We start from the raw sequence: 143,815 nt of genomic DNA on the forward strand, positions 1-143,815 counted from the left end.
GGACCAATTTTTGTGATAACTCGAAATAATGATAGTTTCTTGTAATGTTGCAGGAATGGATTGGGAACCTGACGAATGATAAAGTCTTTTTGGTAACCTGTTTGGCAACAGGGAGGAATAAAAAATGTTTTTCGTTTTTTTTTTTTTCGAGGGGGGGGGGGGGGGCTAATTCTGACTTCTTTTACCAGACGGGTCTCAACTTTCATCCCATGTGCTGCTATGCATAAGTAGACTGCGGTGTTTTACTTGCTTACAAGAATTTACTTATCCAAGGTATTAAGTTCCCCAGTGTTTATCGTATGCATGCCTTTTCACACTTCCACAGAGTTATTAAAGTGAATTACACCATAAAATCATTGTAAAGATTTGCAGTTGATTAAGATGTGGGTTCACGTGGTATGGACTGAAACAAACATTTTCATATTTTTTCTTCTTCCCCCTTGACCGGGATTAACTGCACACACTAGCAAGATGTTTCCTGGCTCCAGCATATAACATGCTTTGCATCGTTCCAACTTCCGAAGCATGACCAGCCGGATTGTTTTGATCTGTGGGCACCGCCCTCGTGAACCGGTGAGAAAGTCATTGCATTAGTTTAGACAAGTTGGTCCTAATCTTGGTTACCTTGGAACTCAAGAAGAGATGCTCATAGTTTTAATTCGTGGAGAAAGAACATGGGAAGGGGATCAGACCGCGGGCACCATGATTGAATTGCATTACAGGAGATCGAATCATGGAAATGTGCTTACAATTAAATAGTGTACACTGTTCATTGTTTGTCTTGACTCTTGAAAAAAGACAAACCCAGTGCACCCTGGGTGCTCCCTACTTCCCCGGGCCCTTCACTTTTCCCTTTCCTCATCCTCAGCTTCTCTCATTAATATTGCGCACTTGCCACGCCATCATTTCCCCCCACCCGGAGACGCTGAGAATCAGAATAACATTCACATGAGTATTACCTTTGTGCGAGGGTAGCCCTCATCCGACCGCCTCCTAGATTCGTTTCTAATGCGTCTATTATCTTAACCCATGAGTGATTCCCAACTATAATCGAGACCCCTTGAGCGATACTAAATAGAAGAAAAATTGTAGAACAGTTACATATCTATGTATATGCGTTACTGCTGCATACATTGTTCGAACGGGGGAGAAGACACTAACAATAATTTGATGATCCAATATCCTATTACATTTAATGTTGTTGGTATTCATACTATTTATGTGGATCCCAAAAATTATGTGTCTCTGAATTATTAGAAGGACTCGAATAATAAAATTGTAGAAGAAGTTCCCCAATGATGCACTTAGGAACCCTTCTTGTATATTAAAGGTCATATTTTAATCGAGATACTAGCCTATAGAGGTTAACTTCAAACTGGACTAGGTTAATAAAGGGTTTTTACACCCTCTAATAAAAATTTTGACACAAGCATTTTAAAAGAATAATAATAGAACCATACATAGGCAAACAAATCCACTTTCTCTCTCCTTTCAACCTCACTCTTTCTCCACCGAGCTAATTGATGGCATATGTACCCAAATTTGTGTGCTTGTATTTATGAATTTGCAAATATTTATGCACAGACAATAAACACCCAAAAAGATTGAAGCACCAAAAATCCATACTCACAATAACAAACCCTCTTCTAGTATACCACCTTTCCGTAAACCCTTCAAATTTGGGTAAGAAGGGAAGGATGAGAAAATTATATTCCTGATTAATGTCGTGTTTTGTACGCCTTTGTTCCAGATTCCGACAACTTAAGTCTTTAGAGTTGGGCCTTGATCGATATTTGTGCGTACATCTATTGCAATGAACAGTATTTAAATGCATAAAATAAAGAGAGATGATCACAGTTTTATATGGTTCGACACTAGATCTACGTTCATGGGGGTTTGGGGAGGGAAAATTTTACTATAATAGGCTTGTTTACAATCTCTTATAGTCTCTTATTTCTTACTATGCAATAAAAGTTATAGATTTATTCGCTGGATAAGAAGTTCTCTGTTTTGCTCTCAAGTTGAAGAAAAAGTCCAAAAGTTAGAAAAATCCCCCACTCAAAACTATAGGTGACCTGCTCCTTTTATTCGACTATCTTTATATGTGAATCTCGGTAGTGGTGAGGGATGTCTGCTTTGTGTATCTGATCGTCTCTCCATTTGTTTTAAATCACTTCCCTACTTTTCTCTCCTGACACCTTACATCTTACTTTCCCTTATTTTATATCAAATCACTCATTTTCCTCTTCCGTCGTTACTTTTTTGTGATTTCTTGTTTGGATTTGAAGATTTTAGGCCAATAATGACAGAGTGAGGAGAGAGATAGTGCACTGCCAAGCAGAGAGAGAGAGAGAGAGAGAGGGGAGAAAGAGAGCGTACGACGGGAAAAGAGAGGGAAGAAAGAAAAGAAAAAATAGATTTTACTTACATATTGTACGGTTTTATATATTATTTTTCTCTTAGCATGGTTATATATCAAAATTCTATTAGAGAGCGTAAAAGTCTCCAGTTCACCCATCCGGTCCCTAGCCTCTCCCATAATTCCACCCAAGGAAGCCCGTTAAAGTTGGGATTGGTTTCGAGTTTTATTTTCATCGTATCCACGCACGTCGCGATGGAATTTTCCTCCTCCCTATCATGTTCTTCAATTATTACATCTCTGCACTGCCCAGAAAAATTAAATAATAATACAAAAAACATTATTTTCACAAAACGTGCTCATTATTAATAAAATAAAATCTGCACCGCTAAGAGCTAGCCAATCCTTTTTTGTTTTCTTCTTAAGGTGACGTTTGGATTCGCAGGACATTTCAGTTCATCTCAACTCATTTCAACTCATCTCAACTCATCTCACTACTATTCATTACTATTCAGTAATTTTAACTCACAAATCTCACTACTATTCACAACTCATCTCATTACTATTCACAATCCATATCAACTCATCTCAACTTATCTCAAGTCATCTCAAGTTATCTTCGAATCCATCTCCAAACGTCTTCAAATAATACAGTAACAGCTCAATCTTTTAATTAGATGCAGGCAGGCAGGCAGCACATGCAGTGTTTTCTTTTAAAATCATTCTGCCTCGAGTCTTCACAATTATTTGTGTTTCTTAATTCTTATGGGCTTATTATCTTCCTTTCCTCGTGATCATTGGCATTTTCTTATTGTCCTATTACTATCACGTGTGTATTTTTATAGAATATAAAGCATTTCCCTTAATTTATGCTTTTGAATGACTTGTACAGATGGTTTAATAATAAAAAAAAAGACTTGAATTAAAAAACAAAACAAAGCAACAACGAAAAACTTGAAAAAAAGAAGAAGATTGGTCGTCTTCTAGGGATTGCGTTATCATGAAGGCACAAATCTTCTGAAAAAGCATCGAACTCAGTCACGTAAATTAAGCGTCTTTGTGCTTGAATAGTAAGTACCGACCTTTGTCGCTAGAGAAGAAGAAGAAGAAGTCGTTTCATTCAGACAATTTTGACGGCCAGCATCGATCCAAACTTAGACCCCACGACATTAGTTTCATATTATATATATAGTCACAAAGAAAGACCCCGCCCGCCCACTGTATGATCTATCGCCTTAATATTTCCTCAGTCCTGATCTTGGCGTATACTCTTCTATTATTTCGACAAAGAAAGGAATTAGAACATCAATCGAAGCTGCCATTGCTTATATTTCAAGGGATCAGTGGTAGAGGAATGTTCAAAATTCTATGTTACATCCTTTGACGACTACTCATGTTGCAGAAGTAGAACATACAGATTTGATGGGTGAGATGAGAATTTTATATTTTATTTTAAAGTTTAAAATATTATGTTTTAATATTATTATTATTTTAAAATTTTAAAAAAAATTATTAAAATTTTAAAAAATTAAATTATTTATTATATTTTATATAAAAATTTAAAAAATATATAATAATAAAATAAAAATTTTATATTTAATCTTGTGACCAAAGCTGCCTAACATATTTATCATGTCTCTTTCCTATTTTCACTACGCTTCCGAGAAAACTCGTATATGCATTGACGGTGTCAATATATACCATTTGTCAAATACTCCAATAGTATACACATATATATAACTTAGGACTTTTATTCTTCTTGCCACATTAATGTTTAATTAATACTTTAAAGAAGTTCTTGGAATTAATAAAAATTAATAATTATGTCACGTACGTATACGTGTCTTGTAACGTATGGCTATGATCTAACTCCTAATTTGGCTGAACTAATGGACGAAGACTAGGTGTGAACTACCACGGTCCCACCCAACAGTTTTTTTTTTTTTTATATATATAAAAAGAAAAAAGAAAGCATTCACACTCGTATGCATGAACAACAAAAGTGCTACGAAAAAAAAGAACTGGGACAGTACGACTTTTTGCTTTAACTAGGAGAGTGGGCATATTGATAGGTTATTTAACTCCGTAGCTACGATCTTACCCAGCTTATTCGCATCGATCGATATCTCTCTGATCATCTTTCATCTCCTACCTGACTGCACAATGGTTCTCTCCAAAGCTGCATCAGAGTCGGACGTCTCCGTCCACTCCACCTTTGCCTCTCGATATGTTCGAACCTCGCTTCCTAGGTTGGTTTTTATCATCGATCAATATTTCTTTTTTCTGTTTCTGTTCGTTCTTGATTTCGTTTTTAATAGATTCAGTGATTCGTAGTGATCACTCGTAGATTGCATCGCGTTCGGATCATCTCTCCTAGGCCTAAATCATGATTTTTTGTTTTTTGGATTTTGAAGATTCAAAATGTCGGAGAACTCGATCCCAAAGGAAGCGGCGTACCAGATCATCAACGACGAGCTCATGCTGGATGGGAATCCGAGGCTGAACCTCGCGTCGTTCGTGACCACGTGGATGGAGCCGGAGTGCGATAAGCTCATCATGGCTTCCGTCAACAAGAACTACGTCGACATGGATGAGTACCCCGTCACCACCGAGCTTCAGGCATGTCCTCTCTCTCTCAAAATCTTACAGCGTTTTTAATGTTTGCACTTTATCGATATCTCTTCAATCCTTAAAAAATCATCTTTCTTTAATTTCTTTGTCTGATCTACTATGCCAAGAGATCATCGAGATTCGACTCATAAATACATGGTCCTTAACGTGAACTGAAGTGCAAATCTGGGTTTTTATATCTGTATCTATAGATCTGATTTATCATTAATTTTCAAGGTAGTATAATTTATATTTAGTGGATAATTTAATTACCTCGTAATTTCCATTGTTGACCGGTTCTTCTTTTTCATTCTCCTTGAGTAATTCTTTACTTGAATTTATCCGGTTCTCTCTGATAATCTGAGGACCGATGCTGTTTGGATTTCCATTTTTGACGGACGTCGTTGTATGCTACTACTATCGATGTGGTTGTTTTTTAGTAGTGCTACATAATAACTATTAATAACTATTGTAGTTGTGCACACATTGCACACGCTACCCCGTTGCTTCTCAAAATGCACCAGACAGCTTCTCATCTCTCTCTCCATCATCACTCTCATCAACATCTCTATTTTATCAGCTCTTTATCTCTCTCTCATCAAATCTTTCTCATCCCTCATCTCCGATCTCTCTCATCAGTTCTCTCTCATCGTCTCTCTAATTTCAAATTTAAGAAATACGTAATTTAGATGATATTACGTAATATGTACAAAAATACTTCTAACAGTGACTACTCTCAATAATATTTCTTAGTGTATACGTTTAAGGATTTCTTTTCCTAATTTATTTCTTGGGTGTATATACCATAAATAATTATTTGTGCACAGCTCCCTACATGGCAGAAAGATCTTCTTAACACAAACACTCTGCACACAACAGAATAGTAATACTCTAATTGTTTGCTTTAAGATTTAGTTAATTAGATTTTGAAAAAAAAAAAATTTATAAATTGACATAACTTTATCTAATATATTAGATCTATTTTATAATAAAAATAATTTTATAATTTAATAAATCATGTTAATTTATAAAATTATTTTTATATAATACTTTATTTCAAAGTATTTTCTTTAAAAGTAATATAGGTGCATTGGGATTTTTTTTTTTTGTTTGACTTTAATTACGCGTGTTGGCTGGTAGGCAACTGAAAGAGGTTTATGGTTTTTCTTCTCCAACTTGTTATGGCGATGATGCCTGCAATTGGAATTCCTGTAGTCCTATACTGTTGGCAAATCCAACAAATAAAAACGTAACACGAATGCCTGATGTGACGTTTGCACATTGACACCAGCGACATCTACATCTACTAGATCAGGGAAATTTGACACAAATTAGCTAGACTAGTGGACACACATTGGAAAAAACGATAACAAAAACAGTAGCATTAATCTTGTACGTAACGTAGACATGATTAACATAAACCATAGCTTACGGTCATGTTCTGATAGGATTATCCTATCCTACTCCCCATTTTCTACATTGACTTTATTCCAACCAACATATCGATCGACCGATGCAGCCATTCTTAATTGGCTGTAAAATATTTAAGATACGTAATCTGTTGCACTGAGCCAGTACGTAGTGGCATGCTTGCTTTATATTAAGTAGATCATGCTTAGGGCTTCTAAAATCTCTATAATCTTAAAGCCTAGATAGGAATAGAATTGTAATGTAGAGTGTTGATAGGGTCTTTATTAATTATTCAATATTATTAAAAACTCAATTGTATCTCTAATCTTCATGAAACCAAACTAATCATTGATGAGATCTATTATTTTTTTAATTTTTTATAAAAAAATTAAACTCATCTTAATTTGTTTAATATATTTTTAAATACATCTCTCAATCTATTTACATTTAAATACATATCAATAAAATTCACAAAATATTATTATTCACGTATCAATTCCAATCATTTAAAATCAACTCGACGTTTAAACACAACTTTAAAGTTAAACAGACTTATAGTTAAATTACCTAGCTACCCCTGATGAGTTGTTGTCATCTACAAAAACCACATTTGTTTGTGATCCAATTGATCATTAATTTAGTTGGGAGGATTCTAAAAATTAGTAATTAAGGTTGTGTTTGAAAAGTAAATGATGATGGATATTTTGTGAATAATAATAAAATATTTTTAAATAAAAACGATAGATCGATTGAAAAGAATTGTGTACCTTTCAAAAAACAGGGAACCCTTTTTGGGTAACTCATGGTAGATTAGACATCAATTACGGCGGAAATTAGATTAGTTGTACTTGCACCCACTCGGCCACTCCTTAGAATGAAACATGGGCCCGACCTAAAATATAGAGCCACGCGTAATGTCAATTGCGCGATTACCGCCGAACCATCCCGGCACGTGCCCCCTGGGCCCTAACCATCCTCGGCGTTTTAATTGAAGACATTGCACTTCTACCTAAACCAATAGTGGGGCCACATGACAGCTTCAAACATCTACTCTCTCACGTTGTCTTTTCGTTTTGTTATCGGTGTTGCTTCATATTAAACGTCACGACTAACACCCGCACAAATACGACATGTCCCGTCGAAGAGTTAAATTTATCACAATTTATTTTATATATTTAAATATATATCTCAATTTATTTATATTTAAATATATTTTAATAAGATTTATAAAATATTATTATCTACAAATCAATTTAAATCATTTAACATCAACTTAACATCTAAACATAAATTTAAATTTAGACAGACATTTTTACGAAAGTTTAATCCACTACAGTTAATTACTTAGCCACCCCTGATGAGTTGTCATCTGCAGAAACCACATTTGTTTGTGATCCAATTGACCATTAATTTAGTTGGGAGGATTCCAAAAACTGGTAACAGATTGATTTGATTTCTTGACTGCATTTAGTTCAGTTGAGTTAGTTCAATTTAAATTTATATCTCTTTTAATATCTAAACATTCAACTCTCAAATTATTAAATTCATCTCAACTCAAAATTTCTTTATAAGTGAGACTCATAATATTTTTCAAATTTTTATAAATATATCTAAATTCATATTAACATCTAAACATATCTAAACTTATATTAAATGATCTCTATAGAACTCACTCTACTATCTCAACTCACTAATATTCATAAAAAGTTTAACTCGACTCAATATTCAAAGTCAACCTAAATGTCAAATGGCTTTCGATTTTATTTTAAAATAATATTAGATAAATTCAAATATCACACAATTATTTTAAAAAAAAGTGAGAGTTATTATTAATTTTTTTTTTTTTACATATATCCTATATTTATTAATTTTTACTCTAGAGAATTACAAATATTTATACACATGATTACAAATATCATTTAATTTTTGGATAAAGTCAATAGACCGATTGAAAGGAATTGTGTACCTTTCAAAAAGACAGCTAACCTTTAAACTAAATAACTTATAGTCTTATGGTAGATTAGACATCAATTACGGCGGAAATTAGATTAGTTGCAGCCACTCCATAGAATGGAACATGGGCCCGACTTAAAATATAGAGCGACGCGTAATGTCAATTGCGCGATCACCGCCGAATCATCCCGGCCGGTGCCCCGCTAACCATCCTGGGCCTTTTAATTGAAGACATTGCACTTCTACCTAAGCCAATAGTGGGGCCATAGGACAGCTTCAAACATCAACTCTTTAACGTTGTCTTTTCGTTGTGTTATCGGTGATGCTTCATATTTTATGTCACGACTCACACCCGCACAAAGACGACATGTCCCATAAAAAATTGAACTTTTTTTGTTGTGTTACGTTTGTGTGTTTTTTCCTTGTCTCTGCCTGTTAGCCATATATTAATATATTTATAGTCTTAAATGCGTAAGTATAGTATATTTTTTTTTAAAAATAAAAAATATAGAATTATATAAAAAAATAACTTTTTAATATTAGATTTTACTATTTTTAAAATGCTTGTACCATTTATATTAACTATGTGAATGGCCAAGATTTTTTAGATTAATTGATAACACTTTAGTTTCGTAATGGGAAACAACTGGCTTGTATATTCAGCTGGCTCCAAGCATTACTCAAAAAAAAAAAAAAAAGGGGTAGCTACAAGCAGGCCAACTTGTGTGAGAATATATATGGATCATGATCATATAAATAAGCTGATCATGATCATGTAAATAAATAACACAAGCGGCACCATTAGAATATTTAGTGACATGACAAAAGCTTAATCATGTAGTTAATTAATTCATAATGTGTCGTATATTATATACAGTTTTTAGGAAAGTAAATGATCGATATTGCTTAAAGCAACAGGCCAACTTGTGTGAGAATATATATTATATGGACCTGATCATGATCATCATATATGTCGTTGTGATCAATTCAATAATATACATTATATATGTATGCATGCAGAATCGGTGTGTTAACATGATAGCGCATCTCTTTAATGCACCACTCGGAGAATCTGAGGCCGCAGTTGGAGTGGGGACAGTGGGGTCGTCGGAGGCCATAATGTTGGCCGGTTTAGCATTCAAGAGAAAGTGGCAGAACCGGAGGAAAGCAGAGGGGAAACCCTGGGACAAACCCAACATTGTTACTGGAGCCAATGTTCAGGTACTATGATTAATTCTTTTTTAAGAAAATTATACGGTATGAGTAGTACTACGTACTGATCATGAGTTTCAACATTAATTCTATTATTTATCTCTCTATCTTGACTATATATTTTGCATGTTGGGTCTCCTATATATTTGTAAGAGAATCTCACGGCCTGCAGTGAGGAGAGTGTTTTATATTAAACTTTTTGAGATAATAGTTCACGATTAAACGTCAAACTTAAAATTATCATTATCATGTACGAAATGAATGGGATGCATTTCTCCTTGCATTAATTTCTTCCTGGGTTTTAACTTCTATCAAGTCATTTCGATTTAGAAATCAAAGTGCTATATATATATATATACATATATATTAACACATATACGCTCTTTCATTTTCACTCATCCCTTCCACCAAAGTATGGTCTTTTGTTTTGGGCTATTCATCCAACTATGTAAAAGATAGATATAAATGATTAAATTTATATCCTATAAAGATTTTCAATAATAGTATTTATGCTTTAATTTTGTGTAGACTCAAGACATATGTAATGTTCATTTGGTTGTTTGAATGAAAGCATTTAATGCAAGCCCAAATGAAATCACAATCCCTAGTGAACTTCAAAAATCAATCTCTCTCTCTCAAATTCTATATGGTCATTTAGGAGAAATAAGAGCACAATTGCAGAACACAATCATGGAGCGCCTAATCATCATATTATCATGAGCACGTATGATTTCTGTTCCATCTTCTCATCTTTATCATGATATTTGCTACTTTCTTCATGTATGAAGGTATGCTGGGAAAAATTCGCAAGATACTTTGAGGTGGAATTGAAGGAGGTAAAGCTGAGGGAGGACTACTTTGTGATGGACCCTGCGAAGGCTGTTGAGATGGTAGATGAGAACACTATTTGTGTCGCTGCCATTCTCGGTTCCACTCTCAACGGAGAGTTCGAAGATGTCAAGCTCTTAAATGATCTACTGGTTGAGAAGAACAAGGAAACTGGGTAAGTTTGACCTCCGTCCCTCCCTAGCCTCTCTCTTTCGAGTAGTACGTTTCAGTGCATGCATGCGTTTGCAATTACGTAACATGCCTACCAAATCTTCAATTTCATCAATGGATGTGTTTACATTTTTGTTTGGCAGGTGGGATACTCCGATCCATGTCGATGCAGCGAGCGGTGGATTCATTGCCCCATTTCTAAACCCAGAACTAGAGTGGGATTTCCGCTTGCCGTTGGTGAAGAGCATCAATGTTAGTGGCCACAAGTATGGACTCGTGTATGCCGGGATTGGGTGGGTTATCTGGAGGAGCAAAGAGGATTTGCCTGAAGAACTCATCTTCCATATCAACTATCTTGGAGCTGACCAACCCACCTTCACCCTCAACTTCTCCAAAGGTAATTAATTACACTTCTCAGGACTTTGTTTTTGAGTAATACTCCTCACCATCTTAATTCTCATTATCCTTTCATCATTCTAAGATGTGGCATTAGATGAATAAAGATTATTTATTATATTTCACTTCTAAATCTATCATCTAACGTCGAAATGACAAGAGAATTATAAAAAAACAGATGATGAATAGATTTTTTTTTTATCAATGTGGCATATGTTCTCAGGCTCTAATTTATAAGGTCTGTTTTCTTTGATGCAGGTTCTAGTCAAGTCATTGCTCAATACTATCAACTAATTCGCTTGGGTTTTGAGGTTAGTCGATAGATATATGTGCATGTAATAAATTATCAAGCTAGCTTTAAGAAATCAAATTGTTAGCACTAATTCTCGTAATAATGACTTTTGTTAACCAGGGATACAGGAATATTATGGAAAACTGTAGAGAAAACATGCTGGTACTCAAAGACGGGTTGGAGAAGACAGGGCGCTTTAACATTGTTTCAAAAGACGATGGCGTGCCATTAGTGGCCTTTTCCTTAAAAGACAACAGACGTCATGATGAGTTTGAGGTGTCTGACATGTTGCGACGCTTTGGCTGGATTGTGCCTGCTTACACCATGCCGCCCGACGCCCAACACGTGACGGTACTCCGAGTTGTCATCAGGGAAGACTTTTCGCGCACTCTTGCAGAGCGCCTGGTTTGCGACATCAAGAAAGTTCTGCATGAACTCGATACTCTTCCGGCAAAGATCACTGCCAAGTTAGCAATTAATGGTGAAGAGGCCGACAAGAATGTCACACTGGTTACAAAGAAGAGTGATCTCGAGACGCAGAGGGAGATCACTACGGTTTGGAGGAAGTTTGTCATGGAGAAGAAGAAGATGAATGGCGTTTGCTAGAGCTTATTGGAGAAGACGTGTCGCAACCTACCTTATTGAGTTATCGAACTGCATGCCTCTTTCTTTTTAATTAACCCAAATTATGCCTAATTAATATTTTGTTTGGGTATAACTTTTTAATTTAAGCTTAGTAATGCTTAATTACTGGGCTTTCAGCATTAATATTATTTCCTGTGTGGGTTAAATGAGTGATCAGTCGCATCGTTTAAATTAATGCATCTTAATTTCACTTATTGAGTAATTTGAACAAGAGTTTTGCTATGTACAAGCAAGTTTGCATATCAATGTGCGTGTTAATATTATTGCCTTCATATTCTAAATTCAAATCAGTATTGTTTTCAATAAAATTTATTTTCAGACAATTATATTGAATGAGTGCGCGTATTAATATGCAGAATCGCTTACAATTAGATTTTTCCTTTAAACAATATATTGCAACGAGTATCATGTGCTTGTTTAACAAACCTTAAAAAATGTCAATAATTCAAGATAAGGGCTATAAGGCTAACTCATTTTGTAATGACTTGTCCAAATAATTCTAGGGACAGAGTATTGATAATTTTTATTGGGCTTATATTATATTATTTAATGGGTCATATTAGATAAGTCACGAGTGATTAATTATTGAGATTGATTAGGAATTTTAATTAGGCTCAATAATTAGGTTAAATCTCATTTATTATTTATTGAACGAGTTAGACTACTTTTAAAATTTAAAGATCAGCTATTAAAAGTTTATTTCAATTTAAAATATCACTGATTGAAGTCTCCTACGCAGTTTCAGTCATTGCCAATCATATATTAAATGAATTTTTAGATTATGTTTTTAAATTCAAACTCTCTTATTGAATGATCGCGAGCAAGTTCAACTCAAACTCGTCAGCACCATCTCCAAAATTTCTATATAAATATCTTACATTTTGTGTGTTATTTAGAAAAACCATAAACCTCTGTAAGTGCAACGATCGAACCCAAGATACCCAGTCCAGCACCGTGCGTGTCCCAAGTTCACCATACCAATAGCGGTCGACTGCCTCATTCCTCTCACATGTAGCGTCCCTCGTGTTTTCTCTCTCCTCCTCTCTCACATTTGTTTTCTCTCAACCTCTCGGTTAATCTATTTCTCTCTCTCGGTAGCGCTAAGCCCATGAAAGGAAATCAGTCGTATCTTGAAAATATCGGATTAGCATTACGAGATAAGTAGCTTGATCATAAAATTAGGATTAACACATGTTAGCTAGTTATATATATTAAAGTCAGTTCTTTAGAAGCCAATATTTATGTACCACGCATATTATAATCATATCTACAAGCATGTCATTCATCATAATTTATAATCATGTTTCATTCCACATATTATAGTTATGTATGTATGTATTATACATCTCATGTTGCATAAGACACGTAAATTTTTATAAGGTTAAGTATAAGATAAAGATCAGATTAATCAAATAGTTATTCAGATGCATGATACCAATGCAAACAAGGTGGATCTACAAACCATAGACTCAAGCATGATCTACCATAGTATTTTATCAGATCAGATTAGTAGCTCTCCTTGTGGCCACAGGATGTGGGACCAGTGCACAATCTTGCACACAGGATTAAGTGTGTTGGCTAGTCAGACAGTCACATAATTCATATCAACTATATAATTCAGCTAATTCAGTTCAGTCATGTAAGACAAGTCGTGCATGTCATGGGCATATAGATGCACAGTCATGATTTTAAGTTCTTAGCATGAAATATTTTAAGAAAAAACTTATGTTAAGTATGTTTAGTTATAATAGATTTTTTACTGAGTGATCTAATTATTTTAATTTGTTTTTAAAACTACTCCAGGTCAAAATATTTATGAAAGTAAGCTGCATGATGAAACTTAGTTCAAGAAGGTAGACATAGGCCTAGATCATGTATAAAGATTTTTAAATTATGATTTTTATAACCCACACTTCAAGAAATTCTAATAAATGCTTACGTAAATTATTTCTCTTTTATGATTTCAATATTTTTATTAAAGAAAAACTTTATTTATTATATGGAATTTTTGTATCTTATGTTTATTTTAAGAAGAGATTTTTTAAGTGAAGGTCAATAGTAATACTGTTGCTCCCAATTTTTTTTTTAAAAATGATTTTATTACCAACCGTGGGAAGCAAGAGTGTTACACATACCCTTATTTTCTTTCTATTCTCTCGAGTTTGGGAAGGTGGGTTTATGTTCACTAATGAGTGCAAGCGTGGTCTGAAAATGACCTCGGAAACTAGGCCAATTGCGAGTGGTTTGGTAGAAAGGGTCGTCATCATGTGTATTGACCATTGATTACTGATTCTGAATTTGGAATCTAAAAAGTCTCTCGAAAAGTATATATATATTTTTATGTATTTTCTTAATTATTATAAATATTTTAAAAAAATTAACAATATCTTTAAAAAATATTTTTTTAATCATTCAATATTAAAAAAAAAAAAAAATCCATTCGGGACACTTTTTGAATTCTAAATTTAAGAACCAAAGCATTTCTCATTGACCATTTGACCTTAACAATCGAATAGAAGCAGTACTACTAGTACTAACGAGATTTCTCTCCTTTCCGTCTCATGAAAACACCTCAATGAAATAGATAAACCAAATCCTACAGATCTATACTGGTATTTCAATGAATTAATCATATAACAAGTTGTTGCGTGTTATATCTTTAAAAGCGCAAAGACTAAAATTCTAACTCCTATTGGATATCTTTAATTCCCGTCCTTTGTATATATGGATATTAGATTGATATCAAATTGATGAGCAATGCTACACAACCTTCACATATTATATTTTTTTAAATTTTAATATTTTTAAATTTTTTTTTGAGTTTATTCTTTTTAAAATAATTTAATTTTTCTATTTAATTATTATTCATATATTAAATATTTAATAAAAGAAAAAAATAATAAAAATTAAAAAATATATGATGTGTGGCGGTTGTGTGAATAGTAAGAACACTACAAGAAAACTGGGCTATTGCGGCGATTTTTTGTCCGCTGGAAATAACATTGCCGCAATAGCCCAGTTTTCGTGGCGATTTTTGCTTCGACGCAATATACCAGGGGCGCGGTTTTTAATTTATTTTTTGCAGCGAATTTTAAGTTTTTTGCGGCGTAATTTATTCGCCGCAAAGAAGTTTACGCTTTACACGGCGATTTTGAAGATAGTTGTGACGCTTTTATCCGCCGTAAAATGATAAAATCTTATGGCGTCGAAGAATTTCGCCGCAATATTGATTTTAAGTCGTGGGCGCCAACACCCCAGGTAAAGTTTAGATTTCCCCCCAAATCGCGATTTCTCTATTCCTCGTCCCCAACTTTCACCCATCTCCATTTCTCTCTAGCTACAGACTCACCGCCCACACAAAGTTTCCTCTAATGAACTTCCACCGAATGAAACCGCTAACTCACGAACCAGTGAGTCTCGCGTAAGCGATGTACGCGGTTCCGCCCCATCGAAAACCCTGTAATCGGCTTCTTCATCAGTTTATGTGAAATCATCGTCGTCGTCCAGTTTTCTTTTACTCTAAGGCTTTCATCGTCGACCCTTTTCCGAGGCAAAGTGGGTTGGAGTCCATTTTCCGTCCCATTCATCTCTTGATCCACTCAGCTGGAGTCGATTTCCCAAGGTAATACTCTGTTCTAGGTCTTCATGGTTCTTAACGAATGCGTGCGGGTAAATTAGAAATGGATTTGTTTTGCTATAAAAAATATGTTTAGGATTGTGGCGATCAAGCGGCGATGTGTAGATCGCCGCATCTGAGCTACAGCAGCGATTATGAAGCATATTTCTGGCGAATTCGAGCGCTGCAAATGCCCAGTTTTCTTGTAGTGGAAGTTGTGTAGATTTTTTCCAAACTGATCAAATCAAAACCCAAAGACTAAAATTAATTAAAGATCGAGTTATGATCTTTTAGGTCCAAAGCTATGTAAATGCAATACGGAGGAGTATTAATAGAATCGATCGAATTAATAAAAGTAGAGGATATAGAAAGAAGTTGGTTAATTTGTAACATACATCGATCCATGCAACTCTAGAAACAAATTGATACGTACGTTAATGACAATAGATAATACAAACGTCTCTCATCAAGCCAACAGTACTTAATTCACTCTTAACATTACACAAGTTTTTTTTTTTTTTTTTCATAAAATAAAAATATACACCAGAGAATGTGCATATCATGTAGAGATCCAACAACCTTATCAATTAAGGCTTGGCAAATTGGGTCCCCTTAACTACCGTGACAGGACATGAAGCATTTGTCACAACATACTTGCTAACACTGCCAAGCAAAACCCTGCAAAATCACACTCGTCATTCATGTAGCCTTAATCAAACACGTGATTTGAGTCTATAGCCAATGAAGATGAATACTATTCTTTATTTTATTTCATGTCATGAATTGAGGCTATATATATATATATATATATATATATATATATGACCGATCGACCAACATATATTATATGTACAACACAATATTCCCAAGCGATGGATGAGGATTACCTTTTGATAGGACCGAGACCTCTGCTTCCAACAACAAGAGAGTCGAGCTTAAGATCTTCCGCAGCATCGCAAAGCTTCTCCCTTGGATCCCCCCAGTAGACCTTGGCCACCACCTTAGCCTGCTCCAACCCACAAACAGTATTAGTACTCAGACACTAACACATCGCCATTCATTTCAATTCATTTCGCCACTGATCACGGCAAATGATCATTCATCTGTACGTAATTATATGGAGTAAAAAGTTAAAAATCCAATACATACCCCTTTAGTCTTTGACGCTGTATCAAGAATCTCAAGAACCTCCGGATCATATGTAAGTCCATATTGCTTTGAAAAGTTAATCTCTCTGAATTCCTCAAGAGGAACTAAAGCTGCGAAAACAAACGAAGACAAGGAAATGAATATGGGGGGTAAAAGAGATCATCGAAATGGCGAATTAAGTCTTAAAGGCAAAAAGAGGTAGAAACGACGACAGACGAGATCCAGTGTCCAAGAAAAGTTTTTTCCTGGTATGATCTGATTTGGGTGGCTGAACATGGATCAGGATGATGAGATCTCCTTCCTGGATAATATTATCAGCAGCCCATCGAAGGGCTGCTTTGCTTGTTAGTGAGTAGTCCATGCCTATACCAACTACACGCGTTTTCCCCATCTGATCTATTATTCTCTTCTGCTAGTATTTGGATGCCACAGACGTAGGAGAATTTATGTTGGCTGGCTTGGTTTGGATTCTATATAAAGGAGGGAGAAGATTCTTGAATGCACTGGCCGTTTAGTGGGAAGCGTCTTCCATTTGTATTTGTATATATAAATACAGAACAGAAGACTCTGTTTTACGAATATACAGAAATTGAAGACGAAGCTAGCTATCACTTTATTCTTTGATGATAAGATTTTCTTAAAAGAAAAATACAAGATCGGGACATGCAGTGAGTGGAATAGAACAGGTGTGGGCTCTTGATCTGTCAATTATATATGATATTCAACCAAGAACCTTGTCCGTCCTTTTGAACAGCATCTATACTCCTCTGGAGAGTTCTAACTCTCTCTCTCTCTCTCTCCCTCTCTCTCTCTAATAATAGGAATGGAAACAAAAAAGACAGTTTGTGAGGGTTGAAAGGAAATTAAAGAAAGAAAAGAAAGGGCAGCTTGCCTAACTTGAAAGTACTATATCATGTCAAGCTTGCAATTCATGACGGCCTAGCTGTACGTGTGATCTCATATATAGCAGAATTCACGGCCTTTTGTCTTGATTCAATTTATCAAAACAAGGGGCAATGATTCTGGTCTTCTTCTAATACAAAATTCAGGGTGGAAATCATCGTTATAATTGTCAATAGGTTTGAATAGACTTTCCCATTTTATACTAATTATAAATCTGAGGTTTCAGCATAATGCATGATGAACTTTGCTTAATTTGGACTAAAGACTGGAATTTTCTAAAAAGATATCACGAGTACATCGTGGTAATTACGATTCTATAATCCTTCTCGAATTCTTTTCTTTATACATGATGCCATGCATGATGCTTCTATCTGTTTTTGTTTTTTTTTTTAAAAAATTGTAGTGAAAAAGATAGTTTCTGTACTGTATCATCGTATATACTTTTCGTATTCAGGTTTTGACTCTACAAATTAAGGTTACAATGCCAGCAGTACGCTGTCGGCTGTTTCATATACATGCATGCATGCACGATGTTTCGCTGTAACAAAGTTGAGATATTGATGCCTAGCTAGCTAGTACCACATATTAAAAAAAAAAAAATTAGAAAATAATAATAATAATTAGAAGAAAGAAAAGGACATCAAAATTGTGAGCTCTTCTTTGAATTTGGCCCAGCTGGAATTGGGCCAATTAGAACCCAAATAGTAATCACGCTTGGATCTCCACTCCAGGCATTATCTCCGCTGGATTGATTGATTCCTTATTTATATATGAATTAAACCCATCAAGCAAATCAGCAGAGAAGTAGTGTACGTTAACTCTTAAAAAGAATTTTAAGAATATGAGAAATACTTAGGACCGGTCCGGCTGCTATTAGCCAACTAACAGCCTCCCAATAACATAGTGACACCTAAGACTTCTACCACACTTATCTTGAACAGCACCACATCAGAAAAAGTGTAAGCTCTTCTTCGCGATTGAATCCCCTTACCCCTTGCACGGTCGCACCCCCTCGAAGCTGATTTCAGCCCATCGAAGCTGATTGCAAGTGGAAAACTGGGAGTCTCGATTGAAACCAGAGGTAGAAGAGGCCAAAGGCGACGGAGACGGCGATGACGATGACGAGGAGGATGAGGAGGACGAGAACAAAGATGCAGAGGAAGCAGCAACATGCACGACAACAGCCATTTCGAAACTTGGATTTCGCTGTTCTGGTTTTCAAAACGATATTGTTAAAAAGAAAACAAGCAAACCATTGATTCGAACTCAAACCCAGAACTTCACCTTTGCATTGAAAAAAAAAATCGAATTAAAGTTGATAGAATCTGTGGCTGGGAAGCCATGAAAATGGACTAAAAAAGTTAATGTTAATTTACTCTGTTTAATCCGTTTCTAGAGATATTAAGCCAACTTTTTCACCGGCTCAAGCTTCTCAATGTGGTTCATGGTGAACACAAAAATCCTCTCGCTCCCTCAGCAAGACCATAACCCATCCGTAAAATTTAACAACCCCAAGAGCGTAATCGTATTATTCCCACCATCGTCACCCGAGCCCCACCCCCCACCTCGCATTTCACTCGAGTCAAACTTAGAGAGCAATCTATGTCCTCAATGACAATTATGGACTTGGAGCTCATCTTCATCAACAGCTTCGTGAGTCAGAGAGTGAAGCCTCGTTTCTTTTCTGGTAAAGGACGCTGATCAGTTTTTAATTTCAACTTCCAAGCATAGAAGCTGTCAAAGTAATACAAGGGTAAATCCCAAGATCGAATTCACAGGGACAATGAGAATTTAACAAATATTTTATTTTCGCAAGACAACATATTACCGTTTGTAGTGACACGAAAGTTTAAAATGATAAGAAAATAGTAAACTAAATGAGCTAGCAATGAACAAAAATAATATGAAATGAGAAATAAATTTCAAAACTTAACCGCTAACAATATTAACACCTAAATGAGGCTATTTACTAAGGGAGTGTGGAATGAATTATGAGTGAAATTGTCGAGACGTTCAAGCATAAGTAAAGCTGAAAATAAAAGTGAATCTATTTTTCTAAAATTGCTAAGAATCAAGAGATTTAAAGAAAACGTGCGGAAGTTGACTTAAACTTGTAAGAAACAATTAAACAAACACTTGGGATGCAATTTTTGCCCACTAATTTGGTGATGGATTTACTTCTCTTTTCATTTTCTCTCAACCATTCTCTTATTCCTAGAAATCATGGTCAGATAATATAGCAATGAACCACAATTTTTATTTTAATAAAACTACTTGACAAATTATATGACAATCATAGAAAAGTGAAAGAAAAACATTAAAGTCATGTTACTTGTTCAAGTATCAATTGTGCCTTTACGTCTACAATTGATCTAAACCAAGAACAAAGAACTTTAATCTTTTCTAGATACACATTGAGATATAATCCATCAAGTTAATTATCAAAAGCACTAAATATTGAAGTAAATCTAACACCAAATAGTCATAGGTTACTCATTGAATCCCAAACTAAAAATCTAACCTATCATCTCTAGATTAACAAAATGCTCAAGAAGATTAAAATCTAACATCACTAAATACTGTTTCAAAAGAAAGTTGCTGAATAAAAATATACAGTATCCCTCAAAGATGCTGAAACCCGAAACTAAAGAAGAACAAAAACTGACGGAAATAAAAATAATGAAGCAATGAAAAGAACTGGAAAATAAAATGAAAAAGAAGAACCAGCCGCCGAACGAAAATAATTCCGGAAAAAAAACGAAGAGACCCCAGTGCGCGGCAAAATATTTCTTTTTATACTCTGCGTTTTAGCCTCTCAGTACATCGTTTTCATTCTTAGCCCTCTGCGTTTTGAGCGTGCGTTTTGCCTCAGCCCGCTCGCGTTTCATCTCAGCCCAGCACCATGCCGTTTCGCATCCATTTTCGTTTGTTTTGACGTGCGGTCCAGGTTCGCTTGAGTGGTCTCCTCTGCGTGCGTTTTGCTCTAGCCCGCTCGCGTTCCACTTCTCCATTTCTGCTGCGTGTTTCCTCTCTGCAGTGCGCACGTCTCAGCCCAGCACAGATCCGCGTTTCATCCTCAGCCCCTTGCGTTTTGACTCCAATCCTCAACTGCAATTCGTGTCTCAAGTTGCTCCTCTTATGCGTGAGTGTCCTGCACCATTCCAGACTCTGCAGCGCACTTTGAGCCGCTCGATCCAGCCCAGGTTCATCCTGCGTGCTGCGTCTCCTGGAAGCCACCATCCGCATGTCTGCCCCTCAAGTCACTAGTGTTTTGCGTGAGTTTTCAGAACATTCTTTGTAGTTGCCGTGTCAGTTGGGTAATTCCAAGAATACCCATATATTTTTAACATCTTTCCCACAATGCCCTGCAACATTAACAAAATATCAGAATAAAATTTGGAATATTATACAGAATTTAACATTGAGTCAAGCATTAAACTTTACTATATAATTAAGTGCTTAATTCATTTTTTGATTAAACAAATAATTCATTTTAGAAACTTAATCATGTAATTTTTAACACTTTATCACACCCCCTAATTAGCTTTTTGCTAGTCTCTAGCAAATAATGCGATAAAAATATTGTAAGATCCAAGAGGGAGTTGCTAAACTCAAAAATCTCTACAAAAGATCAATTATATTAAAATCTTGGGCATAAGAATGTAGTCAAGTCAGGTTTTAGCTCAACACCACAAGCTTATAAAATTCTTAAGAGCTCAAACAAGGAAAATGTACTTAAGCTGAAGATCTTTGAGTGCACCAAGTGTGTGAACAGATTTCCATTTGTTAGTTTCAAGATTTCTTACAATAGTTTCACCCTAACAACTTTTTCAAGAAAAACCAAAAGGTCTTCACTCCAATTCAAAACCATTACATTAGCGGCTTTCACGCTATCACACTTTGAAAGACCCTTTTTTTTTTTTTTATAGATCCCGGTGATAGGCAGCCTTTTCCAATGTACTTGCACCATTTTTTATTTTGTGCATGATCTCTAGCCTGCCCCTTTTCTCATATACTTTTACAACCTTTCTCTCTCTCTCTCTTCTTGTTTTTTTTTTTTTTATCACACTTTTCCTAAGCTATTAAGATATGGTTCATTGTAGTTTTTGCTAGTTGCTTAGAAGAAACCACTGATTGTCATCAAACAAATCACAAAAAGTATCTGCTTGTGTCAATTAAGGTCATCAATCAATAGCTTTGAAGTAACTTTCCCAAGTTTGAGTTGCTAAGACATATCATAAGGTCAAGTGTCAAACTTAAAACTAACCAATGGGAATTAGTGTAGCCCAAAACTGCAACTATCTGGTCTTAAGTAGAGAAGTGTGAAAATAATAGCTTGGTAGCAACAAAAAATTCAGACCCCACAATAATTAATCCTGAGAGACTAATGGTAGAAGGCTCTCCTTACCCCTCAACTAAAAACAGGCAGTGTCCTCAATGCAAATCATGAATAAAACAAGGCATGAAAGAAAATAGGGCCGAAGGAAAATACCTGAGATGGCTGAAATGATTGTGAACGTAAAAATGAAACCATAAAAGAATAAACAGTGCTGAACCTGAAAAGATATACTAAAGAAAAAGAAAAAAAGAAAGAAAGAACAAAACATAGAACTGAAACAAATAAAAGCAGAAAAATAAAAGGAAAAGAAAGAGAAAAAAAAAATTAAAACAAAACAAAAATGAGCTAAGAACCATGAGAATAAATGTGATCTTCCAAAGGAATGGAAGTATCCTCATGTGAAAGTTTTGCCAAAAAATGTTTAAGTCGTTGGCCATTAACTTTGAAAGTGTTTCCATTTTGAGGATTAGTAATCTCAACAGCTCCATATGGAAACACAACCTTAACTACATAAGGTCCACTCCACCTCGATCTTAATTTGCCTGGAAATAGATGGAGGCGGGAATTGTAAAGTAAGACTTGCTCATTGGGCTCAAAATTCTTTCTTTGGATGTGCTTGTCATGTAATACCTTCATGCGTTCCTTTGACAATTTAGAATTGTCATATGCATCTCGCCTAAACTCATCCAATTCTGAAATCTGAAATTTTCTCACAGAACCAGCATGGTCAATAGAAAAATTAAATTGTTTAACAGCCCAATATGCCTTATGTTCAAGCTCAACGGGAAGATGACATATCTTTCCATATACCAAGCGATAAGGAGACATGTTAAGAGAGGTTTTAAAGACTGTCCTATAAGCCCAAAGTGCATCAGTAAGCCTTAAAGACCAATCTTTTCTGTTGGGGTTGACTGTTTTTTCTACGATGTGCTTAAGTTCCCTATTAGCTAATTCAGCTTGCCCATTCGTTTGCGGGTGATATGGAGTGGAAACTTTATGGTGTATACCATATTTTTTCATGAGGGCAGCAAATGATTTGTTGCAAAAATGAGTTCCATTATCACTAATGATAGCTCTAGGCATGCCAAATCTAGCAAAAATGTTTTCTTTCAAAAACTTAAGCACAATCTTATGGTCATTTGTTTTACATGGAATGGCTTCAACCCATTTAGACACATAATCAAAAGCTAAGAGGATATACAAATAACAAAAAGAAGATGGAAATGGCCCCATAAAATCAATCCCCCAACAATCAAAAATCTCAATGACCAAAATGGGTTGTAAAGGCATCATGTTTCTCTTAGTGATCGTGCCTAGTTTTTGATATGGCTCACAAGTTTTGCAAAAACTATACGCATCCTTAAACATATATGGCCAATAAAACCCACTTTGTAAAATTTTTGCAACGGTTTTATTTGCAGAAAAATGCCCCCCACAAGCCTCATTATGACAAAAAGAAAGAATAACTTGTATCTCATGATCAGGCACACATTTCCTTAAGATTTGGTCAGAACAATATTTAAACAAGTAAAGATCATCATAGAAGAATGACTTTACCTTATGCGTGAATTTTCGTATGTCTTGAGCACTCTTAATGGGGTGGAGTTTGTTCTGTCACCAAAAAATTAACTATGTTAGCAAACCAAGGCAAATTTTCAACTGACATTAATTGTTCATCAGGAAAAGAGTCAAAGATAGGGATAGTGTGATCCTTTTCAGCAAATGTAAGCCGAGACAAGTGGTCGGCAACTACGTTTTTAGTACCCTTCTTGTCTTTGATGATAAGGTCGAATTCTTGGAGAAGAAGAATCCATCGGATTAAACGTGGTTTAGCATCCTTCTTCGACAATAAGTACTTTAACGCTGCATGGTCAGTGAAAACAACCACAGGAGAACCAAGAATATAAGTTCGAAACTTGTCTAATGCAAAAACTACAGCAAACAATTCATTTTCCGTGGTAGAATAATTTCTTTGAGCTCCATTTAAAGTTCTACTTGCATAAGAAATGACATGTGGAAACTTATTTCTACGCTGTCCAAGAACAGCTCCTATGGCTACATCACTAGCATCACACATTATCTCAAAATGAATAGACCAAACAGGAGGCTGCATGATAGGGGCTGTGGTGAGCAAAATTTTCAGCTTATCAAAAGCATCTTGACAAGAAGAGGTCAATTCAAAAGCAACATCATGCATAAGTAACTCACACAAGGGCTTAGAGATAGAACTAAAATTCTGAATGAATCGCCTGTAAAACCCAGCATGCCCAAGAAATGATCTGATTTCTTTTACTGTTTTGGGTATAGGAAGCTTGGAAATAAGTTCAATCTTAGCTTTATCAACCTCAATACCTCATGATGAGACTATGTGACCAAGAACTATGCCTTGTTGAACTATGAAATGACACTTTTCCCAATTGAGAAGCAAATGCTTCTCTTCACACCTGGTTAAAACAGCTTATAAGTTAGTCAAACATGCATCAAAAGAACTGCCAAACACTGAAAAATCATCCATGAATATTTCCAAATAGTTTTCAATCATGTCGTTGAAAATACTAAACATACATCTTTGGAAAGTAGCTGGTGCATTACATAGTCCAAAAGGCATTCTTCTAAATGCAAAAGTGCCAAACGGGCAAGTAAAAGTTGTTTTCTCTTGATCTTTGGGTGTTTTTTCTATTTGGTAAAAACCAGAATATCCATCAAGAAAGCCCTAGTGGCGGCATTCAACTTTCTATAATCTATACACATTCGCCAACCAGTAGAAATCCTAGTAGGAATCAGTTCATCTTTCTCATTTTTCACAATGGAAAGCCCAGATTTTTTTGGAATTACATGAATGGGACTTACCCACTTGCTGTCTGCAATAGGGTAGATGATTCCCACGTCAAGTAATTTTAAAATCTCTGTTTTTACCACCTCTTTCATGGTAGGATTTAATCTCCTTTGCATCTCCTTAGAAACTTTAGCATTTTCTTTTAAGTAAATCCTATGAGTGCACACAAGAGGATTTATACCTTTTATATCTGCGATTGTCCACCTAATGGCATCTTTGTGTTGCTTTAAGACTTCTATCAATTTCTCTTCTTGATCATGAGAGAGTTGGGCTGAAATCACCACTGTGAATGTGATGTCCGGTCCCAGAAATGCATATTTCAAGTCATTTGGCAATGGCTTCAGCTCTAGTGTTGGAATTTCATTTGCTGAAGGCTTCAAACTTGCTATCAACGGTGGGAGTTGCTCAATCTTTGGCCTCCATTTAGTCTCCAATTTATTTTCTGCATTAAAAACATGAGAAACATCAATGGGGGTGTCATCAGTGAGGAGTTCACAAAAATTTTCTAACTCAAACAGCAGGTTAGTGGACTGGTATGCCAAATAAGTCTCCTCCTCAAGGATGTTTTCCAACAAATTCACTTCTTGTATATCTTCCAAGTCTTGAGGTTGCCTACAAATATTGAAAATGTTTAGTTCAAGGGTCATGTTCCCAAAACTCAGCTTTAAAACACAACTCCTACAATTTATTAATGTATTTGAAGTAGCAAGAAAAGGTCTCCCAAGAATCACAGGTGCTTGAAAAGAAGATTTTGATGTCAAGTGAACATCCAACACAACAAAATCAACTGGATAAAAGAATTTGTCTACTTGAACCAAGACATCCTAAACAACTCCTCTTGGCATTTTAATAGACCTATCCGCTAGTTGTAAAATGATAGGAGTTGGTTTTAATTCCCCCAAACCAAGTTGCTCATAAACATTATAAGGCAGTAAATTCACACTTGAACCTAGATCTAACAATGCTTGACCAATTTTTAAACTTCCTATAACACAAGCAATTATTGGTGAACCGGGGTCTTTATATTTTGGTGGGGTGTTGCTCTGAATTATGGCACTGACCTGCTCAGTAAGAAAAGCTTTCTTTTGCACATTTAATTTTCTTTTAACCGTACACAAATCTTTTAGAAACTTAGCATATGCAGGAATTTGTTGAATAGCATCCAACAAAGGGATATTAATCCTAACATGCTTGAATATTTCTAAAATTTCAGATTGGTGTTTGTCTTTGTGCAGAGGAACCAATCTTTGAGGAAAAGGAGCAGATACAGGACATGAAATCTTTTCAGTTTCAATTTCATTTTGTTCAAACTCACCATTTTCAGCCTCATTTTGTACAAGTTTAGAGACCTTATCAGCCTTGTCTGAACCTTGAGCTGGAATGTTCATCACCCTACCATTTCTCAAAGTAGTGACCGCCTTCACTTGCCTCACATTTGAACTCTCAACCGCTCCTTGTGGTGGCTGACTTTGTGGATTAGGTTGAGGTTGTGCAGGAAGTTTTCCTTTCTCTTGAAAGCTCCATGCCGTAGTCATCTTTGTAAGTGTGCTCCGAATATCATTTATCGCTTGAGAGTTTTGATTGTTGATTATTGTTTGACCTTGCATAAACTGCTACAAGGTATTTGACAATTGATGCATCGTCTCCTCAAGTCCCTTCTTTTGCATTGGAGGTGCTTGAATTGCGAGTTGAGAGAGTTCTGGAGCCAAGGCTGCTGGAGCTAATTGCTGGTCATTCCTCCACCCAAAATTTGGGTGGTTTCTCCATCCTGAATTATAAGAATTAGAATAAGGTCCAGAATATGATTTTTGTATCATATTTACAGCATTAGATTGGTCCAACAATACCTCTTTGAATGCGGGGATCGTGGGACACTCATTAGTTGAATGCCCATGATCCTCACATATGCTACACTTCTCTGAATTTTTATGGACAGCATGCACTTCATTTACCTTTTTCAATTCCGTAGCTTCCATTTTTCTAGATAACAAAGTTAACTTAGCACGCAAATCATCATCTTCTTTTAAAGTGTATTTTCCATGACCAGACTCAACTTGCCTAGACCTATCATGCACATCAGTTGTGTCCCAAGATTGAGCATTTTCAGCAAGGTAATCAAAATATTCAAATGCTTCCTCAGGCTCTTTGTCAAAAAATTATCCATTACACATGGTTTGTACAAATTGGCGCATTTTAGGTGTCAAACTTTCATAAAAAAAACTTATCAAACGCCAATTTTCATAACCATGATGAGGATAAGCATTTAAAAGATCCTTAAACCTTTCCCAACTTTGATAAAAAGTTTCAGAATCTTTTTGGGTAAAGTTCATGATTTGTCTTTTAAGTGCATTTGTCCTATGTATTGGAAAATTTTTCTTCAAAAATTCAGTTTGCATTTCCTGCCATGTGCCTATAGATCTAGGTCTTAATGCATTTAGCCACGTTTTAGCCTTATCTTTCAAGGAAAATGGAAACAACTTTAGTCTAATAACTTCCTCAGTGCATGTTCGGTCCATGAATGTAGAACAAATTTCTTCAAATTCTTTGATATGAAGGTACGGATTCTCAGAATCCATGCCATAAAAATGTGGAATTAATGGAATCATTCCAGGTTTGAAATTAAAGACATTTGCATTCAAAGGTAGGATTATGCATGAGGGTGTGCTAGTTCTGACAGGTTGTAAATAATCTCTAAGTGTCCTATTCTGATTCACTACTTCCCGATCATGATTCTCATTTTCAGCCATGGTACTATTAGTGTCAGAAGATGACTCAAGAGAAAGTGATGCTGAGGTAAAAGATGATTGTGATTCTGTCCTAACCAACCCAGAAGTTTGGTCCCTAGTCCAACCAGTCATACAAACAAGAACAGAAAATAAAAGAATATGCAAGACAAACAACAACAAAAAAATAAAGAAAAATAAAGTTAAGAAAAATGTCACCCAAGTTGTGAAGAGGTTCACAACGCTACAAACGTCTTCTCAACAATATGAGAATGCTTTGCTAAACACCAGTTGTCCCCGGCAACGGCGCCAAAAACTTGATCAGCTTTTAATTTCGACTTCCAAGCGTAGAAGCTGTCAAAGTAATACAAGGGTAAATCCCAAGATCGAATTCACAGGGACAATGAGAATTTAGCAAATATTTTATTTTCGCAAGACAACATATTACCGTTTGTAATGACACGAAAGTTTAAAATGATAAGAAAAGAGTAAACTAAATAAGCTAGCAATGAACAAAAATAATATGAAATGAGAAATAAATTTCAAAACTTAACCACTAACAATATTAACACCTAAATGAGGGTATTTACTAAGGGAGTGTGGAATGAATTATGAGTGAAATTGTCGGGACGTTCAAGCATAAGTAAAGCTGAAAATAAAAGTGAATCTATTTTTCTAAAATTGCTAAGAATCAAGAGATTTAAAGAAAACGAGCGGAAGTTGACTTAAACTTGTAAGAAACAATTAAACAAACACTTGGGATGCAATTTTCGCCCACTAATTTGGTGATGGATTTACTTCTCTTTTCATTTTCTCTCAACCATTCTCTTATTCCTAGAAATTATGGTCGGATAATATAGCAATGAACCATAATTTTTATTTTAATAAAACTACTTGACAAATTATATGACAATCATAGAAAAGTGAAAGAAAAACATTAAAGTCATGTTACTTGTTCAAGTATCAATTGTGCATTTACGTCTACAATTGATCTAAACCAAGAACAAAGAACTTTAATCTTTTCTAGATACACATTGAGATATAATCCATCAAGTTAATCATCAAAAGCACTAAATATTGAAGTAAATCCAACCCCAAATAGTCATAGGTTACTCATTGAATCTCAAACTAAAAATCTAACCTATCATCTCTAGATTAACAAAATGCTCAAGAAGATTAAAATCTAACATCACTAAATACTGTTTCAAAGGAAAGTTGCTGAATAAAAATATACAGTATCCCTCAAAGATGCTGAAACCCGAAACTAAAGAAGAACAAAAACTGACGGAAATAAAAATAATGAAGCAATGAAAAGAACTGGAAAATAAAATGAAGAAGAAGAACCAGCCGCCGAACGAAAATAATTCCGGAAAAAAAAAACGAAGAGACCCCGGTGCGCGGCAAAATATTTCTTTTTATACTCTGCGTTTTAGCCTCTCAGTACAGCGTTTTCATTCTTAGCCCTCTGCGTTTTGAGCGTGCGTTTTGCCTCAGCCTGCTCGCGTTTCATCTCAGCCCAGCACCATGCCGTTTCGCATCCATTTTCGTGCGTTTTGACGTGCGGTCCAGGTTCGCGTGAGTGGTCTCCTCTGCGTGCGTTTTGCTCCAGCCCGCTTGCGTTCCACTTCTCCATTTCTGCTGCGCGTTTCGTCTCTGCAGTGCGCACGTCTCAGCCCAGCACAGATCCGCGTTTCATCCTCAGCCCCTTGCGTTTTGACTCCAATCCTCAATTGCAATTCGCGTCTCAAGTTGTTCCTCTTACGCGTGAGTGCCCTGCACCATTCCGGCCTCTGCAGCGCACTTTGAGCTTCTCGATCCAGCCTAGGTTCATCCTGCGTGCTGCGTCTCCTGGAAGCCACCATCCGCATGTCTGCCCCTCAAGTCACTAGTGTTTTGCGTGAGTTTTCAGAACATTCTTTGTAGTTGCCGTGTCAGTTGGGTAATTCCAAGAATACCCATATATTTTTAACATCTTTTCCACAATGCCCTGCAACATTAACAAAATATCAGAATAAAATTTAGAATATTAAACAGAATTTAACATTAAGTCAAGCATTAAACTTTACTATATAATTAAGTGCTTAATTCATTTTTTGATTAAACAAATCATTCATTTTAGCAACTTAATCATGTAATTTTTAACACTTTATCAGACGCCATGAGAAGGTTTGAGCTTGCCTTTGCGTGACGACGTGTTCCCAGAGGACGTGACACCATTGTAGGTGTCGACGATGCTGTCATTGTTGGAGAGGCCGAAGGTGATGGCGCTGGAGTTTAGGGCGCAGGTGAGGTCGATCTCGGTGATGTCGAAGTAGCAGTAGGACGAGAACCAGTGGAAAATCCGGTTGAAGAGCTTGACAGGGGCGAACCGGAGTTCGGGTGGGAAGACTATTTGCGTCAGCATCAGCGTCGGCGTAGGACTGAAGGCGGTGCACAGAGAGCAGCGAGGAAGAGAAGGGCAGAAGGCGGTGCAAATGAGAAAGGAGCTAGCATACATAAGACCTTCATTCTCTGCGGTGGAGTGTCTCTTACAATATTTTTTCTTATATAGCTTGAGTTGAATTGAGGGCTGTTTTTGTGGGATTTGCAGCCCGACCACTGTAAAGCTATTCTGAAAGAATATATCAATACATTTTGGTACTACTGCTCGATCGATCGGACTTCACTTTAAATGACGGCATTCCAAAATTCAAGAAACAATGAAGGCATGCATTCCACACACACAAATATATGAGTAAACCCTGCACGTCCAGATCACCGTTATAATTCTGTTCAAACTCCTTGTTTTTCCTGCTGGCTGGAAAAGCATTAACAGTTTAGTATTATTATTTTCACCAGGGAGGAATACTAAAGCAAGCGAATCATTAATCATAGCATTTACCAATTAATATATATGAAATTAAACCCTTCGAGGTCGTAATTAAAAACTGAGTCGGTCGATCATCTACGTACGTGCCAGTAGTAGTAGTAGTAGTAGTAGTACAGCTGGTACTAGTGATCGAGAGGTGTTGGTCGATGATTCTCAGCCGCACGTCCACCCAGCCACCGATCATCGACCGAGTAGATGATCATGTCAATATTCAATATTGGATAATATATAGGCTAGCTAAGCACCCCTAGCCTATCCTGGCCATCTGATCGAGTAATTTCTTTTCCTTACATACAAAATCTAGCTAATTAATTAATTAAGCCTCTCGATCTTTTCTAGGGAGCACGCGTGCTACTTTCATTGCCTGGCCATCTATTATTTGGTTCTCGGTTCTTTTTCGTTGTTGAATTTGAATGTATGTATGTATTTTAGTGGATGCGCGCGGCGGGTTAGGCTTGAGTACTTTTCTATTTTATTATAATTTCTACGTAAACATTTGCAGGAGATTGTAAATAAATTAATTAATGATCTAGAAAATTAATTTTAAGCCTAACGCGTGAGGTTAAAACATCAATCGGGGGTTTTTTTTTTTTTTTGTAATCGAGTAAAGGTATTCTCAAAACAGCGAGTTTATAACCTTCAGATCAATCTCTGAGAGAAGTCTAGCTAAGTGCTATATATATATAAATGAATAAGTTATAATTAATTAGTGCATGTATGTACGTATAGAAGCCTTAATCAGCCGTATATGTTAACACAAATCTGTCAACTCGGAGCATAAACAAGGAACATATATTTCATATATATATATATATATATGGTAATTGTTCTAAGCAGCCTCTTCAGATGGGTGCATGCATGCCTGCTGCCTCTTAAAGACTTTGTTGCTCTGATCTAATCCAATTTGGCCATATAGAAATACAGAGTGAATAAAAAGTCTCTGTTTCCTCAATGTACATTAACTCATGCTATATGCATCAATCATCTTCTTAAATGACATTTTTGTACCCTTTGAGATGATCTAAGACTTGCACAAGATCTGTGATCATGAGGCGGGTTAGATTTGGTGCTGCATGCTACTTATATGACCATATATATATGATCGATGCGGTGTAAAAAGTGACATATATTAGCTAGCTTCTGGGAAGACATTTTGACAACACATGATCGATCTCTCACACCCCTGGGCATGCAGCATTTGTGTCAATGCTAGCTAGCTAGCTAGCACGTCTGTTAAAAAGAGTTTTGAAACTACTTACTACATCCACCTGTATACATTTGTTTTTTTAACTTGAGGAATGACTGCCCATACTAATACAAATAGGTTGAGTATATACGGAGCTGCATGGAGACTTGAGGGATTAGTAACTAATTAATAGTGACTCTCAATTTGACATGACAACGAGTACTTAGTAGTGCTAAATGCAGTACTATAGTAACTAATAGCAACAAAAAGGGAAAAATGAATACAACACAACCAAATCGTTGTGATTGGTATAATGGCAACATGTTATTTCTAACTGGATTTGGATTTCACTGCATTACAGGTTATTGAAGAATCCTAAATTCAAACCAAGTTAGGGCACAATAATAACATTTAAAATAAATTACCAAAGTACCTTTTTACTCCCTTCCAGTGCTCTTCTCTGATCTGGTTAGTTAGGCAACAGTCTAGCAAATTGCATTCACTTTCTTCCAAAGAAAGAGACAAATGAAAATCCCCATGTTGGAATATGTGAGTAATCCTAGTAACAATGAGTTATCATCGAGTTATGCAACATAACCACTTGGGGATATAAAAAAAAAAGGATCAAGATACATAACAAAACTCTTTATGATGCTTATTAATGTTCAAACATGTCTTGCCCCACAGTGAAAGGCGTCTTCTTAAACAGGAGAAAGACCACATATTGGATTATTTTGAAAGGAAAACACAAAAGTAGTGCAGGATTTGCCAAAACCGTGACAAACAACACAAATAGACTTCACATGATTAAACAGGATAAATGGGATAGATTTCACCAAGTAGAGTTGGTGTCAGCTCTCCCAGCAGAGTCCAGAGCAGATACTATTAGGAATATTTTGAGTCCAGCCCAAGTAGAATACAACCAAGCATTAATTCTTAGACTGTTTGGCAAGCTTGAACCATTCAGTATGGAAAGATCCCTCCACATCAATCCTTTCATACGTATGAGCACCAAAATAGTCTCTTTGAGCTTGGACCAAATTAGCAGGCAATCTTTCCCTTCGGTAAGAATCAAAGTAAGCAAGACTGGCGGACATGCCCGGGGTGCTAATACCTGAGTTAATAGACAGGCACACAACTCGTCGCCAGGCGGATTGTCGCTCAATAATTTCCTTTGCAAACTCTGGATCCACAAGAAGGTTTGCCAGATCAGGGTTCCTATCATATGCCTTCTTAATTCTGTCCAGGAATATGGCTCGGATGATGCAACCCCCCTTCCAAATCCTAGCCAATTCCCCTAACTTCAGGTCCCACCCCTTCTCAATACTCTTTGCACGGATCAGATTCATTCCCTGTGCATAACTGCATATCTTGGATGCATAAAGAGCTTTCCTTACATCATCGACCAACTTCTTCTTGTCAACAGCTTGGTCAGTCAAGATATCACCAAACCCACCAGATTTGAAGACTTTGGCAGCTTCAACTCTTTCCGCCTTTAATCCACTGAGGAATCTTGCGTCCAAAGAAGATTCGATTGTGGGAGCTGCAACTGATAGGTCAGCAGCTTGCTGTACGGTCCATTTGCCAGTACCCTTCATGCCAGTTTTGTCCAGAACCTTGTCAACCAAATATCCCTCACCCTTATCATCCTTAATTCCAAATATATCTGCAGTGATCTCGATCAAGAAGCTCAGAAGTTCCCCCTTGTTCCATTCTGAAAAAACACTCTGAAGCTCCTCATTTGACAACTTTCCAACAGATTTCAGTACATCATAAGCCTCTGCAATCAGCTGCATATCACCATACTCAATTCCATTATGAATCATCTTAACAAAATTACCTGAGCCACCTTTGCCTATGTAAGTCACACAGGGGCCACTGTCTCGAACTTGAGCAGCAACTTTAAGAAGAATGTCTTCGATGTTCTTGTAAGCCTCGAAGGACCCTCCAGGCATCAAAGAGGGTCCATGTCGAGCACCCTCCTCACCACCTGAAACTCCCATTCCAAGGTACAGTAAACCCAATTCGGCCATGGCTTTCTCTCTTCTCTCAGTGTTCTCATACCACTCATTACCACCATCAATGATACAATCACCCTTCTCCAGGTAAACAGAGAGGGTCTTTATGGTTTGGTCAACAGGTGCCCCGGCCTTAACTAGCATAATGATGACACGAGGTTTCTGGATGGAGTGCACAAAAGATTCGGGATCATGGAAACCAAATAGAGGAAGATCTCCTTCCTTCTTAGCTCGCTCAACAGTCTCATCAACTTTCGATGTAGTTCGATTATATACAGAAATTGGAAAGCCTTTCTCAGCAATGTTGAGAGCCAGGTTTTGGCCCATGACAGCAAGACCAGCAAGGCCAATTCTTGTAGGCTGGGAGGGTGCAGCCATATTCTCCTCTGCCCAAATTCGACATTGTCAGTGAAACAAAGCCAGAAATTGTCATTTAAACAAAAGTTCATACAAGAACCTTAGAGAAAAAATAAAAAGAAAAAATGTCAGAATGATTTTATGAAAGCTTTAAATTACCGGAGTTCATGAAAAATAAAACTTCAGAAGATCACACAAGCAATCAACAAAGGAATCTTTCGACAAAGACCACATGGATAGTTCAACCCACATTCAGATAATACTTAAGAAAGTCAAGTTTATTTCGTTTTGAAGAAGATAACAATTCCAAAAAATCCTCCAGATATTCACGGAAGGATAAAACTACCAGCATCTTATGATTTCTAACGAGGACAAAAAATTATACGTTTGCAGGTTCGAATACCTTTTCCTTACAAAGGAATCTTTCGACAAAGACCACATGGACAGTTCAACCCACAAAGGAATCTTTCGACACAAGCAATCAACAAAGGAATCTTTCGACAAAGACCAAATGGACAGTTCAACCCACATTCAGATAATACTTAAGAAAGTCAAGTTTATTTCGTTTTGAAGAAGATAAAAATTCCAAAAAATCCTCCAGATATTCACGGAAGGATAAAACTACCAGCATCTTATGATTTCTAACGAGGACAAAAAATTATACGTTTGCAGGTTCGAATTCCTTTTCCTTACAAAGGAATCTTTCGACAAAGACTACATGGACAGTTCAACCCACAAAGGAATCTTTCGACACAAGCAATCAACAAAGGAATCTTTCGACAAAGACCACATGGACAGTTCAACCCACATTCAGATAATACTTAAGAAAGTCAAGTTTATTTCGTTTTGAAGAAGATAACAATTCCAAAAAATCCTCCAGATATTCACGGAAGGATAAAACTACCAGCATCTTATGATTTCTAACGAGGACAAAAAATTATACGTTTGCAGGTTCGAATTCCTTTTCCTTACAAACTTGTTCTCAAGGCAGATTCAAAAGAAAGGACAAGATCAAGTTTTTAACTACTCATCACAAAATTTCAGTCAACCATAGCATAACAGACAAGAGAATCGCCGCTTATTGTTAACCAAAAAAACATGACGCGCCGATCCTTGATCACACAAATTTTGTAGTTAAAATAAAAACCCATAAAAAAACAGAGATTGAGAAGAATATCCAAGTAGTTGTCTCTCATAATTTCCCAAAAATGATCGATCCATGGGACAAAATCACAGGGGAAACGTGAATCACACAAATCTCTGACTTTTTACCGGGGATACATGGTATTCAAGCCAGATTCACCTGCGAGATCTTCCCCGAACAATTGAATCCGATATAGAAGCGACACAAATATATTAACAGGTAGCAGTAAAACAAACGGAAACAAGAGAATGTAAACCAAATTTAATCTAAATGTGAGAAAACACTCGACTTTATCAGATAGCTTTATATTTTGATAAGTAGATAGCTTTATATTTTGGTAATGAACTTAGGCAGACAGCATCAATTTATACCAAAACAAGCACTTAATCAGAACCCAGAAAGCTAAACGACCCAAACCTTGAAGTTTTTCTTCTCTGATCGATGAAGCTGACTGAAATTCAGGGAAAACTGAGCAAAACTCGAGAAATCAAAGATCTGGGTGGGCACGGAGAGCAGAATAGATAGTCCGGACCCGGGTACCAACCAGGCAACTACCACTTATATTTGGACATGGTACCGATGTGATTACCGATAGTCTAATGATAAGTGCATTTCAAAAAAATTTATTATTTTTTTAAATCTTTAAATATTTATTATTTTTATTAAAAAATACATCAATTGAATAACATTTACTTATTTAATCACTAAAAAAACAAATAGTGAACCGCCGGTCATCGATTCAAAAAAAAATAATATATCTTTGATTCTTTGAACATGGAAAAGTTATCAGCACCTGTCTCTCAGCAGGTCAAGTTTGACCACGTGTTGGTAGGTGGTAAATCCTCCACAGTGATCTGACGCCCGGGATTTCACCATGTCTTGGGTCTAAAATCAAGAATTCGTTTAGGGTCACTTTTGTATTTTTAATTTTATTTTATTAATGTAATTATCAAAACAGTAATTTTATATTATAAAAAAATATATAATCAATAATATTAATTAAGTGTAAAGAAATACGTAAGCATTCTATAAATATTCATAATATTGAGTATTGTGTCATCATATGCTCAAATTATTTAATAGTTTTTTATATGTTTTCCTTATCAAAAAGCATATCCACTTGTTCATCAAATCCATTTAAATTTTAAAAGCAGATTTGAGATTGAGAAGTTTTTAGGAGCTGTGATTACCCACCCTATCCGGACATATGTTTGTTTTGGGGCCATTTATATGTTTGAGAAGTATTACGAGACTGAATTTTATAAAAGTAAATTTATAAATTAATATAATTTTATATAATTTGTTAGATTTATTTTATAATAAAAATAATTTAATAATTTAAATTATTATATTAAATTATATTATAAAATTTATTTTTATGTATGATCAAGGTATTTCCTATATATTTCACCTTGTAAAAATAATTCAATTACGAGAGGAATGGCATGGGTCCCTTTCCTCCTGTCATGCTTTTTAGTTTTTGGGCTGTTATGGTGATGCAGTTCCATTCTCTGAATCTGGCCGACCGGAATGTGCCTCCAATGGGCCCTGTCAATGCTGTCATCCCAAGCTGCATTTCCAAGCCTGTTACTTGAACTTTTCTCGAGTTGATAAATAGGGAAATGGATAGACTTTTTTCAAATTGGTTCAGCCAAACAGATCCGGAGGACACGTACATTCCCGTTCGTTATTTCCCTAACCATGTTCTGTTTAGATAAAAGGAGTATCAGGCTCCTGGCAATTCAAAGTGCTTCGCAAGTTAAGATACTTACTTTTTTATGGAAGGAATGGCATTATGGAAGTGATTAAATGATAATTGTACCGATGTGAGAATGGCAAGAAGAATTACTATAATGACCATACCAGCCGTCTATTTAAGCAACCGCCTGTAAGTGATTATTCGTACTAATACATATATTTATTCATCAGAAAATAAATTTTATTAAAAATAATATTAATTTAAATTTAAAATATAAAAATAATAATATTAATACGCAGATTGGTACGTAAATTTATTTATACATAACAAAATTCATAATAAAATAATTTAATATGAATAAAATAAATTTTTTATACAATTATTTTAATACACATATAAAATTATAATAATTTTTATATAAAGTAATGCTATAAAATAATTATAGCATTAAAAATCAATAATTTGAATAATATTAAATTTTGTGATAGTCCGAGAATCTTACACCGTTCGAAAATACCTCTTCCAGTCCCACGTTATCAATTTATACTCCGGTTCTGCACTTCGCAGACGTCATTCTCTCTTTCACCCTCTATCTCTCGGCACTCAATGGAGAAGATTATGGCGTGTTTGTTTGCGGCCATGGTGGTTCTCTGCAGCCTAACCCTCGTCAGATCGGATGCATCCGATCATCGTTACAAAGCAGGTGAGGACGTCCCTCTGTATGCCAACAAGGTGGGACCTTTCCACAATCCCAGGTATGTTCAATCAATCTCTTCTCTTGTTTCGTTTGTTCGCTCTGAGTTGGATTCGATTTTGAATTTCATTGCACAAAAGCAGACATGGAATCGGAATCTCTTTACGCGATTTCGTTATGCGGAAATTGGAATTCTCGCCTTTTTACTCGGTCAAGGTGTTGAACTAGATGTGGGGGTTTACTGGATCGAACTCAATTCTGAATTTTAATGTCGGTACTTGTGCAATCGAAGCTTTATAGAGCGTGTTGGGGCACCAACTTTAAGCCTAGGGGGTTTGGACCTAATTGTGATATATCGTCAAAGTTACTCTCTATTCTTTTGGCTATATTTTATCTCCCGACATGCATACAAGTACATACTCCAACAATCTTCCCATCAGTTGTGAGTCTATAACCGCATCGACTGCTCTTTTAAACCATCTCGTGATAGGTCATTATGGGCCTTTCTTGGATCGTTTTTTGTGCGGGATTTGTATGGCTGTCTTGAGATGCATTCGATGATCGCCATATTCTATCTTCCTTCATTCTATCATCGGTTTTGACATCACTTGTTGGGGAAATAAACTCCTGGAGAGTCTCCAATTAAGGTCCTCATATAACATTTCTCAACTCTTCAAGTTTAGGTTTTCGTATGGTATGTTATGACATCACCTTAACATAATAAGTCTAGGCGTGTGAGTTTGGACTACTTATCTTATATCAATAAAAAAATTGTTCATATTCCTGCGCAGTTAGGAGATAATTAGTTTTTTTCTTGTGATTGCTTTCTAATATGAGACTTGGCATGCATTTGCCAACAATTCACTCAACCTTGGAGTAAACGGTGGATTTTCGTTACAAATGCATGGCAATTTGAGTTACATTTACTGTGCTTGGTTGATAGGAAATGAAGGGAAAAGATAAGTATAATGCTCTACTCATGCTCTTAAGTTTCCAGTTCCATGATAGAACCTAAAATAGGGAAACTACCGTCGAAGTTTGGTTGAGAGATTAATTTATTTTTTCATGAATAGGACTAACAGAGACGCTGTATCCTTCGCATTTTGGAAGAAAATCGGCTGATTCTATGGGGTAAAAAATAAAATCAATTTTTAATTGTGATAGCAATAAGTAATTTAAGAGACTTATCAAAAAAAAAAAAAAAGTAATTTAAGAGTGGATTGGAGGCCTACTTTAGATGGATTGGCTTTTGATACTATTGATCCTGGGGACGTTACCAGTTTAGAGAGGGCTTTTGAAGAGGAAGAGGTTTCTAAAGTGATAAGGAAGATGGCAAAAGATAAGGCTCCTGGACCGGATGGGTTCTCTATGGGTTTTTTCCAAGAGTGTTGGGACGTGATTAAGGAGGATCTTTTGAAGGTTTTTCAAGAATTCTTCACAATAGGTAAATTTGAGAAAAGTCTCAACACTACTTTTCTTGCATTGATCCCGAAAAAGGTTGGGGCCATTGAGATCACAGACTTTCGGCCTATAAGCTTAGTAAATGGTATTTATAAGATCATTGCTAAAGTTCTTGCCAATAGATTAAGTGGAGTATTGGGGAAGATTGTTACTCAACCACAGAATACTTTTGTCAAAGGTAGACAGATCCTTGATGCGGTTTTAATAGCCAATGAATGTTTTGACAGTAGAGTGAAGGCTGGCAAACCAGGGATTATGTGCAAATTAGATATGGAAAAGGCATATGATCATGTGAATTGAGATTTTCTTCTCTATTTACTGGGTAGGTGTGGGTTTGGAGAGAGGTGGAGGTCTTGGATAAGATGGTGTATATCTACGGTACGTTTCTCGGTGTTGATTAATTGCAGTCCAGAGGGTTTCTTCCCAAGCTCTCGTGGTTTGAGACAAGGGGATCCGTTATCCCCTTTACTTTTTGTCATAATTATGGAGGCACTAAGTAGGATGATTTCAGCCACAGTGTCTAATGGTTCCATCAGTGGTTTCCAGATTGGATCGTCCAGTAGAAGTAGTACAATTATCTCTCATTTGCTGTTTGCAGATGATACGCTCATTATGTGCGAGGCTGATCAAGGCCAGTTGAGGACTGTGAAGGCACTGCTGCTGTGTTTTGAAGCAGTGTCTGGTTTAAAAGTGAATTATGATAAATCAGAGTTGGTACCAATTGGGGAAATTCAGGATATAGGGGTGCTGGCTGATATACTGGGGTGTAAGATAGCGTCTCTTCCTATGACTTATCTGGGATTGCCGCTTGGTATAGCGTCGAGGACACGCACAATTTGGGATATAGTGATTGAAAAAGTATAGAGGAGACTATCAGGGTGGAAGATAATGTATTTGTCTAAAGGGGGCAGGATCATTTTAATCAAAAGTACACTTTCAAATCTACCCACCTACTACCTATCATTATTCCCTTTACCGGCGAGTGTGGCGGGTCGACTTGAGAAATTACAGAGAGAGTTTCTGTGGGGGGGCTTAGGTGAGGAGTTTAAATTCCACCTAGTTAAATGGGAGATGGTATGTCGTCCTATCTCCAATGGAGGTTTGGGTGTCAGAAATTTGAGGTTGTTTAACCGGGCATTACTTGGCAAATGGTTGTGGCGATATACTAAGGAACCAGAAGCCTTATGGAAGACTGTGATCGAGAGCAAATATGGTGTTTTAGGGAAGGGGTGGTGTACTAGAGAAGTTGGAGGAGCTCCTGGTATGGGGCTATGGAAACATATTAGAAGAGGATGGGTAGTCTTCCATCGTCACACTAGATTGCAATTAGGGACAGGTTCTAAGATCAGATTTTGGAAGGATGCGTGGTGTAATAACAGTGTTCTTCAAGATCTGTTTCCGTCTCTTTTCTTAATTGCAAGTACTAAAGATGCCACAGTGGCGGAGGTTATGGAAGTTTCAGGTGGAAACATCCATTGGAATATCAATTTCAACCGAGCGGCACAGGATTGGGAGATGGAGAGTTTTGTTGATTTTTATAGCCTCCTTTATTCTTTTCGTCCAAACATCCAGCAGGAAGATGGGTTGTGGTGGTGTCCTGCAAGGAATGGGGTGTTTTCTGTTCGCTCTTTTTATAAGGTTCTCACACAAGTTTCAGAGATACAGTTTCCCTGGAAAAAGCTTTGGCGTCATAAGGCTCCTCCCAAAGCCTCTTTCTTTGTGTGGACAGCATCGTTGGGTAAGATTCTCACCACGGATAATCTAAGAAAGAGGAGGATTATTATTGCAAACTGGTGTTGTATGTGTAAAAGTGGGGGTGAGTCGGTAAATCATTTACTTTTACACTGTGAGATAGCCAGGACTCTTTGGGACGAGGTGTTTAAAAAGATGGAGTTAATGTGGGTTATGCCGCAAACAGTTTTGGAGGTATTGGCTTGCTGGGCTTCGATTCGTGGGGTGAGACAAATCAAAGCAGTTTGGAAGATGATCCCCATTTGTATTATGTGGTGTCTATGGCAAGAGCGCAATGAGAGGACATTTGAGGACAAAGAGAGAACTTTAGAGTAGCTTAAAATGTTTTTCTTTAGGACTCTTTGTACTTGGGCCATTGCAATAGACTTTAATGGCATGGACCTTCATGTTTTCCTAGTTTCTAATATGCCTACATAATTAGGGCATTTTCTCTGTATTCGACAGTTGGTATATTAATAAATTCTTGTTTTACTTATCAAAAAAAAAAGAGGTTGATCTAACGATGTTTAAATGTGTAGGTTTCAATACTCTTTCTTTGCCTGTTTTTTGGTTTAGTGACTAAAGGTTTGGGTTCATAAAGTGAGGCTGAATACTTTGTAATGCTTGTATTACTTTAATAGATAATTTCAAGAATATTGTGTAGTTGGTTTAAAATTTTGTGTTAGCCTCTCACTCATTTTGGCTGATGTTGTTATGCACAGTGAGACATACCGTTATTTTGATCTCCCATTCTGTTCACCAGGTTTGTGCATATTCATGTTTCTCCTCATGTAAATTCTCTAATCCCAATGTGGAAGTTTTAGTTTTTTACTTACTTTCTTTTATATGGGTTTCTGTCGCAGCTCATGTGCAAGAAAAGAAAGAGGCTCTTGGAGAAGTGCTGAATGGGGATCGATTAGTTGTTGCCCCTTACAAACTTGAATTCCGAAAAGAGAAAGAATCTAAGACTGTTTGCCAAAAGAAGCTGACCCGGGAAGAAGTTTCTCTCTTTCGAAATGCAGTTTCAAAGGACTACTACTTCCAAATGTACTATGACGACTTGCCCATATGGGGTTTCTTGGGAAAAGTTGAGAAGGAAGGCAACGACCCCAGCGAGTACAAGTATTACCTCTTTAAGCATCTTCAGTTTGATATCCTTTACAATAAGGATCAAGTTATCGAGATTGGTGTAAAAAGTGATCCAGATGCCTTTGTGGACCTGACAGAGGACAACAAAGTTGACCTGGAACTCACTTACTCAGTCAAATGGAAGGAAACAGATACTCCATTTGAGAAGAGGATGGAGAAGTATTCGCAATCTTCTTCATTGCCTCATCACTTGGAAATCCATTGGTTTTCAATAATAAACTCGTGTGTGACTGTTCTGCTCTTAACGGGATTCCTTGCCACGATTCTTATGCGAGTCCTTAAGAATGATTTTGTTAAGTAAGAATTTATGTTTGTTAATAGATTATGTGCACATAGAAAGGTCATACAATTTTGTTTAATGTTTACACGTCCACACTTCATTTGTTAAAAGGTATACACATGATGAGGAGGCAGCCGATGACCAAGAGGAGACTGGTTGGAAGTACATTCATGGTGATGTATTCAGGTATCCAAACTACAAGTCATTGTTTGCAGCAGCGCTTGGTTCTGGCTCCCAGTTATTTACGCTGTAAGTACGTTTTTGAAGTTCTTTTGTTATAGATTTAGTGCACTTAGGTTTTTTACTTTCTATTGCTAAACAATCTGGTATCCTTTTCTGTGTGCACATGTTTTCAGGACAATTTTCATTTTTATGCTTGCACTAGTTGGTGTATTTTATCCTTATAACCGTGGAGCTCTGTTCACGGCACTTGTTGTCATATACGCACTTACATCTGGGATTGCTGGCTATACTGCAACCTCTTTCTATGGCCAGCTGGAAGGGAAAAACTGGGTATGTGCTCATGGGCTATTTCTTTTCTCCCTCCTACTATAGTTTATTTAATGGATGTTCCATTTAGAGATTCATATTCTTGGAAGTAATCTATAATGACATGTCTTGAATAGTGATTCTACCGAGTTTCACCATATTTATCTCAGACACAAGTTGCTTGTGAGGTTTTGTCTGTAATTAAATTCCTCCTTTCAAAACAAAATGCATGGTATGAACTTTTGATGCTTTTTAAAGGTCGATTGGAAGTATCTTTTTTAAAAGTATGAAAGGTGGGAGAAGGGGATTAATTATCTCATTTCTGTTTTTATCTGTTCAATGAATTTGATTGACCATTCATATTTTATGTGAAAATCCATAATCTTGTACTAGACTCTCAAGAAAAAGGTGGAGAAACCTCTGCAATGGACAGGATAATCGTTTCTGCAGATTCATTGAATATCCTCACTTGGAATGTTTTATCAATGGACAGGGTAATAATAGGCCTCTCTTTTTTATTGAAAGCAGTTCATTGAAAATACAAAATGATAAACAAAAGCCATCGGATTACCTGGGATAATAATGAGCCTTTATTGTTTATTGTAAGAAGTTTTCTCTATTCTGTTGTTTGGACCATTTTGTGCTGGAGAAATAGCAGAAAATTGTTCCTTTTATATGTATGTTGTGTGCCTCAAGTTCATGTTAAAATCCATTTTAACTATAATCGAGTTCCCTGATGCTGACAAACTTTGCCCCTCCATTCTTCTCCTGGAAGTTCTCTCTATTTTTCCAAATGTTGGTCTAAATAATGAATGTGTTTCAGTAATGTAGACCTTTTTTTTTAATAAATAAGAAACTTTATTGATCAAATGAAACTAGGCGAAGCCCATGTAGACAGGAAGTATACAAAAGAGATACCTAATTACATTCTAGAAAGCTGAAAAGAAACAAAAACTCATGAACATTCCCTCCCTTTAGTACAATAGCAGAAAACCACTGAACCAAAGAAGACACAAAAAAATTCCAGATTTCCTCCACAGCTTGCTCCTTGTTATTGAAGCACCTCTCATTCCTTTCTTTCCATAAACACCACATTAAGCACAAAGGAATCATCCTTCACGCCGCTGCCTGTTGAGAACTATTATGATGCCTATTCCAACATACTAGAAGCTCCACCCCACTCTTTTGACATAACCCAACTCAATCCAGCTCTACTAAAAATGCCAACCCATAATTCCCTAGCCACCTCACAATGTAGAAGTAGATAATCAACCGATTCACCATTTTTCTTACACATAAACACCACACTATTACAATCATCCCAGGTTTCCTTAAATTATCAACCATCAAAATCTTCCCTAGAGCAGTTGTCCAAGTAAAAAAAGCAACTTTAGAAGGCACAAAAACCCTCCAAATACTCTTCCACGGAAATGAGATATGCTATTGATCTGTCAACACCTTATAAATGATTTAACAGAAAACTTGTTGCTCCCCCCGTATGTCTCCACAACATTCAATCTCTCCCATTTCCTCTTATTTTCAGGGAGTACAAAAAGCTAAAAAAACCTGCTATCTCATCAATTTCCCAATCATGTGCATTTCTAGTAAAAATCACATTCCGATGCAGAGTCCCATTAGCACGACACAACACCTCTGAAACAGCAGCTTGCTGATTTCCAACCAAGCTGAAGGTATCCGGAAAAACAGTATGAAGAGCTCTCTCACGACACCATTCATCAAACCAGAAACGTATTCTTGCACCCTCTCTCCAACCTCGAACTTAAGATGTTTTTCAAAAATGTTCCACCCCTTTCTAATAAATTTCCAAAGACTTACACCATAAGTCCCCCAACCCTCCTTGGAAAGCCAACCCCCCCCCCCCCCCCAACACCCAAATCGCTTCCTTACTTCCGATCAACAACCTCTCTCCACAATGAATCCCCTTCCAATTGATATCTCCACAACCACTTTCCTAGTAGAGCTTTATTAAAAATGTTCAAATTTTGCACCCCAAGCCTCCCAACACAATCGGACTGCTCACCCTTTGCCAACTCACAAGATGAAATTTATTCTCTTCCCCCATGCCACCCCACAAAAAAGCTCTAAACAATTTTTCATTCCGATTTGTCACACCCACCGGTAATAGAAATAAAGAAAGAAAATATGTAGGGAGATTGGAAATGATACTTTTAAAGGGTTAATCTCCCCCCTTTTGATAGATATTGCCGCTTCTAACCTGACAATCTTTTCTCAACCTTCTCCACAACACCAACCCAAATATTCTTTGCTTTGAAAGATGTCCCCAATGAAAGCCCAAGATATTTCATTGGAAGGGAAGCAACTTTGTAGCCCAACAAATCCGCTAGAAGGTTAATATTCTCCACATCCCCCACCAGAACCAATTCCGACTTTCCCAAGTTTGCTTTGAGGCCCGAAACAACTTCAAAACACAATAGAACAGCTCTTAAAACTTGAATTTTTCCACTGTCAACATCACAGAAAATAAGAGTATGATCTGCAAACAATAAGTGGGGAAATGGTTAAAGCACCATTACTGTTATTTCCCACCAAGAAACTAGCAAGAAAACCTCCCCCTACAGCAGCCTCCACCATGCGGCTCAATGCCTCCATAACTATAACAAAAAGAAAAGGGGATAACGGATCCCCTTGTCTCAAACCCCTCAAACTCTGAAAAAATCCACAAGAGTGCCATTAACTAAAACAAAAAACCGAGCGGTCAAAACACAGTGTTTAACCCATCCACACCACCTATCTCCAAAACCACATCTTCTTAGCATAAAAAAAGAAAATCCCAACACAAGTGGTCATATGCCTTTTTCATGTCCAACTTGCAAAGAACCCCCGGAATACCTTCTCTCATTCGGCTGTCCAAGCACTCATTTGCAATCAAAACTGGATCCAATATTTGCTGACCCCGAACGAAAGCATTTTGAGGTTTAGAAATAATTTTATCCATCACCAAACTCATACGATTAGCTAACACTTTCAAAATAATTTTATAAATCCCGCCTACCAAACTAATAGGACTGAAATCTTTCAACTCATTAGCACCAGCTATCTTCGGAATGAGGACAATAAAAGCAATATTAAGGGACTTCTCAAACTTGTGACAAAGGTGAAACTCATAAAAAGCACGCATCACATCTTCCTTCACCATGTCCCAACACTCTTGAAAGAAAGCTAAAGAAAAACCATCCGGGCCTGGAACTTTATCTTTACACATACCTCTCACCACATGATGCACTTCAGACTCTTCAAATGGTCTCTCCAACCAGCTTGCTGCGCTAACATCCAGCTAATCGAAATTCAGGCCATCAAGCTTAGGACGCCACTCTACTGTCTCTTTGAGAAGATCTTCATAATAATTCACAATATGATCTTGAATATCATCAGGGGATTGGAACACATTAGTACCGGAGTGAAGAACCTCAATCGCATATTACGCCTATAAGAATTAGCCATCTTGTGAAAAAACTTGGTGCATTTGTCCCCCTCCTTCAACCAAATCACCCTTGATTTTTGCCTCCACGAAATTTCTTCCATCAAAGGTCTACACCCTTGAGTGTAGACCTTTGAGTGCAGTTGGGTGCATGTAAAAAGTGCCTTTGCGTAGTGCAGAGAACTCAGAATTTAGAGACCTTCCAATTTCATTTAACTAATTAACACTATTCCCCAACTTGGACGAAATTGAATTCCTTGTTTTTCTTGATCTACAACATCTGAAAATTGGCAGTCTTCAATCTTATGAACATAATTTCACTTTTGATTGTGTATGGTTATTCTTTTATTGAGTGAAGCATTATCTAGATGGCACTGTTGCAATTACTTCCCCTGGTTTGATGGATTCTGGCTGAAAATGAATTGGTGTGGAAACTAGAAGTCTCTGGTAGAAAAATGCTACACTTAACAGTTATGGTTGTGACATGACAGGTGAGAAATTTGCTATTGACCGGAAGCCTGTTCTGTGGGCCGCTGTTTCTCACATTCTGCTTTCTTAATACTGTTGCAATTGCATACAGTTCCACTGCAGCATTGCCATTTGGAACAATTGTTGTGATTTTTCTTATATGGACTCTTGTAACATCTCCTTTGCTAGTATTGGGTGGGATTGCTGGGAAGAATAGCAAGGCTGAGTTTCAAGCTCCGTGTCGCACTGCAAAATTTCCCAGGGAGATCCCTTCATTGCCTTGGTATCGTAAAACCGTTCCACAAATGGCTATGGCAGGGTTTTTGCCTTTCAGTGCTATCTATATTGAACTCTACTACATATTTGCTAGTGTATGGGGTCATCGGATTTACACCATTTACAGCATTCTGTTTATAGTTTTCATCATTCTCTTGATTGTCACTGCCTTTATCACCGTGGCGTTGACATATTTTCAACTTGCTGCTGAAGACCATGAGTGGTGGTGGAGGTATATTTTTGTTCTCAGATTTATGGTATTTTCTTTTTGCATCCATTGGACTCTTTTGATTCTCTGCGTTTTGTTGCATGCATCAATTCTTCTTAATTTTTCAGATTGTACTGCTCTTTTTTTTTAACTAAAGTTACTTATTGCATAAGTATTTTCATTATTGCATTTTTTGGGGGATTTCCTCAGAGTTTCTAGTTATATATTCTTCGTGTTGGCTTATAGCTTAAAACTATAATTTGGCATTGCTTTTATGCCATGTTTGGATGAAAGCTTGTATGGCTTGACCAGTCTTCTTGTTCAATTGCTCTCTTCCAGCTAGTAGCATAGCTGCTGTCCAATAACTGTCTGTTTATATAGTTTCAATTAGCCTTGATTTCATGGCATCGGGAAATGTAATAGCTTTTGTATGAATATGATTTGAGTGGTCCAGCGCATATGGAAGTAATGTACAAGGAAACAATCTGGGATCTTTAGGAAGATGTGCTTGTAATGTACCCTAAAATAATTTGGGCTATACCTATTTACCTGGAATAAAATCTTTTATTACCTATAAAAAAAAATGTACCCTAAAATAATTTTAACCCCTAGGGGTTGGCTCAAGTGGTAAAGGTCTTGGGTTTGGAGGTATGCTCCCTCTAGGTCTAAAGTTCAAATCCCCTTGGGTTCAAACAATCTCTAGGGGCCATCAGACTGAGGGGGGTTTTCCCCTTGAATTACCTGAGGTGCACTTGCAGGAAACTCCTTGCCCAGGGCTTGTGCACCGCTGGGATTAGTCGGGATGCCGTTCTTGGACACCACGTGCCAATCAAAAAAAAAAAAAATACCCAAAAATAATTTTGCATCCAAATGGAACTCTGAGGGAGCATTTAATATGCCAATTTATGGAGGTTTTCCAGGTAGAATTAAATTTGACTTCTATATATTTTTTATGCACTGTGTTTTTTTTCTTCTTTTAGTTTTATCTTTAGTTTGTTGGAGGTGGATCGTAGTTTTTGGATAGAAGCTAAGTGGTTTGTGTTTAGTATGAAAGGTGGTAACTTTTTTTGTATTACTGAGAGGAGCAAGAAGATGTCTAAGTTTCTTCATCTCAATGGAGGAATGGTTATTTGGATGGCAAAGATGATGGAGGATTGCCTGAGGATAGCGGGCAATAAAGATTCTTTTCAGACAAGAAGGGAAGGTAATAGAGTTTTTATGGTCCAAAAGTGTCAAAACGTGTTTGGTAGATTTGTGAAGCTGATTGAGTTTGGCACTGGTAAGGGGAATGGAATCATAGTGATTCCAGAAGGGTGGAAAGGGGGTGGTTGGGCAGGTTTTGTGAGATTAATGAGAGAGATGGTTGATTTTAGGAACTCTATTTCAGGTTCTAAAACAGAGTTGCTCGTATGGAGGGTGGTGGTGAACGGGTTTCCTGAAATAAGAAGATGATTTCTGATACATCTTCGAAAGGTGTTTATCATCATCAGGAAGTGTCTTACCTGTCAGCATTAACAAATCCTAGGCAGGAGGCGCTTAATTGTCATTCTGGCTGTGTCCCCTAGAAAAGCATTTGGAGGGTAAAGGTACCTACCAAGGTGGTGTTCTTTAGTTGGGTGGTTGCTCCAGGGAAAGTATTGACCACGGATAACCTTAGAAAATGTGGTTTGTGTATAGCTGATTGGTGTGTCATGTGCAAGAAGAATCGTGAATCTGTAAATCATCTTTTTTTACATTGTGAGGTGGCAAAGTCTTTGTGGAACGAGGTTATTGGTCGGACAGGTTTATATTGGGTGATGCCTAAGGAAGTTGTGGATCTCCTTACATGTTGGCGTGGTTTTGAGGCAAGGGAAATGTGTTGCTGCCAGATGGAGAATGATTCCTCTGTGTTGAATGTGGTGTTTATGGCTCAAAAGGAATGAGAGATGTTTTGAAGACAGAGCGTTCTTTTGAAGATCTTCGTTATTTTTTATTTTCTACTTTGAGTTTGTGGGCTAGGATCTTTGTAAGGAATGATGATAATATACTGAATCTGTTTCTGTCGTAGTTTCCTGCTTTCTAGTGTGTAGTAGGTATTTCCTTTGTATACTTCCGGTATACTTGGGCTGTGCCTACTCTTGGTAATAAAATTCTTATTAATTATAGAAAAAAATATTTTTTATGCAATCAGGTCTTTCCTTTGTGGTGGATCAACTGGCTTGTTCATCTATGGATACTGCCTGTATTACTACTATGCACGATCAGATATGTCAGGTTTCATGCAAACCTCATTCTTTTTCGGCTACATGGCTTGCATTTGCTATGGCTTTTTTCTCATGCTTGGGACTGTCGGATTCCGTGCTGCCTTGTTTTTTGTCCGGCACATATATCGCTCCATCAAGTGCGAATAGCAAGGCACTTGCTGTGACTCAAGCACAACAACAGGTGGTCCTGCCTTTTCCTTTTATATGCTCATTCTTTCGAAACTAATCCAAGTTGTTCATCAGAAAAGATGGTTAATATGTTTCTGATAATATAGGAGAAGATTGAGGCAATGGAATGGAGACTTGCGACACAAGGGAGACTAGCGTTCACTTTCCCTATCCTTCCTTCAAGGATTGATTTCACGACACATGATCCATCCATATGGTAGTATTATTAGTAGAGAGGATATTGTCGGACTATAGGATTTCTTGGAAGCTTTTAGTCTTATACTGCTTACTGGAAGCCGGCACCTTGTAAAACATTCTTCTTTTTCAAGTTTCCCTAGATCCAAAGTTGGAATTCTTGATTTCTTGTGCATTTTATTTGCATCGTAGATTCGTAGCATGAGCAAGGTTTATACTAATTTATGTCAATACAGGACCCTATTTTAATCTTATTATAGCGGTGTCTCTGTTATGCTTTACCAGCAAACTCTCTTAATTTCCCTTATTATTCATACATGTAGGGAACACTCGCTTTATAAAGGCTATTTATTTTTTATTTTATTTATAAAAATAATTAAAGTCTGATATGTGTGGTGCCATTGTTCCTAGCGTCTATTACTTCAAAAGAAAAGCATACGTTAAAACATACAGCCTGAGTGGTTTCTATTTGCCCCCTTTTAATCCAAAACAATCCGCTGATTGCATTCTGCCTAGTGCCTGCGTTTCGAGATTTTATATCTGCAAACTGGGTTAAACCGCCGGTTCACAATGGGAACGGACTCTTTTAAGTATTTTATCACGATCTCCTGACAAATAAATATTATTTCCTTGGGAAGTTTATCTTATAGCTTTCAGAAGCATATTAAAGCTATATAAATAAATCAAAAAAAATTAAAAAAAAAAAAAAACAGATATACAATTAGAAATCTGCTTGTTTAGTTAGGTCTGTTTAGATTTTGAGATGAGATGATTTTAGATGAAAGATGAAAAAAATATTATTAGGATATTATTTTTTAATATTATTATTATTTTGAGATTTGAAAAAATTGAATTATTTATTATATTTTATATAGAAATTTGAAAAGATTATAATTATGAGATGAGAAGAAACATTTTGTGAATTCAAATGAGACCTAAAGTTTAATTTGTCTTGACTTTTCCTAAAAGCATCTCCTTGGACCTTGAAGGAATTCACAAGGCCCGCATATAAACCACCATTCATCCGTTCCGGTTTCAGCTCAACAGAGGAGACAGAATTAGCATGGCTTTTGTTCTCCTGCAAAATACTTCGGTCGGTTGTTGGGCTTTTTCCCAACCAGCCCTAGGCATACTTCATACTGAAGCATGTAAACTTTAATCCAAGTTTTAGGAAAACCAAATTAAAACATAGTATGACGCCCAAAGTAGTTATTCTTTCACGTTTTATCAGTTAAATATGCTATTACATGTTCCACAGGCGTCTCCAAAATTATCCAATTATGCAGAGCATTAAAGAGAATGCAACAGTAGCAAAAGAAAAACTGAATAACATATAATATACAGGAAGCCCCGCAACAGCAAGCATGCAATACATGAGCTGGTGTGGATGGCATCCACCAATCTACATCCCTTCACATATTGAGTGAGAAGGGAGCGAGATACAGTGAAGGGACCAAATCATGAAGTTGTTGGACTTTCTTCATTCAAACAAGGAGCTAACCTGCTTAATTAAAGACTTCAATAACCCATCTGATACAAAGGAATTGCATGTGAACCACTTTGCGCTATTTCCAAGTTGAACCACCAAGTCTAATTACTTCTTCACCACCATTATCCCTCCTAGGAGCCCTCTCCATATTAGCATCTCCTTTCTGATCACCTAAATCACCATAGAGATCCTTAAGTTTTGCTAGATTGCTAGATGCAGATGTCTTCTCCTTGCTCCCATCTCTTTGTGGACTCGAATGACGATCACCATGTGCAAGGCCAGCTTGCAAGCTCCGACTTCTGCTCCTGCTTCTACTTCTGCTCCTACTACGATAATGCCTACCAGCATCGCGGCTGCTCCTCTCATGGTCCCTTCTACTTTCTCTCTCTGCATATTTGGACTGCCTGTCATAATCATGACTCTGCTCTCTCTCCCTCTCCCTGACTCTGTCCCTGTCTCTATCCCAGTCTCGGTCCCGGTTCCTGTATCTCTCTCGGTGCCGATCTTGGTCCCTATCCTTTTCTTGATCTCGGTCCCTTTCTCTTTCTCGTTCCCGATACCGATCTCGATCCCTGTCCCCGTCCCTATCTCTATCTCGATCACGGTCTCGAACCCTATCCCTGTCTGAATATTCTCTATCAGAATATTCACGGCTCTGGCTGCGACGGGCCCGGGGTGATCTTCGCAGATCATCGCTGCTGGCTCTATCATGAGGGGCTGGTGGTAGGGTACGACGAACAGGTGACGAGTCCCTGGTAGAAGCACGATGAGGAGCACGCTGACCAAAAGATACAGAAAGTGCAGCTTTCACAGAGGGTGGCCGGCGGGCAGTGTCATCAGAACCATGACGGGTGGAATCCCCTGTCACACCAATATGTTTGGTGGGGAGCTTCAACTTCTCAAGATTAGCTACTACCTGGCGCATTACTGGAACAGGGATGCGGGGGAAAAGGGTATCAAAGTAGTACTGCAAGAGCACGGAATGTTAGTTCACACTGGCATGGAAAATATTAAAGCAAGATTAATAAACTAAGTTGAAAAATGCAGCATGTTAACTCATCTATAAAGTTGGAACCTTGACCTGCAGAACATAGCTAAAAAATGAGAAATTTGGCAGTTAAAACAATCACAATACAAATATAACCGTGAAGGGTTATTGGTCAATATACAATAAAATATTGGTAAAGAATAAAAGTTCAAAAATGACTTAGGTTCTTGTAGCAGGCACCATGACACTTGAAATAGTAAGCACACCTCACCTGTCCAAGAAGCAAATCTCGCACATACACACCCATTGTGGTCATTCGTCCATTAGATCCAGGAGAGAATTCCTGAAGAACAAATCATCTTTTAGAAATGAAGATCAAAGAAAACATTAAGAAATTAAATAACTCAGTTGAATTTGAGTGAGTGGTTTTAACAGTTATTTGCATGACTACGGCATAAATAGATAGAGTGAGAGTAAGAAAACAAAATTTGTAAGCTGGAAAGATTAACTAACACTTGAGAATAAAGATAACAATTCATTTTTACACGAACTCAAACTAGTCCAGCACATTAGACAGAACATCTTTGAAGTTTTATACATTTGAGGTTAAGACTTCAGAATTGAAGACCAACTATAGCAAGTTTCATTTTGTTTGATAAGTACTATAGCAAGTTTCGTAGACACAAGGATGCCAATTAATCAGGCTATGCTCTGATCTATGAACAGACAGTCCATCTCAAATATGAAAGTCATTTTTTCAGATTTCTAGTAAAATTATCAAAATCTTTTAGTTAAATCACTCACATTTCAAGTTTTTCTTACCTTCTTTTAATATTTTTTTTTATGAGTCAGAATATTTGTGTTGGCTGGAAAGCTTAAAGCTCTGAAGATTGAATTGAAAATGTGGAATGATGATGAATTTGAGAAGATTGATGATCAGAGGAAGATTCTTTTTTAGGAGCTTTCTTGTTTGTGTGGACTGCAGCCCTGGGGAATATTCTAACCACGGACAACTTACGGAGGAGGGGCCTCATTGTGATGGATTGGTGTTATATGTGTAAAAAACAAGGTGAATCAGTAGACCATCTTTTATTGCATTGTGAGTTGACAAGAGAGCTGTGGGATGGGATATTTAGTAGAATGAATGTTGCTTGGGTTACGCCGTCAAAGGTGGCTGAAATGCTTGCTTGCTGGAAGGGTATTCAAGGCTGTCCCCAGGTGGCCGCAGTTTGGAAGATGATACCTTTATGCATTATTTGGTGTGTTTGGATGGAGAGGAATGCGAGGTGCTTTGAAGATAGAGAGAGAACAATAGCAGAGCTTCAGAATTTTTTTATACACACTTTACGTTTTCAGCTATTTTCCTTAATGGAAACAATGTGCATGATTTCTTATCTTTAATGTAGTTCTTTTAGAATGTATTTAGGCATTTTCTTTTGTATACTCCCTATGTACATGGGCTATGCCTATCTTTCATTCATATCAATGAAACTTACTTCTTACTTATAAAAAAAAAAGAAAAGAGACAGCTGCCCCCCGCGGGGGGGGGGGGTTGACGTCGGATGAGGAGAAAGCAAGGAAGACTGCTGTTGTGGTTGATTTGGAAAAACTTGCTCTCATGGAAGAGATTTCTTGGAGACAAAAGTCTCGGGCCATTTGGTTGAAGGAAAGGGGACAAGTGTACCAGATTTTTTCACAAAGTGGCTAATTCTCATAGAAGATTTAATGCCATAGAGGTGCTGCATTCGGAAGGAAATGTTTTTTTGGACAGATCTGAAATTAAGGAGCATACTGTACAGTTTTTTGATAAACTTCTTATGGAGCAATACCCTTGGAGACCTAAGGTTGATGGGCTGGCTTTTGACATGATTGACCAGTCGAGTGCTGATTGCTTGGAGAGAATGTTTGAAGAGGAAGAGGTGCATAATGTGCTAAGAGGAATGGACAACGATAAAGCATCGGGACCATATGGATTTTCAATGGTTGTTGGGACATTTTTTTTTTTTTTTTTATCAGTAAACAAAATTTATTGATCAAAAAGAGGCAAAATGCCCAAGTATACGGGACATATACAAGAGCAATGCCTATGCGTGCTAGTTTAGAGATACAAGGAATTCATGAAAAGAATTTTTGGGACATTATTAAAGAGGATGTTATGAAGGTTTTTGTTGAATTTCACTTGTATATGAAATTTGAGAAAAGCCTAATGCACAACCTTCATAGCTCTTATTCCGAAGAAGGCCGAGTCTGCGGAGGTGAAAGATTTTAGCATCATCAGTCTTGTGAGTGGAGTGTATAAGATCATATCCAAGGTTCTTGCCAATCATATAAGCATGGTTATGGAGAAGATCATTTCGAATCCACAAAATGCATTTGTTAAGAGGAGACAAATTCTTGATTCGTTCCTCATTGCAAATGAATGCTTGGATGGTAGAATCAGATCCGGTGTTTCAGGTATTCTCTGCAAACTAGATATGCAGAAATACTTTGATCATGTTAATTGGGAATTTTAGGTTTATATTCTCGGTAGATTTGGTTTTGGGGAGAGGTGGTGCAATAGGATGAAGCATTGCATCACTACTGCTAGATTCTCGGTGCTAGTTAATGGTACTCCTGAAGGTTTTTTTCAACAGTTCCCGTGGTTTGAGACAAGGAGATCCTCTATCTCCCTTTCTCTTCGTTTTAGTTATGGATGTGTTGAGCAGAATGTTGGAGGCAGCGGTGGATGGGTCTTTTTTGTCTGGTTTTCCAATGGGTTGTTCTTCATTTGGGAGCGTCAATGTATCTCAACTTCTCTTCGCTGACGATACTTAAGGCTATGTTTGGAACACAAACTCACCTCAATCCATCTCAAACCAATCATTGATCCACTACTTTTTCAAGTTCTCATAAAAAATTTAAACTCATCTCAACATACCTCATACATTTAAACACATATCTTAATATATTTACATTCAAATACATCTCAATGGGAACTACAAAATATTACTATTCATAGATCATCTCAACATCCAAACACAAACTAATTCTTTGTGAGTCGGACCCTAATCAGCTTCGTTCATTGAGAACTCTGTTGCTTTGCTTTGAAGCTATTTCTGGCCTTAAGGTGAATTTGTCTAAATTTGAATTGGCTCCGGTTGGCTTGGTAAATCATATTGGAGACTTGGCTGAAATCTTGGGTTGTAAGGTGTCATCTTTGCCTATGAAGTACCTTGGTCTTCCATTGGGGGCCCCTCATAAATCCAAGGTAATATGGGATTGTGTTTTTGAAAAGATTGAGAAATAGATTAGCTGGTTGGAAAATAATATATCTGTCTAAAGGGGGAAGAATCACTTTAATTAAGAGTACATTATCTAATCTCCCTACGTATTTTCTATCTTTATTCCCGATACCTGCTATTATGGCTAATAGAATGGAAAAGATCTTACACACTTTCTTGTGGGGAGGCTTGGGGTATGAGAAAAAGTTCCATTGATCAAATGGGACAAGATTTGTACCCCCAATATTTTCTTCCTTAAATGAATTCTCTCTCTCTTTGCATTGCTCCAGATGACTAATATTTCTTTACATGATTGTATATTTTGATTTATTTCCTTAATAAGTTAAACAAATTTTCTTCATAAATTAACCATAATGACCCAAGCAAATTCCAAGCCACATTGGGGCTCATACTCCGAATTGACTAGTTAATGTTACAATTGAAGCGCCTAGGAATCACCATGGGGTAAGAACTTCTCCCTCCCAAACAATGTAGGATCCCACTCACCACCTTACTATACTTAATCAGGATTACGACATTAATATGTATATGTTTGATAATATATAAAGTTAAGTCAATTCTTCAGATTCTAATAAAATCCTGAAATAACGTATGCCAATAGAGTGATACACCTTTCAATACCTCCTCATCTTTAACATATGGCTCGAACCAATTCCACAAAGTCTTTGGATCTGCTGCATATCTCAAGTAGAGGAACCCAATCTGCAGCCAACAATTTGCATATCAGTCCAAGAAATATAAGAGAATGACAAGATCAAAGCTAAGATGAACCTGAAGCCCGACAATGATGACTATCATACCATGCAATTAGCTATGATGCCAGATGGAATGTCTGGACTTTCATTAAATCTGCTATCAAGATAATTGTATGAACATATTACTCTTTTAGTAAGTATGCATCATTCTTCGTTTTTGGATCTTTTTTTTTTTTTACTTTAAATTTTAAGTTCTTGGTCGTGTTGTATAGCTCAGTGTGATTGAGATCAGGTGGGATAAAGCTATGGAGGCATTATGAGGATTTAGGGCCTTTACAAGGGTATAAAGAGAAGATGATGTGGGGTTGCAAAGAGTCAGGGACACAGGTTGAAACTTGGGCCCATTCTAGTATGCGAAGAGTGTGCATAAACACTAGCAAGGAAATTAAATATGGTGGTACTTTTTTCCGGTTTCTATCATAGTTTTAACATAATTGTGATGTTTAGGATCTTGATGAAGGTTTAACTAGGGTTTGGTTGTTGCTATAAGGAATTAAGAAGTTTTCTTAACCAGTATCTACCACTCGTCGTTGCTATAAGCACAGGAAATTAATATAAAGTGTGTGATGTATAAGCAGTGTGTGTGTGTGTATGTCTCTATGTATAGCTGGCGTGTGCCTTTAGATATAACTGAGAGACATTAAGCATGCAGGATGCATTCAAAAGACTCACCTACAGTATGGGCATAATATCGAAAATATTTTAACATATACCAAACTCCCTTTTGAACAGTGATATTGCAACTGAGGTATTCCACTGTACTACTTTTGAAAAAAAAAAGAGAGAGATAGCTATCATTTAAATATTCTTTTTTAATCTTTTTAAATATCTCCTCTAAATGTCAATATCTTCATATCTTGTAATATTTGCAATATCTCCCCATATGGTAATTGGTAGACAATCCAAGAGACAGACAAAGTCATTCAAGTTCATTTATAGATGTGTTTTGGAAAATCAGACTCTCTAAGATGAGTCCTTCCTATTTCGTTAGTGAGTTATTCCCCTCTTGGTAGTTTGTTTCATTTCCAGAATCTACTCTTTCTTCCATCTGCAGTCCTTCATATCCCTTCCTATAACCTCTCTACCTCCTCCCACTCTCCATCTATCCATTCTCACCTCGAATATTTCTAGTCTCTTTCAAAAATTTCTATCAACCAATCAGACATGGCACTGTGAAGGAACTATATCTGTCCCCATACCTATCTTTTTTTTTTTTTTTGGATAGTTAGTCAAGAATTCTTATTCATAAGAAAAGGAGGCATAACCCAAGTACATAAAATGTATACATGAGAAGTACCTAACTAGCAGGTATTGAAAAGGATGGTGGTCCTGTACGAGTTAAATCACCATCTTGGGGATATCGGGTGTCCCCATACTTATCTATATAAGCAAGTCTTACCATGCTCACAACTCACAAGACCGTTCTATCCTAATCGAGATTTCAATGACCATATAGCAAAAACTATGCGTGCCATTACCAAGACATCAGTCACTAACACCAAAACAAGAAAGAAAATCATTAAATTTCATAGGAAACATTACCCCACACACAGCATTTAATACTCTCAGAAAAAGTTATACCAGATGAGCTATCTTGTGTCGCTATCACACATTGTAAACAAGGAAAAAAAAAAAAATCTTAGATCTATACCTTCTACATTAAGATGTCAGGAAAACACATTTCTTAGCCTAATAGTTTTCGAGTTCTGCTACATACAGTCACTTTTGTGTACTCCTTACGTACTCTACTGATGTGATTGGTCAAAACAATTATTTTATATTAAAAAAAAGTGACGCAGCCAATCACATTAGTGGAGTGTGCAAAGAGTACACAAAAGTGACTGCACATAGAGTTTTTGATAGTTTTCCCCACATTTAATCATGGTCCAAGCATATATCAAAATAAGCAAAGGCTTTACTTACTGCTCTAATATAAGGAGAATCTGGATGCTTTAAGAGCCCATGCATTTGTTTGACAGTGAGTTTCATAGTGAAAAACTTGTAAAGAAGACAGATTGCTGTAGAAGGACCACGACAATTTCCAGTCATCCATGGCTCCACGTGATCAACTTGATTGTAAATTTCGTCGACCACCTCATGGTATGTCTTTAATCGGTAAAGCTCTTTGAAGTAATCAGAAGAAAGAATGTTCATACAGAGGACCTTTTCTAGTAAAGAATCAATTGGTTTGCCAGAAGTCTGTATCTCCATTATGGATAATGAAATATATATCCACCTACACTTGCAGAACTGAAACAGTTTATAATTTTCAGTAATCAGGGTAATTGGAAGTGTCACAATCCCAATCCTGAAACAAAAAAGAAATAGATAAAGGAAACGGTTATTGGGGAAATCTGCATGAGTACATATACAATGACCCAATAATGAAATCTACAAAGAAAACCGTTGCAAAATATAAGAAAACAATACAAAAAAGAAAACTCCATTCCACTAGACCTAAAGTTCGAATTTTTAGCTACATCTTCGTTGGAGCAATGTTCTTCATTTTGAATTTGTCCTCTCTAATCACAACAGTTTATGGGATGGTTTAAGTAGCTTTTTATGCAACCATTTAAATAAAAACCCAATTACCACATCAGCATTACGACATTAGCTGATGTGATTGAAAATGAAAAAGTCTAGATGGAGAACTCATTTCCTTTGTTATTATGCACCAGAAGAAAAAAGAATCGACCTTTGAATTGCTTCCTCAGAGAATGCAAACCCTGGAAACCTTTTCCTCAGCTTGGTTGCTTACAAAGTAACTATTCAGAAAATTACTCTTCAATAAGTTCCATTTTTTCTGGGTATCTAGAATCCGCGAGAACACACATACAGTCCATACAAATCGGTCGAAAGAAACATAAGCTTTGCTAAACAAACGTATCGAAGGCTTCGAAGCAACTGAGCTAAAAATGGGGAAAAACGGAACAAAAGCAAGAATAAGGGATGACATTAAAAACCCTAGAAATAAAGCACGCAAAGATCGGAAAGCCCTAATCCAACAATTGAACTACGATTCCTCAAAAAACAAAACAGTTACATAAAGAACGAGAGAAGAAAGCAAACACAAGCAGCAAATTCAAAGAGAAATATGCAGAAAGAGGCAGAGGGATTGGGCCTAAAATCAGATGGACTACGCACCAATTGGAAGAACTAAGTGGATGGAGGCTAATGCCATAGCATGTAAGATGACGCCGAAGGATTGGAGCGTGTAATAAACCCTAACAACGTCGGCTTGCTCTTTAGGTTAGGTTGGCCTCGGGTTTGCTTTTGGTAGGGAAGATGCAGTGTATTATGGTCAAACCGTCAAAGGCTCTCCGGCTCAAAATCGAATGACCAGACCAAATAGGCCGCATTAGGAGTTTCTTTTCTTTTTCCATCACTTTATTCATAAAATGTTAATTATTATTATTATTATTTTTTTTTTTTTCGTCCATTCTCCCCTCCATGCTTCTCTTCATTTGTTAACTAATTTAAAGAAAAATCATGTTTGGATGTTGAGAGATTTATAAATACTTTAAAACATTTATAAATGATACTGGGTGAGTTTAGATGTTGAAATGAGTAGAGTTAAAAAAATATAATTAAAATATTATTGTTTATTATTATTATTATTTTAGAATTTGAAAAAATTGAATTGTTTATTATATTTTATGTTAGAATTTGAAAAAGTTGTAATGATGAGTTGAGATGAGCTCAACTTCCAAACGAAGCCTAAAAGTCTTTTTAGAAGAATTTGTTTAGATGTATGATTTTTAAAAAACAGATTTTATGAGCTACATGTAATAAATAATAATAATATAATTATACGTGCTGATACATTAGTTATTAAAAATTATAAAAAATTTAAAATTTAAATTAAAAAAATATTGATAAAATGAAACTCTCTCATTCAATATATATACCTAACACTACACAATTTTAAACGCTTGTTTGTCTATTAAGAAAGTAAAAGGAAAAATTTAGGTAGAGTTTGGATAATGAGATGAGATGATTTTAAATGAAAATTAAAAATTGAATAAAATATTATTAGAATATTTTTTATAATATTATTATTATTTAAAAATTTTAAAAATTTTAATTATTTATTATATTTTATATAAAAATTTATAAAAATTATAATAATAAAATGAGATAAAACCAAACTTGTAGTGGGAGGCCATTGTGTGGGCGCAGCCGGATCTTGATGATCTTCGAAGTGACTTTTGACCACCATGGAACGACCACAACTTATATTTTATTATTAAGATTTATTGTTTGGGGATGGATTTTTAGTGTATTAAAATTTTGGAAAGTTTTTATACTATACATATTTTTGTATGGAGACAAAAAAAACTTTCTAAAATGTCAAAACTCCCTTCAAATTTAAAGGGGATTTGTGTTGCCAGTAACAAGAGTACTGATCATTGGAGTATCATCCTATTCTATCAGTCGTATGTGATCATAGCCAGTCATTATTTAAGAGATTCATGCAGCCAATTTTGAGACTGATCATTCTCTCCCTTATCTTTTTTATTTTTATTTTATATATATTTTTTTTTTCATATCAATTTTTCGTTTTGATGGTATAGGAAATTATCAAATGCATTAATTTTTGTTCATATATATAAGTCATGTAGTACGGATCCCACAACCAAATTAATCCAATGCCCAGCTATCAGATCCTCCAAAAAAAAGGTCATTGGCGGGCCAAAATCAAAGGTATGAGTGAAGCTAATTACATGATGCCCCAGTTCTAATTTTTGTTCGATTAATTTTATATACAATCATAAAGTGCATAAACATCGTGTAATCATTTTAAAAAAGAGTGAAGTATACTATTAAAAAATTAATTTTTTTCATGTGAATCCTACCATGTTTTATTTACTTTTTTCAAAATGATTATACAATAGTTGTACAATTCACAATTACAAATATCTTTTCACACACACATATATATATATATATATATCCCATTTTAATCAAGTGAGATAGTTGGATATTTCTGTAGTAAAAGTACTCGGATCGCCTAATTCGTTATCAAAGGACTCGCATTACAAGAAAATATTTTATTTGCCGCTAATTATTTTTAAAAAAATAATTATTTTCTGTAATTTATTATCACAAATAATTTATCATAAATATATATATATATTTTTTTTATAGCGGCGTAAGTGGAAGAAACACTCGCCAACCGCCTGATCAATAGTATTATTTGTCGTTTCAATTCACATGATCATCCAGCAAGTGTCGAGAGATCATTACAATTAATTTAAAATTATTGCAGGCCTAGTGCAATAATTAACCTAGGTTAATTTTATTTTTTTCCCTTAAAAAAGTATATTATTATAATCTAATGATTCTATAAGTACTGCATGCATGCATGCATGGGATCGTGAATTCGTAGTTTAAAGAAAGAAGCAAGCAAGCAATAATTACAGCTGATGATCACGAGGCTTAAGGGAGAGATCAGATCAGAATATTACAGGAGAGAACGACGTCACATGATGCAAGTCAATTTATTTTACTTGTTCTAGCTTAGGAAACAGCCAGTCTCCTACGATTCGATCGATTCCCTATCAACAACACCCAAAAAAGAAGATATATAATAGAAACCCAAAAGAAAAAACATGAACTAGCTAGGAAAATCAAACTCGTCATGAGTACTAGTAGCTGATCTCTACGGATGATCGGTCGATCTACCATTTCACAATTACAGTGCATGCGAAGTTCGCTATATATCAGGTACGTCTACGTACGTACGTTGTACAGCTAGCAGGCATGCACGAATTACCACCATATGCATCACGAATTAATTTTTGTAGCCAGGTACGGTTTTATTATTTGATGGGCTTCAGACCTTGACTCCCTCGGAAATCGTAGATTCCACTGCAAAACATGCGACTTCCGCATGAGTTGCTGCTCATCATGCGGAGACCTGGCTCTCTTGGAACTGTCAAGGGCCTGTTTGATCTATAAAATAAAACAGCTGCTATAAATTTATCAGGAATTTCCTGATCCAATAGGGATTCATTAAATCACAGATCATCACTCCAGCTTTTCTCTAAGAACATATATCATATTAGGGAGGGACACGTGAGTATATATATATATTTCACTACTCGCTAATTAATTTTTTCTTCGATCAGTTTAGTTTACGTACCTTTGTGGGAAGAAGGGTCTGTCGAAAAAAGGCATCAATTGAGCTCTTGGAACCATCTCCTTTCTTAGCAAACGAATCTCTTCCTCTTCTATCATCTGCATGCATCATAATGATCAGCATCTCTTGGATCAGTCTGCATGCTCTTGATCAACTACATTACATATTAATTAACGTTTTCAAGATATTTATACCTTCTGCAACTTCTCAGCCCGTCTTTTCTGTTGCTCTATGATATACAACTTGGTTGCTACCTGCATGTATATATATCAACTCGCTTCAAGAAAAACTTTGGAAAAAGTGGGCTTCAGTTTGTTGAAATGATCAAAATAAGCGAATTTAGACACAAAACAAGCTAGCTGATCATTCATCGCTCACCTCGTAGTTGAACATTGCGCGTTTGACGGCTCTTTCTTGGGTATGAAGTTTGATTTCTTGTGGCTTGGTGTTCTCTTTTGGATAAGGCTTTTGAGAAGCCTAGAGATGGATCATATGTACATGATATGGATCGAGTCTCAGACTCTCAGTACAGTTTAGAGAGAGAGAGAGAGAGAGAAGATAACTGGAGTTGAATACATTTACCTTAGATTTGTCGAAGAGCCGGTCTTTGAGTTCGTCTTTCGTCTGTTAAGCAGATCATCAATATACCTACTTTAGTCGCAGTACTCATGCACATAGCTAGGGCCTCCAAACCAATCACATAATAAATAAAGACTGACCATATGATACGTGAAGCAATTAATGTGAAAGATAGAAATTAGGGGATGGGGGGAGGGGACCTAGAGGTTTTGTCGACCTTTGTGGCTCAATTATCCATGCATATATAAAGTAAAATTTAATAATTTTTAATTTCCTGCTAATACACCGTACGTTATTCTTCTACTCTTTTTTCCCCTGCTCTTGTAATGTACGTTTCTTCTTAATGAAGCTGTTTACAGGTATACGTATAATGACTTTTGAGGATGAGGTAGATCATGACCGAGTACTCGACACTTTTTCTACGCACAAGTTGTATAAAATTGGATAAATTACTAAATATTCCATATATATGAGATCATAAATCTGCTCGATCGCATGATTATAAGATTTGAATATAAGTTCTCAACTGATCGATCCAGTACTAAATGATCAATTCATGTGGTAATTTGGCAATGATACGTTTGTAAACCTGTACTTGAGTTGGAACATATGTATGATGTATCTCACCATGCTTGATCTAGTGGAACTAGAGCTCCACGAGACTGCAGATTGTGTACTGGCCTTCACAAACTTTCAAGGAAAATGAGAAAAAAAAATGTATTAATTAAGGATCGAAACAGTACAGCTTGTACTTACAGCATTAATAGAAAAGAGAAACAAATTATAAAGGAAGAAGAAACATGGCAACCTTTAGTGCGGACTTGGAGTGTGTCTTCTCCATGTTAAGCTCTCTGATCATGGTTTGAATCGTTACTGAACTGAGGAGACTATATAAAGGGTGGGAAACTTAAGAGGCCGGTTGGAGGTTGGTAACTGTCTTCCGTGTTTCTTTTCTGTTGCCACATCACCAGCATGCCTAGAAATTTGCATGCTTTCTTGCACCAAACTTTCTGATTAAACCTCCCTCTCATCCATATATTTTTCATGGCATAATGATCAGATCCTTCCAATCTCCTGATCTTGGCTTTAATCAAAGGCATAATCCCAGGTAATTTCTAGCTATTAACTAATCAAAGACTTGAGTTCTAATTAATTAACTTTTTTTTTTTTTTGAGACAGGGGGGCTTTTCAATGGCTGGTGATCTCAGCAGACTGACACCTGATGTACGATAATCGAAACAAAAATATGTCGAGGACATCGTTTGCAGTACTATAGGATCCTTTGAGATTTCCAGACATAAATAGCTGAAGAACAAACTCATGTATGCAGTACTATTTCAATGCTTTTATTCTGTGTGAAATCTGTTACTTTGAATCAAGGGAAGCAAGTCAAGTACTATATTTAAAGTTTCATATGCAGAAATAAAATACAGTTTAGTACATAAAAGTCGTAGCCTAAGAATTTTTGCGCACCAAAAAGACTCGAGAATTAGAAACCAAAAAAGTCAGACGTTGACATTTATGATAATAATGGTTGGGAACACATGAGTAGTACAATTAACAACATTAATAATAACAGAAAACAAGTTGGATGGGATGTCTGATCGACTCATTAGTAAGTACGTTACCATGTATCACGTCACTATATATCTTTCCTACTGATAATCACATGAGTTAAAAAAAATGGGTAAAACATGAGCAGTACTGGTTGTTAACCACCCATTTTCAAGTATTTCTTCTTAAAGCCGTTATGATCTAACAAATGAGAAAACAAAGTTTTGATTGCTTTTTGGGGGATAATGATACTAAGACTACTTCCTACTTCCTACTTCCCGTTCACTACTCTCTTTATTTTTTAATTTTTTAATTTTTTTACACTATAAAAAAATTACTTATCTGTGACCATTTAATTTCAGCGAAATAACAATTTGTAACTAAAATTGATTGCGAATAATTTTTTAGTTACAATAAATTGGTCACAAAAATCTGTGTTTTTTATAGTGTTATTATTTTGATCTTTTACTTAATGGTTGAGGAAGTAAGTACTATTAATGAAGTTGTATATTTTTTTAATTTTTTTTAATAATTAAGGATGTTAAAAAAATAATTAAAATAAAACAATGAAAAAATAAAAGTTTTAAATACACTATGAAGTAGTAGTAAATAGATGGTAAGTAATAAATCTATGATTATCAGGAATCCCAAAGAAGTAGAAACTTTAATTTTTTTTTATTTTTTTAAAAAAGTTCGAATATGGGGGTAAGCGGCATGTCATAGATCAGTAAGTTAGGTCATGATTCGAAGATTAACCTACTAATCATGATTCAGTGCTTGTGATTTAAGTTTTGTGAAAGACAGTATGATCATTAGTCCCCAAAAGAAGAATATAACAAGCCATTGCCTCTCTCTCTCTCTCTCTCTCTCTCTCTCTCTCTCTCTCTCTCTCTCTCTCTCCCCACACACACACACGTCGAGACAGCTGAATAGACAATTGTACTAAACAGGAGAGGATGGACAAACCACCAATTTTGGACTGTTCTACCAAATTGTGATAGAAATTCTCTAGCATTTGAAGAAGCTTTGTTGATTTCATCATGAAGTGAATCATGTTATGGTTCAAATCCTACAGTAATCAACAAGAGAAAATGGAAAAATTGCTCAATATATGCAGGAAGCAATTTGGTATATGGTTGGAGATTAGCCAGCTGTTCCTGAATCAGATGCATTATATATCTTTGCTTGCTGCATGCATGCTTCGTTTAATTTGCAATGTTGTTGAACTTTAGGGGACTAGATCATCATGAAGGCAATATATAGTTACCAGTAAGACTTTATACCAACCACCTTATTATTATTTGTTTTTTGGTAGGACGATCGAGATTTCCACAACCAGGTTCAATTGTTGTTTCTTTTTTCCTGGGCAAGAATTTTCACGAACGGCACTCATGATCATGTTAAGACTGAGAAGACGTTAAAATAGCTAGCCTTCAGGCAATTTTTACCGGTTACTTGCGAACTTCATCAAATTTTGCATTTAATTACCCTTTACGGTTGGCCACTCGATGGGTATGATTTCAGATTCCCAAGTCCTACCAGAAGTAGTAGTGGAAAGAGTTGTGTAACGGACAACATTGAAGTCATCTACCACTTTATTCTAATATTTATCATTACCTTTCTGACTTAGGTGGCAACGATCTTATTTCATATGTTTTTGTATGTCAATATGGATTGAGATAAGATGAATTGAGAGTATTTCTCAATCCAAACTGAAATTGTAACGATCTTTCAGATGGATTAAATGCAACATTTTGATTCAAAAGTTTTGAAATCCACATGAAGGTAAAGGTCTAAAGGAGAACAAAAAATCCTAAAGTTTTGTTTGACATTAAGGATCTCTCAAATGGGACAAAGATAAACACATGAAATGAATGCTACAACATCTATTAATATATGAGTAATGCTAGGCTACAACCCAACAGTAACCGCTTAGCGTGCCGCCTAGGCAAAATTCATGTATTTTATTTTTTTCATTTTTTCCTTTCATATTTTTTTTAACATCTTTGAACATTTAAAAAAATATATTAATATACTAATAGTCACTTTCTTAATCAGTAAGTAAAAAAAAATTTATAAATTAAATACATGAGCGATCAAAATGAGAGGGCAAAGTAGCATTAATTTTAAAATGTTGCTCATATGAGTTTTTCGAATAAAATTAAATCTTCAATAAATACCATAAAACTCACTTTGTGTTTATATCTTTTTTTCCCTTTTGAGACCCTCAAAATCCTGGATAGAACTTAATGGGATCTTCATCCAGTACTTTTTAAAAGCTCAAAGAACTTAGAAGAAATAACTGAAAGCATTAATATTATACCATGAATACGTGAAAAATAAATTTGTCTTTAGTTTGCACTGAATGTGGAACAAGAAACATAGATAATCAGATAAGAGCTCACAAAATGTAGAAAATTATAAGATAAACACTAAATATATAATAAAAAATTTGATATTTGTTATGTTCGTTCGTAATCTTCCTCCTTTTAATACAAAATTTCGTCCCCTTAGATGTTCTCAGGGAACTTGCAAATTAAGCTGCAATAGCAGGTTCCCTTTCATTCCTGACCTTGAAAAATGTATATGATAAGATTAAAGTTATTGATGCCATCCATTTTGGTATGATCTGTTTCGAACTCAGGATCAATATAAAAGAACAAAAATTTTATGTGTGGTCACTTTTACGTATTCTTTACGTACTCTGATAATGTGATTAGCTGCATTATTTTTCAATCACTTCAAATATGAAGAACAGTGCTTATAGGCATGTCAATCTGCTCCCCAGGACGAAGACGCTGCTCCTCAAAGTAAAAGCATTAATGTATTTTGTTAAGGTAAACTGCAGCCTGAAAAGAGGGACGGAAAAAAGGAGCATCATTTCCCCTCCTGCAGATTTTAAAACGCAAGGGAATCTTCTTTAGGGCCACCAAGAGGCCAATCAAAATCCACCACCAACAAAATAATTCGAGTCATCTTCTTAGAAACAACAAAACATTTTCTTTGAAGACCGTAACTCTATAAGCTTAACTACCTTAAGAATACAAGAGCACAGAAAAAAGGGAAGACGGATCCCTACTCCTCCCCACCCAAAAAAAAAAAAAAACAGAGGGTAAATAACAAACATATATAAAACTAGCTTCTTAAACATAATCAAGATCATCAAACAATAGAGAACGAAAGTCAATATTTAATAGAGAACGAAATAACCATATCTTAGAATTATAAAAGACATTATATATAGTGAAACACCACCCAGTTTAGGTCCAGGAAACCTATGCACGCTTGATATCATCAACAAATACTAAATGGTATTTATCAGTTATCAGTACCTTCATAGGAGTGACATTATAGGTAGAAACACCAGTTATAGGAACTGAACTTTAATTCGGTTTTCAGCAGTGTAGAATGCGAGAGCACTTTCTCCAGGCTTGACTCTTACCCGCAAAAAAGATACCAATATAATAGCAGCTAAGCAACAGAAAATGCACAGAGCATTTCCCAATTAGAAGACCAAAACACATGCAGGCACACGAACATGCTCTAGATTAAATTAGAATGTTCTTTGCACAAGGAGTGTCTTTAATGCTATTTTTTTTTTCACATTGATAATTTTTTAAGCAAACTAATAACTTAATCAAATAATTCGAGCACATTGTTAATGTAAGTTATAAACGCACACACCCATGTAGTATAAAAGAAAGAGCCTCTCTTTGTATGGGCACAAACTACCATGGCATTCCATCAGCCACATCGGCATTGAATTGCACTACAATCTCCCTGCAAGGATAACAAGAAGAATTCATAAAGCAATGTAGAGGGAGAAAACGTAAGAAGTGTCATTATTATCAAATTCCATTCATTCATGACATTCTTCCCAAATGCATGGAATATTTCAACTTGAATTTACAAAGTAGAATATAAACATGATGTGACTCATAATCTCATATTTCCTTATTGCAACACCAATTGATAACTTCTATAGCAGTTACAAGTTGAGTTGAAATAGTGCATGGTTGGATGATGAGGGGCTTCCACAGCGGCATCACTTCCTAATCACTGACTGTGAATTGTATGAGGGCAAGGACACTCTATTAGGGGTGGACCTTTAATTGCGTAAATGTAGAGTTTATCAAGTCCAAAGAAGTCCCACATGTGAAGGATAGGGATGCAAACTCGTCAGTTAGAAACACTTTTACAGGCTATTTTGCCTTCTCCTCTTCCATACTCCAAAAACAGTACTACAATGAAAAATAAGGGGTACTAACAAAACCAGAAACAATGAAAATACCAAAAGAACTAGTAATGACAACCACATTTAGCACCTATTGAGAATTCAGAAAGCTATAGTCATTCATATTGGAACAAGAAAAGAATGAGCCTCATCTATGAAATATAAATCACACCGTGTAGCGACAGTTCTTTAGCATAAATGCCGAGCTATCTTTTCTTCAACACTACAGATAGCAAGATTTGCCATAATAAAGAAAAAGAATAGAGGAAATATGAAGGGGAAAAGATGATAAAACAGGCAAGAAAACTTAAAATTAAATAAAAACAGGACAGCAATAAACTCAATCACACATCTCGTCGCTGGACAGTGCCTCTATACCCTGTAGCTTGGCAGAACCTTCTGTACAGTGGAACAGCAGCATAGCTACTACCCACCATTGCAAAAACCAAAGCTGTAAGGTATTAAAGAGTCTTCCGTGATTTCTGTTCTCCGGAGTCTGGACGCTAGAGAGGATAGGGGCGCTGAATATTGAGCAAAGGAAAAAATCTCCCAGTATACCCAGAAGCAAAAGGTGAAATCCGGCTACGTTTATCAAATGACCTCGTACCGAATTCACATCTTAAGTTCAAACCCCGAATATCATATTTGTAACCCCTCTGATATCCAGTATTAGATCCGATGAGATTATAACTTGACCAGCCTAAAATATTAGGCATGCACCACCTGAATCAAGAACAAATTCCATTTACGTGTAAAAAACGCCAGCAAATAAACTATGATTTACTGATATAAGGAGAAATTTAAAAAACAATCATCATGCTCTGGTACTTTAGAAAGAAAAAAAATAGTTGGTGGGATATTTTTTATGGATATTATTGTATCTCATTCTCACTCTGAAGCTTGAGTAAACAAGTAACATGCCTTAAAATGCTTACTGAAGATGCATGGCCTTTACAGCAAGTTAGGCATATTAAGAAAATATAAAACTTCAAACCAAGTAAACTAAACAAAGCCTAATCCCAGTTAAAACGGAGCCTGCTCTGTGTGTACTAATAAACTAAATAGGGCCTTCCACGTGTATTATTTTGTCATTCGACCCTATCTGAAACATAGTCTCTTTCACCGCCTCCACCCATGTAATTTCAGGCCTAGCTCAGGGATTTAGTTTTCCATGGCATAATCTTCCAACTTTTCTACCAAAGCAAACAGAACCAAAGAAAGATTGCAATATTAGTTTTATGAAAGAATTACCTCGCTTCAGGATAAGTATGTTGTAAATTCTTAATGCAATGAAGGAGATTGCTTCTTCTACAAAGCCTTGAAAATGACATACTTACAGGACATCCTAGGACTCTCTTTGATTTCCAAGTATGAACAAATGGCTTTCTTTTTAACAAACCATGAAAAATAATCAAAAGTTGAGAGGAAATCATAACTCTCTCTGATTTAAAAATAGATTTTTTTATAGAGTTTTGTTATGTACAAACAAGTTTGCGTACTAATCTGCGTACTAATGTTATTGTTATGTATTTTTTTCAATAAAATTTACTTTCTGATCAATCATATTGAATATGTACACGTATTAATATGCATAATCGCTTACAATTATATTTTTCCTTCTTTTTATAACCAACCATGAAAAATAATTAAAAGTTGAGAGGACTTCATTTCTTTTAAGGGAACCCAGAGCAGTATTAGAAGTCAGAACTCGAAATTTCTCTGTTTATATGTGGCCAGCCAGACCATACTCAGTGTTTGACCCAAATTATCCAGGATTTTAGAGCACTTTCGAATCAAAACCATGTTTGTAGCTGTTTCAAATGAAATCCCACAAATCAAAGCTTTACAATTTCCCCTTCCATTATTCTCAGTCAGACGGAAAGCACGTGAATTGCAATGAGATTCGTCTCACCCTTAAAAAACAAACCTTTAAGCTAATCAAATCTTTCATTACTCAATATACTGAAAGAATTTAGACAATTAGTGTGTTAGCCTGAGAGATTTTCATGAATTCCTTCACTATTCATTAGTGGGATTTCTGGTGTATTTATACACAAACACAGAGAATCAAATATGTTACAAGGATAGGGGTATTTCCGACAATAAACACAAAATGAATCTTCTAGAGTATTCTAAACCTATGTACAGGAAATGAGTAAATAATAAAATGTTATATGCTAATACGCCCCCTCGAGTCCAAGGGGGTGTCAACTACATTGAGACTCGAACGAAAAGAGAAAAATTTATCAGAAACTAAGGGCTTGGTAAACACATCAGCTAGTTGTTCCTTGGAGCTGCAAAAGGAAACCTTCAAAGTTTGGGCAGCAACTCTATCACGTACAAAGTGATAGTCGATGTCCATGTGCTTGGTTCTTGAATGGTATACGGGATTGGCAGTGAGGTAGGTGGCTCCTAAGTTGTCACACCAAAGTTTAGGAGCTGTAGATAAGTGGATCCCCAACTCTTTGAGCATAGTTTGCAACCATATAAGCTCAGCTGCAGTGGATGAGAGTGACTTATATTCAGCTTCCGTGCTGGATCTTGCTACTGTCTTTTGCTTCTTGGAGCTCCAAGAAATGAGATGAGTGCCGAGAAAAACAACAAAGCCTCCTGTGGAACGTCTGTCATCAGGGCACCCTGCCCAATCTGCATCCGTATAGGCTTGAAGAGAGACATAAGATTGAGATTTAAAGAATAAACCATAGTTAAGAGTGGCCTTAAGGTACCGAAGAATTCTCTTGACATCAGTCCAATGAGGAACTTTTGGACAGTGCATAAACTGACAAACCTTGTTTACTGCAAAGGCTATGTCAGGTCGTGTGAGAGATAAGTACTGTAAACCTCCTACAGTACTGCGAAAAAGTGTACTATCCTCAAACTCTGGTGAGTCATATTGAGATAGTTTAACTGAGGATGCCATTGGTGAGGTTACAGATTTTGAGTGAAGCATGTTGCTTCGGATCAATAGGTCCTTGATGTATTTCCTTTGCGATAAAAATATTCCAGAACTAGAATAATCAACTTCAAGCCCAAGAAAGTAAGATAAAGAGCCAAGATCTTTAACAGGGAAGGCTTGAGATAGAGCACTAATCAGAGAGTCAATGGCACTTGGTTTTGACGAGGTAACCACAATGTCGTCAACATAGATAAGCATAAAAATTTTCAAGTCACCATGAGTCAATGTAAACAGAGAGGGATCAGTTTGTGATGCTGAGAAACCATAACTGAGTAGCCAAGTACTAAGTTGTGCAAACCAGGCTCGTGGAGCCTGTTTGAGGCCATAGATGGCCTTGTGCAGTTTGCATACAAAATTTGGATTTTTCGAATCAATGAACCCTTGAGGTTGTTGCATGTATACTGTGTCATGTAAATCACCATGTAAAAAGGCATTTTGAATATCTAACTGTCGTAGAGACCAGCCATTCGTAACAGCAAGAGAAATTATCAAACGTATAGTTGTGGATTTCACAACAGGACTGAAGGTATCATGAAAATCTAGGCCAGACTGTTGATGGTAGCCTTTGGCTACCAATCGGGCTTTCCTTCTTTCGAAGGAGCCATCTGAGTGACACTTGGTCTTAAAGACCCATCTACACCCTAGAATATTGAAAGAGGGATCAGGGGGTACCAAACTCAACGTTTTGTTACTGACGAGGGCACGATGCTCATGGGCCATGGCGGCTTGCCAGTCCGGGAACTTGCTCGCGACAGAGAAGCTGGATGGATTGTCCGGTACATCTGCAATAGTAAGAAAACAATTTCGCTGCCGTGGGTAAGGGATTGTGCCATCCCGAAATATGTGAGGGCGAGAAGAGTTTGTTTTACTCCGAGTAATTACAGGAGAACGAGGGAGACGAAGTGTCGTTGAGACAGCGGAAGGAGAAGGAGAAGGAATCGAAGGAGAAGAGGAGAAGTTTTCTAGAGATGAGGAGATCAATGGATTGAGAGGCAGCAGAGAAGGATTTTGCAAATTAGGGTTAGGTGGATTTGGAGACGTTTCGGGAATTAGGGGTGAAATGGGAGGCAAAGTTGGGCCTGGGCCTAAAATGGACGGGGATAGGAGGGGGAGAGCCGTGTGTGTAGCGGTGTTGGGGAATTTTGGTGGGCTTGAGGAAATGGGTTTTTGATGAGAATAAGGAAAAGATGTTTCATGGAATGTGACATCTCGTGAGATATAAGTACGATGAGAGCTGGGATCAAAACATTTATAGCCTTTGTGAGAGGTACTGTAACCCAAGAAAACACATGGTGTTGACCGAAAAATTAGTTTGTTTTTGTTATAGGGCCGCAAGTTGGGCCAACATGCACAACCAAAAACTTTTAAAAATTTGTAGTCAGGTTCTTTTTGATGAACCAAAAAATAAGGAGATTTATTTTGAAGAATTTTTGAAGGAAGCATGTTAATTAAATAGACTGCGGTTTCAAAGGCTTCAACCCAAAAATGTTTTGGAAGAGAGGAATGAGCTAGGAGTGCAAGACCAGTTTCGACAATATGTCGATGTTTGCGTTCAACAAGACCATTTTGTTGGTGAGCATGTGGGCATGAAAAACGATGTGTAATTCCAAGTGTTTTACAAAATGATGTGAGTGGTGTAAATTCACCTCCACCATCAGTTTGTAGTACAAGCAATTTTGAGTTAAAGAGACGTTCAATATAAGGTAAAAATTGCTTGAAGACTTGAATAACATCAGATTTTAATTTTAATGGAAAAATCCATGTGAAACGAGTAAAGTGATCCACAAAAGATATATAATATTTGAACCCATGCTTAGAAATTACAGGAGATGGACCCCACAGGTCAGCACTAATAATTTCCAAAGGCCGTGTATAATGGGCCGAGCTCACAGTATACGGAAGTCTATGGGCTTTTGCAAGAGGGCATGCTGAACATTGAAAAGGAGGGTCTTCTCTGCGAGAGGCGGACAAACACGTAGTGTGCAGAACTTTAGAAACAAGATCAAGAGAGGCATGTCCGAGACGGTGATGCCACTGTGAAATGGAGGTTTTCTCTCCCAGATGCGTTGAAGCAGAAGACGTTTTTATTGAAGGAAAAACATAAAGTCCATTAAGCGTTGGTCCGGTGAGGAGGCACCTCCCCGTCCGAGTGTCCTTCACACAAAAACGATTGGCATGAAATTCAAAGAAACAGTGGTTATCTTTGCAGAATTGAAGTACAGAGACAAGGTTTTTGGAAATATTCGGAACATGAAGCAATTTATGTAAAAGAAAGGAGGAAGAGTTAGAGAGAAAAGTAGAGTCACCGATGTGTTCAATCGGGAGGCACGATCCATCACCCACGCGAATGCCTTCAGTACCATTGTAGTTCTCACTGGACAGATTGAGGTTAGAGAAGTCATTAGTGATATGGTGGGTTGCGGCAGAATCGGGATACCAAGTAGTATCCGAGTTGTAGGTTTGGTGGTTGGAAGACGAATTTGGGGTGGGCGAACTGGATGTGTAATTTGCTGAGAAGTAGTTTGGAGGTTGCATTTGATATGAATGATTGAACCTTTGTCGGCATTGAAGGGCAACATGCCCTGGTTTTTGACAGACTTGGCAAATGGGACGATCACCACCAGGTGTTTGATGAGTGTTCCCAGAGAAATTGGATGTGGAATGACCACCACGGTTCGACTGATTTCCTCGACCTCTACCTTGTCTACCTCTAGACCTACCTCTCTGGTAGCGACCACTAGTAGAACCATGAGAGCTGAAATTGGCCGAGGGTTCTAGAATTTGTTTAGAGGTATGAGCAAGTCTGCTTTCATGTATGAGAAGCATTTGATATAGTTCGTGAGATGAAATGGGGTCAGAACGGGTAGTCATAGACGTAACAAAGGGTTCATAGAGGTGACCTAACCCAGTGAGCAGGTACGTGACTAGCTCTTTGTCTGGTAAAGGCTTGCCTGTGGAGGCAAGACTATCTGCTATGGACCTAACCTTACCGAAGTACTCGGTAATAGTTTGTTCACCCCGTGAAAGATTAGTCAACTGAAAACGAAGATGAAAATCTTTCGCTTGTGACTGAGAGGCAAACATGGAGGAAATGGAATTCCAAAGAGAGTGAGATGTAGAAGCTGATAACACATGGCCTATGACTGAATCAGAGAGGGATGAGAACAGAACACTGAGAACCAGTTGATCTGTTCTCACCCAAGTTTTATAATCCAGACTGATTTGAGGTATTTCATTGTTTGCAGCAATAAGAAACTTTGCTGGACATGGTAAGGTGCCATCCACATAGCAGTAGAGATCTTGACCTCTAAGGTAAGCAGATATTTGTACCTTCCATAGCAAATAGTTCTCTGTAGTAAGCTTAAGGGTGACTACATGTGAGAAAGAGGAAATGATAGACGCAGGGGGAGAGGGAAGGGAGGCCATGGATCATGAGACTGCTAGTCGAGCAGCTCTGATACCATGTTAGCCTGAGAGATTTTCATGAATTCCTTCACTATTCATTAGTGGGATTTCTGGTGTATTTATACACAAACACAGAGAATCAAATATGTTACAAGGATAGGGGTATTTCCGACAATAAACACAAAATGAATCTTCTAGAGTATTCTAAACCTATTTACAGGAAATGAGTAAATAATAAAATGTTATATGCTAATATAGTGATTCAGCATTCATGCCACTTTAGAGGTTCGGCCACCCTATTTACCAGACCAGTAAGCTCAAAAATCCAACATAATTCATGCTACAACGACACATAGCGACCAAGTTTAAAGTTAACAATTCAGCTAAAAAATTATTAGAAGAAATCATCAACGAAGTCGCAAACTTCAATCCGTTTCATGGGGCTCCGCCTCATCCACAAGTCACAACCGTGCTACGGACCATATAGAACCCCTCCAAAGACGACACGAGCCATGCACATACAGTGCTCCCAAGCGTTAAGAACATTAAACCCCAAAAATACAAACTTAAAGAGCAATTAGCCAAAACTAAAGGTCACTTTTAGCTGATGTGAGAAGAATTTGGCTTTGGCTATTCCAATCTTTATATTGGAATAGTTATTTTTTCATTATATAATAATAAAATAATATGAGATGAATTTGACTTTTGCTATTTCATTCACATCAAATTCTCACATTGGATTATTTATTTATTCATTATATAGTAATACTTTATAAAATATTTAATTTTTTAATTATTAATTTATTTAATTTTATCATATTTTATCATTCTACTTCTTATATGTGAATTAGTAATCATATTTTAATTAAATTAATATTGTTTTATATGAAGTAGATAAGAAAGAGGAAAGAAAAATAACTGATAAAATATGTATTTGGTCTATCTATAGTAACCTTTAAATTTTAAAAATATTTTAAAAGTCACTGTAGCTAAAGTCCAATTATTTGAAATTTAGCTACTCCATTATAATCATATTTTATTCTCTAACAGTTAAATACTCAATGAATTTAGCTTTGAAAAATGTTGAATACAGTCGCCCAAAGTAACCGTTGGGGAGTCGGCTGCCAACGTGGAAAAATAAAAACGGTGTGTTTCATAATGCATGAATCGTTCCACAACGACGACCTCCCTCCCTTCGTCTTCCCACAGACGAACACAAAGTCCTTCAAAGCCTCCCTCCTACAGTCAATCTCTTGACCTTGAATGCAAAGCAAATGGGATTTTTTATTTCTTTTCAAAATGAAATCGTTTTGCCGCAGAAATTCAGTCTCAATCGCATACATTTCAAACTTTAGGTCTATTGCTGAGGTGCCTTTACTTTATCACCTTTCATACATTCAAAGCAACAACAAAAAATCAATGAACATTCCTTTAAGACCTAGAACTTTAGTGAGAGATCAACAATGCTTGGTTTTAAAGAAGATGAAAAAAAAAAGTGAAAAGAAAAAAAAAGTGTCTTATTATTGGAAGCGGACCTTTAATGACGATCAAAGAAATTCCAGCTTTAGAATCCGGCTTCATGGGCCGGATCCCTCAATTCAAATTTAACAGCAACATTATGGGATATGCATTAAAATAAATAAACAAAATATCCTCCACCACAATCAATTAGCACAAAATCTAAATTTTATAGCCAAAAGATTGGATTTTTATGAGGGAAATATCTCACAGACTCCCAAAACACATTTCCATTAGATTCTTTGGACAGAACACAAGAAAACGAAATGGAAATAAGAAATTCTAAAACTTGGAACACCCAATCTTGAGCCCAAAGACAGAAAAAGCAAATCAACAAAGAAAACACCCCTAAAGTTCTATACAAATCCACAAACTGAGCCGGAGAAGATCCACGGAGCAACAAAAATAGCTTCTACAAAACAAAACTACCCCAAACAAGAAAATCAAAGAAAGCTATATTCCAGTTCGGCTACCTCTTCAAATTTCTCACATTTTCTCAAGAAAAGAAAGAGATGAGGCAAAAAAAAACAAACCCAGAAGGTAGAATCAAAAGAAAAAAGAGATAGAGAAAGAGAGAGATCTTAAAGGCGAAGGAAACATTCGAAATGTGGTCTTCTTGTCGAAGAATCACCCACTCACTAAAGAAGTTTTGTACCCAGCAGAATTGTTAACCATCCTATATAATATGAACGAAGCATTTTGATTGAAGAAATTCATAAACCACCTTACTTTTCTATAGGTGTCCTGCCTTTCGCAAGCCCCTAGCACCGAAAAGATTGCCCAACAGGATTTCGGTTGGTCGGTAGTGGCGGCTGGGCCAAGCCTACAGTCGGAGTGTATGAAGGCGTAGAGTACAGAGAAGAAGGAAGAAGAGTGAAAATAAAGGAAGAAAAGAGCTATCTGCAGTCGCCGTGTGTAACCGCTGGGAAGTCCATGTCCACGTGTAAAATGAAACAGCACCGTTTCAATCAATCAAATGGAAAACGATTTGTTTTGTCCCCTCCCCTTCGCCTTCCCACGAACACTCCCTCCCTTCAAAGACCACTCTTCTCATAAACAACACTCCCTACAAGCCCTCCTCTCTTCTTGTAACAGTCCGTTAGAAATTTATTGGTGGAATTTCTATTGACTTTAGGAATCTCGTGAAAATCTCATAAGTTTTTACGAATCGACCAATCGCATAGGTTTTAGTCTGTCAACATAGTCAGTGTTATCACTCACTATAGTGCTAGAAATATAAGTTTTATTTATTTGAGGTGGTTAGAAGTGTCAGAATGTATTATGGTCCACGCCATTAGACTCAGTGGATTATTTAGAATTTTATGGCGCAATTTCCTATTTTCATAATTCCGGACGAAACATCTGTTGAAAATTGTGAAATTATTTTTAGGGGCACTTCGAGGTTGAATTTCGGTATAATATTTTCACTGTAGGTTAATATGAATATTTATGAATTTTTAGTGTTAAGTTTATGATTCACTTTTTCGGAGTGAATAATAACCTCGATAAGCGCACCAATTGCAGTATTTCAAAATCATAGTGTGGAATGTCCAAATTAGATTAGAGAAGTTTTATTTGGACACTTGGCAAGATCTTAGCCACACTTAGTGAATAATATTAGACACTTGGCACCATGAGGAATGTTTGTTGGATTTGAAGGAATCAAGGTGTGAGATCATGCCACTTAAGTAAAACTTTGTTTCATCTACTCAACCAAATTGTGCCAGACCAAAGAGGTTTTCAATCCTAGTGAAACCCTAAATGGTGGGAATCCAATTGAAAGCCCAAAAGCTTTGTTGAAATCGAAACCCTAAACGGTTTCCCCAAAGCCCTAAAGTTGGCCTCTAAACATTTTCTAATCCGATTTCTAGTAATGTGTTTAATCACTTGATTAAATCACTTCCACATGCTATCAATCCTTCAATTTTGTGTTAGAACATCATTATCCAACCTTGTTAACCTTGAAAAATTGATTGAATCAAGTGATATTGGATTTGAGCTTGATAGCAACCCAAACCCTCTTTAAACCCCAAAATTTAGGCCCATTCGGTTTAGGCCCATTAATGCCCACGAATTTGGTCACCATAGGATTGCTTCATGGCTAAGTTTTGTACCCCCACTTGGCTGGCCAGATCTTTACAAGAGGGGCCTAGAAGGTTCTTGAAAGATAAAGCTACACCTCACTCTTTCACTCTCACACTCTACCTTGAGAAAAGATCTTGGTCTGATTTTTATGAGAAGAAAAGGCCAACACTCAACCATTACTTCAGTCCTATCACTTTACATAGCTTGTGTAAGAAGCTCTCCAGTCCACTTCCCACGAAAAGCAGCTCTCCTTTACACTTTTCCTTCATAGAACACAAAAGACACTCTCGGACAGTTTTTCGTACCTCTTTTGAATGCCTATTTAGAAGCTTTTTTAAGTATTTTCTCGCAAATTTTCCTTCATGAAAGTTCTTTCTTTTGGAGTCTAGTTTACGTGAATATCTTATTCGTTCCATTTGGAGATCATTTGAGCTGTCAAAAGTTGTTTAGACCATAGAAAGGTCATTCTGGGCGATAAACTGGAGAGTGTGTTATATTTTGGAGTTTTTGACCAAGCTAATGAATAGATATTGGTCCGAAATTTTTATGGAGTACTGTTAACATGTGTATATGATTATTGGTTGAGGATTTGTTGCATGATTAAAATTTTTGGTGAAATATTTTCTAAGGTCTAGAAACTTAGAAACTGGAAGAGGAAAAACAGTTTCTGTTTTGAGAAAGTTTAAATCTTTTATGGTTTAATCTTATTCCAATGGCTTTGATATTTTTATTGGAAGATCGTAAGCATCTTATATACATGTTAGAATGTTATTTTGAAGATATTTGATGTTAGTTTCGAAGATATGAAATTTTATGCAAGGAGATATTCGGTTAGGCCAAAGTGATGATGTTCTTGGCTAAATTTATGTTTTGGTTGATGTTTACCCATGTGATCTTGAGTTTGAAGCTTGGATCTGTTTTAGGACACCTTTTTGAACCATGTGATGTTTTGGTTTGAAGATCACTTCTTTATAAGTCATGGATCAAGAGGTTGATCAAAACAAGTTAGAAACAAAATTCTGTTTTGAACTTAGAAGAGAAACCAAAAAGTTCAAGTATGGTTTTAGTGATTTTGATGACTTTTGTTCATGATTCAAAACATGATTATTCTTAAGAATATGTTATGAGTGTAGTAGAAGAAAAATTTTGGTTTAATCATGAGTTTTGAGATTTGAAAGAATTACAACAAAAAGCAAAGGAAATAGCCTTGTAAGTTTCGGCCATATAGAGTTTTGATGGTTGTGTTTAGTTTTAAATTTTTCTGAATTGATATTTGAGCTTAGGACAAAATTTACATAAGGTATGTAAATTTTGGTGATTTTTGGAGTTAGGATGTAAAATCCTTAAGTTAGGGGTAAAATGGTCATTTTTCCATATGTAGAAGGTAAAATGGTAATTTTACTCTAAGTTTATATTTTTCCATATTCCTAATTGTTAGTGATTAAGTTTTAATTTTTAGAAATCACTACTTTCAGTTTCCCGTGATCGCACTTGAGTTTTGTCTCGAAGCGCGAAAATCGAGGTAAATTAGCTTTTAACTTACTATCAGTTTAATGTGTATGAATAATCAGTAAGGGAACTAAATTGTATACATGCATGTTATTATATGTGTCATGTCAAGTCATTACATATTTATCTGTTACACAGAATTTATACTGTCATGAATTATTCATCTGTTACACAAGATATTCTGTCACGTATTGCTATACATTGCAAGTATGTTAAGTTAAGTATGCCATCTATTACATGTATTTCATGTCACGTAATATTCACTGTCACATGTTACGCCATGTTAAGAAATGTTGTCTGTTATATGGTATGTCATGTTACGAAATGTTGCATGTTACATGTATGACATGTTATGAAATGTTCTCTGTTACATTTATGTCTCGAAGTATGTCATGTATGTCGTCTTACGTTCATGTCACGTTACGCTACGTCAAGATTTATGTCTTTTATGTCACGTTTATGTCATGTTCATGTTACGTCACGTTACGAAATGTCATGTCTGTCAGTTAAGTTATTCATGTCAATCACGACCCTAAGCGCTAGGATGGGGTAATATCCTAGTGGAACTCATTTGTTCACGCTGGAGTGTCTAAATAGGTATGAAATTCCCTAGGTTGACGAAGTACAGTCAACAGGTTGCGAATGAGGCCTAATTAGCTGGTCACCGGAGCGCACCAGGCACTAACGTTGATGGTGTCACACATTATGTTACGTGCGTCTACAGCAAGTGTGGCATAAACAAATAAGTCATGAGGCCACAACAACTGTGGAGCATACACTACGTGAGACACAGCAATTGTGACACGTAGAATACGTGGGGCCACAACAACTGTGGAGTACGTATTAACGCACTCACAGCTGGTATAGAAACCTGTGATGTGATGCGGTAATCGGCAGGGACACACGGCTCAAGGGGACCTGTGTTGCACCCATATGATCACTTTAATGATTAAGTCTATTGAATATGATTCCAAGTTCAAGTCATGTTTCACGTTATGTTATGTTCAAGTTTACGTTCACGCAATCATGGTAATCCCATGAGACAAGAATATGTTCCAAGTTCATGTTATGTTATGTTTACGTTTACGTTATGTTCCAAGATCACATTTATGTTATGTCATGCTCAAGTCCATGTTATGTTTCAAGTCCATGTTATGTTTCAAGTCACGTTCATGCTAAGCTTCAGTTTCAGTTTAAGTTATGTCAGTTATGTTATGTTGTACGTCAAGTTATGCTATGATTATTTATGATTTGATTATGCATTCATGCTTTTACTGCCATGCATACATCATTAACCTGTGTGGAAGTTTCATGCTAACTTGCTGAGATTTGTAATCAAATCTCACTGTGGTAGTCTCAACTACCATTCCCCACGAATGGTAGATTTTGTTACAGGATCTGAAGGAGAATCGAGAATCGACCAACTGGAAATGATCGACTAAACAATGGTGTGACGTAGATGGTGGTACAGTAGTTACCTCAGATTACTACTTGTATTTGTGGAGTTCAATCTCCAACACTCTTTTGATCATAACCATTTTGGACTAGTGTTGTGATCTCAATTATTTAGTACGTCATTATGTATGAAGTATGTTTTAAGTATTTGGGATATTTCAGTTTGGTGCATAGTATTGCTAAAGAAAAAAAATTATCCGCTGCCAATATTGCATAATGCTAGATGCATGTTAGGAATATTGCATCTTATATGTCATGAACGGGGGCAGGTAACCTTGTGTTGCATGTCTCGACGCTTCAAATGTTCGTCCGATCCCAAGCGGAATTTGGGGGCGTCACACTTCTTCTTCCGAGATCTTCCCTCCCTAGAAGCTGATCTGTCTCTCCACAAGTTTTTAGCTAATCACCTAACGATTTGTTAGTAATTTAGTATTATAATATCCAATGGATGTGGACTTCATCTCAATCTCTGTAACTCTCAAAATTTCATATTTTTAAGATATTATTCTCTTCAGATTTAAGGTCCCTTCTGCAAAACTCTTCCGGCATTTGTGCCGTTGAGCTCTTGCATTATGAGGCCTAAATGTTTTTTCTACTCTTAAATCCAACAACCCAAAACCATATTATATGGATAGACTTAGATGGGTCCTGGGTATAATGGTTTTTGTTTGAACCTACCCATTGACCATTAAGTTTTAATTGTTTGTAAATTTAAATTTCATGTTTCCCCTATCGGGTGGGTTGGGGAAAAAAAATACTTTAGGCATCTCATTTTTGTGGTTAGTTGAGCAGGTCAAGTCATATCCTCTTAGTTTCTTATATTTGTAGAAGCTAGAGTTTGAGAGAGTTAATCCAAAACTTCTTTCATATCTTAATTTTATTTTTCTTGGGGTCTAATTTGCTACTCACTCGAAGATGAAAAATCTCGTCTTTTCCTTTACTTCGAGCATTTTTCTTCCTTTACTTTTCGCTTTTCTTCTTTTTGTTTGTTTTTTTTTTTCTTAAAGCTCCCATGTACAGCTGGTTGCCCACCGTTTGCACATGCTGCTTGTACGTAACAGATTTGGTAGGAGAAAATAGGTAGATGCATGAAGTGACTATTTGAAGTTTAAATTTATATGTTTTTTTATAGTTAAAAACTCTCAAATTCGAATAAAACGAATCTACGATAAAAATATATATATATAATTATCTAAATTAAATATGACATGAATCAATACGAATGAAATAATAAAATTATATTTACTATTTCTTTACTAAATTAGAAAGAAAGATGTTGCATGATTAATACTATTTAATCTAATAATTATTTTATAATTATCTACGTTTCTTGAGAGCCTAAAATTTGAGAAATAGTATTTTTCTTGAAGAAAGAATAAATAGTATTTTGAACAAAAATAATGATAGGCACTTCTTACTACTTATTTATTACTCTTTTTATTTATTTTAATTATTTTCTTTTACTTAGTAGTTAAGGATGTGACTATTAGTAAAGTTGTATATTTTTTTAATGATAAGAATGTTAAAAAAAATACTTAAAGAAAATAATAAAAAAATAAAATTTCAAACATATTATAGAATAAAAAAAAAAATGATAAAAAAGTAGTAAACATATCATTATCATTTGAACAATCCCCTTAAAGATTAGAGGAACGATGAAAATAAAATGAAATAAAAGAGAAACTATCGATAAGAGGAAGGGTGATAATACTTTTATATCTCATTTACTATTACTTTATTATCTAACTATTTTTTTTCATTTTGCTCTTTAAATCGGATTAAAATTTTAGAACATAACTTTATTGCATAATCTAAAAGAAAACCAATTGAATTAACCAACATAATTATATAATTTAATTAAAAATATCCCTTCTTTTGCTCTTTCAGTTTCAAAAGACTAAGTAGCAATCAAGTGTGATATACATATTGTAAATTATAAGGGGAATATCAAACTTATAATTTTTTTTATAATTTTTTATTAAAAGAGAAGATATTTATATAAGAATAATTTTATTTATCATCTCTACACACTACATTTATTTTTATTTTTTATTTATTTTTCTTATAACAAATGGAAAATACTATTCCCACATAAAGTTTCTACTGAATTTAATTTTTTTAATCTTTTTATTAGTTAATGATTAAGAAAGTGTATTTAAATTAATTTGTGATTTTTAATATTTTTTAAAAATATTTAAAGTGTTTAAAAAATTGATTGAAAAAAAGAAAAAAAAATTCTGCCTTTCGGTGAGGATTCTCTGTAAGAATCTTCTGTAGGTATAGTAGAGTTCATAACAAATATGTGATATATGAATAATAAATAGAACAACTTAATTAGTTTAATAAGAATAAAATAAAATAAAATAAATATTAAAATATGTAAAGTGTATTATGGGATAATGAGTATCATCTCTCCTTATATAAAATTGAATTTATTTTTAATTAAATTATATGATTATGTTGATTTATTTATTATCTAGATTATATAAGAAAATTATATTCTAAAGATTTTTATCCAAATTCAAGAGTAGAATGAAAAAAAAAAAAAAAAGTTAAATATAAAACCAATAATAAAGTAGTAATAAAGTAGGTGTGTATCATTACCGAGGGGAAAGTGTAGTGTATCCGGTGTGAATCTCCACCGTTCTAGACGCTACTGGACCCTTCTGAACTCTCTGCATAATCAAATCCCCCGCGATACCAACATCCATTTCGAATCTTCTCAGCTCGCACTGCCATCTACTCCGATCGGCCTCCCTCCCTCACTGCCGCACCAGGAGATACAGAACCAACACGTTGTTACCGAAACATGTTCGGCGTCGTTTTCCCGAATCGTAGTTTCCCTATGGACATCTCTACCTTCTCCCAAATCGACACCTTCCACTGGGTCCTCGACATGAACACCTTTGTCGGTACGTTTTCCCCCCTTATCGCCCGGCGCTCTTTATTTCCTCACTAATTCCTTTCTAATTATTCTAACTTTGCGCAGGTGAGGCGTACGATCAGGTTCGTGAAATGTGCATTTTCCTCCTCAACAGTTTCACTCTCCCACCGGACAAAGCCTTGGCCATTTACATCCAATCCCCCGGCTCTCCCTTCCTCTTCTGTGGCGCGGTCACTCTGGGTCGCCCCTCGGCCGTGCTCTCGCTTCCGTGGCCCGAGCCGGGTGGGCAGATGCAGCTCACCGCTGACGCCGCTCCGCTATCGGCCAAGATCGGGGTCTCCGTGGAGGACTTGGCCACGCTTCCCTCCCTCGACGTGGTTGCCGAGAAGAAGATTGAACGGCTCGCCTTGAAGGTCGGGGAGAATCTGTTCAATTTCATGCAGTCATTTTGCGGCGTTGACGGGAGCAAACTAGTGGTGCCTATGGATATTTTGGATCGGTGGTTTAAGAAGTTTCAGGAGAGGTCGAAGCGGGACCCGGAGTACTTGAAAGGCTTCGTTTTGTGATCATTCTGTTTATGGATGCAGGTATTTGTAATTTATGTAGCGTATGTTGCAAAAGCGGTTCATCTGTGTTTCTTTTCTGGGTGAGGAAGAAAATTGCAAAATGCCCTTTGTGGGTAATTTTTTATTTTCTTCAATATGTATGTTGATGCATTTTCACTTTGTCTCGGTGGTTAACAAGTTTTAAGCAGTACACTGCAGCAGTAGAGAGCAGACTCCAAATCGAGAACGTTTATTCAATTCCAAATGTATTGGAATTGAGGTCAAAGCTAAAGAATTTTACAAGAAGAGGAAACAAAGAAAGTTTTTTTCATTTTTCATCGTTAGAGGAAACAAAGAAAGTAAACCAATAGGTTCGTTGTTGATAAGGCTAATGAGGGCACAAGGGAATGGAATGTTTTGAATTTTCTTCTTTGTTTTAGGTTGGTGGTGAAAATTGAAGGATGCAGAGTCTTAGGCAGATGGGAAGTTGTTTTAGTCTTCGCAAGCTGATCCTTTGAAATTAACTTTAGTGATCAACCCTGAAACCACGATCATGTGCTTAGCAATTTTTTTATCTGCCTATGGATTCGATGAGAATGCAGGGACAATATGTTGTCTGAAAGTTAGTTGCTCTCTAGAAGCCGCAAAGGGTAGCCATTTTGCGTTAATAGGCCTTATCTGAAACGCTCCAATGTAATGTTGTAGGTGTGCCTGGGTCTACGTTAGTCGAATCTAGGTAGAATCCTATCTTGGAACTGTTTCGAGTGACTACACCCGTTTTACTCTTGGGGGCCTTCTGTGTCATGTTATGTTGTTGAGAGAGGCAATCTGTGTGAGTTGCAAATTCAAATTTCTAGAATTGGCAATCTTATGAAGGATGTGTGCATATGCAGACTTGGACAAGTAAAATTTTAATGGAAAGCATTGTATGACTAGCAGCACTCGTTACTGCCTCAATTTTGTTCTGGGTTGGTTTTATGGCTCCACAAGGATAATGAAAGAAGTCTGGAGTACTGGGAGCCAAACCAAATGGGACAGAGTGTAATCCGATACTAACATGCCTCAATTTTGTTCTGGGTTGGTTTTATGGCTCCACAAGGATAATGAAAGAAGTCTGGAGTACTGGGAGCCAAACCAAATGGGACAGAGTGTAATCCGATACTAACATGCCAATTGCTAGGATTAAATGGTAGAAAAGACAAAAAGAAAAGAAAAGTGTGGTATGCCTAAAATGGTTGAGACAAGGTTAGGTTGAGTTGTTGGGTTGATTTATGGTCTTAGATGTGAAATTGCGAATCAATGCTGCCATAGAAACATCTATACATCAAGTCAAATAGAGATCCATAATCAGTCGGACTTGTGCTTACTCCCCTGTGACCAAACTGCCCATGTTAAGTTTTGCCTTAATACTCTAAACAATTAGTACTCAAAAGTAAGAAGGGGTTGGGATCACAAATGGCTACATTATGTCAATAGTTACTCCACATAACCTTTAAAGGTCAATCGGTTTGATTTTAGCGGATGCAGTCAACCTAAGCAAATTGAAGCATATAATGGATCAGGGACTTCTGGACATCGCAAGACATCACTTTAAAGGTTCTTTGGAATTTAGCATTTGGCATGAATGTAAAAAATTGTAAAGATCAAGGAGTAAGAAAGGAGCATTAGAAGGTTATTTGTTGTCCTTTCGAGGATAACTCTACATGTGTGTTATGTTGTAAAGGACAGTGGGATAGACTCATTGATACACTTCTTAATACATTGAGGCGATAAAAAGAATGACAATGGTTGTCCTTTTGCTGTGACAGGTTTTTTTTTCATATATTGCTAATTGCATAAGAAGATTGACTTCTGATGTAGAAGTTATGAACATATTCATGTATTTTTTCTCAGAAGAGAGGGGGAAGTATCTAGCAGTTAAAATTGCTTATTGCTCTGCAATAATAGGCTATGAGTGAATCCGGGGTTTACAACTTTACATCCCAGGAGTGGGCCGAAAGGATCCTGTCTTGATGAAATTATGCGTCTTAAAAGAAATAAAGTGCTGTTGATCAGGAGAAAATGGGGGGGATATAGAGATGTCGCAGAGTGTCTGTCATCTCATAGTATTGGGAAGCATCCAGCCCATCTGGTTTGCAGTCGGAAACAATACAATTCTAAATAGAGCCACGAGTCATTAGTTGGAAGTACACCAGCTGATGCCTTGAACTTTTGGATACTGTTTGCATTTGACATTCTACTATAAACATCCATATCTTATAGGTGAAAGAGGCAGTCTTTTACTTGCATCAAAGCTCAATTTTTCCACGTGTTTCAGGAACTTCTTTGTGGGCGATGTGCTGTTTTTGTTTTTCAATCAATGCAAAGTTATTTTATTTTCGGTTTATAATGAGAGAGCATCCTGTCAAATGTGTATAACAATTAACAGATAATATGCTTTGTGTGATATAAGGATAAAGGTAGGTGGGATCTCACATTGTTTGGGAAGAAAAAAATTATTGTTGTTTATAAGGTCTTAATGGGACTCCAATTGTATCATTGACTAGTCTTTTTGGAGTATAGATCATATGGTTTAGATCTTCCATTGGAGCGTTACACTGACATTTCTGGGATTTTGACGGTTTTTTTTTTTTTCTCTCTCTATTTGCCTTGATCTTTGGTCTAGTAAGAACTTTAATCAGCTGTTGATTGGCAGGATGATGACCTTTTCTTTTTCTTACTAGTAAGTTACAAGTGCCTTGGGTCTTAACTCTATTCCATCCAATCTAAGTAGCCAAGTAGACCCTGTACGTACCACTTCAAGACCTACTCCCGAGGGGAGGAAAAACAATGAAATCAGCCAATTCTTCAATTTCCCTTTCATTCCATTAGCGTACACCAGACAGGATCAGAAGATAAAAGGAAAATTTTCCATTATTTGTTTGTTTTCCTATATAAAAAGCACCAGTGGAATAAGAAAGGACTGCTCTTTCTTTTTATTTTTTCCTCCTGTCTTTTTCTGTATGGAAAGGACTGCTTGATTTCACGATTCGATGCCTTGCATCTTCCTCAGAGTCGACACAAATTCATAGATTTCTTCTGGGTCTGGAAGAACTTTGGCCACACACTGTCGTTGCAAGCACCTCTTGATCCAAGCCGAGAATGTGGGACAGTGATCTTCAACTTTAAAGCCCCCAATTTTCTCATATGCCACGAACCAACTGGTTAGAGCAATTGCTATGATGTCAAGAAACACGAAGCATTCACCACCGAAGTAATCCTCCTCCCCAAGAGCTCACTCTAACTGCTTCAACACCTCTATGAACTCCTCCTTGCCTGCCTCTTGTGCCTCTCCATTGTTTCTCCATATTCTCCCGCCCGCCTCATATACCTTCCCAGTGTAGATATAACCATAATGAAAAACATAATCCCTTGAGTTTAGGTAAATACCATACAATAACATAAAATAATCCCTTGAGTTGTTACACTTCTTTTAATGCTAACTATAAATTTAAAATTTTGAATCTTGCCGATCAGATTTCATGCGTTGGAACTAACCTTTTTGTCGATGAAGTCAGCCCAGAAGCGAGCATGAGCTCTGGCATACGGGCAAGTTGGGAGTAGTGGTTGAGCAGGCCAGACCTCATCGATATAGCAGACTATGATCGTGGATTCACAGATGGGCTTTCCGTCATGCAGCAATACAGGCACCTTCTGGTGAGGGTTCGATTTGAGTAACAGCTCGCTCCGCTCTATCTTCACGTTGCACACCTTTTTCCTCCAGTGCAGTTTTTACTCGCATGCTAAATGGACTGGCCCAGCAATCCAAAAGAACCACCTCTCCAGCTTTTGACATCTTAAACTGTGAATCTCTCTGCTTGGGTGCGTTTGGGTAGTGAGAAATGTTAAAAATATTTATGAATAGTTATGAATAGAGATTGGAGTGAGTTTGTGGGTTTTATAGAGAATATTTTGAGTTGTTTGGATGTGTGAAGTATGTTGAGTTGTTGACTTTTGAGTAGGTAGTTGAAAAATGTATGGGTCCCATAAATATTATAGTGATTTTGTTTTTAGTAATAAATATTATAATGATTTCATTATAGTAATTTTTTAATATTAATAAATATTGTAGTGATTTTATTTTACTTTATATATAATAATGATAAATATTATAATAATTTTATTTTTAATTTATATATAATAGTGATAAATATTATAATGATTTTATTTATATATATATAATAGTGATAAATATTATAGTAATGTTATTTTTTATTTATATATTATAGTATTTTATTTTTTATTTATATATAATAGTGATTTTATTTTTTATTTATATATTTTAGTGATTTTATTTTTTATTTATATATAATAGTGATAAGTATTATAGAATGTTTGTGAATAGTTATGAGTAGAGATTAAAGTGAGTTTGTGGGTTCCATTGAAAGTATTTTAAGTTATTTCGCATGTGAAATATTTTTAAAAGTACGAAAATATTTAGAAAGTGTTAAAGATACTCTAGTACCCAAAGGTCCCAAACACAGCCTAAGGATACGTTTGGATTCGCAAGTTATCTCAGCTCATCTCAACTCATCTCACTACTATTCATTACTATTCAACAACTTTAACTCACAAATCTCACTACTATTTACAACTCATCTCATTACTATTCATAATCTATCTCAACTCATTTCAGCTCATCTCAAGTCATCTTAAATCTTCTTCTTTGTTCTGTGGTAACAGCAATGAGAACAAACTAAGTTTATATTTACAAATGGGTAATCGTCGCCAACGAGAGTAACAGTGTCTACAACTCCAATGGGTCTTCTTTTGGAATATCCCGCCCAAAACAAGATGCCAGAGTTTTTTTTTTTTTTTTTAACAAGATGCCAGAGTTGTCTTTTAAGTATAGAGATAGGCTTTTGGAAGCCGTCTCATCGGGACGAGCACAAGGGTAAAATAAAAATAAAAACCAATCAATCAAATTTGTCTTGAAATAAATGATTAAATTCACATCTTTCTATCAATTTTAATTTTTTTTATAATGATCATTAACATGATATTAAAACAAATCTTCCTATTTCAATAAAATATTTGAATTTTGATAAATGATATTTGTAGTTTTAGAATACGCAAGTATCGCGTAATCTTTTTAGAAAAAGTGAGTAAATACAGGATTCACATAAAAAAAAACTAATTTTTTAATTATGAACTCTACTATTTTTTAAAGCTATTGCGCGGTGTTTATACATTGTACGACTGTATATAACATTACTTTTGAGTTTTAAAAGTATATAATCCTTTCCTCCCTAGTACGAAAGAAAATATATAAAGGTTTTTGGCTAATTTCTAAATGATTGCAAAAGAGGGTTATAAGGAAACAAAATATGATTAATCAGGCTATAGTTATCAAAATATACTTTCTTAAATTTCATGGATCCAAATCTCATCAAAGTTATATCTCCTTATAAAATCTTGTTATTTATAAATAAGTGTGTAAACACATCATTTATTGTGAGATTCGTCAAAGTATAAAAAAAAAATACAAAATAATGATACTTTTTGTAGGAAAATGATAGGGATTCCGCTCATTTTTATTTTTTTTTAAATTTATTTAGTGATTAAGAAAATGTTTGTTTAATAATATTGTGAATTTTTTTAAATATTTAAAAAGTGTTAAAAAATGATGTGAAAAAAAAAGTTTTAAAAATATTTTGTTTTTCACATCAATTTTTTAAAATTTTTAAATATTTAAAAAAATCACAATATTATTAAACAATATTTTCTTAATTACTAAGTAAAAAAAAAAGGAAAAAAAATTAAAAAAAATGGGAGCGGGAGCATGAGCAGATCCCTGACTTTACCCCTTTTTGTACAAGACAATGTGGAAGATTATTTGCACGTCAGCTATATATATATATGTATATGAATAAATTTGTTTTTCCCTTAAAAATGGGTTTTTAATTGCATGTTTAAATTCAATTACATTGTGGCACAGGCCAATTGGAGAAAAGTAAAACTGTTGGAAAGAGCTTCCCGTCGCCGCCTGTGATTATGTGGGCAGGCTTTTCCCTTAACTTTGGGCTGCTGCCTTGTTGCTCAGTGGGCCAGTGGGGTGGGGGGAGCTCTCATCTGCGTTGTCGGCCTTCAGTATTGTCGTAAACTCAGAAATCCATCTTTGATGAATTTATTCTATATATATATATATATATATAATGTGTAACTTTTTTTATACAGAGTAATACAAAAATAATTATAAACATAATTTAAGATTAAAAATATGCGTAAATTTAGAGACAAATAGTAAACGACAGAGTAAAGAGAAACTGAATATATAGACTCAATAATGATTGAGAAAATTAGCATTAATTTCTCATAATATTTTAAAGTAAAATTTTGGGTTTTAATATAATTTCGAGCATATATATATATATATATAGACTTTGAAAAGAAAATATATGGATGATATGATGGCTATTTCAATTTCCTAAAAGGGGTAGAGATAATTTTTATTAAGTTTTTCTTTAGAGGGATTAAGGGAGTTGGGTATATTTTAAAATAAAAAAAAATGATATTTACAGTTTTAAGTTTTACAATTCATACACACCCTTTTTTAAAAAATGAATAAATATAAAATTCATTTAAAAAAACTAAATTTTTAATAATAAATCTCATGATATTTTTCAAAAGGAGTGGTATACGCTCTTAATAGATCTCAAGAATTATATATACTATTACTCTTCAAAAACATTTAAACATTGGGGGCCCTCGATTCCTCCACCACCCGACAATGGTTGTTGCCATGTTGTCGTGTTGTCATTATATATTGCAATAATAAAGTTGTATTAAATTGTTATAGAAACATGTGGTACCACGTACAACATGACGCGTGTGATGCATCTTTTACGTGTACGTTGACATTTGCTCTTACAAATATTGTACTAAAGAGAAAAAAATAATGTCAATAAATTAAAACAGGAAAGAAATTTAAAAAATAAAAAAAAATTGCAAGTGTGCACGGCTCAAACATGGACCCAATTTATAAATTTTGGAGTTGAATACGAGTTTCAAATAAATTAGTACTTCTCATCGTCATTATCAAATTAAACCAACCTACGTACGGCATCTAATTTCTTTGCACAACTACCATGCACAAAACTTGGGTATTAATGGCTATGTGAACCGGCCAACTAGTTTTTGGTAACGTCAAGGATCATTTCCTCCATGTTGAACGAACACAATGAACAGCGTTTTCATGTGATCAGTTCATGGTCAAGGACAACTTCATGTGGTCGCGATGTTCCCACGAAATGGATTGACCATATTAATGAAGTTTCTCAACTACCACGTTTAAAGCAAAGTCGACGCTGTAAACGATACATGTAGTTAGGAAAAGGGTGCATGCAATTACGCATATATGGCATGCTTGTAAGACTTTTATTTAAACTCTATGTCTTACACACCGACATTCTGATGGGTTTAAAATAGTTCAATACTTATTATTTAATTGATGAGTCACAATGAAATAAAATTAACTCTAATGAGATAAGATAGCTCTATATCTAATTATAATGGAACACAAAATCTCTAAATTTCTTGATAGCCAAAAGTCTATAAATAGTAAGGGTGTAAAAAAAAAGAAAGGGAAAACCGGACCGGACCGGACCAGCATAAACCTATCAAACCGGTCCGGTTTTGGACCAGTCTGGTCCGGAATCGATTTCCAGAATTGAAAAATTGGCTGGAACCGGTCCGATTTCGATTCTGGACATTTTTGGCCCAGACCAGACCGGTTCTATTTAATATATATTTTAAATTATTTTTTTAATATTATATATAATATGTTTTATATTGTATATAATTTTTATATATAACACATATAATAATATAAATTATAATTATATATAAGATAATATTATTATAATTTATAAAATAAAAATTTAATCTTAAATATAAGAATTTAATTGATCATATACTTTAAACATAAAATATATATATTAATTGAGAATAATGAGACCTTACTTCCTCTTTGTGTGTGTGTTTGTGTATACGGATTGCATTGTCTAATGGATCTCATCATAAGATTCATACTTATGGGGCCTTACTTATTTCCTGTTTCAATTGAGAATAATGAGACATGGAATTAATTAAAAGAATAATTGTTTCATAAGATTCATACTTATGGGGCCTTACTTATTTCCTGTTTCAATTGTGAATAATGAGACATGGAATTAATTAAAAGAATAATTGTTTCATAAGATTCATACTTATGGGGCCTTACTTCCTTTTAGTTTTTTTTTATTATTTTTCTTATTAAAATCGGAAAACTGGATCGAAACCGATAAAACCAGATGTACCGGTTCAGGGAGGTAACCGTTGCGTAATCAGTTTTTAAAAATAAAAAATCGGTACATACTGGTTCAGTTCTAAATTTTGTCTAAAATTGGACCGGTTAGACCCTTAATAAATGGTACAGAGGGATTAAAGGTTTTCAACTACAACATCATTGTGCCTCTAGCTATCGGGAGACACTTGTGAGATTAAGTTACTAGGGTGATACTTTTCTCATAATCAGGTCAGATTCTTTATAGAAAATCGAAGATCTAATTACTAATATTTATGTCAAAATATTTAACATGTGGTATCAGAACCAGATTATAGATTTTGTATGATCTCGATAAAATATAGATTTGATATTATTATATATTAATTTGGCATCATAATAACGTGTATTTCTCCCATTTTATGTTGATATATATTTGTAAAAGAAAAACTCTCACGTGATTGTTCATAATTTTACGAAATATTGATATATCTGCTTCAATCTATGCTTGAGTTTTATTTTATTTTCTATCTCATTGTTTGCACTATGTTGGTAGTGAGGAGCCGCTGTAGGTGTTGAATATTGATTTCCAACATGAATATCGAACACATGTTAACAAACCAGGAAAGGTATTTTATTTTCTCCCTCGTTTTTTGCCCTGCATGCATGAATATTGATTTCCATACATCTTTATATCGTAATCGCATGCGTCTTTAATCAGCTTGTTTACGCGGTGTACGCACAGGAAAATAGTGCAGGGCATACATGCATCCAGACATGAATTAAAAAATTAAAGCAGCTCGCTGCAGGATGATCAGTGATCAACTGAATCCAGAAACCGAATAGTTAGCTAGGGACGTTGGTTCTTTGTTGGAACAAGTTACGTAGTACTTAAGGTAGGGTCCGCCAATTCCTAGATACATACGTACGTGTGGCTGATATCAACTACTACTATATATAAATATATATCACGGCCTATCACGGCCTATACTTAAAAGCGGCTATAAATTTACTGTTTATAAATGAACAGTAATAAATAGTAACAAAAGATTTTTTTTCTTAAAAGCGGCTATAAATTTACTGTTCATAGATGAACAGTAATAAATAGTAATAAAAGATTTTTTTTCCGCATGATTTTTTGCCGTTTGCTACTGTTTATAAACAGTAATTATGAACAGTATTTAATATTTACTATTCATAGATGAACAGTAATGAAATGAATAGTAACAAAAAATTTTTTTTTTCACATGGTTTTTTTGCCGTTTGCTACTGTTTATAAACAGTAATTATGAACAGTAGGAAAAAATATTAATTTTTGAGTTTTAAATTTCAACCCTTCATCTTTAATTTTCAGATTTAATCAAACGATAGAAGTTTAAATATTAATTTAAACTAACATAAAATAGATAATTAAATTTTAAAAATTATATCATACACTTAAAATTAACTTTAATTTATAAAATACTAATTTCTCATCATTAAATAAAAGATAAAGTTTTACTGAATATTAAATAAATGATGAAATTTTATTAAATATTTTTAAAAAAGTATAACAATATAAATAATTAGAGTTTTAACATAATTTAAATATGATAATATTCTTAATTAACTAAAAAAAACTGCTACAACTAATGAAGAAGTAGCCCAAAAATATGTCTTGAATGTGTATTTCACTTTTTTATTTTCATTTTCCTTTTGTCATGTATTTTTTTAATCATCATAAACATTTTTTAAAAAAATAAAAAATTCACAAAATTATTAAAAAAACACTTCTTCAATCACTAGATAAAAAAAAAAAAAAAGGGCAAACGTCGCTCGGACGTTACCTACTGCTAGTATATATATATATATATATATATATATATATATTACTAGCAGTAGGGTAATATATAAATAAGAATGTTGTTTATCATTATTCATTATTGTTCATTTTATTATTTATCAGACGATACACACTTTTAAATATAAAGAGATATATATACGCACACATATATAAAAGATTAATTGGCATCCTAATATAATAAGGTCGGCAATGACAGAAGCGTCAGATCGACCAGATGACAGTAATTAATTAGTTCATATTTTATTATTATTTTTATTTGTTTTCTGTTTGGGCTATTTATTTGATTCAGTGATTGCGTTGATCTCTATAATGAACTTGGTTACTTTGAAATTAGTAGTACTTGTGTAAAATCTTGTATGGCGTAAAATTTTCTAATTGATAAAAAAAAGCACGTTTGCCACATTTGTCAAATTAAGAAAAAAATAAAGTGTAATTTTGAATATTAAAATAGTCTAATATATAAGAATAAAATTATTATTTATTTATGTTCATAATTTATTATGAAATTTAAATTATATTAAAAATTCAAATTAATTAGATATTTTTTTTCTCTTAAAAATGTACAGTAAAATTTCATCATTTATTTAATGATGAAAAATTAGTATTTTATAAATTAAAGTTAATTTTTAGTATATGATATAATATTATTCTCTTAAAAATATTCAGTAAAACTTTATCTTTTATTTAAATATGAAAAATTAATATTTTATAAATTGAAATTAAATTTAAGTGTATGATAGAATATTTATATTTTAATTATCTATTTTATATTAGTTTAAATTAATATTTAAACTTCTACCGTTAGATTAAATTTGAAGATTAAAGATGAAGAGTTGTAATTTAAAACCTAAAAACTAATATTTTTCTCTACTTTTCCTTTCTTCCTCTCTCTCATTCCCCACGCATGATTGTGGTATTACGTCGCACATTGACATTCATACGGACAAAAAAAAAAAACTCATTACTGTTCATTATTATTGTTGATGAACCGTAATAAACAGTAATAGTATATGCGAAAAAACAACTTCTTTACTGTTTATTATTGTTGATGAACAGTAATAAATAATAATAAATATAAATACTTTTAAATAATAGGTAGGAAGATATATACACATAGTCATGCATGCATCTGCATGTTCATATTTCTTTCCCTTAATTTATGTTCACAAGCTTTCGAGCTCTACGGAAACATGTATATATTGGGAGGAGACGTACGTATTCTGTATTCCCCCAGCCATTGGCCGGACGGAAAGACAGGGAAAAAAATAAACGAAAAATGTGTTATATAAGAGATAAACATGATAAATAATGGTCAATAGTTCTTTGAACCAAAAGCTAAAAGAAACTTCCGTGCAATTCCTTCCGGCTTCCACGGTCGGCATGTGGGTCCCACATATCGATTTAGTTCTATGTGTTTTGCATGATCAGATTTTGATCATCGAGTTCACCTTCTATTCCTACCTCTTTACAAGAAAAACCTATATTTGTGATTAATTATTTGTAATAAAAAAATTATTTGTAACAAAAACAAGTTTATTTTAACAAAAAATAATTATTTTATTAAAAATAACTAGTCACAAATAAATAATTTTTTTATTATACCCATCTTACTCATATTCTTAAAATTCAAAATCTCCGTATTTTTCTATTCAAAATTGTGGACTAGGAATATTTTTTTTTTTTTAGGAATTGGCCGGATTCAAAATTGAGAGGCAGATCGATCAGGCAGTAGGGCCCATTGGCAAAGTATAGTGTTGAATATCAAAGAGTCATGGAGGTTGAGACCACAAGTATTGGAAAAACTTTCCAAAGTGGTCATATTCTTTAGTGTTATGGTACAAAAATTCTAGAGAAAGATAAAATGGGGATATGTACATAATTTTCATACACATTTTCCCAGTCTTTTCCTCACTGATCATCATCTACGCTTTCTTTCTACTCAATTTTCTTTTCTTTTCTTCCCTCTTAACTTATATTAAATGAAAAAATTTAATTATATACGATTATGTACACTAATACGTACACTCATTTAATATGATTGATTAAAAAATAAATTTTATTAAAATTAATACTAATTTAAATTTAAAATATAAAGACAACAACATTAATATACAAACTTATTTATATATAACAAAACTCATACTAATTCTCTTTTTCCCACAAGCACACGCCCGCCGATCGAGCTGGTCGCAGTGAGAAAAATAAATACAAATGGGTGCCAAAAAGATTAAGGCCGGGAAAAGAACAAGAAAATCACAATCAGGAAGAGGCCATCATCGACATCTGTCACGGATCTAAAGTGCATACGTAATATATATATATATATATATATATATATGTTTGGTGCTTTACTCCTGTCCACTAAGATTTAATACACTTTATAATTATGGCATTACATGCATTAAAAAGCCAATGAAATTCCAGTTAGACAATCGTTCAGCCTAATTGCTTTGAACAATAATATCTTGGGGATTGGCTTTTAACATGACTAATGCAAGGTGATGGTGGCTCTACATGCATGCAAGATCGCATATCGAAGAGAATTAAGAGGAAAAATGTGTATATATATATATATATATATTTCAGTCAATTACGTGAAATGGAATAAACTGTTTAATTCCCCGATATTCATGTCATGTCTACTGATTCCATGCAGTACACTCAAAAATGAAATTTTTGTGGCCATTCAATGATTCAAATTCAGGAGGAAGGCTAATTAATTATAATTTTTACTGATTTATTATTTTTATTATTTTATTTAATTATATATATTTAAAAATTAATATATGTATTTAAATAAAATAATAAATTATATATTAATATGTGATGTAGAGAATGAAGTAAATTTTTTTTTAAATTCAGATAAAAGGTCAGCAGCCATTAATTAATTATTTTCACTCAGCCTTAATTGTTTTATTTCTATCAATGTGCAAACGATTAGCTTTGAAATATGATGGGTCGACCCCTTTTCAAACACTGCAAGGTGACGATGGCTCTACAAGGCCATCTAGCTAACTTCAGTGCCACTGGAACTTGGGAGTTTATTTTTGGAATAAATCTACATCCATTCCGAGGATTGGTACCGATGCAATTTCTTTTTTTTTTTTTTTTGAAGGTATGATTTGATTAAGATGGGATGATATAATTTTAAATAAAATATTATTAAAAATATAACTTGTCGCTGGCCATCCTCGTGCTGCACGGCTCTTTTGTTTTTGTTCTTTGATCTTTTCTTTTGTGAACAATTTAAGTAGTTCGCTGGTCCACTGGGGTCATCATTTCGACTGAGAATTATATTCGTTTCGTACTATTGGCAGAGGATTGAATTGAATGTCTCGACTGAAATAATTCATCCACTAAAAATAACAGCAGGATAACTCATGTTGTTATGAAATCCAATGGCCCCTTGTGTGCCAAAACTCATTTCTGCTCGTTTTAAAAAAAAAAAAAAAAGAAGATGACAGTATTATAAATTTATTAATAATTTTTACTTGTAATAGAAGAAAATCGTGATTACATCCAGATGTCTGAAAATACAAATAAACATAAAAATCTAAAAACCAACCTCAAAAATCATAGAATAACTAGACAAAGTAAAAGAAAATCTAGAAGGCAAAACAAGAGACATAAGCAATATAAGAACCTGTAAAAAGGACACAAGCAAGTGAGATTATCAAAATAAAAAGGAACACGAACAACATAATAGAAACGACATTAAGAGATTTATAGATAAAGAAAATTAATTTTATCAAAACCTCTTAAACTGACAGGGAATCAACTACTGAGTTTCCTTCACTAAGTTCTAACTCGATTCCCTTTGAAAAAGTGGTGATCCAGACCGTTTAGACGAAGGACAGCAGGTTTTGTGTCGGCATCTTTTTGGGCCCTTCACATCCACGCTTAAGTACAAAATCTGAAAAAAAAAAAAAAAAAAAAAATTCCAGGAGACCAAAGAGCTCATTTTTCTATGGCCACAAACTAGCAAAAAGGGTCATGTCAGAAAAAATCCCATCTAATTCCTTTTTTTATAAAGTTTATTTTTCAACCCTTTTCGGCTTCATTTGGATTTTTTCGTTTGGATGTTTCACCCTCTTGGTTAAAACCATTGATGACTCTTTAAGTATTAGTGGTGTCTCCATTTATAGCTAGTTTTACAGCATTAATCCGCAGGCAATGATGGGAAAGAAAGTCCTTCTTGCGTGGGCACATAAGAGAGTAGCTATTGAATTTCACAACAGGAGGCCAGCCGGATCCCATCCAGTGGGAAGTCCTAAAGTTTCTAGACGGACTGAGGTTCCTTAAAAACTTCTGCCTAGCTACCTACCTAATTTTTAATTGTCTCGTGTGTGGTGTAAATGGCAAATGCTTTTAAATATAATTATTTTATATATATATACATATTGTAATTCGAAAAAAAATAAATTGAGATAACACCATGAATCATATCATTTTCATTACCAATTATTAGAAAGCATTTTAATTTCAAATGTCATCAAATATAATAAGGTTGACGTGAGGGGAGTTATTCCCAATGATGGGCCTGACCGAACAAGCCAAGCCCATGCAGTCTGGATGGCCCTAAAGGCAACGCGGTAAGAGAATAAGATGGCCCAAGTCAAGCCATGAATGACAAGGTTAGCCCATGAAGCCCACAAGAAAGCCGTAAGGCAACATAAGCGGGGCATGGGGACTAAGCCAGGAAGCCTGACACGAATATTGGCTGACAAGTCGCACGCACAAGGTTAAGGACATGTTAAGGACTTCGGTCAAGTCTCTAAATACTATGTTGTCCACGCCTTGGTTCTCCTTATGTTGACCGAATGTTCGTTCCTCTCCTGCTCTGTTAGTGCACAATATTGTAAATTTTGGTGAAGTGAGGTTAAGTGTTTATGGTTGGTTTAGTGTATGGGAATGATGGAATAGATGAAAAGTAAGGAACTCCAATGCATGAATGGGGCACACGACTATAGTGGAGGCACTAAAGTTGGCGCCACTTTGATGTATGGAATTAGGGTTTGGAGTATGGTATGGCTAGGGTTGCCGAGATCTTTGGGGATTGACTTGATTGGATAATTGAGAGATTTAAGGAATGTTCCTTAAATCTAGGATCTCAATATGGAAAGTGTATGGCCGGCTATATAGATCGATATAGAATGGAATTAGGGTTCCTAAAATTTAGGAACACTAATATAGTAAGTAGGACTTTCGGCTAGGGAAAAATGAGTATGGAAATAATGGTGGTAGCCGAATATGGTAAGTGGAGAATTCTACTAACATAAAATGGATTAAGGAAAGAATGAATTTATGGAAAGTATGACAAACACTAAGTGGTCGAGATTATGGAGTACGAAAGGATTGAATTAAGCAATGGAATGGATGAACACAATGAACAAACTAAGAACAATCAATAACTTGAATGAACAAAAGATAGATAATCAATTATGATTCACGAATTGCACATAATTGAAAGAAAACCTCATACATTGATAACTTGAATCACACATATTTAATGAATTGCAAGGTAGTGATCCTCTATTTGGAATTTACGAATTTCACCCAAAAAACCCAAATGCAAAGGCACCGAATTATGATATCCTAAACAAATAATCTCCCTCTAAGGTAATTGTCAAAAGATGTAAAGTAAATGACTAAGGGTCCTATTTATAAAGGTTACAAAGTGGAAACTCCCAAAAGGTCTATTGGAAAATGATTAATTAAATAAAATAAGATAGTAGTGGACGGGCTAAGGTGGCCCGTGGTATGCTAAGGCCCATGGGTGGGCTATGTTGACTCTTGGTGGGCACGACATGGGGCCTTGCATGGCTAGTTGATGGGCGTGGCAGGGTGCCACGCATAGGCTTGCTGGATGGCACATCAAGGTGTCGTGCATGACTGCTGCATGGCCCAGGCAGGTGGTGAGGGGCTTTTTCCTCGTAGCGCCGTTAGCCACTAAATGGTGGCTTTTGGACTGAGGGGAGGGGAGTTCGAACTGAGCTAGGCTGGCGTGGGCGCGAAATGGGCAGAAAAGAAAAAAAAGTTTGAAGAAAAAAAAAATGTCAAAAGGAAGGTAAGTATACAAATAGGTGAGGGTTAAAAGTCAGTATGATTAAAAAAAAAAACAAAAAGACATGGGTAGTAGACCGATAATATAAGGTAGTAAGGATATCATTACTCCTATAAAATTATCAGCCTAATCATATCTAAATAAATTATCGTTGGTTCGTTCAAACTTCAAAGAGACGTATATATTAATGGCCTATTTGTACACTATCTTGCTTAATTAACTCATGATTATGCTAATTAAGAATGCAGTCTGTTTGATTGACTGTTAAGGACAAACTTGCCCCTGTAACGTCTGTCAGCTCATCAACCTCACAGCCAAAGGAATTAAGCAACTCTGCCAAATAACAACTTCTGGAATGCATGCGTAGTGCTTTGCGCAGCACTCTACACAGTGCTCCTTCATTTCTATACATAACATAATACAGTTTTAGAATATTCCATTGTATCTCATGTCTATAAAAGGCCATTGTGTAATACCATTAAGACTACTCAATGAAATACAAATTGTTTCAGAACTTTTACATGGTATCAAGAGCCCTAAAGGACTAGTCGTCCATGGCTTCTGTACTCAATTGTTCTTCTCCCACCCTCCCTCATCCAAACTTCTCTCACACCATTTCTATCAAACTTACTCCTGATAATTATCTACTATGGAAGGTTCAATTAGTACCCTACCTTCGTGGACAACGTCTTTATAAGTATGTTGACGGTACCTGTCCTCCACCTAAACCTGAGCTTGACAATAACTCTCCAAATCCTGCCTATGATGTTTGGCTCCAACAGTACCCGCTTGTTATGTCAGCTCTTATCTCCTCCCTTTCCGACTCAATCATCACCCAAGTGGTTGGTTGCACCTCTGCTTGAGCCATCTGGCTCTCACTACAGTCATCCTATGCCTCAGTTTCTCAAGCTCGTTTAATACAAACCCAGCTACAACTAGCCTCCCTCAAGAAGGGTTCTTATCATATTTCCTCTTATTTTCGCAAAGCTAAGGTTCTAGCAGACACAATGGTTGCAACTGGCCGCCCTCTTGCCCCTGATGACTTTCTTCCCTACCTTCTTGCCTGACTTGGACCGAATTATGATGCTTTGTCTTCTTTCGTTGCTACTAGGCTTGAACCTATTTCACTTGATGAACTTCTTGGTCACTGCTTGGCACACGAAGCTCGTTTGCTTCATCACTCAGATATGTCCACTTTTTTCTAATGAAGCCTCTGCTTATTTCACAACAAAATTTCCTTTTACTGCTTCACTTGGTCGAGGGGCTCGCGGTGGTGGAAATCCATATCGTGGCCATAATGGTGGATGTTTTCAATCGAACCGTGGCCGCACTAACAATATAGGTAACACTTGTCAACAATCTTTTTCATCTAATGATCAACGTTTGGTCTGTCAGGTTTGCAACTGCTAAGGCCATTCTGCATTCATTTGCCTTTATCGTTTTAATCAAGCCTACAAAGCTGCCCCATCCTTCTCTGCAGATTTTTCATTAATTTATCCTTCTAATCTCACCTGGTATCCCAATATTGCTGCCACAAACCACATAACCAGTGATATGGGCAATCTCAATATGCATGCTACTGAGTACCGTGGGGATGAACAGATTCGCGTTGGGGATGGTTCAACCATACCCATCTCATATTCTGGTTCTACCTTTTTTTCCTCTTCCTCTTCTCAATTTGTACTTAACAAAATTTTGTGTGTTCCTTCTTTTCAAAAGAATCTCATCTTAGTCCATCAATTTTGCCTTGACAATAACATTTTCTTTGAATTATTTGCTAACTCTTTTTGTGTTAAGGACTGCAAATCGGGGAAGTCTCTCCTTCACAGGAAAACAAGTAATGGTCTCTACTCAATCTCACAGTCGACTCCATCACCATCAGCTCAAACCAGTCAGCTTTCGGTTCCTATATGGCACTCAAGGCTTGGACATCCTTCCATCAAAGTTGTCAGCTCTATTCTTCTGCAACACAATTTACCTTATCAGCATACTGTTATTCCCTTTTGTAATGCATGTGCTCAGGCAAAACATCATCGATTTCTAGCTTATAAACGACTACATAAATCTAATTCACCTTTTCAACTTATCTTTTCTGATTTATGAGGACCTTCTCCTCACACATCTCCTAATCATTACAAGTTTTACATTATATTTGTTGATGATTTCTCACGGTACACTTGGTTATTTGCTCGAAAATCCAAATCTCAAGCCTTTGATGCCTTTGTCAAATTTAAAAACAATGTTGAACTTCAATTTAATACCAAAATTAAACAATTTCAATCGGATTGAGGAGGTGAATTTCGATCATTTTCTAAATACTTGGACTCGTGTGGCATCATTCATCGAATTACATGCCCTCACACTCACATACAAAATGGTATAGTTGAGTATAAGCATCGTCACATTGTTGATACGGGCCTGGCTCTACTTGCACACTCCTCGATCCCACTTCACTTTTGGCCCAATACCTTCCTTCATGCAGTATATTTAATCAACATGCTACCGTCACCCACCCTAAACAATTCATCTCCATATCTGTTATTGCACAAAGCCCATCCCGATTACTCTACTATAAATCTTTTTGGGTTTGAATGCTGGCCCTTAACCACTACATATAACCAAAATAAATTCTCCTTTCGATCCGTCCCCTGTGTGTTTTTGGGTCTAAGCTCAACCCACAAAGGTTTCATATGCCATCACATCTCTACAGGCCACTCCTTTATCTCAAAGGATGTCAAGTTCAACGAGTCTAGTTTCCCCTACTCATCCATGCCTAAGCCACACCTCATGCTCAGCCCGCTCACGTAGCTCTTCCCCATTTAATTTCAAATTCCCCAACGGTAACTTCTACCTCTTCTTCCTCCATTATGGGTCCTCCACCCTCAACACCACTTTTGTCTCCTCTGCGTAGCACGTTTCCAACCCCACCTCAGCAGCATGCTCATTCAATGGTCACTCGATCCCAAACCAACTCCCTCCGTCCACGACACTTTCACGATGGCACCATTTAATGGCCTTTATCACATGCATTTGTTACAAACCTCAGCCCTGTTCTTGAAACACCAGCAACTTATACCATTGCAAACCAATTCCCAGAATGGCGCGAGGCCATGGCTAGAGAGTTTCATGCACTCTTAGCTAATCAAACATGGTCCTTAGTACCAGCCTCTCAATCTACAAACATTGTCACTTGTAAATGGGTATTTCAGACTAAGAGGCTGGTCAACGGTTCAATTGAACGCCGCAAAGCACATCTTGTTGCTAAAGGCTTCCTTCAACAGTCTGGAATTGACTTTGAAGAGACGTTCAGTCTTGTGGTCAAGGTCATTACAATATGCATTGTTCTTGCTCTGGCTGTCTCTCAAGACTGGGAAAATCGACAATTTGATGTGCATAATGCATTTCTGCATGGACCACTGCAGGAAACGATTTTTATGTCTCAACTCGTGGGTTCTCCCATCCCCAAGATCCCTCTCATGTTTGCAGGTTGAACAAAGCAATTTATGGCCTTCGACAATCACCATTTGCGTGGTATTCTCGCCTAAGCTCGCGCTCATTGATCTCGGGTTTGTCATCTCGACTACAAACTCCTCTCTGTTTATATGAAAATCTGCCAAAGCTACGATATTTGTTTTGGTCTATGTTGATGACCTCTTGGTCACGGGTTCTTTCATGTCCTGCATCACTACACTTATCTCTACTTTACGTAATGATTTTCCAATTACTGACCTTGGTCGTCTACATTACCTCCTGGATGTTGAGGCAAGTTTTAACTCCAAAAGATTATTACTTACTCAACACAAGTATATCACCGATCTCCTTCAAAGAACTAATATGCAGTTGGCAAAACCAGTTAAGACTCCCATTTCTGCCTCGGAGAAACTCAATGCCTTCACTGGTCCTCTCTTCAACGATCTCACCTAGTATCGCAGCACCGTTGGCTCTTTGCAGTATTTGTCGTTTACACGACTAGACCTTGCATTTGCAGTTAGCAAGGTCTTACAATTCATGCCTAACCCTCGGATTTCACATTGGAAAGTAGTAAAAGCGAATCCTTAGGTATCTCAAACACACTTCCACCATCGGCTTGCAATTATCTCCTTCACCAACCTCCAAAATCACTACATTCTCGGACATCGATTGGGCAGGGTGTCCAAACGATCGCAGGTTGACTAATGGATACTGCATCTTCCTCAGGTGCAACCTCATATCATGGTCTTCCAAGAAACAGTCGACGATTGCCCTTTCATCAACAGAAGTAGAGTTCAAAGCAGTTGCAAACACCACAGCTGAAGCTGTCTGGTTGCAGCATCTTTGTCGTGACCTTGGGATCATTCTGACATGTGCTCATATTCTCTATTGTTACAACATAGGAGGAGAAACCTACCTTTCATCCAATCCTGTATTTCATGCTTGGACCAAATATGTTGAAATGGATTTTCATTTCGTACGTGATCATGTACTGAATAAATCCTTAAGTGTTGCCTTCATATTGGGGAAAGACTAGCTTGCAGACTTGCTTACAAAACCTCTCTCAGCTCCACGGTTTATCTCACATTGTTCAAGTCTTCGTCTTCAAGCTTTGTTGCTCGACTTGAAGGGGGATGTTAAGGACAAACTTGCCCCTGCAACGTCTGTCAGCTCATCAACCTCACAGCCAAAAGAATTAACTATTAAGCAACTCTGCCAAATAACAACTTCTGGAATGTATGCACAGTGCTATGCGCAGCACTCTATACAGTGCTCCTTCATTTTTGTACATAACATAATACAGTTTTAAAATATTCCATTCTAGCTAATGTCTATTAGGGGTGGCAATATGTGACACGACCCGTTAACCCAACACGAACACGACACGATAAAAGCGGGTTAGGGTTTAGCCTTAACGGGTTCGGGTCAAAACGGGTTGACCCGTTAAGACACGATTGCTTAACGGGTCACTAACGGGTCAACCCGTTATAACCCGTTATAACCCGTTAAAAAAATTAAATTTACCTTTATACCCTTAGACCTAAAGGGTAGAAAGGACGTTCCACTTCCTTCTTCAAGTTCTAAATTTGTTTAGATCTGTGTTTTTAATTTTTTATTATATTTGAGATTGTAATATTAATATATATACATTGTATGTTTTGTCTATTACATTTGGGATGTAATTTTAATAATGAATATTATTACAAATTGTGTGGATCATATTTGTTTGGATTGTAAATTTAGAGTTGTAGTTAGTTTTTTATTTTTTATAGATATTATTTATATTTAAATATTTATATAAAATCAATTAAGTCAAACGGGTCGTGTCGTGTCGTATCGTGTATGTCCAACCCATTAACGTAAACGGGTTGAAACGGAACGGGTCGTGTCGTGTTATGTCGTGTCAATTTATTTCTTATTCATTAACGGATCATAACGGGTCGTGTCGTGTCAACCCGTTATCTTATCGTGTCGTGTTCGGGTTTGGAATTTTGACACGAAATCCTTAACGGGTCGTGTTCGTGTTGACCCGTTAAGTGTAATGTACATACATTGACACGACACGAACACGACCCGTTAACACGATTTGACACCCCTAATGTCTATAAAAGACCGTTGTGTAATACCATCAAGACTACTCAATGAAATACAAATTGTTTCAAACTTTTACATTGACTAAAACGTGGAATGCGTAGAAAGGCATTTAAAACACAATACAGACGACCCTACGTAGATTTGATATGAAATACAATTACACACCACAAGCAACGAATGATCAAGATCAGTTGAGATTTTATTTATTTTGTTAGTTATTTATTCTGGCCAGAGAAGAGTTGAGTTGCTATCCATAATTTAATGGTGCATGTTGCATGTTTACGACATACATACTCGCCTTCAACAGCAGCCAAATTGAATTAAAGAAATCTTTTAATCATGAAGAGATTTTATAAAAATATTAAATTTATAAATTGATATTACTTAATATAATACGTTAGATTGTGTAGTTATTTTTATTGTTAAATATATATAACATATCATATAAAATTATATTAATTTATGAGTTTATTTTTATATGATCTATTTGTAGCTGTAGTACTACTCATTGAAGTGATGTTGTACTTCTTTTTAACAGGAAATAATTTAAAAAAAAAATTACTTACAAGCCGAATTTTAATCCAAATTTGGCAATTTCTCCCAAAATATAGTAAATAATAAGCTGACTATATCTAGAGTATTTTTAGTCTAAAGATATTTCAAATTTTGTACACGTAGGTTGCGTTTGGATGTTAAAGTGAGTTGAGTTGAGTTGAGTTGAGATGATAAAATATTGTTGGAATATTATTTTTTAATATTATAATTATTTTAAAATTTAAAAAATTGAATTATTTATTATATTTTATATTAAAATTTAAAAAAATTATAATGATGAGTTGAAATGAATTGAAAAATGTTTGTAATCCAAACGAAGCCTAAGACCTGGATTTGATGCTGCAAACGGGACAAGCTATTGGTGGTTGAAATTGGTTTTCTCGGGTCTGAAAGAATTGACCAGTACTCTTTGTTTTTTGTGGTTCACGAGGAGGGAGGATTCAAGAAGAAGATTCAAAATGTTTTCTTGTTGAATTGTGTAGAAACACAACACGTCTTGGTTGTTGGAGGAAAAAATATATTTACACGTAATATTTTTTTATAATATTTAATATAACTATTTTTTCAATAAAAAAATATATTTGTGGTATCATTATTCTTGAAAAAAAATGAGTTCAAGTAGTGGACTCAACAAATTTTTATTTTAACCAAAGTTAATTAGATTGCATAAAAATTTATGTAGTGAACTCGACAAAATTACAATACTTTTAACTTTAATCATTTTCACTGGTCAAATCTGTTGAGTCAAAGTTGTTGGTCAAATATTATTTTGACATAAAAAATTATCTCTCTTGCGTGCTATTCGTTTCGCGCGAGCTTACAATTCTAGAAAATTTATTTTTATTTCAAAAGCACGAAGCGTCCAAATCTCAAGTTCACAACTCTAAAAAATTCATATTCGTCTCAAAAGCATCATCTTTCTATAGTACTTTAAGTTTTAATCCTGCAATATTATGATTAGTTGATGCCAATTTTTTCTTTTAAAATCAATATCAATATTAAAAAATTAATGTGTATTTTTGTAATAATGAATAAATATTTCAATTATAATTAAAATAAATGAAAATGTCAAAATTAATATTTTAATAAAATATTGATAGATTTAGAGAGTCTGTTATTTAGTGTTGTTAAAAAGTGGCTAATTAAATTTATAAAGAGTAATTCTACATACAGTCGTGAAATGCACAAATGTCGTGCAATCGTTTTGAAAAAAAGTAGGGTCTATTATTAAAAAATTAATTTATTTTCATATGAGTCTTATATTTATTTACTTTTTTCAAAGCGACTGCACGGCACTTGCACACTCACGACTGTAAGTATCATTTCTCATTTATAAAAGTGAATTCTGTAGTTAAATTTTGATCAAATTTTGTTAACTCAACTACTAATGCTCTTGATAGGTCAAACTCTGAAAAATATTTTTCATGACTCTGTATGTCCTAACAGAAAAATGTTTTAGTCGTAGAATTATTTTATAAAAATAAATTTATGAATTGGTCGGATGAGATAAGTTAGATTTTAAATTATTTTAAATATAAAATAAATATAATATATTATATAAAATTATATTAATTTAAATTTCTTTATATTTATAATATTGTAATAGATTTTTTTTAAAAACAGAAAAGGACGAGGATGTCAATAATGGATCAAATCAAGAAAATTTGAAGTGAGTCGTGACCAGTCGATTCGTCGAAAGCAGTAGGTAGCTGATTAAAAAAAAGAAACCAGTAGGTAGCTACTATCATCCTGGAAATTGGAAGCCGATCTGAACCGGTCAGTACAGTACAACATAAATTAATCGGAAAAAACTACGTCGATGCCTTCCAATAAAGTTCTTGGAAATACACATCTACTAAGATTAAAATTAAATGGAGGAAAACTTTAGGAAGACAGCGACCTCTCGTATTAATATTATTTTTGGAAAGTGATAGAGTTACTATTTTATTATTCTTTATAATTTATTTAAAATTTTTATTTTTTTATTATTTTTTTAACATTTTTAATTATTAAAAAATATAATTTTATTAATAATTAATAAAATTAAAAATTAAATAAAAATAATAATAAATAAGTAGTATGAGAATGATAATCCAATTATTATCCATTATTTATTTAAAAAAAATAAAACTGTATGCGCCATCATATCAGTTTAGTTTGAATCGATGGCGACGATATAAGAGTTGCACTGATTAAAAACATTTTCAAGTGCTCTACCTATGAATAAAACAAAACAAAACGAATAAAAAAATAAAACAATTGGATATTCGATCTACAGCTAATAATGCGGCCTCCCTCTATATAGTTTTGGAATCTCTATAAACAATGCAATACAATTTCTTCAATCACTATATATTATATTTTTTAAAAATTTTAAAACTTTTAATTTTTTTTAATTTTTTTTGAGTTTATTCTTTTTAAACTAATTTAATTTTTCTATTCATTATTCATATATTAAATATTTGATAAAAAAATAATAAAAATTAAAAAATATGTGATCTATAGAAATTGTGTGAATAATAAAAAATTATGTAGATTTTTTCAGTCTCTATTCATGTTGATGAAGTTCAAAACCTTTTAATCACAAAACCGACAGAACATAATGTATAAACAGAAAATTACGTGCCATTAAAATATGGTTCGCATATTTTAACAATTTCTTAGAAAAATAAAGGTGTGGAAATTAATTTTGTGTGTGTATATATTATCCTCCAATATCCTATTCTAGACGAGCAATGCTAGATATAATTTATACAAGTATATTATGGATTTTCTTTAAAAAAAATGAGGTTCATCATTAAAAAAAATTATTGTTCTTGCAAGTTTCACATTTATTAAGTTTTTTCTTTAAAAAGAAATACGCAAGATTTATCCACTCTGAAGCTCTAAATATCATTTTTCAACCCATAATACTATATTTACAAGAGTAAAAAGAAAATTATTTTTCATTATCATCTTTATAATTATTTTAAAAATTATTTGATGTTATATTAAGAGATAAAAAATTTTAAAAAATAAATAAATAAATAAAAAGATGTCATTATTATTCCGAACGTAAAGTTTTTCAATGGCAGTCACTGACGAGCGTTTCACAACCTTGTAGCTGTAGCCAAAAATAATATCGTAGATATGATGTACAATTTTAGTGCAAATTTCTGACGATGTTCAACCATGCGCAATAAAAATATGTACAATTATTATGCTCCAGCTACAGTATCTGTTCATGGATCTCACGTTGGATCGAGAAATATTCTTAATTTATTTATTTTCATCTTATTTTATTATTATAATTATTATAAATTTTTATATAAAATATAATAAATAATTTAATTTATTAAATTAAAAAATAATAATAATATCAAAAAATATATTTTTATAATATTTTATTTTAATTTTTACTTTTTACTTTTATCTTAATTTAATTTATCTCAACTTAATTATCGAAACTCACGTACATATGATACAGTGAATCGTACGTGCTCAGAAAATGCAGAACGTAGAACGCAGAGACAGTGAGAGAAAAAATTTGGTGCGATGGAGAAGTGGGACCGTGCGTGGGATCCACTATCGAGAGGAGTCAAGCAGCCAGACAATTTGTAAAGCAATATATACATATGTTTGGAAAATTTTACTACTACAGTATTATTTTATTTTTATCTTATTATATAGGTATAATATATTTATTAATATTGAATAATTATTTATTAAATAATTCTTATTAAAAATTTTTATATACTATATTACCAACTCATTTTTATTCTTTTAAATAAGATGTGATATATTTATTATTATTAAATAATTATTTATTATATATTTTTTTATTATTTAATAGTGATGAATATATTATATATTATTTAATATGATTAAAATAGGATAAGAATATGATGTATAGAATAACAATAATCTGTTATCAAGACAATTTTTGTCCCAAAAATGTGTGGTTGGTTTGAGAATTATAAATGGTAGAAAGTTGGGACTTGGAAGAGGTTCGACTCTGTAGTTTTGGCGCAACAAGAAATTAAGGGGTCAACAGTAAGTCGTGTGTTCAAACTTTAAGCTCCTTCCATGACAGGTTCCTTGTTTATTTCCATGAAAGCTTCAAGTAATTTTCCCTCACACTTCTCCCCACCTAAAATAAGTGGCCCAACCTTGCATGTGTAAGTGATTTCTGTGCACACTTATCTACCACTATATATTCCCCCCCAATTCTATGATCATTCACGTCCATCATCACAACAACACAAACCCCACTACTCTCTCTCTCTCTCTCTCTCTCTCTCTCTCTGCATTGCACCTTCTGAACTAGCAAGTAAGCATTCAAAAAACTTCAATGGATCAGTTACCGAAATGTGGAGCTAATTATGCCCCTCTCTCCCCTATAACTTTCTTAAACAGAGCCTCTAAGTTTTATGCCAATCGTACCTCTGTGATATATGAGCGTACCCGCTTCACATGGCAGCAAACATACGAGCGTTGCTGCCGCCTTGCTTCCTCTCTCCGTTCCCTTAACATAGTCAAGAACGATGTTGTAAGTTTGCTTTCCTATCTAGCTGCTGGTCATTATGATTCACTTTCCCATTAGCAAAAGGACGTATATTTTATTTTGTCATGAGCAAAGAAACTGATCATGATCTGTTTTACTTGGTTTGTGCAGGTATCTGTATTGGCTCCAAACATTCCAGCCATGTATGAGATGCATTTTGCAGTGCCGATGGCAGGGGCTGTGCTCAACACCATTAATATCCGGCTCGATTCTAAAACCATAGCCACCATTCTCCGACACTCTGAAGCCAAGGTTTTCTTTGTGGACTGCCAATACGTGCCCCTGGCACGCGAGGCTCTCCGGTTACTCATGGATCAATCAAAGGATTCTACGGTACCGGAGTCGTCCATCCCCTTGGTAATTGTCATCGATGACATTGACTCGCCTACCGGCGTCCGGCTAGGCGAGTTGGAGTACGAGCAACTTGTCCACAAGGGCAATCCCAGGTATGTTCCCGGTGACCTCGAGGATGAGTGGGATCCGATTGCTCTGAATTATACGTCAGGAACAACATCAGCACCTAAAGGAGTGGTGTACAGCCACAGAGGAGCTTTCCTTAGCACCCTTAGCCTAGTTCTCGGATGGGAAATGGGAAGCGAGCCTGTCTATCTGTGGACGCTTCCCATGTTCCATTGCAACGGGTGGACCTTTACTTGGGGCATCGCCGCGCGCGGCGGCACCAACGTTTGCCTGCGCAATTCCACAGCCTCAGACATCTATCGGAGCATCGCTATGCACAAGGTCACACACATGTGCTGTGCACCCATCATTTTCAACGTCCTCCTTCAGGCAGAACCGAAGGAACGAGGCCAGAAGATAGCGCCTCCCGTCCAAATACTCACCGGAGGAGCGCCCCCGCCTGCGGCCCTGCTTGAAAAAATCGAGCCGCTTGGATTCCACGTCACCCATGCTTATGGCCTGACGGAGGCAACCGGACCGGCACTCGTGTGCGAATGGCAGGCCAAATGGAATCAACTGCCGCGCGATGATCAGGCCAAATTGAAGGCACGGCAAGGTATATCCATACTAACGCTGGCTGATGTTGACGTAAAGGATTTGAAAACCATGGCCAGTGTGCCCCACGATGGCAAAACTATGGGGGAGATAGTCCTGCGTGGGAGCAGCATCATGAAGGGCTACTTCAAGGACCCAAAAGCCACGTCCAAAGCGTTCAAGGATGGCTGGTTCTTAACAGGAGATGTAGGGGTTGTACATCCAGATGGGTATCTGGAAATCAAGGACAGGTCCAAGGACGTGATCATATCCGGAGGTGAAAACGTCAGCAGCGTCGAAGTGGAGTCGGTACTGTATAAGCACCCAAGAGTGCTGGAAGCCGCGGTTGTGGCAATGCCGCACCCTCACTGGGGAGAAAGCCCCTGCGCTTTTGTCACCCTCAGTAAGAACTCGGCCGGCGGAACCGACGTCGACGTGAGCGAGGCAGAGATAATCTCCTATTGCAGGAAAAATCTCCCCCATTTCACTGTTCCAAAGAAAGTGGTATTCTTGGCCGAGCTGCCAAAGAACTCAACAGGAAAGATTCTGAAAAACGAACTGAGGGATAAAGCAAAGCACTTCGTTGTCTCCGATAATCATTCCGACAAGTCCAATGTCCAAGCCCCTCAGTATGGCGAGCAGATTCTGCAGGCCTTGTCCCGTCTCTGAAAGTTTCATGAGAACTCGGAATTGAATAAAGCTGTACAGTGTGGTTGATAACCTTGAATATTATTACTACTATTGGTTTAAGTTAATGTACGTGGGAGGTTTAAGTTAAGTTAATTAATGTACGTGGGGAAGGATGGGGAGTTTGGTGAGATATCTGGAGAGAGAGAGAGAGAGAGAGAGAGGTAACTATTACATATATAATGAAAATTTGTAGTTTAATCTGTTTTCCCACTTACTGGAAATTTAGCCAATTAATGTTGAATTATTCTCTGATTATGTTCAGCTTTTGCTCGAGCTAGCTAGCTGCGACGCGAAAGAGATATATAGCTAGGATGAACATATATACTAAAACTGAACATATATAAAACGCACGTTTTAGTAATGAGGAAAAAAAAAAAAATCCCACCTACGGTACTGCGCTGTGTAGGCAGGCAGACATATATATATAGAAGTACGCTCTATTCAAAAATAAGAAAAAATTTATTTATCATTTTAATTTTTATTATATTCTCATCATCTCTTAATGTAGTATTAGATGATAGATTTATAAATAAAATATAATAAATAATTTTTAATTATCTAATATGATATTATACAATGATAAGAAAATGATAAAAATTAAGATGATAAATAATATTACTTTCAAAATAATATAGAAGATGGAGATATAATAAGGTCATCTACTTTTATCACTCAGGAGTTCAATAATGGAGTTGGGTTGGATATGACGCAAATGGGAACGCCTGTTTACGTGCTAAGGATGACAAGATTTCCAAAAAACATAACGTACGTACGTGACAGAGTACAAAAGAGTATCACCGCTGCTCAATCTTACTATTTTCGACGAGTAGGTAAATGCTACACAATTAAAAAAGATAAGTAAAAACATAACGTCCGTACGTGACAGAGTAAATATAGAATTTACGTGTAAAAAAAATTTAATTCTTTAATAATAAATTTTATTTTTTTCAAAATAATTATATAATATTTATACATTCTTTAATTATATATAGCGTTACTTATATTTAGCGGATGGATGGATATGCATGCATGTAACCCTGGATTTTGCCATCTGCCCGCACCCCGTACTTCAAAAACAACGTATCTAAGATTCTAAGTTGACGAATGAGATAAAATTGAATTCAATAAATAGTAATAAAATTGTTTATAAATAATAATAAAATAATTTGAATTTAAATATTTTATTAAATTTTAAAAAATAAAAATAAAAGAGAAATGGCATTTACAACTTTAGGGTATTTACGTCTCACACTCTGTTTAAAAAGAATTAGTAAATTTAGAACAAACGTTAAAAAATTATTCTTTTAATGGTGGATCCTACATTTTTTTTTCAAATGAGTATGTAAAAGTACTTGCACTCTCTATAATTGTATCTAGTATTTCTTGAAATGAAAAAATTGAAAAAAAATATTATAAAGTTAAAATACTATTAGAATATAATTTTTTAATATTATTTTTAATTTAAAATTCAAAAAATTTGTATTGTTTTCTATCTTTCATTTGAAAGTTCAGAAAATTTATAATAATTAAGTAATTATTAGATAAAAAAGTTAAAAATTTAAAATTGAAAAATATTTATATTTTAGTGATATTTAGAAAGTAAATTATGAAAATTTTTGAAATGATATAAGATCAATTTTCCAAACAAATACTTGAGAAACTCAAAAATCTATCGGCAGGTGTTCTTACTAACATATCCAACAGTCTTTTCACATTAATTAGTTATTGAAATATTCTACTCATTAACCCCATACCACACACCGCTTACTCTCTTTTTTTTCTCTTACCAAATGTATTATTTATAAATGATGAGTCGAAAAATTTAATTAGTTTCAAAAAAATAAAACAAAAAGAAAATTAAAAATAAATAAAAATAAGTGTAGTATGTAATGTATGAAAATGATGAGTAGGAAAGCTCTTAATTATTATAAAAGAGCACTGCTAGATAAATTAGTGAAGTGCGCAAGCGTCATGCAATCATTTTGAAAAAAATTAAGTTTTTTCATGTGAGTCTCATATTTACTCTTTTTTTTCAAAGAGATTGCATGGCGCTTGCGCACTCCACAATTGCAAATATAATTTCTCTTAAAGTTTTAAGATCAGGTTTTATTTTCTAGCATGTTATTTATTGTTAATTACCTGTAATTTAAATTTTAGATCTGTTTTTGGCTAGTACATTAATCAAAGAAAATGTAATGTTATATGTAATTCTGGAGTGTGCAATTCCCGTGCACTACTTTAAAAAAAATGGGAGACACCATTAAAAGAATAATTTTTTCATGTGGATCTTAAATTTATCTATTTTTTTCAAATAGAGTATGTAGGGACTGCAAACTTCAGGACTACAAATATAATTACTCTAATTTAAAAACTTTTTAATTCTAATGGAAACATCAAAGTGGCACCAAAAGTGTAGGATGATTCGAGCCTATCATCAACAAAAATGGGAATTTTTGTTTTTTGAACCTGGAAAAGACGAGGAATTATTACCAATAAACAGCTCCATAGTTTTAAGGAAACAAAAGAGGATGATGTTGTCCAGTCAAGACAAGCTTTGCTATCAAATTCTACTGATCTAGAGCCCAACCACCCTAGAATTTTGGCAGCTAATAGCCCTAGACAGCACAACTCATCTCCCTGTTTCAAGCCCGAGAACCATAGGTTGATAACTTGGTACAATTTACCAAAGGAATTCTTGCATGAATACGACAATAGCGTGCTTAACATGGGCATCCTAAGTCCTAACAGATAAATATTAGTAGAAGAGACATGTTCAACAATGCTAAAGAGACCTCAGATCATATATCACTTCAATGGTAGTTCTTTAAATCCATCATCAGACCCACGTATTTGTTTCTGTTCCAAAACACAGTGCCATTGAAGTATATGCACATCAAGCAAACCAGAGAGCAGAGAAAACAACAGACCTATAACTTATGTTTGAAAATACATTATGAACAGCAAGATGCCGCTTGAGATCCTTCTGCGGGCCTATCCACAAGAACCATCCCTGCCGGATTCTGAGCAGGCTGTACTCTAGGAAACCTTTTAGCTGTATATGGAAGAATTTCGGACACGTGTCACCATCATAAAAAAATGGAAAGAAAAAGTTATAATGCTACCAAGATGGGAACTTGCAGGCGTGCACTACTTTTATCTTAAAAGTTTATATCACCATGACTGCCCATGGACACTGAAACTCCCATTCCGTGACTTAAGGAAAACCAGAATATAAATATAGCAGGCACCGATGGATATAAAAGAACACCTGTTTAGCCATCCTCAATAGCAGAAGGAAAGAAAAGCTCCCCTAGTGAGAGCTTCATTTAAAAACAACGCACTTGTAAAGTAATTTTATTTCAGTATGGCACAAATCTAATACTTCTATTGCTAATGCAGAGAGTGATATTTAAGTTGGGATATCAGAGATTCATTCTGTAGTAGGAAAAACTACTCTCATTGTGTTAACACTACCATTTAATTAAAACCTACAAAAAATCAAATTCGCAAAACAAATCTGAAAGTACAAAAATTATGCCAAGATATGAATCCCAACATGGTAGAAATGAAAGTACAATACCTATTTCGTAAAATATATCATTTACATTGATGGCATTTTTGGCAGAGGTCTCCATGAAAAAGAGCCCATTTTCCTCAGCATATACACGTGCCTCCTGCAACATCAATTACAATTGAAGCACAATAAACACAATTTCAAATACAGGTTTTAAGGTTTTTTGATAGTGAGTTTAAATAAATGATAAAGAAAAGGAAAAATAAAAACAAGAGGAAAAAGATGAAAAGAAAACCTTTATACTCTGATGAAACGAGATCAAATAACAGCTTAACCTTGGATCAAGAATGAGGTTGAAAGAAAATAAATACTCCACTCACTTAAAAACAAAGAGAAAAACAGTAAAACCTGAAGAGAAAAGGGAACTACTGTTTAATTTCACTCTCAGAATAACTAACCAAAAGTTTAACTCCCAGATGCTGAAATCTTACACCAGACGAATCAAAATGATGCAAATATATGGTGTGGAGATTTGAGAAGAGGGAAGGCAGGTAAAGGGTTATTTGGTAAAATACCCAAAGAGAACTTGCTTGAGGAGAAGAAATGTAGCCTTTATTTTTTTTTTTTAATTTAAAAGGTTTTAACTCGGGCTACTTTGGTTTGTACTAAATTATTTGTAGAATCAATCGCCTGGATAAGGATTTTTTTTTTCTCTCTCTCTCTCTCTGAATATGTAAGCTCAATTGTCCCATATTTTTTTTTCAGTTTCTAAGCTTCATTTCTTGAGTTCTGGTCAGTAGTGGACCCCTTTGGATCTACTTTAGCCATATCTTCAGGTGAGTTGACTTATGAAAAACTTGGTCCACATGTTAAGTAGTTGTATTTTTAAGCAATTAACCAAAAATATGGAAACGCCAGCTACTTGTTTGATTTCTGATGTATCTTTCTCATGGGTGGATGCTCAAGATCCCTAGAATTATGCCTTTTTTTTTTATTTGTATCTCTATTTCTTTTTCTCTTTACTTGCAGTTTTATGTGTTTGACCCAATTCACAATATTCCAGCCCTAAACATTAATTTCCCAACCTGAAAACAACCAAAACTAATTTGTTAGGGATTTTGTTAGGGATCTGCATCATATCAGTTAGTTTCCCCTAAACAAGCCCCAACAACCTTCAAATATTACTCATTAGCTGCTAAATATAAGTTCCAGCATCACAAAAGCTCACAGTTGTGCCATTAATGGAATCCATGAGAAGCTACAAACTAATAAGATTGGTTAGGAGTAAAAATGCTAATAGCTTACCTTATAAAAAAAATCCTAAGAGTGGATAATTGAAGTTCAAATAAGGAAATTGAACAGATAAAAGAAGTGAAATCAGACTTTGTTATAAAGGAGATGCACTAAGTTGTCATTGTATACTCCCGAGTCGAAACACAATCAAAAAAGAAAAGACCAAAAAATAAGGAGTGACAAAGTGATCCACCACGCGAAACAAAATATAGCATCACAGTGAAAATTGTAAAACAAAATAAATACTTACTTCAGCAGTCACTTTCCTCTTATCTTCCAAGTCAGCTTTATTCCCAGCAAGAGCCTTAACCATGTTAGGATTTCCTATAGAAACTCCAAAATGAGCGCATGATCGCAACAGGTAAATAGGAAAAGATGAACTAATTATCAAAAAAAAAAAAACTGAACCATTTGCATGCCTTTCAGACTTATCAAAGGAACTAATAATACAAATAGTGTAATAGAGTAGGGGCGAAATACTACACGAGAGAAGAGAGAAGGCTGATTCAAAATCATATGTAGTTATTTGACAAGATTCTGAAATGAAATGAAGCTCGAGGAATTGAAATATTGCTGTCAGATTTTCATTCTAGAATAGTTTTGAAGTCGAGAGTATCTGGATATTGCCATCTAGTTCCCAGCAGCTAGTTAGTTGGGTTTGATAATGTTTTAGGTCTGTGTTTTGCATGTTTTAATATTTTGAGAAATCAACGAAAACTTGATAGGCAGAGGCCTATATAAGTCATGTGGATACTTTCAGAAGTCAATCGATAGATGGGTAGATAGAAAGTCTATATAATGCATATATAAGCGTTGATATTTCAGAAGACAATGAAAAACAAAAATAGGGAAAACAAGAAAGAAATTTTTTAAGGTGTGATGGATCTTCCTCTGGGTTGTGATGCTCAAGAACCCAAGTGAGATGCTATGTTGATCTTTCTTCTTTTTTCTCTCTATTCTTTCCCACTTATATGCTGTTTGACATGTTTCAGCTCTTTTACTTAGATAATTTCAGCTCTAGATGCAGTTATGTTAAAATCAGCTCTAGATACTACCTATCAAAAAAACATTTCAGCTCTAGATACTACTATTGCGCTGAAACACAACCAACAAACCTGATTTGAACATAACTGCATGTGATATGTTAGGTCTCCTAAACCAGCCCCAAAATTCTCACATTCTTAGCCATCAATTGTTGAACTATAAGATCTTGTATCGTATATGAATGCTCTTTTCTAGAAGTACAAGTGGATATGAAACACCCTTTTCCGTTAGTAAAAGAATACTATAAATCATTCATCAAAACACAAAGATTCAAGATTCTGTAATCCAATCATTTAATCGTTAATAAGAAGACTCAAAAAACATACCAAATCGTTAGGACATCAGGAATAAGGGGGAGAATATAATACTCCGGATTAAGTATAGGAGGGAGGTAAATGGGATCCCACATTGCCCTATATAATGATTCCAAGGACCTCCAATTATAACATTGACAAGTCATTATGGAGTACAAGCCTAGATGTGGTTTGGACTTTTCTTTGGTCATTATGGGCTAGATTATACTTGTGGTCCTTGAAATATAGGATTAGATTCTATTTAGTTCCTGGATTGTAAAAAATTAAAAAATTTCCTTTAAAATTGTTAATTTCCAGGTCATCAATTTCCTTGTGATTTTTCCAGTCTTATGGATCAAAAAATCACATTGCTCAAAATGAACAATCTCAAGGAACAAAGAAAGAACCTTTAAATTTAGGGAGCATAGGAGACTAATCCAATATTTTAGGAATTAGAACTATTTTTTTTTTCTTTTGATAGGTAACAAGTAGTATGGTATGTGGTGTATAGCCTCCATCTTATCATAAAGCTTGTCACCCTGTAATTCACATTTGTTTACTAAAATGTTGAGAGTTATTATTTCCACTTTTATTCTTTCCTTTTCAAGAAAGAAGGGGTGTCAGAATTCATCAGGCTTCAATGAAGCGTTATATAGGTATCCAACCATTTTTTTTTTTATAAGTAAGAAGAAGTTTTATTAGAAACGGATGTATAGGCGAAGCCCATGTACACAAGAAGTATACAAAAGAAAACACCCAAGTACATTCTAGGAAACGGAAAGTGACATCAGAAAAGCATGAATGGAAGATCCGTTAGTCACTAAAGCAGAAAACCAAAACAGCTAAGAGTGCACAAAGAAATTCCAAAGTTGCTCCAAGGTATCCAACCATAAAGCTCACTTCTTTACAATAAAACTATATATATAGATCCATCATACAGGGTAGAGTAGATATTGACCTTATTGAAAAGAATATAAATACTTACTTATAGCTCATTCACTGCCACATAACAAGTATAATTCCCATCATAAGTTACTAAGTCAGAGAGGTTAGGCTATTGTCATAAGAGAAGTGCCAGGTTCACAAACAAATCTCACAAAAGAAAGCTCACAAATAGATGTGACTTGATATAGTACATTAAATTATAAAGTTATTTTTAACATAAAGTAGATCTAACGTGTTACAACAAGCCACATCACTTTGCAAACTTTATTAGAATGTTAATAGCATGATGCAATATAATGAAGACAAGTCCAGACATAACAAAACAAGAATAAATGAATAAACAGGGAGAGAAAACACAGCCCTTGTTCCTTTTATTCAACTTAATAATTCATTTCTTCTCAATATATGAATTTCAACCTTAGTTTGAAGTAAATATGCAAATTCAACCTTAACTAGTGAGCACCTTGCTTCTGAAGCTCTTGCACCCACTTCTTGGCACGTGAAAATGATTCCTAGAAAACAGAAGAAAGAAGTATTGAATCAACAAAGTCTGACTACGAAGAAAGGAATATTAAACAAAGCCACACCCCACAAAACCAGATGGAATCTTCAAAATCTTTCTTTCAAAAGCTTATAAGTTGAACCTCATTAAAATGCATTTGATGCACACAAATTATTAAAAAAAAGAAATTGAAATAATAAAGCATAACCTACTGTATATTATCAAAACTTTCATTTGCTTATCTAGAAAATCACAGAAGGAAAAAGCATTTGAGCTTTGAGCATAGTCAACCAAATCCTTAGCAAAACTCATCAGAACACCTTGCTTTCATTTTGCACATGCACAGTTCTTACACATGTATGCTTGTAGATCAATGGGGAAACAAATCATACAGTGCTAGTGATATCGTAGACGATGATGGCAGCAGCAGCACCTCTGTAATACATGGGAGCCAGGCTGTGGTACCTCTCTTGCCCTGCTGTGTCCCATATCTCAAACTTCACTGTTGCATCATTCACTGCCAGCGTTTGTGAGAAGAATGCAGCTCCTATGGTTGATTCCTATCACCAGCATCATTAACCCAAAAAGAAAAAGACTGAAAATCACTCCCCTCATTGCTTCATCCTAAAATATTGCATGTCAAACTCGTGTAGAAAAATTTTCTTTATAAGTTCTAGTTAATATCAATTCATACAGTTGGAAAGCTGATCATCTTGGAGTCAAACTGTGAGCAGCCACATGGGCTACAACTGAATGGACAGTTCTTGGGACTTAATTTGGTTACCCTTGTCAGATTAATAACTGCCCGTAATGTTCTATAAGTTAACATTGAAAACCTAAAAAAAAAAAAGTTTCGTATGTGTTCCCTTTGTCTCATTCTTTCTCAATGGTGGCTCTCAAGGGTTCCATATCTGATCACAGTAGTTCTTAAGAGTTTAAAAAGCAACTGAGCATCCTAGTAAGACAGCAGCTACAACAAGCATAAGAGTATAAGACAAGCCACATTAATTTATGTGTATCTACGAGTATTATTAGTCATAAATTAGCATTATCTCATACATATGTAAATGTGGCACATAATGGTACATCAAGAAATATTGATGTTAATGCAGCGCACATATTGATATCCCTTTGTCGGATATCAAGCATCAGGTTGGCCATCTCATACAGCAACCGCCATAACACAGGGATAGGAAGCAAGATGAGACATTGAGAATTCTTGTTTTTGTATAAAATGGGAGAATTCTTAAAGTTAATAAAAATCTTCCTCTTACTCGGGAAGAATTAGATCGGAAGGCGTTGTTGGGGGCAGAGCTCAAGAGGATTATACTATTAGAAGAGACATCTTGGCGGAAAAAATCAAGAGCTTTGTGGTTAAGGGAAGGGGATCGTAGCACGAAGTTCTTTCCTAGTATTGCAAACTCTCACAGGAGAAACAATAACATAGAGATGCTAAAGATTGATGGGGTGGAATGTAGGGAAGAGCAGGTAATTCATAACCATGTAGTTGGTTTCTATGAGCAACTATTATCTAAGCCGATGGGATGGCAGCCCTCCCTTGATGGCCTTGTGTTCGACACCGTTGGACCGAGGGATGTCTCTCGGATGGAGAGGGTTTTTGAGGAGGAGGAGGTTTTCGAAGTTGTGAGGAAAATGGGCAAAGACAAGGCTCCAGGGCCTAATGAGTTCTCTAAGGGTTTCTTCCAGGAATGATGGGATATTGTCAAGGAAGATCTTATGAAGGTGTTTCAAGAGCTTTTCGTGTTTGGAGACTTTGAGAGAAGCTTAAATACCACTTCATCGCGTTGATTCCAAAGAAGGTGGGGGGGCTAAGGAGGTTAAGGACTTTCGACCACCCTCTTTTTATTCTTTTGCAGACGCTTGACTGTGTTCAGAGCTGGTAGTTACAAAAACGCCTTAACATATATATATATATATATATATATATATTTATATATATATATCAAACGGTTTTCTTTTTCTTCTCTTTTTTTAATTTCTTTTTTAGATTTATATGGAAACAATCGAGACTAATATCCAGTTTGTTTAGCTAAAATCATGATGCTATTTTTCTTATTCTTCTTCTTATTGTTTTTTAGATTGACATCGAAATAACCGGCGCTAATATCCTGTTTGTTTAGTTATAGTCAAGATGCCGCTTCCATTAAATTTTCACAAACTGAGTTTATTCTCCTACAGAACATATCTTAAAACGAAACAAACAGACCCTTAACTACCAAAATGAATCGGAAAAAAAAAAAGACAATTAAAAGTGAAAGAAGGAGAAGAAGAATAATAACAACCTGGAATTCATGGAATTGGCCCTTAACAAAGCGCAAGACGAGGCTGGATTTCCCAGCGCCCATGTCTCCAAGAAGAACCTGATTATGAGATCAGAATCACCATCTTAAACTTTTCTTGAAGGGAAACAAATCGAGCAAATGAAGAATTAGAACCACAAAGAGGAAATGAAAATCGGACCGACCAGCTTCGCATTGAGATTGTTGTGTCCGATCGTGGCCATGGAGTAGAATTGCAGAGACTGAAATCGTGTGTATCGATCCAATTGTCTGTCTCTTCAAAGAAAGAATAGGCGAAGTGACGGTCTTTGTACGTAATGCTTTTCAGTTTTCGCCACCAGGTTTTGTACGGTACGGTGGCTGTCTCACTTTTGACGCGCTGAAACGCTCATCTTCTTCCAAGTTTTGTTTATCTTACTCAATTTTCCACCGTTTTCTAAATAAAAAAATTCATAGTTATATCTCTCCCTTGTATATATAAAGAGCCATTCTATCCACCAACCACCTCGCATATCAGATTTAATTTTTAATTTTTTTGTTTTTTTATTCTTATTAAATTAAAAGAATTTTTTTATTCATCATTTTTATACTATATTTATTAAAAAATAATCATAAATAAATAAATATATATATATAATATAAAGATTATAAATATAATTTTTAATATATAAAATTGCCTATCCAAAAATGATTAGTGTATTTTTGTTTGATGGACGAAATTACATTTTTATCCTTTATGCCTATTTTATTTTTATTGTTTACTTTTTTTGATTTCTCATCTTATTTGTTAATCAGCAATGCTACGCCTATATGTGCACACCTCTGACATGGCTAAATGCCACATCATTGCCTATATAAAAAAAAATAAAAAAGACTTGAAAAGGTAAGAAGATATGTCGTCTGCAATTTCAACAAGAAGTAGCGGTTCAAAATCAATCCCCTGCGCATTCCACCCCTCGACATCGAACCAGGTAAGATCTAAGATCAAAACTTTTGATTTTTTTCATCTGATTTTGTTCATTTTATTAGTTTTATGTGAAAAATTCTATGAAAAAAATTTCTTACCAAGAGAAATGCATTAGGGATGAAGTCACACTTCGATAGCTGGGAGAGACGCCGAGTTGGTGGAGAGAAATGGCTTGGGATGCTCGAGAAACAGGTATGATGCTCTAGGGATGAAATCGCACAAAGAGATCTATGAGAACAGTCGAGCTGGTTGAGAGAAAGAAATGCAAAACGCACCGTCTTGGAGCATTAATATCGAAGCCCAAGTTTTCCTTCATAAGCATCTAAACGCACTGTTTCACTTATTTAAAAATGGTGCGTTTCGCTCCACGTTAGATACCGTGTGCACGCAAACCCGAGTTGTGCCTGCATCTAGACTTTTTCTTTGTTAATATATACATACTCTCTTTCTCTCTCAATCTATTCTACTAAAAAAAAAAAGTTATAGAATAGTAATTTGTATTTAAGTTCACGCTTTCTCATTTGTATAAGAGTAATGGTAAATATATAAGTCTTGCATAGGTTTGTAAAAACATGGGCCACGGTAAGAAAAGTGAGTTTTATTATTTTTTTTTATGATGGAGTTCACTTTTTTTTTTTTTTTTTTTTTTTAAAGCTTGCCCGTGATTTATGAATTTTGAGCTCGTATATATCAATTATGTTTTTGCTCTCATTTGCACAATTACATTTTTATCCTCTCATTCATCATTAAAAATATAATTAATTTTGTTGTTATTCTAATATTAATTAGAATATAATAATAATAATAAATTATAAATTTCTTACAAATAATATCAGTTGAAGTTATTAATTTGTTTATCGAAGTTTTGTGAAACAAGTTAACAACTTAGGATATTTTTTTTATATTTATTTTTAGATTTAAAAATAATAGTATTTTTCGCATATAATATTATTTAAGAAATTAAAATTTATTTTCGTATTATTTTTATAGTAATTTATAAAAAAAAATCATAGTCATTGGACTAATAATATTTTACAAAATACAATTATTATGTTTAGGTTCCAATTTATATATTTTTATATAATTAGTCTTTAATTTATCATATTCATTGTTACCCATGTAGTTTTTTAAAAAATTACAAATAATATTATTTTATGTTTTTCATTTATAAGAATATTATTATTATTATTATTATTATTATTATTATTATTATTATTATTATTATTATTATTATTATTATTATTATTATTGTTAATGTTATTATTATTACTATTTTTATGTACATGTCTAACTGGTTTTATAATGAGTGGAGCAATGCATATTATTTAATTGTATTCAATAATTTTAATTTTAATGTTTCTAGTATAATTATAATCATTTGTAATTATTTTAGGGATGCATATTATTTTAATTTGTTATGTATGCATATTATCTGATTCTAGCAATCATGCTACAATCAGCTCCCAGTTACGGTTAGTTATAGGATTTTTTTTTCCTTTGTTTTTTCATACAAGTATTTTTTTACGCTTTTAATATTTTTTAAAAAAATTAAAAAATAAAACCGGTAAAATGGAGCGGTAGCATAGAACGGTGAGAGTAGTATTATCCTTTGTAGAAGTTGTTGCATAGATTTATGATTATCTTTACCTTTATCATACTTGTTATAATTGATATGTATTTTAAAATTTATATTTACTATATCAAGAATGTAGTAGGACTTTTAACAGGATATATGTGTCTTGCACGTAAGCTCCTAAACTAGTATATGAAATACTACAATAAAGCCTTACATTATATATCTTCATTTAACCAATATGTGAATTATAATTTTTGTCATTCTATTTAAATACACACATATTTAAGCATTAAAATAGAAAGATAAAAATGATAAATAACATGTTGATTAGGTAAAGGTGTGTGGTGTAAGACTTCTATGTAGAATTTCTGATATATATATGAGTTATTCTATTTTTAAACTAGTGTGTAAAGCATATCATTCACTTCACTCAACTGGTAACATTTAATTTGTAATATTTAAATATTTAAATATTTAAAATTATATTCAAAATCAAATTATGTTATGTAAGTATTTTATTAGGTGTACTCTGCACGCCAACTTGATAAAAGATACACATACACGCCCATATTTATATTTCCACCGTTTTCTATACTGTTTTCATAATTTGATGTTCAAATGAAAAGAAAAAAAAAAAAGTAACAAGTTGGACTTTGGGATGCAAAATCTGCCTATACATACAACACCGTCTTCACAAAGATCTTAATTCACGAATACATTAATTCTATTAAAATTTATTCAATGAACCTTTTACCAACACACCTTCGTCCCCTCTTGTGCCAGCGACTTTGCTGCCACAAAAGAGCCGTGTTTCATGTAGAGCTTTAAAGAATACAATTTTTTTTTTTTTTAAATTTCTTTAATCTGCAGACTGCAGATTCTTCACATCCTTGAGATCTGGAGGGGAATTGCATCTTTGAGAATTCCATTCCCAATAGAGATTAATTGGAGGTTCTCCATGTTACCAAGTTTGTTTAAGAGATGCCTTTGACAGATTTCAGCAGCAACAACTCCAGCTGAGTAAGCTCCATGTACAGATCCCTGGTTTTCGACACTAACTGCTTCCCCTGCAAAGAAAAGATTACCCAAGGGTGCTCGAAGCCTCTGGTATACATCTTCAGGCTTTCCCACCAAGTCGTATGAATAACAACCAAGAGAGTTCATGTCTGTTCCCCAACGAGATACAAGATACTGAATCTGCCGAGTAGGACCGATCAAACATTAGCATAAGGACATTGGTATTGATCATCAACTCTTGGTTGCTTGACAAAAAAAATATGCTGACAGCTAAAATGCCGAGTTGTTTGTAAACAGGTCAGACAACCATTGTAACTTCTCAGCCTTCCAATATAACATTGTTGCCAAACATTATATTTCAATGGGACAGTAATAGGTAGAGTGACACAAAATTGGCTGAAAGCAAAGCAAGTACATGAAAATAAGGTACTTACTGGCTTAGTTGCATTAGGAAACATTTTCTTGAGTTGTGACATCGCAAAATTTGCAGCAGACTCATCAGACAGCTTTTCAAGGTCATATGCAAACCTTCCAGCAGCCATGTAGACGAGGACTGGATGACCTGTTGCCTTGTTAAGATTGAGAAAATAACCACAGGCATAAGAGCTGGGCGCAACAATGCCCAAAAGTTCCACGTTAGGCCAAAACACTGTATCAAATAGCAGAGCAATCTTATTTTCATTTCCCACACCAAGATCTGAAATTGCAGAAACTTTCCAGTCAGGCAACTTTGGCTCGAACTCAATTAATTTGGCTTTGAGAACTCCAAGGGGTACTGTTAAGATAGCAGCATCTGCAAGAAAGTTCCTTCCATCCTCAACCATGGCCATCACCTTATTACACACGTTGGATATCTTTGTAACCCTACATACAAAGATTTATAAAGAACCATAAATCAATACATTTTTCTTACTCACATAGCAATGCTACATGAAGCAAGAATCAATCAACATCACTTGACTCAAAACGGCATGTTGGTTGCGTGTGGACAGAGCAACAGAATTAACCCCAAGGCAGAAAGAAAGTGGGGAAAGGGAAACTCATCTGAGCTTAGTAATTGCGGCTAAAAACTTCATTAATATGTTTTGCATGCAACAAAAACTATATCTATCAAGGGATTGTGAGCACCTTTTGTGGGTCTAGTTAACTTATCTAGTAGACTCTCTTGGCATCATGGCAACAACCTAGGATTACTCCTCCAGGATAATGTCTAACGAGAGGGAAAGGGCATCCTCCCACTGTATGAACTGTAAATAGGGCCTCCAATGTGAAGTGGAACTGTGGAACCAAAAATGCATTCCTATTTAAGTTCTTACTTTGGTCTAACAATATCCTGATTGCAGCAGCTAAGATTTTAGTTTTTCCCTTATTTTTTTTCTTTCATTCATTTTATTTTAAATTCATATATATATATATATATATATATATACCTATATATATGATATAATGTATGTTATTCTACATATCATGTAAATATGTGAATGCACTTGAGTCATCTAGGAAAATGGAAGCAATACCGATGATTCAAACGTATATCAATATCTTTCGCAAGAGCCTTTATTAGAGGGTCATAACCTTGCACCATAAGCCCATGACCACCAGAAAGAACATGCTCCTGTACATCAAGGAATGCCCTTGATCATTATGCAATGATTTAAAGGTAAAGTATATTGAACTAGAGATTTCACTCACCACATGGCCCAACACAAATTGCCTCAAATTGACATAGATGCAGGATATCAAAAAGCATTTTCTTGATTAAATTGAGAAAGAGTATTATGGATTCTCAGTACATTTATTTGCTAAGGGCTTGATCCCACCAACCAAAATGAAAAAGCTTGTCCGCCCTCCCTTGTCCTTCCCTACTTTTTCATCCCTTCTAGTTCAATCCCGCAACAAGCGAAGCTTAAGTCAATTTATTTCATCAAAATCCAGAATTGTTAGAAGGTAGACAGTCAGGTCCCTAAGCATAACTTGAGAAACTGACAGGCTGACATTTTAGTTTAAGAAGATTCATTATAAGAGTCACAAATTAGTGAAAAGTTGCTAGCTTAATAGTCCTTCCAGGTTGTTTTGAAGCTTTTCTAATGAGTATAGAAATACTTCAGCTCTATATCTTTCCTTTGACAAGTAGCTCTATGAGCATCTTAAGACAGAGGATTCAATATCTACAACAGGCTGGGAAATACTGAAGATGGTGACAAACATTTCTTTTGAAACTCATACTCTTTGCTCTATCTCAATGCATGGAAATTTCAAGAGCCACCTGGAAAGCAACCTATTTAGTGGCAGACATGCTTGGCATGGATATCTGTACTCCATGCTCCTATCATGTGCAACCTTTGGAATGTTCAATACTTGTTGTCTAATTTAAAGTTTCTTATCATGTTCAACACTCCAACTCATTAGCTCTGCTATCTATCGTGTCTATCATATAAAGGGACAGCGGCTGCAGGCAAAGAACTTTTCACCATGAAAGATCAGATACAGCACTTGCCTGATCCCAGCTTTTCAATGATATCATGTCAGCATCTGCCGCAAACCAAGCTTCCATTCTACATATGTACCATTGCAACACTTGATGGGCAAGTCCTTCTTGTCTGATGGGAAATGGAAGTTTCATTAGTGGCATTAACAGATCCAATGTAAGTTGTATTAATGATATGTCCTGCTTCCTTACCGTAGTTCTGGAAGCCTATCCAACACAATTGAAATTGCTTGAAAAACAGACATGTCATTGGTATGTTCATCTCTTACTTTCCCTGTCTAGAGGTGTAAACAAAGAGAAAAAAATTGCAGCCGAAAACATTACACGAATGATTTAAAGGGAAAAAAAGTTTCTGGTCTTTGTTCTACCTCTTTTAGAATTCTCTTAAATGTTTCCCCAACTTCAATGACCATCTGTTGAGGAACTTGGTGGCCCTCCACGTCATAGAGTGTGTAGCTGAAAGAGAAAATCCAGATCTTCAAGATAATAGTTATGACTGAATACTAAAGAAACAGTAATCATAAAGGAAATGGTGTAGCTTAATGGGCTATATGAGAGAAATGTGCTTGATACAAGAACTGAACCGCAAGGATGTATTGTTCTACTACCTTACAGAAGACACTAGCAAAAACCTTTTGGCCTGATCTGTTCTTTTAATTTTATATGTTTGTTTATTCACTGCTCCATGATAAACGTAGCCATATGCATTCTAATGTCACAAAGCCATATGCATTCTAATGTCATATAGCCATATGCATTCTAATGTCATGCGAAGGAATTGCTTAAGCAACTAATTATCTGGGCTCAGAACATTTGCATTACAACATGTAGATAAAGATAAAAGGCTATCATCACTGATTCACTAACGAAACCAAGAATCGCAACGAGTATCGTAGGCTGTAAAATGATTATGATTGCCAACAAGAAGTAACATACAACACTTTCAATACTAGAGATATGTGCTGTATGCCATTTATGGATATACATACGTTGTCGGATGCATGGTAGAATAGAAATGTTAAGCAAAGAAATTATTACCTTTCCAAATCATGGTCATACAACACGGAGTCATCACCACTTGTACGGTATAATGTAAGCCCTAGACCACATATCAGTGGAGCTAAGGGATTCTCATTGCAAACACCATGTAGCCTGAACAAAATTCATGAATGAATTATTAAGGCACCTACCCTGTGGTTTGTTAGATACACAGGTTAATGTATGCAAGTTACAAATTGCAAAGGACAGCATCCACAACTTTGGACGTGGAAAATTATTTTAATTGGAAAATCTTATGATAAAAATCTGAAATGATAATAATTTTTTGTCTGAGATCAGTTGTTGGATAGAGGTTAATATTCAAAGAATATTAAAAAATGGACTCTTCACTATGCCATGATAATGGGATCCAACCCAGAAGTAGGGAATTGATGGAAAAGCAGATACTGGTTTATGAATAAGATGGACAGTGTGCCACATGGGAAAAAACACTCTGAACAGAAGACCTTTTAATGTTCTTTGCATAACCGCTGAATCCATATGTATTTTGCAACATCTACAGTCTAGAAAGGGATCCACAAAAATAATAAGTGAACTTGCCATGATGCTCCCATATCTACTGGACAACCAAATGAATAGTCAGTATGAATACGACCACCAAGTCTATCCCTTGATTCAAGCAAGATCACCTGGACAAAATGATGATAGTATGAAAATCCAAAAGGAAATACAAAGTCTTGCCTAATGGCTTCTAGAGAAAAAGTGAGTGTGTGTGTGTGTGTTGTGTGTGGAATTAGGTATGATCACCTTAACTGATGCATCAGATAGGATACGTGCTGCAGCAACCCCCGATATACCACCACCAATCACTATAACTGAAGGTGTTGAACCATGTTGCCTCTGGATATGGGAGGCAAATGAGCCTAGTCATCATACATATACATGTCAGCAGGGTGACAATTTCTCAAACACAAATAAAATTAACAAAAGCTGAAAAAGTTTTACCCCCATTATAATTACAATAAATCTTGACTTAATTATTTGAGTTAAGAGAAACAGCCTCTATGCATTCCCTCTCTCTTTCCTACGTGAATTAAAGTGAATAAATTAAATAAATAGAAAGACCAATCCAGGTTTACGCGCAAATGAGTCGAGGAATACAATTGCAAATACCGTGACATCCACATCCTTAAGCAAAAATAACATATATAAATTTATTTGCATGCAAATACACGAATGTCGGTCAGACAGAATCGCATTGAATGCAAGAAAGAGGTTATATTTTATCATCGCAGCCATTCCAGTTTGCAACAACAAAAATAAAGCAACTGAGCGCAATCTTTTTATTATCTGATCAGACTCATTCCTGCACTTTTCATTCAAAACAAACGTAGGTGATTAAGAGAGATTCCTAACTTCAACAGAATCAGAACAGTGATACGGGGAAGTTTTTATTTTCTCTTTGTAAATATGCAACGCGGAAAGGAGTGTTTTACGTGCACTACATCGTTGGCTATTGAACCAAACGGATTTTGAATAGAGACTCCAAACATTTCATATATCTTATCGCTGGAAAAAGTAAGAGAAGAGGAAAAATACTGACCGTCTAGCAGATTATGGGAGACCCGTTCCTTGGATTCCATTGAGAAAACGTAATTGTCACGTGCGATAAAGGAACAAACGAAAAACAATTGGAATTTGAAATTGCAAGGAACGATGAGAAAGTGACTGATTATGATGATTTATGTGAAGGGTGTATAGGAATAAAGAAATTGGAAACTAATCGGAAAGAATGATAGAGCATGAAGATGAGAAGGCCCGCAATGAAGCGGCTCAGGTTGGAAGAACAACGAAGCTTGTCAAACCAGCTCATAGGATCGAGATGTTGGGTATCAGTTGCATAGATCGATACTGTACGACCTTCTACTCAGTTTTTTTCTTCTCTCTCTCTCTCCGTCGTAGAAGCAGAGATCCTCTCGCTTCGCTCGCTCGCTCGCTCTCTCGCACACGCGATTGCCTATGCTTGTGGCTCTTCTTCTCCGTCGTGGTAAACGTAAATTTTCTGTTCTGTTGAGGATGCCAAGACTCAGATATTTAAAGTTAAACAAACAAGCGATCCCGCCGGTGGGCTCCGCACGATCAGTGTTTTTTAACTTTTAAGTAGAGTTGAAATGAATTTAATTATTTATAATAGTAATTTTATTGATTTGATTAAATTTATTTTTAAAATTTAATTAATATCATATTTTTTTATATTTAATTTATTTTTATCACATTTTATATCTCTATTAATTAAATGTTAATAATAATTATATTTTAATTAAATTAATATTAAAAAATCATATTTTCAGAAGTCATTTAATACTAATAACAAAAAAATTTGATTAAACTCATTTAAAATTCTATCTAAATTTTTTAATTACAAACTAAATAGTATTTTTGCTTTGAGTGATAAACTAATATTGTAATATTTGTTTGGAGTGAGAAATTAATATTTTAATATTTGGTAACTCAATTGTGATTCTTTATATTTGGTCAACCACTGTAATAAAAGTTTAAATTATTTTAGATTTATCCAATTCAATGTAAGATGTTTTTGACATCAATTATGTAAATTTTAGTCAACCTCCTCATTTGGCCAAGTCAGTGAGGATGCTCTAAGTCGTAGTGATTTGAGATAATAAAGTGAAGTTTGTAAAGTTGATTTAAGATGAGTTTATATGTGCTTGAATGTTAATATTAATTTAAATATATTTATGAGAATTTGAAAAAGGTTGCAGCTCTCGCTTGTAAATATGTATTGAGTTAAAAAAAATTGTGGATTTTACGTGTAAATAAATTTTTTTTCTCATTGAATCTAGACTAAAAATCTCAAAACATGACCTTATTGCATAATCTATAAAAGAATAAATTCAATCAACCAATAGAGTTAATTTTTATAAAATTAATTTTTTTTAATTAAATTATATTATTACTTTGATTGATTGAGTTTATTATTTTCTAGATTATGCAAGAAGCTCATGTGAAGGAATTTTTAATCCGAATTCAAACAGCCAAAAAAAAAATTGTATAGTAAAACGGTAATAAATAAGATATAAGAGTATCATTATGTTTTCGAGTATGCTTAGACTACATTATCCATGTAACTTAAATGATAATATTAGATTTAGAATATTAAAATTTAAACTTTCTTTTTCAAATTAACTTATGTCTCTATACATCAAATTGAGAATATAATATTATTCTATAAATTAAGTGATACTCCACAAAGTATCATTATTTCACAAAATGACATTATTAAGGACAAAAAGTCGTCTAATAGTCTTTTTTTTTTTTTTTTTTTTAAATACCGTCATTACTCTGATTTAAACTTTTGTTATCCAGTTTCTTTAATAAAAATATAGAACCCTAGTTATAGATGAAATATTATTTGCCTTTAGTTTTAAAACTAATTAAAAGTAGATAATTAAAAGATAGATTTCTATTTTTTATTAGATCATGACACTCATCATCTCACACTATATATTATATATATTTTAATTTTTTTTTAATTTTATTCCTGCTAAACCAATTCAATTATTTGACTTATCATTCATATACCATATATTTATTATAAGAAAAAAGAAAATTAATTAAAAAATATGTGGTGTGTGATGTGTAGTGTGTGAGATATTAAATAGAATTATATTTTTCATATTTTTTATTTTTATATTTAACTGACAACGGTTTAATGCAAAAAAAGAATGACAATTTTTCCTTTTAATTGTTGTTCTCTCTCTCCCATTTCCCCATTTTGGATTAAGTAGCATAATGATTCTCCTCATTATTGACTTCAGATCAGTAACGATAAATACAATTTGAATCCGACAGACTACTTTTGAATAAGATAACTGTTATAAAAATAAAGAGGTTATAAAAAAAAAATTTAAAACTAACATGGATTTATGGGATCAATTAAATCTGTTTTATAATAAAAGTAAATTTACAATCTGATGTATCACGTCAGTTTGTAAATATATTTTTATGTAATTTGTTTATAACTAAAATATTTTTTATTAATAGGGGTTGTGCTACTGCACGCCTGTAATATACCCATCAAGCTTACTGCTGGACATCCACGTCACTAGTTTTTATAAAAATGTTAAAAAAAAAAAAACACCAACAACACCGTAAAATCGAGCATTGAGGCTGCGTTTGGTTCCTTAACTCATCTCAACTCATCTCAACTCATCATTACAACTTTTTCAAATTCCAATATAAAATATAATAAATAATTCAATTTTTTCAAATCTTAAAATAATAATAATATTAAAAAATAATATTCTAACAATATTTTATTATCTCAACTCAACTCAACTCAACTCACTTCAACATCCAAACACAACCTGAATGTCACCCTCCCAGCTTGTGTTTGAATGAAGCCATTGCAATCAAATCAAATCAAATCAAAAGCCTCAATTCAATAATTGCCACTTCTTTAACCGTTAAGTAAAAAAGAAACAATCTATTGATTTCATCGGTAACCTTTCTCGGATCAACTATCATTTTCCTTTCACATATGGAGTTTTACTTCACGTTTTGCCTTGATGCCAGATATTTCTTCTTCTTTTATCAATTTTAGGATTCAAATGCTCCCAAAAAATAAATGGCAATACAATAACTCGATAAAATACTTGAGATTTAGAAGACCATCCAGAGAAATGATAAACTTTGGGGACAATCGATCTCTGCATGCGTCTATATAGAGCAACAAATTTTGTTATTTCCATTCATCGGTTGCTTCAAAAGGGTAAGGAGGGAGCGAGGGCGTGTGGAATGCTTTTAGAGTTTCAAATGTTTCATTTCATATTTTTTTTTAATTACTGAAGTGACATGGCATGCCAGCTCGAGCGGTAAGGGTGTGGTAGCATTCATAGGGCATACTATCACTATTCTTTAAATAATTAATGAGTGAATTGTCATATTTATTTCTAATTCAATCATATGCAAAATCTATAAATCTTCATGTTCGAGAAGAGCATCATCGCCTCCTTAACACCCTTATCGACAATATTTCGTATAAATTTATAAGGGGTTTGACTCATTTTGAAAGAAACTTTTATTTCAAATAATTTAAATATATTTTTTCGGAAATGTAATTTCACCACTATCGCTAAGGTTGTGGCTTTCAATAGTACTTGGATTACTCCTAAATGATTTAATATATACTAGACCTTGAGTTTGAGTCAAAATTTAAATTCACCTTAAACTATTAATATTAACTATTTAAAAGTTTACTTAATTATGACAGAAGTATTGTAGTTGCGCTCGGATAAACATGTTAATTTTGATCGCCTCCTCCTATCATTTTATAATTTTATTTAGGATAAAAACCAATTTGTGTTATGGGCGTGTTTCACGTGAATGCCTACCACGAACCTGCACCAGGAGAACCAAAAAAGGATTGAAATGTATTAAACGCCTATGATGCCTAAGTCAGATTACTAATAATTGAATCTAAACATTAGAACGAATTACCTCAAATGCCAGTTCCCTTCAATATATATAGAACATGAGATAAAGCGATAGATCTTATGTAACAGTCCATTGCTCTAGTTCAACCCCGAATTGAGGCCCTTATTATTTGAATGGTCAGTTATCTAATAATAATTGGTTATCTTGGAGGAGATTTCGGACCTATATCTCACTATGATGTGTGAGGAAATTTAGGTATGACTTTATCTGTGAGTTTGGCTCCTGGTCAAGATCCATCATTAATATATGAATCGATCGTTTTGTTGTGCCGATATTGGTAAGTGGGCGCTACACTGGATATTGGGCTTTTGAGGTGCAGGGGCTGGCCCAGTTGTGAAAGAAGGTTTGTGTCCTTCCGGTTTGAAATTCCAAGGTTACAAAAAAAAAAAACTTCTTTATAATCTATATTCGTCAAGAAAAAAGTAAAATTGTCCGTTGGGAACTACGTTGGGCTACTTCCTAGTTGTGGTGCAGTGTGGTGTGTGAGTAGTGGAAAGGGTATGAATTGAGGCCACGCTTTATGGTTATCTTATAGCTATGCACATGAGGGAGATTTTGCCGCTACGTTGCGTCGAGTTATCGCGCATTTTATAAAGACATAAAAGATGAACAAACAACCCAAATATATGTTTGGCAAAACTATGAGAGATATAGCAAAACTATTTGTTGACAAAGTACCAAAACAACAGGATGCCTCCATAGAAACATAAAGTAGAGGAATAATGAATTGGCTTTCCACTAACTCTTGTGGTTCAACCATACTCTTAATTTACAGAAATCAGTCAATATTTTTTTCAAACAAGTTATATGCAATTGTGAATCTAGACTACAAGTAGTTGAGTGGACTTTATTAGTACTCTGTTACAATCAGATAGAAACAGAACAAAAAATACAACAACAAAAGATAATCTTCTTATGATATGCCTCATCCTTTGTCCTTGTGTTCATCCTTATCTCTTTGTGGCTTTGCTTTGGTTAAGTTTGAGATAGACCAGTGGCAATATAGTGACATTGAGTTGTTCTCTCAGTAATGTAAACTGTTGTGATGGGAAAGGTTTAGGGAAAGTATTAGTCAGCTAATCCATGCTAGAAACAAACTTGACTTGTAGTGTGCCGGAGGCAACTTTCTCGCAAACAAAATAAGCATCAATTTCGATGTATTTGGTGCAGGCGTGAAAGACCGAATTTGCAGTGAGATATGTGGCTCCGATATTGTCGCACCATAGGACCAGAGGGTGTTGAAGAAAGACATTGAGTTCATGCAGTAGAGATTGAAGCCATGTGAGTTTAGAAGCGGCATTTGCAATGGGTCTATACTCTGATTTTTTGCTTGATTGAGAGATTGTTGGTTGTTTTCGAGAGCTCCATGAGATGAGGTTGGAGCCAAAGAAGACACAATAACCACTTGTAGATCGACGATCGTCTTAGCAACATGCCCAATCGGCATCTGAGAATGCATGAAACTGAAGGGAGGAGCTTTGCTTGATTAGAAGTCTGGAAGCTGGAGTGTTGCATAAATACCGTAGAATGCGCTTCACAATAATCCAATGGTGGACTATAGGTTTGTGCATAAATTGGCAGACTCAATTTATGACGAACGAGAGATCTGAGTGAATGAGAGACAAGTATTATAGTGAGCCAACAACACATAGATAAAGGCCAGGATTATGAAAACCTTCACAAGAAAATTGACAGAGTTGGCCGGTGGTGGACATTGGCGTTGAGACTGGTTTTACAGAGTGCAGATTAGTCTTTTGAAGCAAATTTGATATATACTTCTATTGAGATAGAAGAAGTCCCTTTGGATGTATAGAAGCTTCAATGCCTAGAAAATAATGGATTGGGCCTAGTAGACCCTTGAGTTCGAACTCGACTTATAACTTATGGATTAGGCCCAATAACCAGAATATCATCTAAGTAGACCAGAAAATAAATAAGATCCAACCCAGATCTATAAATAAATAGGGACAAGTCAGACTTAGAGTTGCGGAAGCCCAACTGACTTAAAGTTGAATGTAGCGAAGCAAACCAAGCTCGTAGAGCCTATTTCAGTCCATAAAAGGTCCTTTTTAGATGACAAATATGATTTTGGAATGATAGATGGACAAACCTAGTTGGTTGTGACATAAACACATATTCTTTTAAATCTCCATGCAAAAATTCATTTTTAACATCTAATTGTTGAATGTTCCAGTTGTTTGTCATTGCAATAGATAGAATAACACAAATGGTGATAGGTTTTACAATTGGATTATTGAATGTTTCACTAAAATCAATCCCAAATTGTTGGTGAAAACCTTTGGCCAAAAGACAGGCCTTGTAGCGATGAATTGTGCCATCAGCCTTCTGTTTGATCTGGAACATCCATTTGAACCCTACCTAGTTAATATTGGGCCGTGGAGGAATTAAGGCCCATGTGCCATTTTTTATCAAGGTCGAAAATTAATCATTCATGTCCCGACGCCATTCTGGGTAACGTACAGTTCTTGAATATTATTTGGACTCAAAATCACATGAAGCAGAGTGTGTACGAAGGGCTAAGGGTGATGGGTAGGGAATGAGGCTTTGAAATAATTGTTTGGGCCAAATGATATTATTATGGGCCCCTGTGACAATTGGGGTTCTAAGTGGGGGAGGCGGGATGGGTGTTGTTGAGGGTGGAGGATGAGGGGTTGATTGTTGTGGGCTCAACGTGGTAGACTCAGAGAGGGAATAAGTGGGGGAAGTGTGATAGTTTGGAGGATAGGAGTTTCTGTGGGAAGTGAGTTGCCGTTGAGGTGGTGTTTTGGCAAATGGAAATTGAGTTTCATCAAAGACAACATTTAGGGCGATGTAGACTCGATTGAAAGCAACACGGAGACACTTATAACTACGGTGATGCATGCTATGCTATAGCTGAGGAAGACACATTTTTGTGACCAGAATTGAAGTTATGAGGTGTTGTAGGGACGAAGGTGCGGCCAACAAGCATAATTGAAAATATGAAGAATTTTATATTCAGGAGCATGTTTGAACATAATCTCAAACGAAGACTTGTGATGTGTGACAGGGGAGGGTAATCGGTTTATGACAAAGGCGGCATCCCAGTATTTGTGGGGTACAGAGGAGGTAGCTAAGAGAGAGAGACCCATCTCGACAATGTGACGGCGTTTACACTCCATTGTCCCATTTTGTTGATGGGTATGAGGGTAGACTAACCTGTGAGATATTTCAGATTTGGAGAAGACAAGGATGAGTGGTTGAAATTCACCACCCCAATTAGATTGTAAAGCTTTTATTTTATGATCAAATAGATGTTCAACATGAGTTTTAAAAGTAAGAAATATCGATAGAACATCTGATTTATTTTGTAAGGGAAAAAGTCAAACAAATTTGCTAAAATCATCAACAAAGGAAACATAGTACTTGTTATTACTAGCAAATGTAGTGGAGGAAGGTCCCCAAACATCGGTAAACATAAGTGCTAATGGAAATGCAGAAACTGAATGGAAATTGGGAAATGGAAGAATATGACTCTTGTCTATTTGGCAAGCATTACATATGGACTAACTATGATGACAATTTTCTACGGATAAATTATGTTGAGAAATAACTTGACGAAGAATACGAGTAGAGGGATGACTGAGGCGTTGATGCCAATTGTTGAAGGATGTGCAGACACCAAGACAGGCAGATGGTGATGAAGTTGAATTGATAGAGGTGAGAGGATATAGGTCGTTTTAACTCTGACTGTGCAAAAGAGTTGCCCCCGTGGTTGGGTCCTTGACATAAAAATAGTGAGGGTGAAATTCAAAATAAACATTATTGTCACAAATAAATTGGTGAACAAAGAGAAGGTTTTATTTATTTATTTGATGGACATGTAACAAATTATTCAATTTAAACTGACGATTACCAAATAAATGGGCAGAGCCAATGTGATAAATATTCAAACATTGGTCATTGCTGACATGAACTTGATTTAGGCCAGAGTAGGCATAAGCTTGAATGTTGAGATTTTGAAATTCAAATGTCATATGGTGTATAGCACCTGTATTCAGATAACAAGAGAGATCACCAGAATTTTGAAGGGCAACAACATAAGCAGACATGGACGGTTGTTAGTCACAGTTGTATGAGTGATCAAACCTGTGGTAACACTTGAAAGCTATATGACCATATTTGTTGTAAACTTGGTATAATGGGTGATTGTTGGATGTAGGGATGGAGTTAGAAGTAGGGGTTGTCCACAACTACGCCCCCGCTGCCCCGCCCGGCTTCCGCCCCGCCCCGCATAGAGAGGGCATAGCGGGGGCGGGGGGCGGGATGACCCCAGCGGGGCCCCGCCCCCGCCCCTTCCCCACATTAATTTTTTTTTATTTATATATATTAAATAAATATATTGTATATAGATATACACAATTTATAAAAGATTTAAAATTATATTCAAGTTATTAGATTGCTTTGGCCTAGGAGGCCAAATCAATTCAAAATCTAACTCTAATGAGTTTAAATTTATTTTATATTTATAAATTTTAATTTATTATTTAAATTATATTATTTTTTAGACCAAATTTTTTTTTTTTTAATATAATGGCGGGGGGCGGGGCGGATGGGGGTTTTTCCCCCGCCCCCCGGCACCGGGGCGGGGGGCGGGGGAAAAACCCCATCACCCGCATGGTGCGGGGCGGGGGCACCCCCTCCCCGCACCATGCGGGTAGCACCCCTACCTGTCGCAGCCATAACTAGATGAGGGAATCGTCGATAAGAATTGGAGCCACCACGGGAGAGGCGAGAAGGAGTGCCACGACTCTAAGGTGTGTGAGTTACAACTTGAGCTGAAGGAGTGCCAAGATCAACTGTAACGGTTTGTTGTTCAAGCCGTAGTTCATGGGTTAATAAGTAGCCATAAAGCTCATCAAGAGTCATGGTATTAGCACGTGTGGTCATATATGTGACAAGAGAATCATATTCAGAGCTGAGGCCAGAGAGAAGATAGGTGGTAATCTCAAATTCCGAGAGAGGATGAACAACAATAGCAAGAGTATCAGTTAGGAGTTTGACCTTTTGGAAATAATTAGCTATGGACAGGCTGTCATTTTTAATGGTGGAGAGTTGTGACCTGTAATGTACAATCTTAGTTTGGGAGTGAGCTGAGAACAGAGTTTCAAGCAGTTTCCAGACATCTCGAGAGGTGGAGAGGCCGACAACGTGGAACAAAATGCTTTATGAGACGGAATAAATGATAGTGCTAAGGATGATTTGGTCTTGTAGGACCCACTAAAGATATGTAAGATTGGGTATGGTGGTGTTTGGTGTATGCTAATTGGAGATTGTGGGAAGGGTGGGGAAATTGACACATCCAGATAGTCAAAGAAGTTATGGCCACGTAGATAAGGGATCAATTGCGCCTTCCATAGGAGATAAATCTCTCGAGTGAACTTTAAGGTGATGACATGGTGGAGGTTAATGAAGGAGGAGGAAGGAGTGGAGGTGGGTGGTGTGATTGTAGAGGAATTGGAGGAGTCTGCCATTGGTGACGTTTGTCAGTAGCTCTTGATACCATATAGAAACATAAAGTTGAGGAATAATGAATTGGCTTTCCACTAACTCTCATGGTTTAGCCGTACTTTTCATTTATAGAAATCAGTCGGTGTTTTTTCAAACACATTACATACAATTTAAATCTAGACTACAAGTAGTTGAGTTGGATTCTATTAGTACTCTGTTACAATTAGATAGAAATAAAACAAAAAATACAACAACATATAATCTTCTTGTGATATGCCTCATCCTTTCTCCTTGTGTTCATCCTTATCTTTTTGTGGCTTTGCTTTGGTTGAGTATGAGATAGACTCTGTTTCAATAGCCTCTAAGAAGAATAAATCTCCTAGACCAGACAGGACAAGACAATCTGTGTTTGTATAAAGAAAAATCTCGTACGCACGAGCCATCCATTGTTGCATAGAGTTGACGCAGAGGTAAATCCATTAAATATATGTGATTCTAGCATTCAATCCATTAACCAAGTTGAGCTACCAAGTTGCAATGATCAGGTCTCATTTGATTATAGAGATGAGATGAGATGAGATGAGATTAAAATTGAAAGTTAAATAAAATATTATTAGAATATTATTTTTTAATATTATTTTTATTATAAAATTTTAAAAAAGAAAATTATTTATTATATTTTATATAAAAATTTAAAAAAATTATAATAATTATTTTGAGATGAAATATCTCATCTCATCTCCAAAATCAATTCAAGCCAGTCTTTTGAAAAGTGAACAGACCGAATGAGGAGGCCACCCAATGCCCATTATGTCACATGAAAGAAACAATTATTTATCTATTCATGGGTTGGTTGGGCTATAAGATATATATATAAACCATCCCCATTTTGGAGAAGCCTTTGCTGCACTCATAAATGTAAAGAAGGCCATATGCTAAGTCAACTGGTTAATAAAAGATAATCTTAGAAAGGTGATTCTCTCCTCATTTCCTTTCCAAAATAATAAACTTTATGACAGATTAACGCAACCCACAGGGACAATAGGCTCGGAATGTGATAGTCCCCTAGATCCCCGTTACCTGTATTTTTTTTTTTCTCCATCAATCAATGTATGCCCTTGTCGGCAGCTCAAGGCTGCTGGCATTTTTCTATCTTGTCTTCATTATGCTCGAGACTCGACCTTGTGGACAATATACATATAATATATTAATCATAGCATGTCTCTTTGCTAATCATAACAACCAACGAATCACATATATTCCTAATGTTTCTCTTTGCTAATCACAAAAGCAGGCCAAACTTGTCATAGCATTCTCATTGAATTAATTAAAAATTTAATTTAATAAGTATTTAATTATTAAAGAGTAAAATATACTCACATTAGATTAGTCAAATTCTAAATATTTAGAATTTAATTACAGTGATTTTCAAATTTTTTTTTTAAATTTGAAGGTTACTGTACATACATCAAATATATATTTTATTAATTATTTATCTCTCCATTTCTTTCTATCACATATTTTATCACAATTAATATATTAATTTGACTTAATGATATATTAATTTAATAAGAACATGATTATTAATTAACATATAATAAGTAGAATAGTAAAATATGATAAAATTAAATAAATTAATAATTAAAAAGTTAAATATTTTTGAAATTATTAGTTATTCATTACCATATAATTAGGGGTGAGAATCGGGCGGTCCGGACCGGGAAAACCGACCGGACCGGCCAATTCGGTCCGGACCGGACCGGACCGAGAGTTGTTCCGGTCCGGTCCGGTCCAAAAATCAGAGGACCGAATTAATTCGGTCCGGTCCACGGTCCGGCTGGTTTTCGGACCGGACCGGACCGAATTAAATATATATATATAATTTAATAATTTATATATATTAAGTATATAATTTTCATTTGACTAATTAACCTAATCCTATCACTAATTCATCATTAAGTAATTATTAACTAATACACATTTATAAGTTTATACTAATAGTAATATTTATAATTTTATAGTAATACTAAATTATTAATATTTATACTAATACAAGTATTATATTAATAGTCTAGAGTCTACTTCTAGACTCTAAAGTCTAATATGGTATTAATAAAAATATATACTAATAGTATATTAGTAAATTAGTAATAGTCTAACATAGAGTAAGAGTCTAAGACAATAGTTAATAGTTATAGACTTATAGACTTATAGTTATAGTAATATAGTTATAACTTATACTAAATCACTATAACTAATATTAGTATATTACTAACATATAGCTATAGCCTATACTATATTACTAATAGTCCAATACTAATACTATTAATCTATTATATAGTTATAAGTTATAACTTATATTGATCATGATTGATAATAACTAATCACTATAAGTTTATAGT

At 35.2% G+C, this 143,815-nt stretch overlaps 11 protein-coding genes, 1 non-coding gene and 2 pseudogenes across 13 annotated transcripts in view; 6 read left to right on the forward strand and 8 right to left on the reverse strand.

Annotated features, from left to right (window-relative positions):
• Nucleotides 1-356, forward strand: part of LOC108988131 (isocitrate dehydrogenase [NADP]) — a 7,536-nt gene extending 7,180 nt beyond the window's left edge. Inside the window, exon 16 of the mRNA XM_018961263.2 lies at nt 54-356. The gene's annotated coding sequence lies outside the window, so the exon portion shown is untranslated. The remainder of the gene's footprint in view (nt 1-53) is intronic.
• Nucleotides 357-4,292: 3,936 nt separating this feature from the next.
• On the forward strand, nt 4,293-12,139 carry LOC108988130 (glutamate decarboxylase 1). Its single transcript, XM_018961262.2, has 7 exons — nt 4,293-4,608; nt 4,774-4,978; nt 9,353-9,553; nt 10,333-10,547; nt 10,687-10,940; nt 11,198-11,250; nt 11,352-12,139. Exons 1-7 carry the CDS (start codon nt 4,523-4,525, stop codon nt 11,835-11,837), a joined length of 1,500 nt encoding a protein of 499 aa, XP_018816807.1. The 5' UTR covers nt 4,293-4,522; the 3' UTR covers nt 11,838-12,139.
• A 3,718-nt stretch (nt 12,140-15,857) lies between these two features.
• Nucleotides 15,858-17,237, reverse strand: LOC108987950 (universal stress protein PHOS34). Its single transcript, XM_018961033.2, has 4 exons — nt 16,858-17,237; nt 16,642-16,751; nt 16,380-16,498; nt 15,858-16,170 (listed from the first exon to the last, which is right to left on the reverse strand). Exons 1-4 carry the CDS (start codon nt 17,030-17,032, stop codon nt 16,080-16,082), a joined length of 495 nt encoding a protein of 164 aa, XP_018816578.1. The 5' UTR covers nt 17,033-17,237; the 3' UTR covers nt 15,858-16,079.
• A 9,723-nt stretch (nt 17,238-26,960) lies between these two features.
• Nucleotides 26,961-27,067, forward strand: LOC118344455. The gene has a single exon (XR_004798242.1). It is a non-coding gene; the product is annotated as a small nucleolar RNA R71 (small nucleolar RNA).
• A 5,040-nt stretch (nt 27,068-32,107) lies between these two features.
• On the reverse strand, nt 32,108-35,598 carry LOC108988132 (6-phosphogluconate dehydrogenase, decarboxylating 2). The gene is made up of 2 exons (XM_018961265.2): nt 35,434-35,598; nt 32,108-33,901 (listed from the first exon to the last, which is right to left on the reverse strand). The coding sequence occupies exon 2, from the start codon at nt 33,891-33,893 to the stop codon at nt 32,427-32,429; it is 1,467 nt and encodes a 488-aa protein (XP_018816810.2). The 5' UTR covers nt 33,894-33,901; nt 35,434-35,598; the 3' UTR covers nt 32,108-32,426.
• Nucleotides 35,599-37,205: 1,607 nt separating this feature from the next.
• LOC108988126 (transmembrane 9 superfamily member 3-like) lies at nt 37,206-49,818 on the forward strand. Its single transcript, XM_018961258.2, has 8 exons — nt 37,206-37,470; nt 41,324-41,364; nt 41,465-42,047; nt 42,142-42,279; nt 42,387-42,543; nt 46,471-46,955; nt 49,102-49,355; nt 49,450-49,818. Exons 1-7 carry the CDS (start codon nt 37,322-37,324, stop codon nt 49,319-49,321), a joined length of 1,773 nt encoding a protein of 590 aa, XP_018816803.1. The 5' UTR covers nt 37,206-37,321; the 3' UTR covers nt 49,322-49,355; nt 49,450-49,818.
• A 913-nt stretch (nt 49,819-50,731) lies between these two features.
• LOC108988163 (pre-mRNA splicing factor SR-like 1) lies at nt 50,732-59,410 on the reverse strand. The gene is made up of 5 exons (XM_035692127.1): nt 59,195-59,410; nt 57,974-58,358; nt 55,917-55,997; nt 52,286-52,357; nt 50,732-51,993 (listed from the first exon to the last, which is right to left on the reverse strand). The coding sequence occupies exons 2-5, from the start codon at nt 58,259-58,261 to the stop codon at nt 51,103-51,105; spliced, it is 1,332 nt and encodes a 443-aa protein (XP_035548020.1). The 5' UTR covers nt 58,262-58,358; nt 59,195-59,410; the 3' UTR covers nt 50,732-51,102.
• A 2,116-nt stretch (nt 59,411-61,526) lies between these two features.
• Nucleotides 61,527-63,618, reverse strand: LOC108987959 (protein TPX2-like). Its single transcript, XM_018961044.2, has 7 exons — nt 63,580-63,618; nt 63,399-63,461; nt 62,775-62,816; nt 62,571-62,669; nt 62,387-62,446; nt 62,196-62,290; nt 61,527-62,005 (listed from the first exon to the last, which is right to left on the reverse strand). The coding sequence occupies exons 1-7, from the start codon at nt 63,610-63,612 to the stop codon at nt 61,873-61,875; spliced, it is 525 nt and encodes a 174-aa protein (XP_018816589.2). The 5' UTR covers nt 63,613-63,618; the 3' UTR covers nt 61,527-61,872.
• Nucleotides 63,619-66,861: 3,243 nt separating this feature from the next.
• On the reverse strand, nt 66,862-69,304 carry LOC108987988 (annotated as a pseudogene).
• Nucleotides 69,305-84,070: 14,766 nt separating this feature from the next.
• LOC108988233 (protein OPI10 homolog) lies at nt 84,071-85,140 on the forward strand. The gene is made up of 2 exons (XM_018961434.2): nt 84,071-84,399; nt 84,477-85,140. Exons 1-2 carry the CDS (start codon nt 84,297-84,299, stop codon nt 84,935-84,937), a joined length of 564 nt encoding a protein of 187 aa, XP_018816979.1. The 5' UTR covers nt 84,071-84,296; the 3' UTR covers nt 84,938-85,140.
• A 2,786-nt stretch (nt 85,141-87,926) lies between these two features.
• Nucleotides 87,927-88,843, reverse strand: LOC108988232 (annotated as a pseudogene).
• A 22,622-nt stretch (nt 88,844-111,465) lies between these two features.
• LOC108988258 (butyrate--CoA ligase AAE11, peroxisomal) lies at nt 111,466-113,692 on the forward strand. Its single transcript, XM_018961473.2, has 2 exons — nt 111,466-111,773; nt 111,900-113,692. Exons 1-2 carry the CDS (start codon nt 111,576-111,578, stop codon nt 113,448-113,450), a joined length of 1,749 nt encoding a protein of 582 aa, XP_018817018.1. The 5' UTR covers nt 111,466-111,575; the 3' UTR covers nt 113,451-113,692.
• A 2,549-nt stretch (nt 113,693-116,241) lies between these two features.
• LOC108988146 (ras-related protein Rab5) lies at nt 116,242-123,814 on the reverse strand. The gene is made up of 7 exons (XM_018961282.2): nt 123,548-123,814; nt 123,366-123,443; nt 121,455-121,622; nt 121,024-121,072; nt 118,529-118,602; nt 117,052-117,145; nt 116,242-116,523 (listed from the first exon to the last, which is right to left on the reverse strand). The coding sequence occupies exons 1-7, from the start codon at nt 123,584-123,586 to the stop codon at nt 116,423-116,425; spliced, it is 603 nt and encodes a 200-aa protein (XP_018816827.1). The 5' UTR covers nt 123,587-123,814; the 3' UTR covers nt 116,242-116,422.
• A 2,674-nt stretch (nt 123,815-126,488) lies between these two features.
• On the reverse strand, nt 126,489-132,473 carry LOC108988145 (probable polyamine oxidase 4). Of its 2 annotated transcripts, XM_035687394.1 has the most exons (11): nt 132,013-132,451; nt 131,415-131,493; nt 131,217-131,332; nt 131,010-131,098; nt 130,449-130,562; nt 129,779-129,866; nt 129,603-129,688; nt 129,420-129,522; nt 128,440-128,537; nt 127,357-127,786; nt 126,489-127,102 (listed from the first exon to the last, which is right to left on the reverse strand). In XM_035687394.1, exons 4-11 carry the CDS (start codon nt 131,021-131,023, stop codon nt 126,788-126,790), a joined length of 1,248 nt encoding a protein of 415 aa, XP_035543287.1. In that variant the 5' UTR covers nt 131,024-131,098; nt 131,217-131,332; nt 131,415-131,493; nt 132,013-132,451; the 3' UTR covers nt 126,489-126,787. The 2 variants fall into 2 exon arrangements, with proteins under 2 accessions (XP_035543287.1, XP_018816826.1); XM_018961281.2 differs by lacking the exon at nt 131,415-131,493 and having other exon boundaries at nt 132,013-132,473.
• Nucleotides 132,474-143,815: the final 11,342 nt, after the last annotated feature.

This window comes from Juglans regia, chromosome 1, assembly GCF_001411555.2.
Source record: "Juglans regia cultivar Chandler chromosome 1, Walnut 2.0, whole genome shotgun sequence".
Lineage (NCBI taxonomy): Eukaryota > Viridiplantae > Streptophyta > Magnoliopsida > Fagales > Juglandaceae > Juglans > Juglans regia.

Bases quoted from the DNA above. Each gene is read 5' to 3' on its own strand.
- LOC108988130 (XM_018961262.2), top strand. From the start codon at position 4,523: ATGGTTCTCTCCAAAGCTGCATCAGAGTCGGACGTCTCCGTCCACTCC. The intron at 10,548-10,686 runs GTAAGTTTGACC...TTTGTTTGGCAG, and splicing joins GAGAAGAACAAGGAAACTGG to GTGGGATACTCCGATCCATG. The intron at 10,941-11,197 runs GTAATTAATTAC...TCTTTGATGCAG, and splicing joins CACCCTCAACTTCTCCAAAG to GTTCTAGTCAAGTCATTGCT.
- LOC108987950 (XM_018961033.2), bottom strand. From the start codon at position 17,032: ATGGGGAAAACGCGTGTAGTTGGTATAGGCATGGACTACTCACTAACA. The intron at 16,752-16,857 runs GTCTGTCGTCGT...TTGTTTTCGCAG, and splicing joins TTTCTTGGACACTGGATCTC to CTTTAGTTCCTCTTGAGGAA. The intron at 16,499-16,641 runs GTATGTATTGGA...GGGTTGGAGCAG, and splicing joins CAGCGTCAAAGACTAAAGGG to GCTAAGGTGGTGGCCAAGGT.
- LOC108988132 (XM_018961265.2), bottom strand. From the start codon at position 33,893: ATGGCTGCACCCTCCCAGCCTACAAGAATTGGCCTTGCTGGTCTTGCT.
- LOC108988126 (XM_018961258.2), top strand. From the start codon at position 37,322: ATGGAGAAGATTATGGCGTGTTTGTTTGCGGCCATGGTGGTTCTCTGC. The intron at 37,471-41,323 runs GTATGTTCAATC...TGTTATGCACAG, and splicing joins GGACCTTTCCACAATCCCAG to TGAGACATACCGTTATTTTG. The intron at 42,544-46,470 runs GTATGTGCTCAT...GTGACATGACAG, and splicing joins AGCTGGAAGGGAAAAACTGG to GTGAGAAATTTGCTATTGAC.
- LOC108988163 (XM_035692127.1), bottom strand. From the start codon at position 58,261: ATGGAGATACAGACTTCTGGCAAACCAATTGATTCTTTACTAGAAAAG. The intron at 55,998-57,973 runs GTAAGTAAAGCC...TGTTGGCTGCAG, and splicing joins ATTCTCCTTATATTAGAGCA to ATTGGGTTCCTCTACTTGAG. The intron at 52,358-55,916 runs GTATTGAAAGGT...TTTGTTCTTCAG, and splicing joins CATATGTTAAAGATGAGGAG to GAATTCTCTCCTGGATCTAA.
- LOC108987959 (XM_018961044.2), bottom strand. From the start codon at position 63,612: ATGGAGAAGACACACTCCAAGTCCGCACTAAAG. The intron at 63,462-63,579 runs GTTGCCATGTTT...TTTCCTTGAAAG, and splicing joins ACTCCAAGTCCGCACTAAAG to TTTGTGAAGGCCAGTACACA. The intron at 62,006-62,195 runs GTACGTAAACTA...TTTATTTTATAG, and splicing joins AGACCCTTCTTCCCACAAAG to ATCAAACAGGCCCTTGACAG.
- LOC108988233 (XM_018961434.2), top strand. From the start codon at position 84,297: ATGTTCGGCGTCGTTTTCCCGAATCGTAGTTTCCCTATGGACATCTCT. The intron at 84,400-84,476 runs GTACGTTTTCCC...AACTTTGCGCAG, and splicing joins CGACATGAACACCTTTGTCG to GTGAGGCGTACGATCAGGTT.
- LOC108988258 (XM_018961473.2), top strand. From the start codon at position 111,576: ATGGATCAGTTACCGAAATGTGGAGCTAATTATGCCCCTCTCTCCCCT. The intron at 111,774-111,899 runs GTAAGTTTGCTT...TGGTTTGTGCAG, and splicing joins ACATAGTCAAGAACGATGTT to GTATCTGTATTGGCTCCAAA.
- LOC108988146 (XM_018961282.2), bottom strand. From the start codon at position 123,586: ATGGCCACGATCGGACACAACAATCTCAATGCGAAGCTG. The intron at 123,444-123,547 runs GTCGGTCCGATT...TCTCATAATCAG, and splicing joins ACAATCTCAATGCGAAGCTG to GTTCTTCTTGGAGACATGGG. The intron at 117,146-118,528 runs GTAAGTATTTAT...TTGATGTTGCAG, and splicing joins AGAGGAAAGTGACTGCTGAA to GAGGCACGTGTATATGCTGA.
- LOC108988145 (XM_018961281.2), bottom strand. From the start codon at position 132,052: ATGGAATCCAAGGAACGGGTCTCCCATAATCTGCTAGACG. The intron at 131,333-132,012 runs GTCAGTATTTTT...TATGATGACTAG, and splicing joins CTCCCATAATCTGCTAGACG to GCTCATTTGCCTCCCATATC. The intron at 128,538-129,419 runs GCAAGTGCTGTA...CTTGATGTACAG, and splicing joins CATTGAAAAGCTGGGATCAG to GAGCATGTTCTTTCTGGTGG.